The 118,287-nt window shown below is 58.4% G+C and overlaps 1 protein-coding gene across 5 annotated transcripts; it reads left to right on the plus strand.

Moving 5' to 3' along the window:
• The first annotated feature begins 26,739 nt into the window (after positions 1–26,739).
• LINGO3 (leucine rich repeat and Ig domain containing 3) lies at positions 26,740–115,938 on the plus strand. Of its 5 annotated transcripts, none has more exons than XM_075903186.1 (3): positions 26,740–26,948; positions 58,793–58,896; positions 113,141–115,938. In XM_075903186.1, the coding sequence occupies exon 3, from the start codon at positions 113,145–113,147 to the stop codon at positions 114,990–114,992; it is 1,848 nt and encodes a 615-aa protein (XP_075759301.1). In that variant the 5' UTR covers positions 26,740–26,948; positions 58,793–58,896; positions 113,141–113,144; the 3' UTR covers positions 114,993–115,938. The 5 variants fall into 5 exon arrangements, with proteins under 5 accessions (XP_075759301.1, XP_075759302.1, XP_075759305.1 ...); XM_075903187.1 differs by having other exon boundaries at positions 26,920–26,948; positions 58,793–58,900; XM_075903190.1 differs by lacking the exons at positions 26,740–26,948; positions 58,793–58,896 and adding exons at positions 100,801–101,027; positions 112,290–112,380.
• Positions 115,939–118,287: the final 2,349 nt, after the last annotated feature.

Genomic DNA, 118,287 nt, shown 5'->3' on the forward strand with positions numbered 1-118,287 from the left:
GATCTGGGCAGCGCTGGGATGGCTGTGACAGCAGGAAATGGCTTGGCAGGGGTGAGAGCAATAATTGGATGCGAAGCCATTTCCCCTCTAAGTCACCACCCTTGCATCCAGCCAAAGTAAGTAACATGTAAATTGCTGCCAGCTGCTGGGCTGTTCGGAGTGCTTGAGTGAAGGCACCAAAAAGAGAGTAGCCGCCTCTCGAGAAAGGTCTTGGAGTCGGTGTAGACCGTTCTCTGAAAGCCTCGCGGTGCAGCGGCAGTCACACAAGCAAACGGTTAGGAATCAGTAAAATAGGACGGAGACTCTCTTATTGCCATGGGAGCCCTACGTCTTCAATGCTGCATACAGATGTGGTTGTCTCATATCAAAGTTATATTGGCACTGGGGGGGGGGGAGGGCATAGAAAATGCTTAGGGGATTGTTTAGAACAGCTGTCATGAAGAGAGACTTAAAGCCGGGGACTTTTCATCTTAGAAAAGAGGAGATTAAGGGGGCTAGAATAGAGGTCTACAAAATCAGGGCTGGGCTGGAGAAAGTGAATAAGGAAAAGTTATTTACTTGTTCCCATAGCATAAGAATTATTAGGGGGATCTCCAAGTGAAATGAATGGGTAGCAGGTAGGTTAAAAACAAACAAGGACGTCATTCACATAATACAGTTAACGTGTAGAACTCCTTGCTGGAGGATATTGTGAAGTCCGACACTAAAACAGGGTTAAAAAATGAGCTCGATTAGCTCATGGAGGCTGGGCCCATCAATGACTATTAGCGATTGTGGGCAGAGAGGGTGTCCCTGGCCTCTGTCAAAAGCTGGAAATGGCTGACGGGAGGGATCGCTTGATGATTCCCTGCTCTGTTCATTCCCTGTGGGGAATCTGGCGGTGGCCACTTGGCAGACAGGACACGGGGCTGGATGGGCCCTTGGTCTGACCCAGCCGGGTTGTTTTTAGTTGCATCACATACAGACCCTGGACACGGACTGGAGCAACTGGTCCCTTCCGCCGCTTGCAGTGCGGCAACATTTCTATTTTTAGCCCGTGAGCCTACTCAGGCCTGCCTGGGTGAGTGTCCTGAGCTGGAAGCTCCAGCATCCACAGACGCTAAGTCAAGGACCCCTGTTACTGTGCTCACACACGTCCTGGAGAGCGGGGGGAGGGCAGGCAGCACGGTGCAGTGCCAGGGCCCTGCGGGAGCAGACAGTCTGGCTACGTCTAGACTGGCATGACTTTCCACAAATACTTTTAACGGAAAAGTTTCCCGTTAAAAGCATTTGCGGAAAAGAGCGTCTAGATTGGCACGGACGCTTTTCCGCAAAAGCGCTTTTTGCGGAAAAGCGTCCGTGTCAATCTAGATGCGGTTTTGCGCAAAAAAGCCCCGATCGCCATTTTCGTGACTCAAAACAAATCTGAGCTGTTTACACTGGCCCTTTTGTGCAAAAGGACGTTTGCCCGAATGGGAGCAGCATAGCGTTTCCGCAAGAAGCACGGATTTCTTACATGAGATGCTCAATGTTCTTGCGGAAATTCAAGAGGCCAGTGCAGCTGCTTTTGCGGAAAAACGTGCCAGTCTAGACACAGCCTCTGTGTTCAACTCTGCCTCGGGGTGTCAGCTTGGGCCAGTCACTTGTCCTTTCTGGGCCTGTTTCCCACCTTCCTTGATACCCCCTCGAGGAGGCGCGGGGGAGAAGCTGTCTCAGGGGGTACGCTCCACGGGGAGGTGTCCATCCCGGCATGCTCTGAGGTACCCCTGCGCGCTGACCCAGCCTGCGTGCTAACAGCAGAGCCAAGCCGCGGCCGAGAGAGCGGCGGGTGAGGCCAGCTGCCCCGGGTTCGTGCCTCGGTCTCTGGCACCGGGGTAGTCGGATCTGCTCCCCCCTCCCGGCTGCGGGCCATGCTCTAGTTTTGGAGCACTGGTTTGCTCACAGGTGTGCTGGGATGTGCCTCTTCTCCCGCGGTGTGGACACCTTGTGCAAGCTGAGGGAGCAAGAGGGTGGTTCAGGCTCATTGGTCTTTCCTCTCTCCTGGCCCTGGCCTGTACTAGGGGTTGTTTGGCAATAAAACCCTAGGGTTGCCAGGTGTCCGGTATTGAACCAGGCAGTTCGGTGTTTTCACCTCCTGTCCGCTAAAAAAAAAATTCAGAAAATACCAGACACCTAAAATGTCGGGTACGTTCTGATTTTTTCCCGGCCAGGAGGTGAAAATCCCAGGCTGTCTGGCTCAATACGGAGATAGCCTGGCAACCCTCGTGCTTCCCGGGTTCCAGAAGGGAGCTGTCCGGCCTGGCGCAGGGAGGCAAGATGGCGGGTGGCCGCCGGCAGCCTATTAGGGCATCACGCAGTTTTTAAAGGGACCACGCTGGGTTTTGCTTTTTGGGGGAGTTTTTTGCTTAACAATTCTCGGGATCCTTTTTTTTTGGGGGGGGGGGTTGGTATTTTTTCTGAAATCATCTGGCACCCTAACAACCCCCCCCCCCCAGTCAAATTAATAAGCAGAGCATCCACACAGTCAAGCCAGTTATTTCAAAATAACAGGCCGCTTATTTTGAAACCTGGACTCCCGCTTTCCTGGAGGAATAAGGCTCACTTCAAAATAGCTGTTTCGAAACAGCCGTCATGTGGACGCTCCGGTGCCGCTATTCCAGAATGACTGCTCAGAGTCATTCCAACTAACGACTCCCCAGAGCTTCCTAGCGCTCGAAGTAGCTCACCCATGTTAACGGAGCCGCCCCGGTCTAATTTCAAGGCTTCCCCGCAGTGTGGACATGCTAGTTCGATTTTGTTATTTCGGGAGTGATTAAATAGCTTCCTAGCGCAGACGTGCCCCTGCTCTCTCCAACGGGGAGCAGGTCTGGGGCACTGACCTGGCAGCCCTGTGTCTCATACTGGCTTCTCCTCAGCTTCCAGCCACTCGCTTTGACTGGATTTTAGCGCCGGGGGGGGCAGCGAAAGGCTGTGTAGCCCAGGGCCAGTCCCCCGCGCAGCCCATCCCTCTCTCCCCACAGTCGTCCGGCTGCTGGGCACGCGCCACGTGGAGCCCCTCACGCGACGCGGCTGCCAGCGGGCTCTGCCAAAGCGGGAGGCAGCCGCCCGTTGCTGCCTGCAGAGCTGGGACTGAGCCGCCCTCCCTGTGCAGCGAGCCGTGGGTGTCACGGAGAGGTCAGAGGAGAAGGCCCAGACATCACGGCTCATCCCTCATCGGCTGGTTGCGGTGGCTGAACAACTCGGCAGCAGCCCCGCTCGCTCTCTGGGACCTCGGCAGAGGGAGCGACGGCCCATGGGCCGGGACGACACGTAACATTCAGGCCCTACAGCGCCCCTGAGCTAGGCCGGCTGACCCCTGTGCAGACGCAGGGCGGTGGCTGGCTGGGGCAGCCCCTTGCTCTGGGAGGTGATGTTCCTACGGCTCTGGAAAGCCCCTTCCATTCCTGCAGGCTGAGTCGATGCTGCGGGGTTATGTCTGCACAGCTGTGGCACCCTCCCCCATAATGTAGGCATGGCCTTACCGCCCCCGCCCTCACCGCGATGCATTATGGGAGCACCTCACAAGTTTTCATGACTCTTTCCCGGGTGTAGCAGGGCAGTGCTGTTAGCCTCAGGGTATGGCTGGGGACTGGAGCTCCAAGGCTAAGTGACTTGCCCAGGGTCACACAGGGAATCGGTGGCAGCCCAGGGACTTGAACCTGACTCTCCCCAAACTGTTTCCTTGAAGCAAGTGGTCTAGTCAAGCAGGCGTCTCAGAGGCTCTGCAGGTGGAGGAAACGGGCCCAAGCTGGTCTTTTGGTGCCTTATTTGTAACCGGCCTCGGTAAGGGGCAGTTGGCCAGGCCTTAGTGCTGGAGTGCAGGATGCAGCGAGCTCGGTGGAGCCATGCGAACCCAGCAGTGAGCCCCGGTCAGGTCGGGCTGGGGCGGGCGCACAAGCTTGGGGCCTAGGGGGGGCTGTAGATGCTTCCCTGCACCTCTCACAGCTCCCGGCAAGAGTTGCTCCACATGGAAGCAGGGCCCCTGGCATGCACCGACGGGAAGAGACGGTGCCGGTGGCTGCGACGACGAGCCCCGGAACCAAAGCGAATCACCTTTGCAGCTGCAGCTACATGGGGGCCTGGTTCTTACAGTATCCCCCCGCTTGGACACACATCACCCGGCGAGTGCACGAACACGGCACACACACTGTGGGGCCACTCATTCTCTGATCCCCTGCCCGCCCCCCCACACACACACACAGCTGCAGAGCCTCGTGGGCGGGCGGGGAGGGGGGCAGACCAAAGGCTGTGTGGCTTCGCTGTCCTGCTGGAAGCCAGCAGGGGGCAGCGTTCCCGCAGGAATGGCCCATGGGCTGCTGGCTGCAGACCAGCTCTGAGAGCCAGGCTTGGGGCGGGAGGGGGGGGTGCGTGCCATGGCTCATGCAGAGCAGAAGGGGCAACGCCCTGGTGTTCCTCCCTCCATGTCCCTCCAGGCTGGCGCGCTCCCCCCTCCCCGGCCTGACTGCTCTAGGACGCGTTCTACCCACCCCTCAGAACAGCTGAGTCACTTCTGTGCGGCTCAGCACGTGTTCCTGGATCGGCCCCCCTCCATGGGGATTTTATTCACCTCGTTACGTTGCACATGAGTTCTACTCTCCTGCAGTAACCCCGTATGCGTGCCTCAGTTTCCCTGGGCACCACACCTCTACCTCCATGGTGATGGGAATTTCCAGGGTGACTTCCACAGAGGGGGGTTACCCCAGCTGCCCGTGAGCAGTGGCTGATGCCCCATAACCGGAGCTGGGGAGAGGGTTGCAACCGGGTGACACCTTTTGCCCGGGAAGCAGGACAAAGGCCAGAGGCGGAGCCTGGCTGGGGGGCCGGGACCAGGCTGCTGGGAGTGGGGCAGTCTGGGCTGGCTTGGGGTGCAGGAAAAGCCAGACCCCAGCTCCCCCCCACCCCCTTGACCTGGGTTGTACTGGCTGTGTCTGGTTCCTGTGCGGACAAGTCTGTTCTAGGCTGTGTCCCTGTCGACTAATAAACCTTCTGTTCTCCTGCTGCCTGACAGTCACGTCTGGCTGCGGATGGGGGGAGGGAGGTGCAAGGCCTGGGGACTCCCCGCCCCTTGGCAACACCCCGGCCTGAACCTTTGCCCCCAGAGCCTCAAACCCCAGCGGTATCAGAGCAGCCATTTCCCTGTCCCTTGGGGGCTGATACCTGAGCCCTCCCCAGCCCCCCAAAAAGCTCTGCTCACCGGGTTTGCAATCCGGGCTCCTGGAACCTCATGGTATTGGAGGGGACACAACAGCCGACAGCACCAGGGGGTCGGGAACCGCCTCTGTCCAAACCAGATGGGCGCCCGCAGGCTCAGACTCAGGCCAGATGGGCGCCTCTGTTCCGAGAGCCACGGCCCCACAGCCAGCCCACCTCTGCTTTGGGATGGGGGGACAGACAGAGACCACTGCTATGGGCTGCTCCGAGGGCAGGCAGGGGCTCCGCTCCCCCTGCCTGGCCCGCTTGTGGAGTGGTGGAGAGGGGAGGGTGGTCAGTCCTGGGCCGTTCGTCTGAGCAGCGGGGACGCGCAGCCCCTCCCCCGGTAGCCTGGGGGGGGAACGAGATGGGGGACACGTTGTCTTGTGGGATATTTCCCCCCCAGGCTGCTGGGAGGGGGCCGTGCTATCATGGGCAGACAGACCCACCAATGGCTCCTCATTAGTGCCGTGGAGAGGGACCTAAATGGGAAATAAATAGCTTAATTGAGGCAAAAATGATAGCAATTAGCGTCAGCAAATCCAATTAAGAGCTGCTGGCGGGTTACCTTGGGCCTGTCATTGGGAGCAAATTGGCAAAGCGTGGCCCCCTGGCTCACGTCCTAGAAACAGAGGGAAATGGGGCCGTGGGACATGGCCAAGGGCCCCTCCCCCCTTCGTTAACTGCCCCAGCCCCCTGGGGGCAGGACGCTGCTGTCTCCACAGCCCGGCTCCGGAGCCAAACTAGGGCAGCAGCGCTCTGCGGGGAGGCGCGTCGCTGGCAACCGGGCGCCCGTCAACGAGGGGGGATTATGTGTCCCAAGGAGCAGCAAGTTCCCAGAGAAACCCAGTCACCATGGACCCTGGCCATACGGGGCCCTCCAGCGCCTCCCAGCAACGGGCCCCAGGACCCGCTAGGCCCCAGCACGGCCCGCGTGTGCTTTTCCCAGGACACAAGGGCACTGGGCATTTAGGCGCCCAGCCTGCACTGCTCCCCCCGCCCTCCTTGAGGAGCTGGCCAAAAAGCTCCATCGCCTCCAAGCCTGGATTCTCCTGAGCGCCGGCTCCCCCTCCCCAGCCTGCAGGCCACTTTCAGGCTGCTCCGTGTGCTCCACCGGGCCGTGGAAGGCCCCTGCGGCTTGGGCCCCTCCTAATCACGGCACGCTCTGGGAGCTCCAGGTTGGGGCCATGTCACAACCCTTCAGGTCACAGCTCCCTGGGCTTCAGGGTCTGGGGACCTCTTGGGCCGGGCCGGCGCACCCCTGGTTGGGAGCCGTAGCTCTGGTGCAGGCGCTTAGCTACTGCCACAGAGCTGGTCTCGCTGCCACCGAGATCGGTGGCCACTCTCCCGTCGACTTCCGTGGGGGCGGAGCCAGGCTGGTGGACCGCGAGCAGGATGCCCCGACGGAGCGATCGGAGCCCTGGGCTCTGCACAGAGGCCTGGCCAAAGCACAGCACCTTCCACCCCGGCCAGGCTGCGCCGCTGACTCCGCTAAGCCCCCTGGGCAAAGGATCCTGAGAGGGTCCCAAAGAATCCACGTGGCACCGGATCTGTGTCCGGCGGGAGGCACAACAGCTGACAGGACTGGAAACAACCCAGGCTCAGTGGTGGTGTCGAGAGATGGAGCCGACCTCGATGGAGAGCAGCTGGCATCTTCCTCCCCCAGCCCGCAAGGAAATATCTGCGCCTGCTGCACCAGCGTCGGCCCAGCACCCTTCCCAGGAGGCGGACGCTGCCTGCGTCTCCTGCCCCCCAGAACAGTTGTTCCGGATGGAAGAAAAGACCCTTCGCCAGGCCCGTGAAGCCGCCGCCTGGGATCCCAAATGTAAGTGAGGGAATGATCCCGCTATTGTGGGGAACTTTCCTGGCTTCTATACCACCCCGGTGAAATGAACCAGCGAAAGGATCTGAGTCCCCGCTCCCACTTCCTTTACCCCACGGCTCCCTGATCCTGAGGGCTCCCCCTCCACTCTCCTGAGTAGCAGAGCCCTTGAAACCCCAACAAGGCTGGGCCCAGGTTTCCTGGGGCTTAATCCCTGACCTTGTAGTCACTAGGGGCAGGAGTTAGGGTGTCCCCACTCCGAGGTGCTCTCTTTACACTGCAGGCCTTCTTGGCCCAGTGATCACTTCATAAGGTTCAAAGCAAATACAATTTATTAAACATCAACTGATTAAAGAGGAAAGAATAAGAAACAATGAGAATGGTTAAATGAGAACACACAGCCCTGCTCTGTAGCACAGGGACATCAACACAGCAGTCTGCAGGGTGTAAGGACAGTCCACAGTCTCTTCCTTAGAGGCCCTGGATGTGCTGCAGGGGGGCTACAGGCTGGACACGCTAGCTCTGGTAGTGACCACACAGTCTCAAGCTCGAAGTGGCCAGACCCCTCTCCCAGTCCAGAGCCTTTCCCCACACTTTGCTGGTCCCAGGTGCTCACCACACCCAGCTGCAGGCTGTGCTGCTTGGCCAGTTCCAGCTCCTTGTGTTGCTTCTCTGTTCCTTTTGGCTCTCTGAGCACTGCCAGTCTGCTGCTCGACACAGGGTCTGCACTCCTTGAGCTGTGTATGCCTGGCTCTGCTGCTGCAAAAACTGACCCTCAGCACAGCTTGCACTCCTCTTAGCAGTCTCTCAGCTCTCTGTTCCTTTTGCAGGACCTCTTCTGCACACAGCTTGCACTGCTCGGGCTGGCTGTGTCTGGTTCTGTCGCTGCAGGACTTCTTCACAGAGCTTGCACTACTCTTTCCTGCACTGCACTACTCAGCCCTGCACTGCATTGTGTCCCCTGTGCCACTGCACCCGTACAGCCCTGCACTGCATTGTGTCCCCTGTGCCACTGCACCCGTACAGCCCTGCACTGCATTGTGTCCCCTGTGCCACTGCACCCGTACAGCCCTGCACTGCATTGTGTCCCCTGTGCCACTGCACCCGTACAGCCCTGCACTGCATTGTGTCCTCTGTTTGCTCAGAGAGAGCCAGAACAATCCCCGCTTACAAACTGTCAGTCAGGCTGAGCTGGAGTGTTGGCTGCTTTCCATTGTCTCTGGGGTCTGTCAGTCTCATGAACCCTTCCCCTTCTGAAGCTGGGAGCTGGCAAACCAAAAAACTCCCACAGAGTTTTAGTGAGGGGTAACAGTCCCCTTACACAAATGCTCTTTCGGTCCCCAGGGCCCTGACTCAGGCCCTGCATTCGGTTCTGTCCCTGCGCTGGCTGAGCTGCATGCAGCCCGTGGGCGGACGGGCCTGGCTTTCCGGGGCTGCCTCCTCTAGGGCTTTCAGGCCTTCCGTAGGGCAAGAAAACACGGGTCCTTCTGCCTGCTGCCATGCTGGACTCGGCCTGGAGATGCCCCCAGAGTCCTGGTCTCCAGGCCGGTTGCATCTTCTCCTCAGACCCAACGCCGACTTTGCCGGGTGCCAGAGAAGCGTGAGCGGCCCCTTCCTGTGGCGCGGCGGCTCGTCCCCGAGCTGCCCGCGCCACCCAGCCCTGCGGAAAGCTGCCAGGCTCTCCCAGCTCTGGGAAGCGCACCGGGCGCTCAATCCAGACAGCCCTGCTCCCCTTGCCAGCGTTGGAGTCCATCCCACGCCAGTCGCGAGCCGGTGGGAACCAGGCAGTCTCCCGGCGTTTCCCACAATGCCCTGCAACCACGAGGGGGATCCTCCGCGCCGGAGCGCTCCCTCTGGCATAATCGTATTGGAAAGACGGGACGCACGGGGGCTTTTCATCGCAGATCCCATCGCGGGGAGTTAATGGCGGCAGCGACGGGACGGATCGGCCTTACGCCCCGCGTTGAGTAAAGCTGAAGGAGTTCTGGGGAGAACAATGTGCAAAGGCTCCCTGCTCGGCTTGCTTTAGCGACCGCCGCACGCCAGGAACGCCGGCCTGCTCCCGCCGCTTGTCAGCAAAGGAGAGAGCTGGCCTGGGCTTAGCTCCTTCCACCTCCCACCGGGCAGCCGGCCCTGCAGGAAACTGGCCCAAGGACAATAGCCACGGGGCTTGGGAGCCAGAGGGGCAGGACGGCCGGAGAACCAGGGCCGGGACAGGACAGATCTCCTCTAGGCTGGTGGGACAGGCTGTCGGGGCTGGCAGCACCTAAACGTGTCTTAGCCGGGTTGATTTGCTCCCCAAGGCTCCTGGGATTCGGGTGAGCTCCCGAGACCTGGGCGGCCCAGCCGTCCACAGCCCCGCTCCCCAGAATCCGGCGTGGTGCCTCCAAGACACCGTCCCCTCTGACCCCAGAGCGCTGCCGGGGGGTTCCTTCCGGGCGCTGAACTCGGGCTGGCATCCGTCACCCCCACAACCCCGATGTCCTGGCCACCTCCCCTGCACGGTCAGCGGAGCCGGTCCTCACACTCCCTGCGCCCCGGGGCTGGGTTTGGCCCATTTTCGCCTGCCCGACCCCTGCCTTGGTTGTATCTCCACCGTCGCTCTCCTCCGCGGATTTGCTGGCGCATCCCTCCTCCCCCGTAATGTTTGCTGCTAGGCCTCTCTGCACCAGTTTCTGAGCCCCGGGGGAGCGTTCGCCTCCTTTGCCTCCCCGGAGCAGGCGTCAGCCCCCGGTACCCACGAAGGACTCGGCCATCCCCAGCTAACCTACTTAGGAGACGCTAGCAGACGACGGTTCAGGGAACTGCACAAAAGTCGACCCCAGGTTCCATGTGCCTGGCGCGCTAATTCTCTCTCCCCCACGGAGGCCGGCTCAGCGGGGCAAGCGGGGCGGCTGGCACCTGGCATCGGCCGTGCACAGCCATCCCTGCACTGCCTGCCAGGCGCACGGGACCAGACACGGGGAGACTGAAGAGCTGGCGGGGGGCGGGGGCGGGAGCTGGCGCTGGAGCCGCGGGGGAGAGAGGACGAGCGCTGAGGGGGAGGCTTTGATTGCAGCAGGGGAGGCTGCTCCCCTGGGCTTGCGGCTTTCACTGACCCAGTTTCCATGGTGCCCTGAAGCACCCGAGAGCGGAGGGGAGCGAGGTGCACACGAGGCTGGGCCCCGCCACGCACACGGGGACGGAGTGAAGCTGCCAGTGGAGCATTGCTGGGAGTGAGTCTGAACCCCACAGGCCCTGACCCAAACTCTGCCCCCCGAACAACACTGGGGAGCCCATGCAGCCATGCCTCGCGCTGGACCCCCTGCAACTGCAACCGTGCACTCGCAGCCAGGCATTGTCATGTGCACCCTGTGCCACTGCACCCATACAGCCCTGCACTGCATTGTGTCCCCTGTGCCACTGCACCCGTACAACCCTGCACTGCATTGTGTCCCCTGTGCCACTGCACCCGTACAGCCCTGCACTGCATTGTGTCCCCTGTGCCACTGCACCCGTACAACCCTGCACTGCATTGTGTCCCCTGTGCCACTGCACCCATACAGCCCTGCACTGCATTGTGTCCCCTGTGCCACTGCACCCGTACAGCCCTGCACTGCATTGTGTCCCCTGTGCCACTGCACCCGTACAACCCTGCACTGCATTGTGTCCCCTGTGCCACTGCACCCATACAGCCCTGCACTGCATTGTGTCCCCTGTGCCACTGCACCCGTACAACCCTGCACTGCATTGTGTCCCCTGTGCCACTGCACCTGTACAGCCCTGCACTGCATTGTGTCCCCTGTGCCACTGCACCCATACAGCCCTGCACTGCATTGTGTCCCCTGTGCCACTGCACCCGTATAACCCTGCACTGCATTGTGTCCCCTGTGCCACTGCACCTGTACAACCCTGCACTGCATTGTGCCCCCTGTGCCACTGCACCCAAATAACCCAGCACTGCATTGTGTCCCCCCTGTGCCACTGCACCCGTACAACCCTGCACTGCATGGTGTCCCCTGTGCCACTGCACCTGTACAACCCTGCACTGCATTGTGTCCCCTGTGCCACTGCACCTGTACAACCCTGCACTGCATTGTGTCCCCTGTGCCACTGCACCTGTACAGCCCTGCACTGCATTGTGTCCCCTGTGCCACTGCACCCTTGTACGCCCTGGGCCACTGCACCTATTGGACTCTGCACTGCATTGTGCGCCCTGGACCTCTGCGCCCATCCTTCCGAGTGCTGTACCCAGATCCCCCCTGCCACCCACGTGGGTGCTTTCTGCCCCCAGCAGCACAGAGCCGGGACAGGGGCACAGGCTCCCTCGGGCCCCACGCACAGCAGGCTGAGGCCGAGCAGAGCGCGAGGGAGCTCGGGGCTGGGCGAAGAGGGGCCGTGTGTCAGGCTGGAGGGACACCAGTGGATCCCGTGGGGGGAGCCCCGGACGGCCGCGCAGAGGGTGCTGCGCGTGGGGATCGAGGTGCCTTTGCGCCGCAGGGAGCGGCTAGAACCGTGCCAGCCGCGCGGAGCCTGGCGCCTGGCCAGCATTATTAGGCTCTCGCTGTTACAGGCAACAAACCCGCCCACGCCGTGGAATTAAACAACAGTGTTTGGAAACAAAGCCTGTCCCTGGCACAGTAATCCGGCTACAGCAACGACTCACGCCCCCACACACCCCCGGGCATCCTCCTCCACCCCCCCAGCCAGCAGCCCCCCCGCCCATGCAGGCATGCACCCCCCGCAGCTCCGCATTCCCCCCAATGGCCACATGCACCCGCACACGCCTCCCTCTGCACCCGCCCATCAACTCCCACCGAGGCAGCCTGATGCCCCCCAAAGGGCCCCCTCCCCCCCGGCCACCCCCGCTGGGAGCCCCACACTTCTGCGATGTGGAGCCATGTCAGTCCCATCCTCTCCCTCTCCGCCGGGGAGCTGGCCCCTCCCTGCAGGCCCTGAGAGAGCCGGGAGCTCAGGGCTGGCCCCCTTCGGGGCTAGGCCCCGGCAGCCCCCTAGCGCTCCGGGCTCCGGAGGAATGGCTGCCCTGGCCGGCACCTGCGCCCGTCCCAGGCCCGAGACCTGCGCCCTGCTCAGGATGCTGTGGGGGGGCGAGATTCTCTGCTTCCCGGCTCTGTCTCCTGTCTGCTCAGTTCACTCAGTTCCCTCCCCTCCCCGACCCTTCTCCCCTGGCCCCCCGTCCCCAGCCCCTCCCCAACTCTTCTCTGCCTCTCTCCTGCTCTTCAAACCCCTCCTGCCCCCAGCCCCTCCTCTTCGCCGCCCCCCCCCCCGTCTCCGGCTCACCTGCCAGCCCCTCTCTGCCCCCCAGCCCCTCCTCTTCCCCGCTCCCCCCCCATCTCCGGCTCACATTGCCAGCCCCTCTCTGCCCCCCAGCCCCTCCTCTTCCCCGCTCCCCCCCCATCTCCGGCTCACATTGCCAGCCCCTCTCTGCCCCCCAGTTCCTCCTCTTCCCCGCTCCCCCCCCCATCTCCGGCTCACATTGCCAGCCCCTCTCTGCCCCCCAGTTCCTCCTCTTCCCCGCTCCCCCCCCCATCTCCGGCTCACATTGCCAGCCCCTCTCTGCCCCCCAGTTCCTCCTCTTCCCCGCTCCCCCCCCCATCTCCGGCTCACATTGCCAGCCCCTCTCTGCCCCCCAGCTCCTCCTCTTCCCCGCTCCCCCCCATCTCCGGCTCACATTGCCAGCCCCTCTCTGCCCCCCAGTTCCTCCTCTTCCCCGCTCCCCCCCCGTCTCCGGCTCACATTGCCAGCCCCTCTCTGCCCCCCAGTTCCTCCTCTTCCCCGCTCCCCCCCCCGTCTCCGGCTCACATTGCCAGCCCCTCTCTGCCCCCCAGTTCCTCCTCTTCCCCGCTCCCCCCCCGTCTCCGGCTCACATTGCCAGCCCCTCTCTGTCCCCCAGTTCCTCCTCTTCCCCGCTCCCCCCCCCATCTCCGGCTCACATTGCCAGCCCCTCTCTGCCCCCCAGCCCCTCCTCTTCCCTGCTCCCCCCCCATCTCCAGCTCACATTGCCAGCCCCTCTCTGCCCCCCAGTTCCTCCTCTTCCCCGCTCCCCCCCCCCCGTCTCCGGCTCACATTGCCAGCCCCTCTCTGTCCCCCAGTTCCTCCTCTTCCCCGCTCCCCTCCCATCTCCGGCTCACATTGCCAGCCCCTCTCTGCCCCCCAGTTCCTCCTCTTCCCCGCTCCTCCCCCCATCTCCGGCTCACATTGCCAGCCCCTCTCTGCCCCCCAGTTCCTCCTCTTCCCCGCTCCCCCCCCCCATCTCCGGCTCACATTGCCAGCCCCTCTCTGCCCCCCAGTTCCTCCTCTTCCCTGCTCCCCCCCCATCTCCGGCTCACATTGCCAGCCCCTCTCTGCCCCCCAGTTCCTCCTCTTCCCCGCTCCCCCCCCCATCTCCGGCTCACATTGCCAGCCCCTCTCTGCCCCCCAGTTCCTCCTCTTCCCCGCTCCCCCCCCATCTCCGGCTCACATTGCCAGCCCCTCTCTGCCCCCAGCCCCTCCTCTTCCCCACTCCCCTCCGTCACTTGCTTCCCCTGCCGGCCCCTCTGCAGTGCTGGGGTCTGCACGAGCTCCCCATCTGCAGGGAACTGCCCCCCCCCCCCCCCCCCCAGGCAGGGCAGCTCATTTTCCCACAATGGACTTGGAGACGGGGGGCAGATTGCACCTGCAGCCAAGGGCCCCGCCGGAGGGACACGGAGGAAGTCGCTGTGGGGGCAGGGCTGATGCAGGCGACGGATGCGGGCGAACGTGCGTCCTTAGCAAACCTGCCACGCCCTGTCCTCTGCCATTGGGGAGGCCAGGCTTGTGCACGGCTGGCGGGCCTGGGAGCGGGTGGCCCTTCGAACGCTGGCTCAGCGGCCTGCAGGGAATCTTAGAGAACCCTAGAGCCCCCGGGCGGGCGGGGACCCCGGGAGGCACCGAGTGCAGCCCCCCGCCCCAGCCAGGACCAGTCCAGCTCAATCAGCCCGGCCAGGGCTGTGTCCAGCCGGGACTTAGACACCTCTAGGGATGGAGATTCCCCCTCCCCCAGGGCACCCAGCCCAGCGCTTCCCACCCGCCTGGGGAAATCGTTTGCCCTAAGGTCCCACCTAGCCCGCGGGAAGCCGACCCGGTCGGGCAGGGTGAGGGTCAGTCTCTGAAAGGCCACGTGAAAACCCAGGGGACCGCTCTCGCCATACCTGGGCAAGGTGGGAGGGGGCACGGCTCTTCACTCCTGTAAGGGGCGGGGCCTCAGGGGGAAGGGGCGGGGCCGAGGCAGCCAGCAGGCCCCTCCCAGAACCTGGCCTGCTCCGCAGAGCGCACAGCCCGGCGCTCCGGCAGCAATTTAAAGGGTCCAGGACTTTGGCCATCGCAGTAGCAGCAGCAGTGGCCAGGAGCCCCGGGGCCCTTTGAGTCACTGAGCCCCAGGGCAACTGCCCCCCCACATCCCCATTGACGGGCCTGGTGACTGGACCAGACAATTGGGCATCAGTTTGGCTGGGCTCCGTTTCTAACTAGCTAAGCGTGTGCAGTTGGGTTGGTCACGGGCCTGCTCTGTGCCTCAGTTTCCCCATGTGTAAAATGGGTCTAATGATTCTGAGCGTCTCTGGCTGAACTGTGCTTTGTCTCTCGCTGTGTCGTTACTCGTCCCATGGTGTGGTGGGACGCAGCAGGATGCTTTCGAGCCAAGGCTGCTCACGAGAGACTCGGAGCCAACCAAATGTCATCACTAAAGAGCCGAGACCCACGCTCTGGAAAGGGCCTGGCGAGTCTGAAGGGCTTGTTTTGGAGTGAGCAACTTGCACTGAATAAAGGGCCCGATTTCCAGCAAGTGCTGGCCACCGGCCCGCGGGAAATCAAGCTCCTTTAAGACGTTTCAGTCTGCCCCGTCCCCCCCCCCAAACATTTGCTGCTTTTGAAGGCGCAAGCTCCCCGTCCCATGGCCAACTTCTAGTCTAGATAAATGCTGCCTGCTCATCGGGGTGAGGTTACACTTTACTTCCAGTCCTCCGTGTGGCTGGGGGCTGTCAGACAGCTACTGCATTCCACCCCAGAGGCAGCCGCATTTCAGCCTAATGTCCGTCCGGGGAAAGCACTTTGGGATCCTTTGAGAACACTGGTGCTGCCTGTGACGGGGTTTCTGCCCCACACTGGCCCTTGAAGGGTAAAAACCCAGCCCTGGGAGAGGGCTGAGAGCATGGAGCCAGCAGCTGAGGTGGATACAGCCGGTTAGGGCCCAGCTGGGGCTGTACAAATAAGGGTTCTTGGAGGGGTAGAGACAGACACTCTTGCTGGGGGTTGGGGGGACCTGACTGTTAGGGAAGCTGGAGGCATCCTGAGACAGAGCAGGGCTGGGGAATGGCAGGCAGGTCGGGGGGCTCAGGCCTGCACTCGCTCCCAGGCTGCAGGGCCTGAGGGGAGCGGGGCTGCAGGGGAGCAGCTATGTCAGGCTGCAGTTTGCCCTGAGGCCGGGGCTAGCTGAGGACTGGCCGTGAGTCACTGAGGCAAGGTGGGTGCAGGGGGCTGTAGGAGGAAAGGGCATCGTGGGCAGGCAGGGGTGCTCTGGGGCTGAAGAGCTAATTCCCAGAGTGACCAGCAGGAGGCGCCGTGGGGTGGGCGCTCACCCTGTGACACCACCCGCACGCGGGCCGCACGTCTCCTGCCAAAGCCGCAAGGGGAGAGCTTTCCCGGCGCCTGCCCGCCCCGTGTCCCGGCGCCACGTGCTCTCGCTGGCCGGAGCCACTATGCAGCAGCTGGCTCTATGTCTGGAACAGCGACCTCCGAGCCCTTTGCACCCGGGACCGGCTCCCGGGGCCCTGAATGACTCCCTGGCAGCCGGTGTGTTTGACCGACTTCGCCTCCCTGTGCTCGGGGAGCATCTGCCAGCGGCCTGCACGTCCCTCCCGCGGTGAGGAGGCAGATTTATGTGCAAGCGTCTCATGGGAGACTCTGGATTTATCCCAAATCAGCCGTCGAGCTGGGACCAGCGGCTGCCACGTGGCATGTGCCGTGGTGGAGCCCAAGCAACAGGTGCTTGGTCAGGTGACTATTCCCCGCCATTGCACCGCAGGATTCGCCCAGCTCTGGGGTGGAGCCCATCTCTGGCTCGGTGTGTGTAGCTTGCCCACTTGGCCTGTAAACCCTGGGGGACAGGGAACCTGCCTTACTATGTTTGTGGACCCCCCCGTGAGGTAGGAGAGAGTCAGTCACCCCCTTGTGAAGGGGGGAAACTGAGGCAGCTTTGCTCAGGTTCACTCTGGCAATCAGTGGAACAGAAGGAAAGTGAGCTAGGGTCTCTCAAGCTCCTCCCGTAATGACCAGCCCAGGGGTCTGAGGCTCCTGACCTGCGGGCCATCCCCAGCTGGAGCGATTGCGCAACCCGGCCTAGATGGACCAGACGGGCTTTGTTGATTAGTGGTCCCCAAAGCCCCGCCCCTTCCCACCATCGCTCCGCCCTCTCCTCCCATGGCACCCCGTCCCCACGGATGTAGCTTTGGGGATCACCGGGCGGGCCGGGTGGGAGGCGATGGCAGCGGTCACACACCCCTTCCCCTACGCTCCCCACAGCAGCAGGAGCCACGGGGAACACGAGGGGCACGACCATGGGGGGAGAGGGTGGGGTGATGGTGGGAAGGGGCGGGGCTTGGGGCCTGTGATGGACAGATCTCTCCCCTGCCCTCAACCCTCCCGGAGTCCCAGGCTGGGCTGCGCAATCGCTCCAGCTGGCGGGGCCTGCGGGCCAGGAGTCAGCGGCCCCGGTACTAGACCATCCGTCTTCGCTGAACTTTCCAGACCCTGACTCGTGTGCCCTGTTGAATGACTGACACACACACACACGCACACCCAGCACGACACACACACGCACACGCACACACCCAGCACGACACACACACACACGCACACCCAGCACAACACACACACACGCACACGCACACACCCAGCACGACACACACACACACGCACACCCAGCACAACACACACACGCATGCATGCACACACCCAGCACCACGCACACGCACACACGCACACCCAGCACCACACACACGCACACCCAGCACCACACACACACACACACACACGCACACCCAGCACCACACACACACACGCACACCCAACACCACACACACGCGCGCACACACACACACACGCACGCACACACCCAGCACCACACACACACACATGCACACCCAACACCACACACACACACACGCACACCCAGCACCACACACACACACGCACACCCAACACCACACACACGCACGCACACACCCAGCACCACACACACACACATGCACACCCAACACCACACACACACACACACGCACGCACGCACACACCCAGCACCACACACACACACGCACACCCAACACCACACGCACGCACACACACGCACGCACGCACACACCCAGCACCACACACACGCACACGCACACCCAACACCACACACACGCACACACACACCCAGCACAACACACACATACACGCACACGCACACGCACATACCCAACACCACACACACGCACGCACACACCCAGCACCACACACACACACACGCACACCCAACACCACACACACGCACATACCCAGCACAACACACACGCACACGCACATACCCAGCACCACACACACACACAAACACACACACACACACACACCCCCGCCCGCTCTTGTTCCTGCAGCGCATTGCGACCGGCCCTGGGTCGGCGCTGCGCCAGAGCTTGTATTTCAAGCTGAAAGGCTCTTGGTTCCGTGTGGAAAAGAGCGCGCAGAACCACGTCAGGGCACCGCTGGCTTCTCCGAGGCTTTTTCTTTCCCCCCCAGCCTTGCTGGTGGAGGCCAGCGGCTTTGTGGGTGAAACAAAGGGGCTGAAATCCGAGCCGCCGGCTCAGCCGATGGCCAAGGTGGGAGAACAGCAGGTGAGCTGAGCAAACACGCACAGCTAATTGGCGGGGGCCCGGATCTCCTTTCAGCCCCGCCAGGCGGACGGCACCTGGGACCAGCCTGCGTGTGGGGAGTGTTGGTTTCCCATCACTCCTTTGCCCTCCCGCCTCTGGCGTGGCTCCCATTTGCCACTGGAGAGTCAACGCCACCAACACAAAGTTGGCCTAGGACGGTCAGTGGCCCCCTCAGCTCTGATCTAGCAGAAACGAGCCCAGGCAGAGAGGGAACCCGCCCCCTCCACGGGCCTGTGGTCCTTCTCGCTAGCTCTTCCGTTACCCCCCTCAGGAGAGCTCAGTCACCACCGTCCTGACTATGATGCAGTGAAGTCGGTTTATTCCATCTTAAACAACGAGGAGTCCTGGGGCACCTTCTCGACTAACAGATTTATTGGAGCATAAGCTTGCGTGGGCGCAGACCCACTTCGTCAGACGCATTATTCCCCTCTTGTGTGTTTTCCTGAGGCCCCACAGGGTTAGTTTCCATGGAGAGGTGGTAGATGGAGGCAGCGACCGTCCCAAGCACAGTGAGCCCTATTGGGTTGCAACACGCCATGACACGCCACCAGGGCGCCTCCTGCTGGACGCGCGGGGAAGTAGCTCAGCCCAGGAGCGCCCCCTTCTGGCTGACGTGATGTGTGTTTTTACCTGTTTGTTCTCTACCTTACACAACGAATGGTTCTGGGGCACCTTAGAAACTAACAAAAACATGTCGATGGTGTTGAGCTTTCATGGGCACAACCCACTTCAGATGAATGGAGCAAGGGGTCCAGAGGTACAAATAAATAGCAGAGAGAGGGGGAGAAGCGGGGGAACCTTGTCAATTCAAGTGTCCCTGATAAATGAGGCTAATTGAGTGGGCTGAAAGTGCCCGGTGCTTTGGTTTTGGTGTCATTTGGGTGCTGCTATAATGGCCCATGCAAGAAAAGTCTTTGTTCAATCCCTGGCTACACGTGTCGTGTGCATATGAAGGCCAGTGGGTTGCTGAAATGGCTTGGTAAGAGGATAGTCACTCGAGATCCGTTAGCGAGCACCTGGGCAAGTTACAATGTTCCCTGACAGCTTTCTGCGTGTCACCGCTTCGAATATCTGATCTGTGCCTGTGACGGCGCGTTGGGGGTCCCCCGTCTCCTGCACCCCGAAATGGCACAAACAGACTCCACCAGCCAGTGGAATTGAGGGTGGTTTATTGCTCCTCCAGGATACAACATAGCAGAGATGTAATCTGGTTACAGGAACTGGGGCTAAGAGGCCTCAGTGCCCCCCTTGAGATAGGGGAGTCCCAGCCCCCCTCCCCAGCTCCTTCTCCCCTGCTTTCCAGACAGGAACTAACCAACTCTCTTCCAGCCCTGCCCCCCAGCCAGGGCAGCATTCCACCTTCCTTTGTTCCTCTCCATGGGGGGTGTCTGGTTCAACAAGTTTGGCACTACCTTTGCATAGTGAGGTTTTCCCTGCTGGGTCTTGCTCCAGACAGCAGGGGTCACCACAGCCCAGCAAGTACCCCCAGTACGTCACAGTGCCCACTTATCCTTGGCGCAGAGACTGCCCGGTTTGGCCAGAGGGGCCTCGCTGGCACAGATCATATTGGTGGATGTGCAGTTGTATGAACCCCTGGGCTACGTCTACTGGCATGATTTTCCGCAAATGCTTTTAACGGAAACGTGTTTCCGTTAAAAGCATTTGCGGAAAAGAGCGTCTAGATTGGCATGGTCGCTTTTCCGCAAAAGCATTTTTTGAGGAAAAGTTCCATGGCCAATCTAGATGCGCTTTTGTGCAAAAAAGCCCCGATCGCCATTTTAGCCATCGTGGCTTTTTTGCGCAAAACCGTCCTGTGCTGTAGACAGTGTAGACACTGGCCCTCTTGCGCAAATGATTAGCGCAAAAGGACTTTTGCCCGAACAGGAGCAGCATAGCGTTTCCACAAGAACACCGATGATCTTACATGAGATCGTCAGTGTTCTTGCGGAAATTCAAGCGGCCAGTGTATTCAGCTGGCAAGTTTTTCCTCAAAAGCAGCTGATTTTGCTGAAAAACTGGCCAGTCTAGACACAGCCCTGATATGGTGGCTTCTGGGGTAGGTCCTGTGATGGTGTCGCTGGTGTAGAGGTGTGCCGGAGTTGGCACCGGGGTTGGTTGCAGGGGGGTTCCTGGGTGAGTCTGAGGGGTGCTGTTGGTTGCTGGGAAGAATTTTGTTTCCAGTTAGGGGGCTGTGTGTGGGCGAGGCCTGGCCTGTCTCCCAAGGCTGATGGAGGGATGGTTTTCCCGGACAGGCTGTAGATGGTCGCTGATGCGCTGGAGGGTTTGAGCTGGGGGCTGTAGCTGATGGCCAGTGCGGGTCTGTTACTTTCCTTGTTGGGCCTGTCTTGAAGTTAACGATCTACAACCAATCCTGTTCTCCACCGTGTAGCAGGACCCGTGTCCCCCTCTGACCTCCAAGCCCTGCCCTGCTGCAGTACCCACACTCCAGGGTCCTCCTGCTACGCCCACCTTGCCTCAGTGACCCTCCTGCCAGTTATCCTCTAGCCCCGGCCTCGGGGCAAACTGCATCTGACCTGGCTGCTCTGCATTGACAAGGGGGTGGGGACTGGCTGCCTCCCCGCAGCCCTGGTACCCTCAGGCCCTGCAGCCTGGGAGGCTGGGCCAGGTCAGAGCTCCCCAGCTCTGCTTGCCTTTCCCCAGCCCTGCTCTGTCTAAGAAGCCTCCAGCTTCCCCGGCAGCCCCATTCCTCCTGCTCTGCAGCTGGAGCAAGAGTGTCTGTTCTCCCCTCCAGGAGCCCTTATTTATATAGCCCTCGGGGAGCCCCATAGCTGTAGGCCCCATTCGGCCCTCTCCCCAGGCTCAGTTAACCCTTGCTAGGCCAGTGCGGGGCAGACACCCCGTCACATAGCAAGATGGGAAAAATCGCTTTGTCCTGGGCTGACATGCGGCTGTGTCTGGGGCGGAGCACAGCACCCCTTCAACAGCAGCACTGCACACTCGCTCAGAGCGCGCCCGGCTGAAAGCCCAGGGAGCTGAGGCAGGCAGCTGGCATGACCTGAGCTGCAGTGGCATCAGGACTCTAGGGCTGCCCCCGGATCTGCTCGCCCGCAATCCAGAGTTTGGGGTGAGGTCTGAGCTGCCTCTCCCGGGTACTTCCCGGCCCCGTTTGACAGAGGGAGCTCTGAGGGCTGCAGGGCAGGCGGGGGGCTGAGTGCACGTCTCAGAACGACTGGACGAGGGCGCCGACCACTCGACCGTCCTGCCTCCCTACGGCAGCCCGGCACTGGAGGTTAGTGCTGACTTGGGGGAAGGATGATCCTTGTTGCAGGGCCGGAAACAGAAAGGGGCTTTCTGGGGCGCAGCCCAGGACCCCAGGGGAGGGGGTGGAGATGGGCTGCCACCACTAAGCCCTGGTGCCACGTACCGGGCTGGTTCTGTCTGGCGGGGGGTGGGGGGGTTCTGCTCACGCTGTTCCTCCGCCTACCCCCCAGAAGCTGGGTTGCCATATTGAGCACCCCTCCCCGTTGGAAAGCTCTGTCCCGGTACCGCCCTCGCCTGCAGACTCCGCCTCCTCAGCTCTCATTGGCTGCAATCCCCAGCCAATGGAAGCTGCGGGGGCAGTGACTGCAGATAAGTGCAGGCCATGTGGGACCGCCTGTTCCCCCTTCCCCAAACAGGAGCTGCCCCTGGCAAGTGCCCTGCTCCCAAATTCCTGCCCCTCCTGCACCCTAACCCCTCCCACACTCCAAATCCCTTGACCTCAGCCTGGAGTCCCCTGCAGCCCGAAATCCTCAGTCCCACCCCAGAGCCTTCAGCCCCTCCTGCACCGCATCCACCTCCTGCCTCCACCCGCAGCCCCCTCCTGCACTCGGATCCCCTAATTTTTGGCCTCATCCCAGAGCCTGGGGACCTTGCACAATCTAGTAGCCCCGGGCCCCCACAAGAGTTAATCCGGCCCTGGGTGTAGGGGCTTTCTCAGAAGGTCACTAGCGCTCTGGGCTTGCTGTGCGTCTTTCCCTAAAACACACCAAACAGGCCCCAGGTTTCAGATGTTCCGTGATTGCTTGGGGGAGCAATTGGTTTTCTTCATTGCAGGGTTTATTACTTACGCCCAGCAGGTGGGTAAATTCCATCTCCTTCAGAGATACAGGCACTTGGCCAGCGAACTTGGATTGAATTACTCATTGTTTTAATGAAAAGCAAATGGGGCTGTTGACGCGCTGTAGAGCAGCCAGAGAGACGGAGCTTTACAGGCAAGCAAAAGGATGACCGCTCTGCCCCACCCCAACTACAGTCCCACCCCAAAGTACAGCCTGCCCCGGGGTGGGGGACGGGGCAGAGAAGTGAGGGGAGGCAGGCGGGAAGAGGGAGAAGATACAGCCGCAGCATCGCTGTTTCTGCAGGGAGCAGGTCGTGCACGTACATTTATTGTGTTAATCGCCTCTGAGAACAGCTCCGGCTCTCGCGCTGAGGCACTGCTTGTCCAGATTCTCAAAGCTCTTCGTCCCACGGTGTTAGCACCATTTTGCAGGGGCCCCATGGGAGACCCAGGGAGGGGAAAGTTTGGCCCCAGGATTCCCTGGGGACGTGGTCAAGGTCAAAAACGATTCGCTCAAGGCCCTGGAGGAGCAGCACAATGAACCTGGACCCGTGTCACCCGAATTCTTCCACGTTGACTTGAGTCCAGGGTGGTCGGGGTGGGCTCCCCGGGCGAAGTGCGTGAACGAGGCGCGTGGGGGAGGAAGCAAAAAGGAGCCTTCAGTCCTGGGAGGGAGGGCAAGACCACACCAGCGCCCTCCACAGAATCAGCAACCTTGCCCTGAAATGTCACTGGTAGGTTCTATGTGGCAGTCAGGTCTAGTGGTTGGAGGCAGCACCGCCCGCAGCTCAGAGCCGGAGCCAAAATCCAGCCATCAGAGCCAAGGCGCAGAGCTGGAACCGAGCAAAGGAGCAGAAGGAATCACTCCTCCTCCAGGCCTTGTCCCCAGTCGGGCCGAAAGCAGCCTGGGATCCGGTCCTGTCCGTGCGGGGGAAGCTACGGCAGCAGCATCTTGCCTGCTGTCCCAGGCAGCACGTTTCTCCCGGCCCAGCATGGGGCCGGCTGGGGGGTTTACGGACTCAGCTGAGTTTGGACCCGGCGTCCATCGAGCGAGCAGGCCGGAGTGCGCAGTCGGAGCACCGCCTGCAGGCCTCTCTGCCGCTCCCAGAGCTTGGGGCTGGGCCTCCACCGATACGTTTTAACTTCATAAGGGACGGGGCGAGAACAGAGGTGCCGGGGCTCAGCCCGGGCCCAGGCGAAGCAACAGCAGTGCCGCTCCGAACCTGATTCCCCGCAAGGATGCTAGGCAGGCCACAGACTAGCTGCCACGTGTGGTAGCCCCACAAGGCCAGCAGGGGGCACTGTACTCTTCCTGCCAATCCTTAGCCAGGCAGGACGGGGAGGCTATTATGGGGTGTATCAGAGCCAGATGGGGTGGGGGGGCTGTAGGAGGAGCGGAGAGCAGAGGGCCACTGGCTGGGAAGCCCCAGGCATGGGCCACGTGGCTTGTGAGGCGTTGGGAATCTCCAGCGCGTGGGCTTGGCTGGTGGCGCGTGTGGCTGGCAGCAGGGGCTGGGGAGAACTGAACCGCCGGCGGTGAATGCTAAGAGCAGAGGGGGACCAGCCCAGCTTGTGCTCCCCCATTCCAGGGCTGGTCAGGGCCGGACTAACAGCCGCTAGCACTTAGAGAGCCCGAGCCAGCCGCCCCCACACGCAGGAGGTTCGGAGGCAGGAGGTTTTCCAAGCCAGCGCACTTGGGCGGGGGAGCCAGTCTTTATTTGCCTCCTGGTTGCTGAGCCTGTGGGGCAGCTCCGTCACGTCTCGGTGACCGCAGGGGCTGGGGGTATACAAGGCCCTCCCACGTTGCCCGTGTGGCCCCGCCCACACTCTGTCCCCCAGCCCCGCCCCCTTCCGCGTTTCTCCCCCAACGCTAAGGAGGCTGGGCCCATGCACCCCCCGTGCTCCAGCCGGGGCTGCTGGCTGCCTGCCTTCCTCGTTCTCTCGGGCTGGGGCCATGCACGCCGGGGGGACCTGGGGAGCAGGGGCAGGAGGTGGGGCTGGGCTTACCTCCCCCAGCCCTCAGTTTACCGGTTGCCCGTGGCTGGAAGGAAGCTCTTCTGTATTTGTGACAGTTGAGAATCTCCCCAAATCAGCGGGGCCTTAGGAAGCCCCTGGCGGGTGTGAGCGCTGGCAGTGCTGCTGGGGGGGGGGCAGCCAAGAGCGCCCCTCAAACGTACCCGGCTGCAGCGCTTCCACCCCACGCAGCCGGCCACACGCCCACCCCCCTGCTTCCCCCTCCGGCCACGCGTCACGCTCACACCCGGGGGACTTGTTTCTGGAGCTTTCATGCCCCCCGCGGAGGAGGCGGCCCCAGGGATGGCCAGTGAGGAGGCGCACGAAGGAGTCGCCTCTTCCGTGGTGGATTTCCTTTCATGGCAGCTGAGCTGCGCTCCTTTGAATTCTGATCGCTCGCCGGCTGGGCCATGAATATGCAACAGCCGGCTGGATGTTCCTGGGCCAGACTGACGTGCCAGGCTGCTCCTGGGCACTGAAATGCCCCTTCGTTGATGCGGGAGAGATTCTTGCTCCCCCTTCCAACCGCTCTTTGATTTTCTTTCTGGGAACTGGGGGTGCCTGGCTGATCACCCTGCCCTGAGGCAGGCAGGTCCTAGGGCAGCTCCCCACGCGCACAGCTCTGCCCGTGTGCTGCCACCGACGGACTCCTCCGCAGACGGAGCTGCCTGGTGCGGCTCTTTCTGTGGGTGCAACGTCCTGGAGGCTCCTGCCTGGCCCCAGCCTGTTTTGGTGAGAGGAGCAGAGAGACGGGCTTGGCCCCTCTTAGCTTCCACCTTCCAGGGCCGACTTATCCATTAGGCACAGTAGGCACAGTGCCAGGGGCCCACAAAAATGTTTTAATTTCTTTTAAAATCAGAAGGAAAAAAATGAACTTTTAGAGTCAAAGAAAATGTTTTAATTTTTTTCTCACATCATAAAAAAATGAAACTTCTAGGGCCCACGAAAATCAACCTGTGGAACTCCTTGCCAGAGGATGTTGTGAAGGCCAGGAACAGGGTTCCAAAAAGAGCTAGAGCAATTTCTGGGGGAAAGGTCCATCAGTGGCTGTTGGCCAGGCTGGGCAGGGACGCTGGAGCTGGGGATGAGCGACATGGGGAGAGAGAAGTGCCTAAGAAGGCTATCCCCCAAACTCAGCACTCCAGCTCCTTTGCAAAGGGCGGCCAGGGGAGAGGCAGACAACAGGGAAATGCTAAGCCCAGCCCCTTTCTCAGGGCTCCATACCTACATCCAGGTGACAGGACTATGTAGCACTTTAAAGACTACCAAGATGGTTTATTAGGTGATGAGCTTTCGTGGGCCAGACCCACTTCCTCAAATTTCATGGGTCTGGCCCACGAAAGCTCATCACCTAATAAACCATCTTGTTAGTCTTTAAAGTGCTGCATCGTCCTGTCCTTTGTTTCAGCTACTCCAGACTAACTCAGCTGCGTCTACATCCAGGCGACATCGTGTCACTGGCGTTTAGCAGCCCCCAGACAGGACTGCACCACTTGGAATCAGAGGGGGGCCCAATCCTGTCGGCCGGGAGCGGGAGTGGCCGCCTAACTCTTCTCTTTAATCTCCGGAACCTGGCATGGAGTGACGGGCATTGACACCGCTGTCCGTGGGAGCCGGCGGGGTTGGGGGTGGCGCTGCCCAGGGCAGATGCGTATTAAGTGGGGCTGCAGCAGGAGGAGGGTGGAATCCTCGAACTGGAAGGGACCTTGAGAAGCATCAAGTCCAGCCCCCTGCCTGCACAGCAGGGCCCAAGCACCTCCAGAGCTTCAAAAAACAATAGTCAGAGAAAAAAAGACCAAACCAAAGCCGGGTCGTGGCACGCCTGCCAGCTGTTCGCGGAACGTCGTGTACGAAACACGGATCTAGACCGTCCCTGGCAGGCGTGTGTCCAACCGGCTCTTCAATATCTCCAGGGCGGAGATTCCACAATCCCCCCAAGCAATTTATTCCAGAGTTTTATCACCCTGCCAGGCGGGAAGTTTTTCCCAATGTCCAACCTAAACCTCCCTTGCTGCAGTTCAAGCCCATTGCTGCTTGTCCTGTCCTGAGAGATGAAGGAGAATAAATTTTCTTTTTCTCCCTCTGCCTTGTGACACCCTTTTAGTTAGTTGAACACGCTGTCCCGTCCCCTCTGTCTTCTCCTTTCCAAATGAAACAAGCCCAATTCCTTCAGCCTTGCCTCATAGCTCAGGTTTTCTAGACGCTTTTGCGTTGCCCTTCTCTGGACCTTCTCCAACTTCCCCGCCTCTTTCCCGACATGTGGGGCCCAGAACTGGACCCCAGACTCCGGTGAGGTCTGAGCAGTGCAGAGGGGAGCGGGGGAATGACTTCCCGTGGCTTGCTCCCCACATGGCTGTAAACGCAGCCCACAGCAGCGGTGGTTCTGCCACTGACCCACCATGTAACCTTGGGCAACTCCCTTAAACTCTGCAGCGTGCCGCTGTCATGTACGCCGATGCAGGGGTTTCAAGGGGCCCGGAGACCCCTGCGCAGGCCGGGCCGAGCGATGCGAACAGCCCCGGTAACGACGCCCGTGGGGGGAAGGTTTCGTGGGCACAAGCCCCGCGCGTCGCACCAGGTTGCTGTTGGCCGGGGCGGGTCCCCTGTTGCTGGGAGTCCCGGCGCTGTCCCCGGGGTCTCAGACCAGGCGATTTTACACCCCGCCCCTCCACCATCCGCAGCCTCCCCTGGGGCCCGGGCGGGGGCTCTGACGAGGCGCCCGGGCCCCTCCTGGCGAGTCCGGGCTGGCAGCGCCGGGCAGGGCCAGCCCAGCGAGCAGCCGCGAGCAGGCGGCCGGGGCTGCAGCCGCTCTGCGCTCCCAGGCCCCGGCGCTGGCGTGGCCCATGCGGCGCCGGGCTGCGGGGATCCGGGAGCCGCTGTCCCCGGCGAGCAGGATGGGCAGCCCGGGCGAGCCGCCGCGGTGAGTGCGGGTCCCTGGGCAGGGCCGCAGCTGGGGGGCGCATGGGTCCGGGCGGGGGCGCAGGGTCCCTGGGCGGGGGCGCAGCTGGGGGGCGCATGGGTCCGGGCGGGGGCGCAGGGTCCCTGGGCGGGGGCGCAGCTGGGGGGCGCACGGGTCCGGGCGGGGGCGCAGGGTTCCAGGCGGGGGCGCAGCTGGGGAGCGCAGGGATCCGGGCGGGGGCGCAGCTGGGGGGCGCACGGGTCCGGGCGGGGGCGCAGGGTTCCGGGCGGGGGCGCAGCTGGGGGGCGCACGGGTCCGGGCGGGGGCGCAGCTGGGGGCGCACGGGTCCGGGCGGGGGGCTCGCGGGGCGGGCGCGCTGCGGGGGACGCGGGGTTCTCCTCGAGCCTGGCAGCGTCAGGGAGAGGCGCCCCCAGGTGCCCCGTGCTGCAGGGCCGGGCTGTGGGGACCTGGGGTTAAAACAGCTGGGCTGTCCCTGGCCGTGGGGTGAGAGCCGGGAGCAGCCTGTGGCCGGGGGCTGTGGGGTGGCTGGGTCCCTCCCCCCCTCACTATCCCCCTTTCCTTTCTCCTTCCCTGCTTCCTCCCCCTCCTCACCTGGCTCCTGCAGGATGCAAATCGTCCCCAGCGCTGGGCAGGGGCTGCCTCCCACTCCCCTAAAACTCAAGGGGGCTGCAGTCAGCAACAAGCCTCCCTCTCTGCCCTTCGTGGGATGCCCCCCAGGGACCCCGCTTGGCATCCAGGCCCCCCACTTCTGAGCAGGGGTTGGGCTGCCTCAGAGCATCACATGAGCCCCTGCGATCCCGGACGGAGCTGGGCACCCGCCAGTCTGAAAGCTGCACCCGGCAGCTCTGCCTGGCCCCTTCCTGAGCAGCCCCCTGCGTGCCCGGCTTAGGGGGCAGCCCCGTGTCGGGGGGTGGGGGGGCGCCACGGCTAGGAAGAAGACGGGGCGTCGGAGGAGGCGCAGCATTAACCCAGTCTGGGATTGCCCGGGCGCCCGAAAGCTGGGCCACTGCCCCGCTGAACCTCCCCTCCCGCTCCTGTGTGCTGTGTGGGACAGGACTGTGCTCTGCAGTGAGTTCCCCAGGGCTGGGCCAGGCTAGGTTGTCTGGAGAGCTGCGCTCCCATGGGAAGGCTCCGGGGACCTGATGGGGCCTCTGACCTGGCCAGAGAGCCTCACCCAGAAACGTCTGCATCCAGCCAGAACGTCTCTTGAGCTGTAGCTTTTTTCCCTAAAGACACCCAGGGTAGCTTCAAAGGTTCCCAGTGATGGAGACTCCGCCGAGGCCCTGCCGGAGTTGTGGCAGCAGTTCACTCCCTCCCGCTGCTAACAAAATGTGACCTCCGTTGCTCTAGACACTAGAGTCATCGCCCAGCTATTGGTTCTCGTTGTGCCTTTTCCTGCTAGAGGAAAGAGCTGTCTGCTTCCAGAAACCTCTGCCCCGGGCGAGTAGACTCATAGAATCACAGAACACTAGAACTGGACGAGTAAACTCCAGTAAACGCTCCAGTAAATTGCATAGACGGACCCGCCGAGACCTTTCACTAGAAGGCTGGTTTCCAGCCTTGAATCCTTCTTGTGTCTCTTTTTTTCTGAGCCCTTTCCAATCCCCCCCTCCCCTCCGGCCTGTAGTCTCCTCTCCCTTCCGCCTCCTTTTCCTTAAAAAATGCTTCCGCTCCGAGATCCTGGGTTTGGTCCCAAAGCAAAGGGAGTGGGATTAGGAGAGGCTGTGAGAAGCAGAGTCTAAAGAGGGTGGAAAATGCAATACGGAGCAAGAGACATTGAACAAAAGGGAGGGGACCGAGTGGGTAAGTGCCTGGAGACGATCGGGTGCCGCAATTCCGTCACATATGCCTCAGCCATCCTCCTTGGCTAGTGAACCTGAGACCTGCCGCATCCACCAGCCACACCCTTGTGCTAACTAAGTAGCTCCATTGCTTTGACCTCACTGGCTGCTCAAATTGATGGAGTCCACCACTAGAGGGAGACATGGCCACACGTACGAAACCCGTTGGGGCCAACCCAGTTCCTGTGCTCTCTGGTTCTCGCAGGGGGCTGGCAGATGTATTGTCTGATTTGGGGGAGTTTTGGGTGCTCAGAGTCTCGCCTGGGCGGGCCTTTGTTTGGTTTTGGTTTTAGTCATACATGGACTCTCTTGCCCGGGAGTGGGGAGCGGTGGGGTAAAAGTTTGGTAAAGTCCCCTGAGGTCTGTGAACCCAGAAAGCAGCGTGAAAGGTTGTGAACCTGCCGGCTCTGGGAGGCGCCCGTCCTGAGCCCTGCAGGCCCAAAGAAAGTTTGAAACAGCGTCTGCCCTCCTGCTGCAGAAAGATGTGCCCAGGGACACTGGGGGGAGGGAGGGGGCAGAAAGGGCCGGATGTTTGAGAGGCCCCGTGGCTGGCAGCAGGTGTCCACTCTCATCTGGACCTCCCGCGGGGAAGAGAAGTCAGGAACTGAATGGCTCTTTCCTGGGGGGGCTGGGGGAGTGGGGCCGACTCCAAGAAACACCCCCCCACACACACACACACCTTCCTTCAGGCCTGGCGGAGTCCCACAGTCACTCGTGCTGGCGGTGGGGAAAGGGAACCAAACGTCACGTGGCTTGTGCGTCCGTGGTCGTTCTCGGGGGTGGAGGAGAGGAAGCGTTGGGCTAAAGAGAAAGTGCCGGAAGATTTCTCCTGGTGGGATTACGGGGGACCCCTTCCTCATGCGGAGCAGGGCTCCTCTGCCTTGGTGAGCGTGGTCGCGGGGTCCCAGAGGGGATCTCCGGGGAGAGGCCCGGCGAGGAAGGCTTGCTGGAAGCCTTAGGAAAGCAGGACCGAGTGGCGGTGGGAGGGAGGTGCGAATAGATGCCCAAGATTCGCATTCCCCAGCCCCTGGCGCCCGAGTGGCAGGGCGTGGCCGTGGTCTCCCTGCAATTGTGTCAGTGGCGCGGTGACTCTCCACAAGTGGGAGAGGAGGATGGTCTTGTGGTTCAGGCACTGGCCAGGGCCCTGAGTCCGTGGCAGGCTCCCCATGTGACCTGGAACATGTCGTGAATCCCCATTTCCCCCAGCTCCAGCTCTGGCTTAGTCTCGCCTTGTGACCAATGGCGTTGGGCCCAAGCTTTGGCTCTTCCACTTCTCAGCCAACTGCCCGGAGCAGCGTCCTGATGCTGCCTCTTGTCCTGGCCTCTCCAGTGCATTTCAGGGATGCCCACACCCTATCTGTCCCCTCTTCCTTGAGGGGGAAACCCCCCGTTCAACTGCCCTCCCCCCAAGACCAGAGCACCACGAGGCCAGAGCTCAGATGGGAGCATGTCCAAGCTGCCTGGAGGGTCCTGAACACGCCGGCGGCTTGGACATGCTCCCATCTGAGCTCTGGCCTTGTGGCGCTCTGGTTGATAGTCGCCTGGAATACTGCATGTGGTTTTGGTCACAGCAGAAATTGAAATGTCCCACAGCCCCGGTGTTCACTAGGACTTTATTTCGAAATTACCCCTTAGGTCAAATTTATAAGCGGAGCGTCCCTACTGCCAGGCCTGTAATTTCGAAATGATGAGCCGCTTCCTTCGAAATCTGCCCTCCTGCTTTCCGCAGGGCGTAACGCTAATCCTGCAATTAGCATTGCCAGATTGTTTCAACAGAAATACCGGGCACACTTGCCATGACATCACAATCGACATCCCATCTTAGTTAGAACACACCCGACAGTTCTGTTGCCTCAATGTGTTTCCCGAACAGAAAGCTCAAATCCTGGACTGTCCCATTCAAAACCGGACACCTGGCGACCCTATCTGAAATTGTTATTGTGAAACAGCGGGAGTGTGGCCGCTCCAGTGCCGCTATTTAGAAATAGCTCCTCCCCAGAGTCAGTCGAACTAATTACTCCCCATGCATGCTGGGGCTCGAAGTGGAGGTAGCACGTCCACATTCACAGATCCTGCCTTGGTCTCATTTTGAGGCTTCCTTGTAGTGGGGACACGCTAGTTCCATATTCTTAAATTGGGAGTTATCAAGTCGAATTTAGTAATTTCGAAATAGTTTCCTAGTGTAGACATGGCAGGGAGGGCAACAACAGTAGAAGCCATGAGGGGAGGGGGAAGGAGAGTCTCTGCATTAAAATTTTCATTACGTTTAGCCCTTGATGTCTCAAAACAACATGCACATACAAACTGAGGGTATGTCTACACTTGCATCCTATTTCGGAATAGGGCTGCAAATGTAGCCATTCGGAATTGCAAATCAAGCCCGGGATTTAAATATCCCCGCTTGACTTGCATCTTCCCAGCCGGGCTCCATTTTTTAAATTTACAAGCCCGGAATAACTGCCCGTGTCTACACACGGCAGTGAAACAGGCGTTCGAAATAAAGCCATAGTTAAACCTCATTGCAGGAGGAATGCCTGTTTCACTGCCGCATGTAGACGTGGGCAGTTATTCCAGGCTTGTAAATTTAAATAAATAAATAAATGGCACCCGGCTGGGAAGATGCAAATCAAGCGGGGATATTTAAATCCCGGGCTTGATTTGCAATTCCAAATGCCCCCATTTGCAGCCCTATTCCGAAATAGGCTGCAAGTGTAGACATACCCTCAAGCTAATTTGGCGAGGGGAGGAGTGAGAGCACACCTAGGTGAATGGTACAGAGAAGGCTTAATAGAACTTCTGTTTATCCTTTATCCAGAAGGGGACACGCTATTAAATGAAATGGGAGCAATTTTTAAATGGATTCTCTTTTTGCAATGTATAATTGACATGTGGAACTTACTGCTGTAGGATATTGGTAGGCAAATGGTGGAATGAGATTCAGAAAAGGACTAAACGTTGAATGTGTATGAATGGGATGTTGAGCTGGTCAGCATATTTTCAGTGAATAGCAGATTTGCTAAAAATGTATTTTTCAGGGTACTGAAACAGCTCATGAAGTCAGGTCAAAGTCACTGAATATTTTCAGCCAAGCTTTCTTTTAAAAAGTCAAGAGAGTTCATTTTGAAATGGCACATCCCAGCTTTTCCTTTGGAAAGGATGTTTTGTTTCAAAATGTAGCAAGTTTGTTAAGAGTGAAAAAACACCCCAAAACAATCCCCAGAGAGTGACTGTTAAAAGCCAGCAGCCTTAATCTTTCGGGGCATAAACCGACATCAGACTCCTGCAGCGTGTCCGACAGTCTTGCGAAATGAAGTGCATTGCGGGTAGATCTGAGCAGCCTGAGCGCTGGAAAAGTCTGAATCCACTGCACAGCTTTGTTGCCAATATGAGAGTTTTAACACACTCCTGGGTGATTTGGAATTCGGCCTCACCAGATCCTGGCTGCTGGACAGGCCGGCCCATCAATCAAGTCCAGTTTGGGAATTCCCTTGCGACTGAATCAACGGAGCTATTTCTGGTCCTCCGTAGCCTGATTCCAGTTGGGAGAAACCAGCAGCAGAGGAGAATAGCCTCTCGGTTCAGGAAAATCCCACTTCCTATGATTGTCTCAGTTCAGAAAAGAGAAAGGGAGTTGAATGATGCCAGACAGACAAGCCCCAGACTGAATCTTTTCTCTCATGAGACGTGAGCTCAACTTTACCGCTGAAGTGTGTCCGCGTTCATCTGACAAAGCGGGTCGCTGCCCACGAAAGCTTATGCTCCAATAAATCTGTTAGTCTATCAGGTGCCACAGGACTCCTCGTTGTTCCTGCATGAAACAAAAGCCGCGGTGATTGATTATTTGAACTGTGGGGGTGCCGAGCGGCTGCCTCTCCAATGTGCTAGGTGCTGCACAGACATAAAGAGATGGTTTGAAGTATTATTGTATGTCCCACAGTAGCTTGGCATTTTAGAGTTAAAAGAACGTCAGCGTCAGTGCGATAGGAAAGTGCGTCTGATGACTTTGTGTACGTACGCGAACGAGTTAATTGCATCCAAGAAATGGGAACTGTGTCCTTCGATCCGATTCTAAAAGGATAATTAAAAACCCGATGGGAAGCTGCCGGTGTGACAGCCTGATGATTGATTTTGCTTTCATTTAATTTAATTTATTTATTCATAGACATTTCTGTGGTGCTCATTAAGACCTGAGGAGGGAAACTGCCTCTTGCCACTGGAAAGGAGATGGCACAGAGAGATGAATTTTAAACTCAAGCTGAAACGCCAAGTCAAAGATTGACTCTGGGGTGGTAATATTGTAGAACACAGTGTGTTCATGTGTTGCTCGCCACAAGTTGAATTTCTCTGGCTGGGCCACATTCGTGGCCCGGCAGGATTTTAGTGAGCCGGATGTCCACTTATCATGGGTGTGGCCAAGTTTCCTGTGGTGCTGGGCCAGGCTCCTGCCTGGCCTAGTGGATAGGGCTCCTTCCTGGGGAGGACAAAGTCATGGGTTTGAGTCCCAGGGAAGCTCTGGTTGGGCAGAGTTGGTTACAGCCCCTAGGCCTGGCCTTCCATGTTCTGCACTGTCATTTACCATTAAATGTCTCCTAAGAGAGCAGCAGAGTCAGTGATGCTGCCAGACAATGTTGACTTGACTTCCTGTGGTTTGGTGAGTTTTATGGTTGGGCAGTTAGGTCCTGAGGATGCCAGACTAGAGTGTTATTATAGAATCCTAGCACACTAGAACGGGAAGGGACATCGAGAGGTCCTCGAGTCCAGTCCCCTGCCCTCGCGGCAGGACCCAGCAGTGAAGTTCCCAAACTTTTTGGCATCACGCCCCCTTTTTGATTTTTGAGAAACCCTCACACCCCTGTCCCCAATAGCAGCAAAACTTGTTGAGAAAAAAAAAGGAACTTAACCGAGGCCGAAAAACAAAAATGTCAGCAAAACTTGGGGTGGGGGGGATTGACAGGTGGGGGCTGGATCGCCTCGCGCCCCCCTTGGAATGTCTTCACGCCCCCCCTGGGGGCACACCCCCCAGTTTGGGAACCCATGGTCTGTCCAACCCGCTCTTCAATATCTCCAGAGATGGAGATGCCACAACCTCCCTTGGCAATTTAGTCCAGTGTTTCATCACCCTGACAGGTAGGAAGTTTTTCTTAATGTCCAACCTAAACCTCCCTTGCTGCAGTTTAAGCCCCTTGCTTCCTGTCCTGACCTCTGAGGGCCAGGAGAGCGATTTTCCCCCTCCTCCCTGTGACACCCTTTTAGATACTTGAAAACCGCTCTCATGTCCCCTCTCAGTCTTCTCTTTTCCAAACTAAACAAGCCCAGTTCTTTCAGCCTTCCCTCCTAGCTCATGTTCTCCAGAACTTTCATCATTCTTGTCGCTCTTCTCTGGACCTTCTCCAGTTTCTCCACATCTTTTCTGAAATGTGGTGCCCAGAACAGGACACAAGACTCCAACTGAGGCCTGATCAGCGCAGAGCAGAGCGGGAGAATGACTTCTCCTGTCTTGCTCACAACACTCCTGTTAACACTCTTATTGCAGACCCTGAGCTATTTAACGTCTGTCTTAAGGCCCCAGAAGATTGCAGGGGAACCGCCGGAGTCTTTTAAAAACAAGAAAGTTAAACTCCAGCCATCGTGGTTGTTTGGCAGCTGTGACGTGAGAGCCCCCCGCAGGCTCGAAAACCAAACGACAAATGAAAAGGGCCCCACGTTTCTTCCTTCTTTTAAAAAAAGTCAAGATTTTAAGCTACTGCCGAGATTTGGGGGGATGAGTCATGGGTTGGGTGCTTGGCATTGCAGAAATGAGTCCACTGAGTTCAGGGAGCCAAAGTTCTTCTCCCGTTCACGCTGGTGCGACTCAGCCGGCGTTGGTTCGGCCTCGGCACTCAGACAGGAATGTGCCGTGGGTTGGCAGGTCTTAGGTCTTGGGCACATTCCCTCTGCTCTCGTCGGCAGGGCCCAGCGTCCCTCGGGAGGTTCTTGGGACCTAGTTACAGCAGGTCTCTCTTTCCCTATCCCGGAGTCTGATCGGCAGGCTGGGTCACGGGTCCCCTTGGGGCTGATCATACCACTGAGCCCACCTGCCTGCCCTCCAGGGCGCCCCACCACCCTGCCCTGCTGGGCCAGAAGTTCTGGTCTGCCGCAGCCAAGACACCGAGTTGGGGTAACAGCCCCAAGCAGAACAACGGTGAGAACCCCCCGGCCTCTGGGGGGCTCCGACTTGCCAGCCCCCAGGAGCACAAGCCCAATGGGGACGAGAACCCCAGATAAATGCATCGTACTCGATATAGAACCCTAAAATCCTAGAACGGGAAGGGACCTCGCGAGGTCATTGAGTCCAGTCCCCTGCCCTCGCGGCAGGACCCAGCACCGTCTAGACCAGTGTTTCTCAACCCGTGGTCCGAGTACCCTTCGGGGTACTCGAGGGAATTCTGCGGGGTCCGTCAACACAACTGAAATTTGGAGAAAACTGAATTTTTGTTTTAAGTTTCACAGCCCTTTATTATTTTGGTACTTGTTACACCCAAAAATGTCATCGCCTGCCCAGCTATAATTCAATTGTTTAAACAAATGTGCTGCAATGGTAGAAAAAAATATTGTGTCTGAAAACTGGAGGTACTGGAGGTACTTATAATGCTTTTTTAAAGGGGAACTTTATTTTAAAAGATTGAGAAACACTGGTTTAGACCATCCCTGACAGGTGTCTGTCCAACCTGCTCTTAAATATCTCCAGAGATGGAGATTCTGCAACCTCCCCAGGCAACTTATTCCAGTGTTTAACCATCCTAATGTCCAACCTAACCCTCCCTTGCTGCAGTATAAAAGTTGTATACACAGTAGGGATGTGAGAGTTGAACCGATAAGCTGATGCTCTCCCGGAGATGGTTTCATTGCAGCTGTGAAGCCTCCTGACTATTCAAGAAAGGGACCATGGAGACATCATGTGGTTCGTTCAGAACGTCTGCTCGGTGGCGGCAGCAGTGAGAACGCGAGGAATGGTTAGGAAAGGGCTGAAGAATAGGACAGAAAATACCTGGTGTAAACCCGTGGGGCGGTCTCGCCGTCCCAAAAACGCAATATTGGAATTGGAAACGGCACAGAGAAGGGCAGCAGAAATGTCGGGCTCTGCCATGGCTTCTGTATGAGGCGAGATTAACGAGACTGGGACTGAGAAGGGACAGTTTGGGGGGGATATGACGGGGGTCTGGAAAATCCTGACTGGCGTGGTGAAGGCGAATAAGGAAATGTTGTTTCCTCCTTCACGTAACACAAGCACCGGGAGGCACCCAATTATATTAAGAGGCAGCATGCTTAAAACGAATATCAGGAAGTCTTTCTTCACACAACGCTGAGTCAACCTGTGGAACTCCTTGCTGGGGGATGTCATGAAGGTGGAAAACATAACTGGGTTAAAAAACAGGAGGCTAGGTCCATCTTAGTGGCTATTAGGTAAGATTCTCAAGGACTCAACCCCATGCTCTGGGTACCCCTATATCTCTGCCTGCCAGAAGCTGGGCATTTGATAACTGCCCTGTTCTGTTCGTTCCCTCTGGGGCACCTGGCATTGGCCACTGTCAGGACTCAGGATGCTGGGCTGGTTGCACTGTAGGTCTGGCGCAGCCTGGCCCTTCTCATGGGAAGCTTATGGAACAGGCATTTTCAAAATGTGCTTGGAAGGGTCTGACTTTATTAGCACTGTTGCTATTGCTGTCAGGCCCTCTACCCATCCCTGCTGCGACCCCTCCGGGCAGCGCGACAGGCCCGAATGGAACGTGTCATTGGGGAGCCGAGTGCATAGAAGGACAAGGGCCTCTGGCAGGATTTGCGCTCGATGTTTAAAGGTCTGAAATCGACCCTATTGGAATGAATGCAGCTCTGTGCATCTGGTTTTCATTGACCCGCGAATCACTCCTGCTCCGTCAGCATGACCCAGCTGGCTCTCTGAGCCTCGGAGTGGGGTGCTCAGACCCTCGTCTGTTTTGGGGAGGGGGATTGGGGAGGGGTTTTTTTTGGCTTGAGTGCAGGAGATCTCCGGGCGAAGGGAACGGTCTGGAAGATGGTGCCGGGGAGATCTGTACTGCCACGGACGTCCAAGCGCTTCAGGTTTCCACATCGTGCCCACCCCACTGTTGTAACTAGTGGCGATTTGAGTTGTCTAGAAGGTGTCTTTCTCCCCACTGCCCTTCCCAGCATGCGGCGTTGATTGCAGGGTGTCTGCGGCGTAGCCTTTGGACGGAGTTCACTCGGGGTCACCCGAGACCCAGCCTTGGTCCTGTCGCTATGCAAATTCTGTCTCCTAAACTTTGCGCGAAGTTGATGGTGTTGTTCTACTGGACTGTACAGGGGTGAGGAGCTTTTCGGGGGGCCGGGGGCCACTGACTCTCAGAAAAATCAGTCGGGGGCCGCACACAAGTGAGAAGCAAAACAAAACCAAACAAAACCCTCACTGACGTGGCCCCTGGCCGAGAAGGAGAAAGACAGCTGTGGGGCCAGATCCGGGCAAGTCGGGGGCTGCATCCGGCCCCTGGGCCTTAGGTTCCCCACTCCTGCAGTACAGCTTCCCATGGTAGCTGGGCAGAATTTTCTATAAGATCTGCTGTCAGCCTGTCATCTGAATCTCTGTACAGCGCTAGCATGGCCCAGAGGAGCATTGTGGGCCACTCAGGGAAGTCTTTGGTGCCATTCCCAACTCCGCCACTGATCCACTGTGTGACCTTGGCCAAGTCATGTCCCTTACGTGCCTCAGTTTCTCCGTCTGTACAATGGATATAATAGTTCTTGCTCTGTAGTGTCTACATGTTCTTTCCTGCTGGCTAGCCACTCTCATTGCCTTTTTATTCTTCTCCACTCACTGCTCTTGTACCAACCAGTCCCTTGATTAATCACTGATGCTAATTTTTTAATAGAGAGATAATAGTTCTCTACCGGGCTGTGAGCCTTAATGAACGAATGTTTGTTAAGCACGTTGAGATGCTTGTATGAAAAGAGCAATTGAAGTGCGACATAATTAATGACAGTCTTGTGCAAAGGCATTGCGCGGTGGAGAAAGGGTTGTAGAGCAAGTTGCAGGAGGGGCAGTAAAATAAAGAGGCGAGGGGGAGAGACGGTTATAACTGAGATTTGAAAAAAGAGGAGGAAAAGCAATAAACCAAGGGGAGACCTTGGAAAGAGATAGTCCAGGCTCTGGCTGGCTGGGTGAGGAGCAGTGATTGGACTTCTGGGTAGGGATGTTAAATTTCGATGAATCAACTAATCGAATAGTTGAAGGAATTTCTATCGACTACTCAATTAGGGTGCTCGCTATCCCGCTGTGCCTCTCCCTTTGAAATGTACAAGAGCTACCCACAGCTCTTCTACCTGGCAAAGAGAGGCACAGAAGGCCTCTGCCTCCCCCGCCCTCCACAGAGACGGTGCTGGGGGGAACAAGCTTCTAAGCCGGCTACCCCTCAGCACCGTCTCCTGCTTCCCCCTTTGCTGCTTCTCTCTGATAGAGGCAGCCGGGGGGTGGGGAGGGGACTAGTCGTTACTCGACGAGCCGATAAGCAGTATTTGCTTCTCAGGTAGACGACTAGTCACTTACATCCCTGCTCCTGAGCCTTCTCGGCTGGGTTTCAAGGGAGGCTCTTTTTAAGGGCTCCGTACGGTTTATTTGAGAGCCCAAGGAAATGCGTCTGCGCGGATTGGCTCCCGTCTCCCAGGATTGCAGCTGCGCCCAGCACACAGGCGGGCCGGCGGCAGCACGTTAGGCGTAAGCGAAGCGGGGTGGCTGGGCGAGCCCCGTGCGTGAGGACGGAGACCGCTGGTCTGCACGCGGCTGTGTGACACGCGGCGGCAGAGACCTGGCCCTGCTGTCCGCGAAGGCCACATCCACAGGAGGAAGCTGTTTCGAAATAATTAAATCGAGTTAATAATGCCCAAAATAACAAAATCGAACGCATGTGTCCACACCACGGGGATGCATCCCTCCACTCAGAGCGGTGGTCACCAGCCCGTAGATCAGGTCACTGGTAGATCTTGGAGCCTCTGACGGGTGAGCCGACTGGTTTGGCCAGGAAGCTCTCAAGGGCCGACACTTCAGCTGCTCCTTGCCCCGCTGCTGTGCATCTCCTGCCCTTTGCCCTGCACCTGCCCCCTCAGGAGCCTCCTGCTTTCTGGGCAGGGCAGGGGAGGGTGGGGAGAGGAGCTCATGTCAGGGTGCCCCCTCTCCCAGCCTGTATCCCATCTCCACAGAGCAGAGAGGGGACGTGACGGGACTTGGGAGGGAGTTGGCTGGCTGCTTTTGGGAGCGGTGCAGGGCCAGGGCAGGCGTGAGCACCACCCCCAGGTGCCACCCAAGGTAAGCAGGGCCCAGCTGGAGCCTGCATCCCAAAACCCTAGCCCAGCCATGAACCCCTCCTGCACCCCAAGCCCTGCCCTTGCCCCGAGCACCCCTGCATCCAAACACCCTCCCAGAGCCTGCCCCTAGAACTCCCTCTGCCACCCCAACTGCCTGCCCCAAGCTCAGCTCAGAGCCCCTCTCCCGCTCCAGATCCCTTCATCCAAGACCAGAGCCTGCCCCCAACCCTCGGCCCCAACCTGGTGAAAGGGAGGCAGGATGGGGGAAGGGAGGACGGGGTGGGCAGGGGCCTCAGAGAAGGGGCGTAAGGAGGCCCAGCAAGGGTGTTTGGGTGTGCGGGGGATCTTGGATCACAAAGTGATCGGTGCATAAAGAGGTTGGAGACCCTGACTCAGAGCCCCACAAGCACCAGGGAGGAGCGACTTGGAATGTTTCCAGACAGTAGCAGTGGGACGGGAGGCAGGTTTCTTATTTTGTAAACGCCTCGAGCTCCATGGGAAGTAAGAGCTGGGTTCCCACAGAACTTCGGTCTCCCACCGAGCTGCCAAGCCCGGAGGAGAAAGGGCCGTGTCAGAGAAGCCAGCCCCTCCCCTCGCGTGCTTTGCTGAGCACTGTCTGTCCAGCACCAGGCACGGACGTACCGACACCGAGGAGACTGGAGTCTAAGTACAGGGCAGATTTCTCCATTCAATCACCCATCTGCCACCAACATTCCCCCCCCCCCCCCCCCCATGTCTCTAGGCACAGGAGTTAGACTAAAACCAAAACCCTACCCGTATGCGTGTATCTGTGTAGTATTGCCAAGGGTGTGATTTTCCCCAGGGAAATCAACATCTTCTCACCTGGGTCGGTGAGACCATCCAGGGTGGACACGGCGGGGACCCTTGGTCCCTACAAAGCCCGTCTGGCCCCCGGCCTGTCTTCAGATGGAGGAAATACAATTCCGACTCTTCCAGTGCCACTTGTGCCTCAGTGTCCCGAAACCCGTTGCACGGCACCTAGCACAGCAGCAAGGCCCCTCTGCAAAGGGAACTGCATTCCTCCTCCTCCCCAGGACTCGCCGGACGCTAGGGGGCTCAGGGCCGCTGGGCCAGCAACAGCCCAGCCCGGGGCTGCAGGGAGATCTCAAGCCAAGGCCTTCCCCTTGTGGTCATTAATGATCACAGGGTAACGATTCCAGCTTGGATCATGAGGCAAAGCTTCGTTGCTCTGGGTGCAGCAAGCATGCTGGGTAAAGTAGAGAGACAGAGACAGAGACAGACAGACAGTGTCTGTGTCTGTGTCCAGGTGAATGGAAATAGTACCCTAAATGCTGCTGCAACTTGTCTATAAGGTCGCCAGGTATCTGCTTTTGAACCGGACAGTCCAGAATTTGAGCTTTCTGTTCGGGAAACAAACTGAGAAAATAGAACTGTCAAGTGTGTTGTAACTAAGAGTACGTCTAGACTACAGGGTTTTGTCGACGGAAGTTTTGTCGACAGATACTGTCGACAAAACTTCTGTCGACATAGAGGGTACGTCTAGACTACATGCCTCCGTCGACGGAGGCATGTAGATTAGCCAGATCGGCAGAGGGAAATGAAGCTGCGATTAAAATAATCGCGGCTTCATTTAAATTTAAATGGCTGCCCCGCTCTGCCGATCAGCTGTTTGTCGGCAGATCGGGGCAGTCTGGACGCGACGCGCCGACAAAGAAGCCTTTCTTGATCGGCACAGGTAAACCTGGTTTCACGAGGCATACCTGTGCCGATCAAGAAAGGCTTCTTTGTCGGCGCGTCGCGTCCAGACTGCCCCGATCTGCCGACAAACAGCTGATCAGCAGAGTGGGGCAGCCATTTAAATTTAAATGAAGCCGCGATTATTTTAATCGCAGCTTCATTTCCCTCTGCCGATCTGGCTAATCTACATGCCTCCGTCGACGGAGGCATGTAGTCTAGACACACCCAGAATGTCTAGACACATTCAGTTCTGTCAACAAAGCAAGCTGCTTTGTCGACAAAACCCTGTAGTCTAGACACAACCCTACAGGCAATAACACCTTCTGTCGACAGAACTCTGTCGACAGAAGGTGTTATGCCTCGTAAAATGAGGTTTACCAGCGTCGACAAAACTGCTGAGTTCTGACGACGTTATGTCAACAGAACTCAGCGGTAGTGTAGACGCAGGTATAGTTTTGTCGACAAAACTCAGTAGTCTAGACACACCCTAAGATGGGATGTCGATTGTGATGTCATGGCAAGTGTGTCCGGTATTTTTGTTGAAACCATCTGGAAACCCTACATGTCTGCTGTCGTTTTAAACGTCCTTTACTGCTTTTCCCGTCAGATTTCTACAAACATGGTTGTGGCAAAATTGCCATTTTCGGGTACAGATCCATCCTCCTTCAAAAAATCAGCCCAGCATTTGAAATTACACTAAATTGCGGTTCTCCGTGGTATTCCTCGGCACCCCTTCTCCTGTGCAGACAAAAGCATGGAAATAAAAAGGCAGAAAAGATCGAGACCTCTGCCCACTTGGGTACAGAACCGGGAACTGCAGAAGTTGAAATACTCCATCCCGCCAGGATGGGCGGGGTTATACATGTGAGAGCTGGTTGGAGCATTCAGTGCCGTCATTAACACCGCTGGTCGATCCTTTCCCTTTTGTATTTGTGATCATTAGCGTCGGGTTCTTCCTAGATTTCGTCTCCTCTTTAAAGAGGGAGTGGGTGTCTTCAGCCAGCATATGAGCCTTGCGGGGTTCGGTCTCTGCTCTTCCATACGATTCGCTGGCATGTCCTCCAGCGGCTGCCAGCCGACTCTGCAGAGTGCCAAGCATGAAAAATTCAAGAGGAGGGAGCTCTGAGGAATCCGCCAAGATGAGTGAAAAAGCCGCCTGGGTGACAGCAGCCAGAGAGCCGAATCAAAGGAGAGCGCTAATGAAAGTCTGCGTTCCGTGCCAGCCCACGGCTCTTTGCTTTTCCCTTTGGCCCACTTGAACGTAAAAGCCGCCGCCAATTTGCCACCAAGTTCAGAGGCGGCAGGCAATTTCCGACCCGCCTCCACGCGGTGCTCTGAGAAGTGTCAGTCTTGTTCCGCGCTCCCGGCTGGCCTTCACCGGAGTGCTGTCACCGAAAAGCGGCGTGCCGCCGGGGTGGAATGTGTTGTGTCATGGAGCTGGTGGGTTGCAGCGCAATGAATCCGTTAAATGTCAGTTTTGCAATGCGGGTCTGTCATGGATTTTTTAATAGGCCCCTGTTCTGTATGTATTTTGCTTGAGACATTTGTGCTATTATTAATTATTAATAATAAGTATTATTTATTAAAAATGCGTTGCTTTGGGCAAGCTTTCATTCTAGAGGGGGATAAGAACGTAAGAACTGGGTCAGACCAAAGGTCCATCTAGCCCAGTGTCCTGTCTGCCCACAGTGGCCAATGCCAGAGGGAGGGATCACAACAGGTAATTCTCACATGATCCCTCCCCTGTCACCCACCTCCAGACAAACAGAGGCCAGGGACACCATTCCTACCCATTCTGGCTAATAGCCATAGCTGGACTGAACCTCCATGAATCTATCTAGCTTTTTTTTGAACTCTGTTAAAGTTCTAGCCTTCACCGCATCCTCTGGCAAGGAGTTCCACAGGTTGACTGTGCACTGAGTGAAGAAAAACTTCCTTTTGTTTGTTTTAAACCTGCTGCCTATTTCATTTGGTGACCCCTTGTTCTTATATTGTGGGACTATGTAAATAACTTTTCCTTATTCACTTTTTCCAAACCAGTCATGATTTTATAGACCTCTATCGTATTCCCCCCTTAGTCTCCTCTTTTCTAAGCTGAAAAGTCCAAGTCTTTTTAATCTCTCTTCATATGGGACCCGTTCCAAACACCTCAGCATTTTTGTTTCCCTTTTCTGAACTTTTTCCAATGCCAATACATCTTTTTTGAGAGGAAGCGACCACATCCATACGCAGTATTCAAGATGTGGGCGCACCATGGTTTTATGTAGAGGCAATAAGATATTTTCTGTCCTATTCTTTATCCCTTTTTTAATGACTCCTAACGTTCTATTTGCTTTTCTCACTGCCAGTGCGCACTGAGATGGATAGAAAGGGTGTCTAGTGAAAATAATTAGAATGAAGGGTGAAGCCAAATATTACATTGAGGTCCCAGGAAAAAGTGGTTTTGTCCTAGGAATGCAATCTCCCATGTGAATCTCCCATGTACAATCTCCCAGCTTTCTTCCTGAAGGCTGTTAAACCGCTCTTGACACTGTGATGCCCACGTACCCAGCCAGTGCGTCCTGGCCACCAAAACGCAGCCACGTCTCAGCTGAAATGCCACAGCTGTTTAACCGCTACTAACATTCCACCCCCCCTCCCCCCCCATTCGTATGAGGACGGGAGTGAGGGGAAAGTGCCCAGTTTGCTGCATTTCTCACTCTGGCTGGGGAGTGCAGGGGACAGATGAACCTGGATCTGCCCCCCTACCCCAGTGAGCCTACTGGAGCTACAGCAGCCATGGAGAGGCACCTCTCATCTGGCCCCAAGCTGCTGCAGTGAGACAGGGGCTGGGGTTGTCTCTCCCCAGTGAGCCTGGGCACTGACCCCTCCTCCCCAGCCCCGCCCCAGAGCAACAAGTTATGGTGGGGGAGGTCTAGGTTGGACTGCGCATCACTGGGGCTGTCGAGGGCGTCAGAGAGGCACTCAAATAGTCCCCAGGGCAAAGAGAGTGTCCTGGAAGTAGGGCAGCCAATGGAAAGTGCTTTGCTTCCACACATGCACTGGGGCCCCAAGGTCCATGTCTCATGCTGGCTGCTCTGGTTCTGCCTCTAAATAAGAGATTTTCCAGTTTGCTGGCTGCGCTGAAGAAGCGTTTATTGTTAGTTCCGTCGTATTTGCAACATTTGCAGCCACAGCTCAGGGAGGGCTGAAACGGTTTGTTTCAAAACACAGGGGCTACGTCTAGACTGGCATGATTTTCCGCAAATGCTTTTAACGGAAAAGTTTTTCCGTTAAAAGCATTTGCGGAAAAGAGCGTCTAGATTAGCACAGACGCTTTTGCACAAAAGCACTTTGTGTGGGAAAGCGTCCGTGCCAATCTAGACGCGGTTTTGCGCAAGAAAGCCCCGATCGCCATTTTCGCCATCGGGGCTTTTTTGCGCAAAACTGTTTTCAGCTGTCTACACTGGCCCTCTTGTGCAAAAGCATTTCCGGAAAATGGCTTTTGCTCGAATGGGAGCAGCATAGTATTTCCGCAAGAACACTGACAATCTTACATGAGATCGTCAGTGTTCTTGCGGAAATTCAAGCGGCCAGTGTAGACAGCTGGCAAGTTTTTCCGCAAAAGCATCTGCTTTTGCAGAAAAACTTGCCAGTCTAGACACAGCCCCTAGGGTGTAGATTTTTTTTTTCCTGCTTTGTTTTTCCTGGGTGGAGGAGATGGGGAGCGGTCTCACCCCACCGCTCTGCCAACGTAATGATGCTTTTGTTTCCGGACGTTGGCGGGGGGCGGTGGCTAAGAGGGCCGTCTGCGACAGGCCCCTTCGGTACTCCCAAGGGCTAGCCCTGGCCCAGAAGAGGAATCTCTTGTGTCGTAAATCCATCTCTTGTGCTAAAGCTGCGCGTGCCCAGGGGTTTGTCTGTTGCCCCACTTGCTCTGCGCCTCCGGTGTTGCTGAGGGGAGGGCAACAGCAGGAAACCCTACACGCCGTCAGGGAGAGACAGGTGTGTAAATCCCCACAGGACGGTCGCTGATGCCCCCTCTAGGGAACGCAGATCCGTCCTTCCCGGGCTGTCGCTGCGGCCAGGGGCGCTGGGTACAAAAGCTACGAAGCAGGAGGCGGGGGTGAAGCCGGACATGCTGGCAAACGTTAACCCGGGCAATGACCACGTCGTTCACCAGTCGGCCCGTAGGCTCCTCGAAGCATCTCCCCTTTGCCGTGGGCACCAGCCGATGTGTTCTTCCTGGCGGGTTGCTGTGCTGCAGGGGCGTAGGGCGGAGCCAGGGGCCACCACTTAGCATCCAGGCCCTGGCTCCACTCCGGCCCCTGAGCTTTCCCTGCCCCCTTCTGCCTGCCCACCCACCCAGCGCTCCTGCCGGGGCTTGCCCCCTCTCACCCTGCTCCCCAGCTGGAGCTCCAGGTGGAGCAGGGGAAGCTCTTGCCCCCTGTCCCCGCTCCTGGGATTCACGCCCAGGGCCCGGTATCCACCCCCGACCCCACAAGGCCGGCTGGAGGGGGTGGGAGGAGGCAGCCTGATCCCTCCTGCAGTACCAGCTCCTGGATCAGACGTCTAGTGAGGCTGAGAAGGTGTGTCCATGGCAACGGACCCGTCTCAGCCGGTGGCATGGGTCTCCGTGGCCCAGGCTAGACGAGGACGGCCCCTCCGAGAGGCCTGTTATACAGGGGCACAAACAAGTTCCTCGTCCGGTTGCCAGCCTCTGACGCTACCTAGATACCCCGACCCGCTACCTTGCACCTGGTGATTCGATCAAACCTCTCTTGTGCGTCATGCTGTCAATTTGGACCTGCCCTGAGCCGAGGTCGGCCTGTGCCTGCTATCTAAGAGGGGGCCAGGGGTGGTACCAAGATGTCTCTGAACGAGGTGTTTTGTTACCAGCCCCCTGCAGTGTGTTTGTGGCCCGGCCCAGGCGTGTTTCTGTCGTACCCAGGGCCGACCTGAGCCAATTTGGGGCCCTGGGCTGTGGGCGGGTGGTGCCACCCCGGGCGCATGGCGCATGTGCGCGCCCGCCCTCAGGGCACATGGGCCTGCCCCCCCCCAAGCGTGCAGGCTTGCCCCCGGGGCGCATGGGAGGGCGCACGGCGCGTGTGCGGCCCGGCCACTGCCACTGGCACGCAGCCCAGGGCCGCACCTGGCAGTGCAGAGCTCTGTGGCCGCGGGGGGAAGGACACTGCGGGGGTTAACGCGACCCCCGCCCCGGGCGACCACTGCAGCCCCCGGGAGCCGAGCGCGCGGCGCCTGATGGCAGCTATAAAGGGCGCCGTGTGCCCCTTACAGCTGCCATCAGGTGCCCCCCATCGGTTGGCGCCCCGGGCAGCTGCCCATCTCGCCCCCCCCTTAGTCCGGCCCTGGTCGTACCAGCCCTGTTCTCGCAGGGCTGCCCCTGGCTCTCAGCCTCACTCGGCTTTATACGATGTCTTGACCATTGTGACCCAGGCCAGGGGTGCGTGGGCTTCTGTTACTCCAGCCACCTTTACAGTGGCCGGCTGGGAAAACGGCTTTGTATCGTTGTTTGAATGGGCGTGTGTGTACCCTGCCCTCTGCTGGCTGGACTCAGCACTGCTCGGCTGCAGCCTGGCGGCAAGGAAGGCTCTCCTTCGGCTAGAAGGCAAAGGCTTGTGCTTTGGGACAATGAGTTTGTGTGTTCTGTTCCCGCTGTCTCCAAGCAGCCATCGTGAGCTTCATCAGGACGCCCTGAGGTTGGCTGGGGCTTTGCTACCTTATTATTTTCAGCCTACGGATTAAACGCTGCGTCTGAGCAAAGCAAAATCTACTTGGCAGGACACAAAATGGCCAGGCAGACGAAGAAGCAAATTCACAGACTAAAATAATTTAGCGGGGCGATTAATAGGCTGCAAACTGCCAGGCCTAATAATCATCCCCACTGGAAACCTATAATTAGAACGCACGCCGATGTAAAACAGAGCCCCGGGGCCGCCCAGCTGAACTGTAACACAAACTGAATTGGAGGAAAGGGATCCTGCAGCCAGATGCCGAGTAAACCCAAGCCCTTGATTCAAATAAGATCTGAATTGCTTCAGCGCAGCGTACGATGAAGAACGGGAGGTCACGGCCCGCGGTGTCAGACGAGGACAAGGCCTTTGCTGGGCTCCAGGTCAGCAATCACACCGAGACTGAGCAGAGAAATGAAACTTGGTGTCTCCTTATTGTCCACATCAGGGGACAGCGCGGAGGAAAATCCCACGTGTGTTATGGGACCCGGCTTCCATTCCAAATGCTACCCAAGCGCGTTCCCACTACGGAAACTGAGCAGTCACCTCAGGGTGAGAGAGCCAGGCTGTGGCCTCCGTGTTTAACTCGTAATGAAAGAGGAGCCGGGCACAAGAACGGCCATGCAGGCTCAGACCAAAGGTCCATCTAGCAGACTTTTTACATTCGCGACGGATGCGGCCAAGCCCAGAGATGTTGGGGCGTTGAACCACCAAGCCTGGAGGTGCACGGGGCCCGAGTGCATCGCGACACCACCTAGTGAAAAATTCTCAAAGTAGACAGGCCGGGTGACACCATCACAGGCCTGAACCACATCAGCCCACTCCGTCGGGGGGCGCGGCCACTAACGGGAGGCAGCCACCAGGTGCCAGAAATGCCCCTCTGCCATGGGCATTGGCCAAACCAGACAAACAGTGCACCAAAGGACAAACAGACACAAATCAGACATCAGGAAAGATAACACACATAAACCGGTAGGGGAACATTTTAACCTGCCTGGACATTCAGTGATGGATTTGAAAGTAGCCATCTTTCTACAGAGGAATTTCAAACCTGATTCCAAAGAGAGACAGCTGAACTGGAATTCACTTGCAAATTCAACACTATCAACTTAGGATCGAACAAAGATCTCAACTGGTTAACGCAGTACAAAAGCAAATTCCCCTCTCTGGATATTCACATCTCTACAACCGATGTTGTGAATGAGCTACCTCACCCTGACTTGGTTAGCTTCATTGACACAAGCAACCTCTTCCTTATCTACACCCCAGCTTCTGTAACTTCCACTCCAGTTCATCTGATGAAGTGGGCTTTGCCCATGAAAGCTTATGCCCTTATAAATCTGTTTGGGTATGTCTACACTACCACCCTAGTTTGAACTAGGGTGGTAATGTAGTCAACCGGAGTTGCAAATGAAGCCCAGGATTTGAATTTCCCGTGCTTCATTTGCATCTTGCCGGGCGCCGCCATTTTTAAATGTCCGCTAGTTCGGACTCCATGCCGCGCGGCTATACGCGGCACGAACTAGGTAGCTCGGACTAGGCTTCCTATTCCGAATTACCGTTACTCCTCGTTTCGAGGAGTTGTTTTTATAAAATTAGGAGTTGAATTTTTGTGGAGTTCTTGGAGCTTGGGTTTTGTGTGGATCCTGATGCTATTTAATACACTTTCTCTAACAAAAACCAAGTGCTAACCTTCCTGCAGGAAGAGGTTAGCATGGCGGAGGTAACCGTGTCTTATTTCTGTTCGGTGCTTTTAGATTTCCCAGGGTGTGTCATGTCATGTTCACTAGTGATAAGGCTGGTACACAGCAGAGACCAACAGCTATGCCCCCTCGCTGTCCGTGGGAAATACCTTCCCCTGCATACAGCTCATTTATGATGGGCTGGTGACTGATGCTGCAGTTTTGAGTCCAGAGACTTGAGTTCTGTTCCTAGCTCTGCCTGCGACTTTCCATGTGACCATGGGGAAGGCTAAGTCTGTGCCTCGATTTCCCTCTCTGTGAAATGGGAAGTCATGGTACTTGCCCGTCTCTGTAAAGTGATGTGAGAAGAAAATCCCCATTATAAATGCTAAATATTCGTATGCTTCTCCACCTCTCGGAGGCCACAGGGGCAATGTGTCAGATGACTAAGGCAGCAGATTTCTCTAGTCCATACATCTGACAAAGTGGACTCCAACCCACAAAAGATAATGCCCAGATAAATCTGCTAGCTTTTAAGATGTCACGGGACGACTCGTTGTTTCTGCTGAAACAGACTAACCCGGGTAACCCTCTGAATCTAGTCCTCGTGTTTCCATACCACTTGGGCCACCTTTTCATACTGAAATTAAACTAGGGGGCAGTGTCTAGACTGGCCAGTTTTTCCAGAAAATCACTGCTTTTCCGGAAAATCTTGCCAGCTGTCTACACTGGCCGCTTGAATTTCCGCAAAAGCACTGACTTCCTACTGTCTGAAATCAGTGCTTCTTGCGGAAATACTATTCTGCTCCCGTTCGGGCAAAAGTCCCGTTTGCACAAAGCTTTTGCACAAAAGGGCCAGTGTTGACAGCTCAGATTTGTTTTCCACAAAAAAGCCCCGATCGCGAAAATGGCGATTGGGGCTTTTTTGCGGAAAAGCGCGTCTAGATTGGCCATGGACGCTTTTCCGCAAAAAGTGCTTTTGCGGAAAAGCGTCTGTGCCAATCTAGACGCTCTTTTCCGAAAATGCTTTTAACGGAAAACTTTTCTGTTAAAAGCATTTCCGGAAAATCATGCCAGTCTAGACGTAGCCGGGATGTAAATACCCATTTGAAACATCACAATACCAGCACCCAGTGTTCATCTAGAACAGGGGTGGGGAACAGCCCCCCAGCCACCCACCCACAGGGCTGGAGCACACAAAATCTACTAGCCTGGGCCCCCCTACGCTCTGGTGTGTGAGGGGAATGTGGGGAGCATTTTTCTCCTTCTCAGTCAGGGGCTTCTCACTTTGCTTCTCACTCGTGTGCAGCCCCCGACTGTTTTTCTGTGGGTCAGCCGCCCCCGACCCACAAAAGCTCCCTGCCCCGCTCCAGAACGTTCCATCTTCAGAAGGTCTAATGGGCGTTACGCTGACCCTGCGGCGTCAGGGAAGAACAACGACTTTCTGAAGTAAAATTCTGAGGCGCTGAAGGGGAACGTGCGCGTCCCGGCCGAGTCCAGCACTAACAGCAACTCGGCTGTAACGTCCCGATTACACCACAGAACTGGTTCTGGCTCCCCACTGGGCCTCAACCGCTGGGCTCAGACCCGCAGGTCGCCGCCAAGTGACCGAGGAGGCCCAACTTACACCCTGTGCTGCGAGGCTGCCCTTCAGCGGCCCCTCGAGGGTTTTGGCCGCCCTCGGCGCGTGCGTCCGAGTGAGGACTGTCTCTGCTCGGTGGAGAGGCGGGAGGAGGCTGTGGATTGGGTTGCTCCTTAGCGTCTGAGCCCCTTTGGCCAAAGGGGGAGGATCAAGGACGTGTTCTCCGGCGTGTCGGGCAGATGGTCACGGCGGGTATGTCTGCACTGCCCTTGACGCTCGCGGTGCAGCAGGTCTGGTGATGCAGGCTCATGGGGCTGGGGGCTGCAAAGCTGCTGTCTTGACCTTTGGGCTGCAGGGTCCCGGAGCTTGGGCTGGATTCGGAGCCTGAGCGTCCACACGGCAGTTTTCCTGCCGCTGTCCCACGCCCAAGCCAGCTGGCACAGGGCAGCCCTGGGTGTCCAGCGTGGCCGCGGCCTGGCTCTCCAGTTACACACAGACAGAGCCACTTTGTTCTCTGTCCAGTTCTCACCTCAAGTTCATTGGCTTCTCCCTCCCTCCCGCTCACCGTCTGACCTTGGGGCGTGGCTGCAGGACAGATCTCCTGGTGGGAGACCCAGGGTACCTCTGTGGGGCTCCATCTCATTTTCCCACCATCCAGCCTCTCGGCGTCTGCAGTTCCGGCTCTTGCAGGCACTCGGGAGTGGAAAGGACCCGCGGCAGGGTTGCATTGCGGGGAATGTCCTTCAGGCCTGGGATACTCCTCTCCAGGGCACAGCTGGGGGAGACGAGTGAGCCCGGGCGATGTCCTCAGGCAGGTCTCCCTGGCTTCTCTGTCGGAGCCCTGCCGATGGAACCGGTCCAGGCTGACACGGTGATGCTCCACCAAGCCATCTGCTTCTGGATGCCTGATGCCTCCCGGGGGTGCCTTGGCCAATGACCTTGCAGCGTAGAATAGCAGCAGGTAAGAGCCTGGTAGGAGAGGCCACCACACCCCACCACTGGGGAGGGAGAGAGGCCGAGGCATTAGCCAGCTGACGGGTACGTGACATGACTCACTTTACAGCCTTTTTTTCCCTTCTTCCCCGAGCAAGAATATTAACAAACTGTAGCAAACCAGAAAAAAAATAATTCTGCCTTCATTAATCCTCCTCCTCATGCACACAGCTGACATCCCAGCTGCAGCCTTTGCTCCTGGCGAGGCGCGGTGCTCTGGGGTTTAGACCTTGCGCGCTCGGCAAGCTCTCGTGTTAATCAGAGAAGATCATTTGCGGGGCGCATGTTATGCTAGGCAGGGAATCGTATCGCTGCTAGGAAAAAAACAAATGCCTCTCCCCCCTTCCCCTGCCCCGAGGGGATCCGAGCTCATGGACGGAGCTAGATCTGTGCTAAGAGCGTTTCTCCGCCAGTCCCTTAATTACTGTATCTGCCCCCAGACTGGGGGGGTTGGCACCTGGCGGGTGGTGGATCTGCCGGGAGAGTTGGCCGTGGCTGGCTCCCTGAGAAATGGCTGAAACGTGGCCGTTTCGGGCAGGTGTCCCACTTGAAAGATGGTATGGGTAAACTCTGCCAGCGGGTGGGACCGAGAATCTTCCACCAGCCGCGAGGTGGGTGGCTCCGCTCTCCTTCAGCAGTTCTGGAGCGCCTTGATCCTGATCTTGGTCTGAAGGCACCGGGGCCTGCGTCGGAGGGCATGCGTCTCCTAGCTGGAGGGCCATGGGTGGTTTCTGTTTCTTGTCTGGAGGAGCATCCGCAACGTGGTTTCCCCAGAATCATGCTGCCGGGTGGCATCCAGCCTTCGGGTGGCCTGACCTGACCGAGCAAGGCTTCTTCAGGGCGGGACTTCGCTGCAGCGATTGCAGAGAAGTGAGGCCCATGTAAGATTCTAGGAAACCCTTGTGCTGCATCTGACCTGTCTGCTGCCAGCGACGCGCCGTCCTTCAACGGACAACCACGATGGTCCCTGGGGGGGAGGAACATTGTGGCGCTGCTGTGTTCGTGGTGGTGGCCGGCCAGGGCGTATGTCTCATGGCTCAACTGATCTTCTGCTCCTAGCCCCATGGGTGAAGGTTCAACAGAGGATGCCAAAAGTCACCTGCTGCATCAGATTTAAGCCTTAAAGGCGGGAGGGAGGGTTGATACAACCTTGCTCTGGTCTCCTTCTCGGAGGATGTTCCACACCCCCTCTGCTCTGTCACGGACGTCAGACTTGCTGCCACGGTCATCTTTGGCTCAGGCCTTTGAGCCTTCTTCTAGCTCCTCCTCTCCTGCCTCGTGGCCTCTCTGTCCTCGCTCAGACGCCCCTCATCTGTGTTTCTCACCATGCCCGCAAGAGTGAGGGGTTAGTTTTGTGGAATCACATAGCTCCCCTTGGATTTCCCATCTTCCCTCGGGGCTGCTCTCTTAGCTTTGGGGGTGGAGACGGCCTCTTTGGCTCCTCCAGCGCTGGGGGCAGGGGTGTCACGTAACCGACGGTAAATGGACATGGCAGGCAGCTACATTTTTCTTGCTACTTCTGTGGACTTATCTCCGGTCCTGTTGTGCAGAAATGTCCCATGGTCGCCAAAGTGTTGCCACATCTGATATCATCTGTAGAAAACACCCGTTACAAATGAACAGCCGGTAACGGGTCCCCCTTTGTGCAGGGGCAAAACTTACCTGTTCCTACAAAGGTCCTTCAGAAGCCAGACCAAGTCAGTAATTACTGCACATGAGTCTTGTTTCACAAGGATCTGACTTACCACTATATCTGACTAGCAGACTTACCCGTCTTGCCCGGGTCCTTTGGGGAAGGGGGCTGGCGGTGGGGGGGAAGGTTCAGCGCTCAGAGCAAGGCATTGGGAATGGGGGGGAGTGCAGGAGGCTGGGAGTGGGGGCGTGCATGAGTGAGGGTTGTGGGTGAAAAGGGGCACTCGGGCAGGAGGACCCATCCAGCATGGGCCTTATTTCACCCTCTTAGCACCCCCAGCTACCTGGGGCCTTTTCTCCCCCACCCCCATCCCATTTCTGGTGCTGCAGCCAAGGGCCGGTGTGGGGGAAGGATTTGGAGCAGGGGGGCTATTTAAAGGTGTGTTGGTGGGCCACTCCCTTGGGGGTGCGGCTGCCCCTAGTGGTCCCTCGGTAGGACGGCTCTCCCCTGCGCTCGCTGCCCCTAGTGGCCACTCTCATATCGTGTCTCTCTGAACAGCAGCCCCTCCCTTAGCATGTCATGGAAAACAGTCCCTTTCCTGGGGCTTCCGGTTGCCCTGGCACAACCAACCCCTGACCTTGCTTTAAGTGAGAAGAGGAAGCTGTCTACCAAATTTGGTGGCCCTAGGAGGAAGCGTTCTTGGACAAACGGACTCCCAGACAGACACAAGAGATGCCCTCTAAGGCTACATCTAGACTGCAAGCCTCTTTCGAAAAAGAGCATCTAGACAACAACCAGTACTTTCAAAAAAGCAAGCCGTTTTTTCGAGAGAGAGCACCCAGGCAGCCTGGATTCTCTCTTTCGAAAAAGCACAGTTTGCATTATATAGCGCCTTTTTTTGAAAGAGAGCTTTCGAAAAAAGGCATTATTCCTCGTAAAATGAGGTTTACTGTGGTCGAAAAAACTTCCACATTCTTTTGATTTACTGTCGACAGAACGCGGCGGCAGCCTAGATGCAGGTAAAGATTTTCCACTTTTTTCGAAAAGTCCCTGTAGTCTAGACACACCCTAATATATACATCGACAGCGTACTGGCTAGGGCATGTATGCAACATTGCCCTCTTCTGGAGGCCACCAGTACAGCTGAACTGTGGGTCAAAGGCCCTATGCTGCTGCCCTCTCACAATTTTTCCTCTGACTCAAGCAATAGACTCGGCTGTAATAATAGGCACTCCTCTTCCCCGTGGCTGCTGTAAAGCCACCAGGCACTCCCCTGTGCTGTACAGCAAGAACCCTGAAATTCCAAGGCAGGCAGTGAATTTGATGCAATATAGTTTAGCTGCAAAGCTGTCACTTTACCATCCTTGTTGTGACTGCGGCACTTAAAGCAACTCCCCCTCCCCTTGGCCTGCTAAACGCTCCGAATTCAGAGATGGAAAGAAGTAGGCAGGCCCCTCAACTCCCTTGTATTCAAACAATCGTGTGATTGGTGGGTTTTGGGGAGAGGGTTATTGGCGATGCTTTTTACCATCTGGCTTCTGAATTCTTAGGGCAAATGTGCCTCCTATTTTCAAGATTTTTCTTCGCAGCCACGAGATTAGAAAATTGGGTTTAAATGTAAGCTGAGATTCAAACGCAATCACAGGACTCCGAGAGCTGAGACTTTAATGAAAACACCAAATAATACTAGTCTTGGGGTGAGGCTGGCAAGGTTCAGCTTCCCTTGTTTCTTCCACTTCATCCCCAATCCAGGGATTCTTTGAGCTCCGGCCCAGCCTCCTTTTAAAATCCCAGACAATCGAGGAGTGTCCTCTAGCAAAAGCCCCCACCACTTCCTGAAGGAGAGTCATTCCAGAGGGCTGAAGGCTTCATATGTGAAACCACAGACGACTCTTTCAATCCATGCATCCAAGTGCTTATGGGTCCCATTTCAAAGGCAGCTGAAATTATAATCGCTTTCCAGACAACCAACTTAGTCAACTTGAAGATGAAGGTTGCTAGGAGACATGAGTTACCAAAAATACCTACCAAGAACATCACAGTTGAGCCCCTAATCATTCAAATATATGGAAATGATCCCTCAAAGTAATGGATGGGGAGAATCTAATGCACTTCAATTCAGATGTTTTGTGAAAAGTGTAATTGTGGTGTTATTCTATTGCTGCGTGTTCGACTCCCTGCAGAACAGTCTGAAGGTAGAGTTGCTGCCCCAGAGAACTTGTAATCGAGGTGGAAAATCTACAGATTCAGGAAGAGGGGAGTGAGCAGTGGGAATTTGCTATGGGTTTTATTCAGATTTGTTTTTGAGGGGAGAAGGGTAAAATATACAGGTGTTTAGTTTGCTAATCTTGCATGTTAACATTTACATTAGACATTTCCAAAACAGCCTTAACTCTGACCCAAGCGATCAAAAAACTGTGCTTTTCCTTTCCAGCTTTACTTACTTTTTTAGGCTGTAAAGACTCCAAGCACTCTGAGCAAATACAACACTGACATTCGTGACTATAACTGCTGTGCCTAAAATTCCTAAACAGTAGGCTGTGAGGTGTATCCCACAGACACGTTCCGATCAAATATACACCTCAATTATCCCATTATTTAGACAATGCGGAAGCCACGCTGTGTGGTATCTATCAATGGTATGTAACTGAAACGTGTAGTCTCACACCTATGCTGTAAAATGTATCATTCTTCCAACTGCAAACTATTTTTTATTTATACATTTTCCTTTAAAAAGTTCTATCGCTTAGTATCATATCATAGTTATTAGACAAATCCTCTGTTGTATCAGACACAAATAGAACAGTAAGGCAACAGAGTCCAAGTTACGGTTGGCCGGGGAATATCTAATGGCCCATATTTCTAGAGCTGTTTTTTTAGGACAACGTATGAAATTTAAGACACCAAGGGATTTTGGTACTGGGGTCCTTTTTGAATCACTGTAACCAATAATCCCCACACGTGTTAACGTCGGGGCGTCTTTTAACACTTACATTTGTGGTTTGTATTTTTAACGTCACTTGACATGGGGCATTTGAGGGGAACAAAGATTTTTTGTCTGAGAATTTCCGTGGGTTTCTGAAATAATCCTGCTTTGTGCATGGGTGGCAATTCTCACCTTCACCTGGAGTCTGGCTAAGCCTCCAGATCCCTGCCTCAGCACAAGCAGGATGGAGAAAGGCCCTTGGTGGGGCTCCAAAGCAGCATTTGGGGGGGGTCCCAGTTCAGCAGCCCACTTTAAACGAGTGCTTAACTTTCACCCGTCCCGTTTCACCCGTCCCGTTGGCTCCGGCAGAGAGAACTGCAGCGGAGAAATGGATCCGGACTTAAAGTCGAGGGCGAGGTGATGGCAGCGAGCCAGTGCCCATGGGTGTGGTGGAGAGCACGGCTGTGCACGGTCGGTCGGCGGGTTTATACGGCTCCCATCGCCGCAGAGCAGAACGCTTCCGCTGAGGCCGCTCGCGAGTCCCTGGTGTCAGAGCTTGGACAGGGATTGCCGATGGCGATGCTTTGTACAGCACCGAGCACGTTGGCGCTTAACGAGTACTGACCATTAACTCCCTTTCTGCAGCTCTCGGAGAAGAACAGGGGTGGGAGCCGGGGGGGGAGCCGAAACACTGCAGCTCCCGTCCTTTTGACAAACCAAAAAAATTGATTTTTTTCCCTCCTCTTGCCTCCCTGCCTCCCCTCCCCTGCTGTTCTCCTCCCCTCTCCCCGGTCACCAGAGGCTGCGGTGGTACAAACGCTAGCCAATGGGAAACCGGGGCACGGGCCACCCCAGGCTGCGTTGGGAAGCGCAGCCCACAGCGGGGAGAAGGCAGAAGTCACGAGTCGGGGAGTACAATGCAGCCTGCCGCAGCGCTGATTACGGGGTGGGGATGGCTTGCCACCTCCGGCTCATTGTTCCAGGAGAAAGCGGTTGAGTGAGACGTGAGAGACAGTTCTCAGGTGGGCTGCGGAGCCGTGCGGGGGGAGCAGGCTGCGTTAGACTTCCCGGGGCTGACGGAGGGATCCGATTGCCTGGCAGGTCTCCCCAGCGACGCAGGAACCTCAGATCACTGCACAAGTCAGGGCTCGTTATTCTGATCAAACGGACCGGATCTTGCAGCCGGCGTGATGGGCAGCGATGGTGCCCCAAGCCGCTCTGGGAATGGGCGACGGTTCTGTTCACTCCTTCTGGGCACTGGCCACTGTGAGCAGACAGGACACGGGGCTGGAGGGGGCTTTGGTCTGACCCAGCCTGGCCATTCTGATGTTCCACTGCCGTTAGCCTCTTCAGAACTGGCACAGTGACCCTGCGAGGACCTTCCCAGCTCTGCAAAGGGCGGGTCAGGAGCACGAGAGGGCAACCCAGTGGATCTTGGGGCTGGTACGAGCCCTCCTTGCAGAGTTTGGGAGTGGGGACTGACTGGACCTCAGAACCAGGGGTGTCCAAGCAGACTCCAGTGGCTACTGCTGTAGTGAACAAGCCCCGTTATTCTGAAAACATAGCCCATTTTGTGAGCCAACTAGCCACGCTCAACCAGCCCAATAGCCACTGTGGCTAGTGGCTAGCGTGGCGGACACCACGGGCCTAAAAGGAAAGTGAAAAAAACCCAAAGTTACCGCCAGTGTGACCCGTCAGTGTCCTCAGGCTGAGCCAGGCCTCCCGTCTGGCACCTTCCCCAGCCGCAAGTTCACTTGTAGACAAAGGCAACATGCAGCCGGCTACAGAGCGTATCTTCCAATGCCAGTGTCAGCTTCTCTCGCGCTCAGCTCTGAATCCCGGGGGCGGCTCGGTCTGCGGAAGAAGAGACTCGGGCTGATCCAGTTGCTGCTGGGGCATCAGCTGTCCTGGGTTCTCAGCCCCACAGGAGACCTCGGGAACCCCTTTGTACATTTCCGTCTCTGGATGCTCCTCCGGGCACCTGCTGCCGATCTGAGTGGGGGGGTCGGTGGGAGGGCTGTGTGACTTCCAGGCGCTCTCTTGCACTCACAGTCTGAGGAACACGGCTGGGCGGAAGCTCAGAGCGCTGGAGAGATGCAGCCTGTGCCGGGCCCTGGGTTCGGGGCTATCTCTAATACGGCCAAAGAAGGGAGGCATTGCAATAAGACCCTTTTTAGGCCCAGCTGAGTCTGGGGTGAATCCCGGGACTGGACGGAGAGGCGAGGAACGCCGCACCCGCGTTTTGCCTGCATGCTGCATGAAGAGGCTTCTTAGCCAGCAGCCTGGGAGGCAGCATGAGCTGAGATGGGAGCCAGGCCCATATTGCAGGCCCTGCGGACGCCGGCTGGATCAGACCCTGGCTGGAAGTTGCAGAAAACGGGCTTCAGGAAATGGGGGGGTTGATGGGGTGGGAAGGGCTTGCCCCTCCGAGTCTGGGCTGAGCGGGCCTGGTGCTGGGTAGCAGAGCTTGGGGCATGGACCAGGGGACCATCGGTGCCGGGCTGGGGGGGGCGGTGCCAGGCTCGGACTGCGAGGGCTGATATTCGAAAGTTTAACAGATGGAGGGGGAGGGGAGCTCTGAACCGCTCCTCTCCTGGGGGCCGTTCAGGCCGGCCTGGCTGGAAAGCAGAGCCTCCTTCGGCTGCAATAGAGAACGTGAGGTCCTGGCTGGGGGGGCTCCAGCCCCAGGACTCAGGCAAAACCCCATGTGGGCAAGTGCATCCTGCTCTCCCATGGCCTCAGTGGACGCGCCTCGTCCCTTCCCATCCTTAATTCCCAGGCGGTGTCGCTGCGTACGGCTGAGTCACGCCACCCTGTGGCAGTGCAGGGGGGAATTACCTTGCTGCTGCCGCACGCAGTGACCCTGGTGCCTCATGATAATCCTGGAATCCGAAAACACTAGGGCGGGCAGAGACCTCGGGAGTCACCAAGTCCAGCCCCTGCCCAAGGCAGGACCAGCCCAACTCAATCAGCCCCGCCAGGGCTGTGTCAAGCTGGGACTTAGACACCGGATGGAGATTCCCCTCCACCCCCCGGGAACCCAGCCCAGTGCTCCATCACCCTCCTAGGGAAAGAGTTTTTCCTAATATCCAACCTAGACCTAGTGGGAGCAATGCAACTGGAGCCCACTGCTCCTCGTTCTGCCATCTGCCCCCACTGAAACCAGCCTCTCTCCAGCCTCTTTGGAACCCCCCTTCAGGGAGCTGCAGGCTGCTCTCAAATCCCCCCTCCCTCTTCTCTTCTGCAGACTGAACAGACCCAAATCCCTCAGCCTCTCCGCGTAGGCTCCAGCCCCGTCAGCATTTTGGTTGCCCCCTGCCGGACCCTGGTCTGTTCAGAACCACATTTGGAGGTTGTTGTCGCACATGGATTTTTTATTATTAGTTTTTGTCTCTTGCTTTCTCCAGAGACTCGCCAGCCTGCTGCGCAGAACCATCGTCCATGTAAAACTTCTCAGCCCCACATGCACCCCCGGCCCCAGATGTTGGTACGGACGCGGAGCTGCAGAACAGTGAGTGAGTGGCCGGTTCACCAGACCTCTGGGCTGCGTGTCGTTGACACTCGGCGCGATGGGAGCGAGGTGACCTTGGTTCTCCTCGGGAGCTTGTTGGATTGCGGACATGTGACATTCCCGTATCTCCTAGGCTGCTTGTCGATTGCAAAGCGGTGGAGTCAGGGAGTTGGTTGAATGGAGCCTGGCTTGGCCTGTGGCTGGCAGAGGTCGATGCGGAGGGTTTGATCTCTAGCTGACAAGAATTGGTTCTTGCCACTGGCTCCTTCTAGGACCTCAGACAAGTCCATTCAACTCCACGACTCAGTTTACTGCTGACTCGCCTATTGCTGCGTCTGGGGCTGGCGGCCGGCGTGGCAGCGGCTGGATTATACTTCTTAGTATTTAAAAGTTTTAAAGCGGAATAGGCCTGAGTTGCCCCGAAGGCATTTCAGGGGCATCCCATGGTTGCTCGGGCCCAGCCCGGCTGTGTGCATGCAGAGTCTGTCTGGAAGGAACAGAGGACTTCTCAAACCAGTGGTTTGTTTAAATCTAGTGTCCTGCCTCTTGCAGTGGCTAATGCTTCGAAGCGACCCACGAGGCCCCTAGCAAACTGCGCAAGGCTGCACGAGGAGGGAAAATTCCTTCCTGACCCTGCAGCCCTGAAGCTTGAGGGCTGATCCTAGCAGGGCAATAATGTCACACACAAAAGTCACCCGTCCTGTGGGGATGCAGCCCCTGCGTTGGGCTCTCTGGGCACTGCGTGCCACAGCCCGTCTGTGCTCTGTGGGAGAAACGTTCCCTTCCGCGTGTTCTACGCTCACAGCCCTGCATTGCACGGGGTCAGACTCTTGCTGCACCCTCACACTGTGGAGCGGCGTTAAAGGCAGGGGCTGATTATTTCCTGTGTGCGGGAGATTTGGATGGACTGAAACCATCATTGCATGTCAAGCAACGCCCGGTTGATGAGTCCAGAGCCCTTCCTGAGCCTGCCCCTCTGCCCTGCCATGCAAGAGACGAGAATTTCAGCCCCAATCCAGGGATTCTTTGAGCTCCGGCCCAGCCTCCTTTTAAAATCCCAGATAATCGGGGAGTGTCCTCTAGCAAAAGCCCCCACCACTTCCCGGAGGAGAGTCATTCCAGAGGGCTGAAGGATTGTTTCAGCCAGGTGGGTCCCAATGCACGTTGCTGCCTGATTGGGCCCAGTCTTCTGGAATGGCTTTACCTGCTGGTGAAAGGCAGCCCCCGCGGGGGCAAAACTCAGCTGCCACAGGAGGCAGGAGGCTGAGAATAATGCCCTTGCCAGCAGGGGCTTAGGGAGCATGGTGTAGTCTTCAAAATGAAATGTTACTGTCACTGGGTGACTGGCCCCTTTAAGGGAGGGAGTGGGGCGGGGCCAATGCACCTGTGACTGACAACCTGCTGCCCAATTGGGCTTAAGGGAAGGCACCTGGGCCTTATAAAGGTGGACCTGGCAGCAGAGGCTCTGGCAGAGCTACAGGAGGTGGGGGGGAGGGTTTGGGTGCAGGAGTCAGCGGGCTCAGGGGCTTTCTGAAGGGCAGAACGGGAAGGCAGAAGAGGACTGGATGTGTCGGAAGATACCCACGCGGGGGTCGGATTTTTGGGTTGCAGGGATGTAATTAGGAAAGCCTGAGGATTTTCTGGGGAACCGTCTCCTTTATTAAACCAGCACTGGGCAGGGATGGAACTGGCCATAAGAAAGACTGTGAAGGTTGAGAAAAGGGGAAACCGAGGCAGGGGGCCTGTAATGGGGAACTGTTGAAAAGGAGGCTGCAGCTCTGACTGTATTGGTGCTAAATGCACAGGTCTGGTGCCTGTCTAGCCACAGACCCTGCTGCAGGAGGTGCAGTGCAACCCAAGCTCCCCCCGCCACACACCGCACGAACTGGCCTCTGCCCTCCCCCGGAGCACTGCCTCTAGGAATCATGCACCTGGTAAATACAAGAATCTGGACAGAATCCTGACTTAGTCCCGGGTGCCAGCGACTGAGCTCTGGGTTTCCGTCTCTATTACACGCAGTGACCTTTTCACAAGGTTGTAATCTGTGGTAGTAGCTAAATGTGTTTTCCTAGGGGAGCGTCTTCTGCAGCCAGAGATTCAGAGGCAGGGAGCATCTCTCTGGGAGGAAAGCAGATCGGTTACCATCCCCAGCCGGTTCTGCAGGGCCGCCAGCCCCAAGAGCCCAGACTTGCATTCGTCAGGCCCCCAAAATCGTGAGGTGGAGGTGAAAACTCCTGGGTTTTTCTTCAAGATGGGCCCGTCCGGGTTCTGAGCTTTTAGACGCTCACGTTTCTAAGCTTTTCTCTGCCATCCTGGGATATAATATAATATAATATTTAACATTCCTGTGGTGGGAAGAACACCTCAGCAGTCCAGCACTCTGCCATTTAATTTCAAAAAGGGGAATTACACAAAAATGAGGAGGTTAGTTAAACAGAAATTAAAAGGCGCAGTGACTAGAGCCAAATCCCTGCAAGCTGCATGGAAACTTTTTAAAGACACCATAATAGAGGCCCAACTTAAATGTATACCCCAAATTAAAAAACATAGTAAGAGACCTAAAAAAGAGTCACCGTGGCTTACCCACCATGTAAAAGAAGCAGTGAGGGACAAAAAGGTATCTTTTAAGAAGTGGAAGTCCAATCCTAGTGAGATAAATAGAAAGGAACATAAACACTGTCAAATCAAGTGTAAAAATGTAATAAGAAAAGCAAAAAAAGAAAACTTCCACACAGTGTGCAGCGGCGGTCAAAAAGGCAAATACGATGCTAGGAATTATTAAGAAAGGGATAGAAAATAAGACACGGAATATCTTACTGCCTTTGTATAAGAACCTGAGAACAGCTGTACTGGGTCAGACCAAAGGTCCATCTAGCCCTGGAGCCTGTCTGCCAACAGTGGCCAACACCAGGTGCCCCAGAGAGGGTGGACCGAAGACAATGATCAAGGGATTTGTCTCCTGCCATCCCTCTCCAGCCTCTGACAAACAGAGGACAGGGACACCATTTTATCCCCTGGCTAATAGCCTTTTATGGACCTAACCTCCATGAAATTATCTAGTTTCTCTTTAAACTCTATTATAGTCCTAGCCTTCACAGCCTCCTCTGGCAAGGAGTTCCACAGGTTGACTACACGCTGTGTGAAGAAGAACTTTCTTTTATTAGTTTTAAACCTGCTCCCCATTAATTTCATTTGGTGTCCTGTAGTTCTTCTATTTAGGGAACTAATAAATAACTTTTCTTTATCGGCCCTCTCCACACCACTCATGATTTTATAGACCTCTAGCGTATCCCCCCTCAGTCTCCTCTTTTCTAAACTGAAAAGTCCCAGTCGCTTTAACCTCTCCTCTTATGGGACCCGTTCCATTTTAGTTGCCCTTTTCTGAACCCTTTCCAAGGTGGGAAAAATACCCGATCATGCACCATCCGGTCGGGAGAGCCAGCAGCTCTGCAGCGTGCAGACGGCCAGGTCCTCAGCTGTGCTGGGCAGCGAGCGCGGAATCCCAGCACGGCTGAGGTCCGTGGGCGTTCTGCTGCTGGATTCTGTGGGCTCAGGATGTTGCCTGGGCCGTGCTAGGGGCCGCGGGAAACCAAAGCCAGTGCTTCACATTGGGAGGATCCTTCCCGTAAATGTAGAGCCGTGGCCGGGCAAAGTCACCCTCCCAAAGGAGAGGGGCGAGGCCGGCGCTTTGCAAACTGTTTGTTTTAGGACCCCGTTGAAGAACAGTGTTGATGCCGCAGCCTGACATGATGTGACGGGAGTGTGGGCTGCGGGGTGGGGCTGAGGAGGGAGATTTGGGCTGGAGGAGGGGGCTCCAACTTTGGGAAGGGTGTGGGGGGGGCGCTTACCTCGAATGGCTCCAGGGCAGCGATGCCCCAGGGGGGCTAAGGCAGCTTCCTGCCTCTCCTGGCCCCGCGGACCAGGCTGCCCCCAGAAGCAGCCAGCAGCAGGTTCCCAGCCAGTGGGAGTGCGGGGCTAGTGTTCGGGGCGGGGGCTGTGCACGGAGCCCTGTGCGCTCTCCATCCCCCCCACCTATGAGCTGGCTCTGCAGCAGTCACTTCTGGGGCGCAGCGCAGTCTGAGGTACAAGACGGGGGGAGCTGCCTTAGCGCCCCCACTGCTCACCTGATCCCCCTGCAGCCACGAGTCCCAGCGCCCGGCACTCCCGGCCCAGTGCTGGGGTGCAGCCCGTCGGGTGAAACCCCCTGGGCCAGAGCACAGCAGAACCAGCGTGAGGAAGGCTCTTAGTCTGCGCCCGTGGCGTTCTGTACCACTTGGTGGCATTCTTACGTCCCGACAAGAGCCATCGCCGGGCCGGGATCACGTTTTGTGGGTGACCCTCTCCTCCCCGCCTCAGAGGAACACACTTTCCTTCCAGGGAATCTCGCCTCACCCAGGTGTTTATGGGGGGGGGGGGGCGGGGGTGAAACCTGGGGCGTTCCTGAGACACAGAGCTCAGTTTTCTGTCCCATCCCGTCTGTTCTCGGTGCAGGCAGAGATGTAAGAGGGAGCAAAACCGGCCTGGCTCCTCCTCTGGCATCTGACCACCTGGAATGGTCCGGGAATCTGTCCCCTTCCTCTTGTCTTCGTCAGCTGGAACCGCCCTCACAAGCTGCTGTTCCCTCAGAGTCTGGCCGGAGTACAGAGCACTCGGGTCCTTCCCTTCTCTCCCCTCGCAGGACCCCTCCTGAAGTGGTGACATAGAACAGCCCCCGCCATGGTAGGAGCAGCTCCGGCCAGGCTGAAATGCCCCCCGTCCGTGGCAGGCTCCTCCGGGCCAGAGCAGCCCTCTGCCTGTGGTGCCCTCTTACTTAGTTAATCGGTCACATCCCTGCTCCCTGGACTTCGGAAGAGTCTTGAAACTGCAAGAGTCATGGGGAACGGGGCTGAGTTACCAAAATAACTTGCTGCCGCGGCAGCTTTTCATGTGTCAGAAGCAATTCCTGTGAGCAGGCTGCGGGTTTGCTTAGGGGCCTTCTCCCCCACCCAACGTGAGAGCACATTTATACACCGTCAGCTGGAATCGCCTCTCTCCGTGTGTCAGTCGCTGGTGAAATCCGCCGTGCCTGGAATCCGGCCATGCCTGGGCTAGCGGGGCAGGCACGTAGCCCGTGTTACAGGCCGGTGTGCTAGCAAGCGCGGCACTAGGGTTCCCAGCATGCCGGCGGGGCGCTGAGGCGAGATTTGTGATGGAGAATTCTGGGCACAAAGGGAGGGTTAATCAGCGACGTCCTTGTGAGGTAGAAACCCCCCACCAGGGCAGCTCGGCCGAGCTGCGACTTTTTGAGCTGGAATGGCTGCCTGAGTGCGAGCTGAGGTAATTGTTGGGGGCGAGAGCGCTCGGCATAAAGACGGGCCAGGCTGCGCTCCGAGCAGCCCTCCCTGCTAGCAGTGGGATGGGACGGCCTGGCAGGCGTCTGGGGGGAAACGTTTCATAACCCCAGCAAATAACCCCAGCCAGGGTTTTGCCAGGCTGGGCCTAAAAAACCCCTGAGGACAGAGTCTCCACACCGGCTTGTGCTCATCCCGGGCTGCTTGAGGCCGGGGAAGAGAAGGGATTTGTCTCACTCCAACACTCAGTGTGCGCCGCCTGGGGTGGGAAATGGAGTTGGTTAGTCGTGGACGTAGGGCCCTAGGCCACTGCAGCCACGGCGGCTGCATTTCCTCACACAGCTCTGCGGGTCAGCCGCTGCTGCCGCACCCACTCCTGCAGCGCCGGGCTCTGGTATTAAGCCACGGGGCGATGTGTGGGTGTGTGTCTGTCTGTGTGTGCGCATGTGCGTATCTGTGCGTGAGCGTCTGTGTGTGCGGGTCTGGGGGGGGGTGTCTGTGCATAAGAAATGTTTGTCTAGCGCAGGAGGGTTTTATCTTAAGCCAGTGTGTGTCCGTGTGTGTGTGTGTCTGTGTGTGTCTGTGTGTCTGCAGTAAGAAATCCCCCCCAGGACTAAAATGCATCAAAGTTCCCTGACTTGCCGCCTCATTTAGAGCCCTCCAGTCAGCTCTCCCCAGCAGTTCACAGCCAGGCCGCTGCTGCTTTGTTCCTGTCTTTATGCAAATATATGCACATGTTTCGTGCATTGCTTTTGTGGCTGTGGATGTTGGCAGATCTGCTGTACACAAAGGCGAGGGAAACGGCACTTCGGTTCCTTCATGCTTATCAGCCTCCCGCAGCTCGGCTGTTGTGACCGTTCGTGAAATTCGTTGGCGTGCGGCGTGTCAGGAGCGTTGCTATGAGCCGCCTGGGGTGGGGGGAGAAAGCTCATGAAAGAAATGTTCAGGACACGGGGTGGGGGCTAGGGCTACAAAGATGCTAAGCTCTTTGTGTCAGGAGTACGGATGTAAAGGACTAGTCGACTAGTTCCCCCCCCTCACTTGCTGCCTCAGTCAGATAGAGGCAGCAAGGCGGGGAGAAGAGGGGGGACTTAAAAGGGGCAGCGCCGCACGGAGCCCGGGCTCAGCTGCTCTGTGCAGCGCTGCCGCTTTGAATGCCGCAGGGAGCCCAGGATCAGCTCGTCAGAGGGCCGAGTCCCAAGGAGGAGGCGGTGGTTCCGGGAGGGAGAGAGGGCTGCAGACCGGAGAGGGAGATGCCGGGACGGGGCGGAGCACCTGGGAGGTGCTGTCCTGTAGTGAGGGGCGCACCCCATCTCAAAGGGTCACGCTGAAGGAAGGAAAGGATAGACGGCATGTTAGCAAAATCTTCCACCTCCAAACACTGTCCGTCCCAGAGACTCCTGCACCCCCGGAGTGGCACAAACAGACTCCGCCAGCCAGCAGAACAGAGGGAGTTTATTGCTTCTCCAAGGATGCAGCCCAGCACAGATGTCATCTGGTTACAGGCCAGGCCTAGGATGCCTCAGCCCCCCTTGAGATGGGGGAGACTGGGCCCCTAATTCCCAGCCCCTTGCTTAGGCTGCTTCCTCCATGATACCAGACAGAAACTAAAAAACTCTCTTGCAGCCCTGCCCCCCAGCCAGGTGCTGGTCTCCGCCCCCCTCCCTTTGTCTCCCTCCCTGGGAGGCTGAGCCGGGGTGTCTGGGTTAATCCACATTTGGGAGAGTCAGTGAGAATCTCCCATCCCAGCGCAGGGGGACCCTGGGTCACAGAGCAGGCAGCTCCCCCCCCCACCACCACTACGCCACACCACCTTGTTGGGGCCCTTGCTGGGGTAATATATTAGAACAGGTCCAGGAGGGCCCAAGCCAGAACTGGCAGGGAGCTAGCCTGGGTGACCCGCTACAGTAGTTGAAGCAAAATGCAGGACAATGTAGCACTACATTGTCCTGCATTTTGCTTCAACTACCCCAGACTAACACGGCTACATTTCTATCACCGCTACAGTAGGACTCTCCCCGCCCCCCACAACATCTGGGATTCTGTCTCTGTGGCTGAAGGGTCTAATATTCCTCTGAGGGCGTCAGCCTTAGCAGCGGGGTCCCTCCCTAGTGCAGCAAGAGACGGTCAGCGCACATGGCAGGCACTCACAGGAGCTGGCCGGCCATAGATGTGCAGACCTGGTCAGTTACGCCACAGGTTTATCCACATTAATTAGTGTCGTTGTAGCACCGAGGATCCCAGGTTTGAGCCGGGACTGCGCTAGGCGCTGTACAGACACCGAGCAGAGCTAGTCCCGGCCCCCGAGAGCTGCTGGGAAAATGGGCCCCGGCTAAGACGCCTCCCCCGCCAGCTGTCGCTGATTCTTCTTCTCTCTGCCTCTGCCCTGGCTTTTCCCTTCAGCATCCCACCTGCTCAAGCCCATTCCGATTTTACAAGCAGATGTGGGCAGGGCCCTTCTTATTCATTCTCAGAATATGCCTCTGCCTAGGGCACCTGAAAATCCGGGGCACCTCTGGGTCATAATGTCCAGCCACCTGCCTCTTCCAGTCTGTGGTCTTGCTTCCTCCGGAGAGGAGCTGGTGAATTTACGAGTGAAAAGCCTGCCAGAGCCATCAGCAGCCACTGACCCTGTGAATGAGCCGTTGAAGTGGTCACAAAGCCGTGTCATAGCAAGAACTGCCAACCCCTGGTCCCCTCGGTCAGTTTCTGAATTTCCTGTTAGTCGGCAGGACCCGAGTTTAAAATGTGCTTGACAATATTTCATTCGTGTGTGGCTGAAGATTTGCAAATCACAGCTCTGAACTATCGTCCCCCCCCCCCCCACTCCCACCCCCAGCTGCCACTGGGCACAGTTTACTAGTCCTGCACGGGGCTCCATAAATCCCAAGCACGGCCCTGGACGTGGGGTCTGAAGATGAAACGACTGAGATGCGCAGAGAGAGGCAGAAACAGCAGAATTGTTTTCCAGCCAGAGACTCTGATGGGATTAGGAATAATTCTCCATACGATTTGGGGGCGGGTCCACCTCCCAGGCTCCCTTCATCTCCTCCTGTGGGATTATCCCCACGCTTGGATGTCTAAGTGCCCAATAAGTGTAGTCTTGTCAGAGTGTAGCACACAAGGAAATCTCTGGCCTTCTTTGACCTTCTCTGGTTCCCCTCTCTCTGTCTCCGCTCTGATTTAATCTCTTCTCCGGCTCAGCAGTGTGGAGGACAGTGTCTCTGCAGCCCTGACCAGGCTGGGAAGTATGCAGCCCTGACTCAGTGCTCTGCCGGCTGCACAGCGAGGGGAGGGAGCCGCCTTGGAGCCAGAGAAGAGGACTCCGATTGCCCTCATTTGCCTACCTAGCTGGAACTAACGAGCTAGTGTAGACATACCCTAAGAGGGGTTCTGCGCCGGAGCTGGAGGGGTAACTTACTCGCGCACGCTCTGATACAGCTGGGCATGAAAAATAACCCTGTAACCGCAGGGTCCTGCATGGCAGAGGAGCTGAGCGCCCATGCACAAGCCCCTCTGCGACCCTTTCTTGGGGCAGGTAGGCCCTCCTGCGTCTCAGTCAGAGCTGGGAATGACACCTGCCAGCCCTGGGGAGACGCTGCAGTCGAGGTGTGCTTGCAGCATGGTGTAGACGTGCCCTAGGCTGGCTTTGCTCTAGCTTGTGCTAGAGCACAAGCCTGCAGCCCTCCGCCTACTTCCCCCGCCCCTCCGGGCACACTGTGGACAGGGATTCCCTGGACACTCAGAGTACCCCTGTCCGCGGGGGGCCCCACGGAGCTGGAGCAGCCCCCTCCGCAAGCTGCCCCAGCCCTTACCAGTTAACCTTTCCCATCCCTAGTGCACACCAGGTGCCATAGCAGCGTGGCCATCTTGGGAGCTGATGTACTGTGCAGTCACTTGCCGGCGTAGACTTGGCCTCAGCCTGAAAGAAGCCCAGTCTGTGTGCAGGCAGTCGATTTCCCCAGCCCGTCACACCGCCATCGACTGAGACACGGCTGAGAAGCGTGGGCTTAGAGCACGTTGCAAGCCCCGCTCGGGGACTGCGGGGGTGAGCCCCCTGCAGCTCAGTCCTTTGGCGCAGAGGTAGAGGCTTGTGCAGTGAGCATGGGAGGGCCGGGGGAGGCCCCAGAATTTCCACAGGGCTTCACTTATGTTGCTCTAGCACACGGAGGGCGCCTGGGGGTGGGAGGCTGAGGGCTGGGGCAGTCCTGGGGCGGGGGTGGGAGGGCGGTGCATGCCCCAAGCCAGCCAATTTCACCTGCCCAGTGATCCTGTCTCTTTTCTGTGAGGTTTTATGGGCAGCAATCCCATTCCAGGCACGTCCCACTGTCCTGCTACAACCAACCCCTGACCTTGCTTTATATAAGAACAGAAGAACGGCCAGACTGGGTCCGTCCAGCCCAGTATCCTGTCTGCCCACAGTGGCCTAGTGTCCCAGAGGGAGTGAACTGAACAGGTAATGATCAAGCGATCTCTCTCCTGCCATCCATCTCCACCCTGACAAACAGAGGCTGGGGACACCATTCCTTACCCATCCTGGCTAATAGCCATCGATGGACTTAACCTCCATGAATGTATCTAGTTCTCTTTTAAACCCTGTTATAGTCCTAGCCTTCACAACCTCCTGAGGCAAGGAGTTCCACAGATTGTTATGATGAGAGGACGCTGCCTACCGAACAGGGCTGGCCCACAACATTTTGGCACCTGAGGTGGGGGGGCTCAAATCACGCCCCCATATGCACATATGCACCAGCAGCAGACACAATTTTCTACACTCTGGGTTTTAGTGGTGCCCCCGCCCCCATGGTCTGGCACCTGAGGCAGCCGCCTCAGTTCGCCTCACGGTAAGGCCGGCCCTGCTACCGAATTTGGTGTCCTAGCTCTTACCCTTTAGGAGTTCTTGAACCGACAGACAGACAGTCTCACACACAGACAGACGAACTATCTCAAATGTGTAGCAGATTGTTGGTTAGGCCTTGGCTGTCGTAGGAAAAAAGATTTGTTCTTCTCTCGCACTAGCGAACGCACAGTAACCAGCGTGGGGAGAAGTCCTGGTGAAGACAAGGCCGTTTGTAGCTTTCCCCTGAGTTAGCAGATCGCAGTAAGCGTGTGAGAGGCGCTTCGAGTTCACTTCCGCCTGCTAATACGCCTCAAAACTGCCACCTGTCCAGTCCTCACTGGGCATTAACCTGGGGCACACCCCTGGCAGCTGGGCACCAGACTGACGCTAACTCTCTCACGTGGGTGAAAGCATCCGCCAGCCACGGTAGAATCGGCCTCCTGTGGGCCAAGGCCGATGAAAACAAGCTGCCGTGCACTATGGTGGCGTCCATGGCAGGCACGAGCAGCCAGCCTGCCTCCTTGTGGGACTGCGTGAAGTGATTTGAGCGGGAGCCCTTTTGAAGTCAAGCCTCCCAGATCTCTTGGCTGCCATGCAAGAAAAAACCGCAGGGTCCAGTGAGGGCGAACCAGCCTTTCTCCCCCACCCTGCACACTCCCTTTCCCCGGTGAGACGCCTCCCAGCTCTGCTCCCCTCAGCGGCTCCCGAGTTGGAGCCTGCCGCATGCCGGCCTTTGCGGCTCACAGGCTCCCTTCTTGCAGCAGCCTATTTGTAATGCCTCTTGCTTTTCCAGCGGCTGCATTCCTAATGAAAACGCTGCACTAGTGAGCCAGGGGCCTGGCTGATTTCCTGCCCTGCCTGAGCCGAGGAAAGATAAAGCCTGGCTAATCATGATGGCTTCATTTCAGGTGACAGCTCGCATGCTTCAATCCCCAGAGTGACAGGGGCTGCCTGACTGGCCATGCACCCAGCTGCAGTGCTGCGCAGGGCCTCTTGAACCAGGAGCTAATTAGCCAGCGTCCCACATACGCCTGATTCCGGGCTGCCCGCTGAACCTTAGAATTCACTTACAGCTCAGGGCCAAGCAGCGTTTCAGACAGTCCGGGGGCCACTTCGTAGATTAGGGCTGGATGGGTTCCCTCGGGAGGGGGGGAATCTCCATCCCTAGAGGGTTTTGAGTGCCGGCTTGATCAAGCCCTGGCCGGGATGATGGAGTTGGGGTTGGTCCTGCTTCGGGCAGGGGGCTGGACTCGATGCCTCCTGGGGTCTCTGCCCACCCGGGGATTCTAGGATTCTGTTGCTTTGCACGGAGAGGCTGTCGCCACGGGCTGCTCAGATATCCCCGTCCATCTGGGGCTGGGCACACGCGTGTCTCTAATTCCATGGCCGCTCTCTGCACTGCCCTCCCTGCCTTTGCTAATCCCATTCACTTTCCAGAAACTGGCTCGCTCTGCTGGCCTGGAATTCATTCACGTTTCCTGCTAACAGCGCCGTGTGATAAAGCCTCCTGGCAGAACAGCTGTTCCACCCCAGCTGGCCCCTGCGCATGGGGATTCTCCATCCGCCTCTTAAACCCACCAGTAACACCCCCTCCAGCTGCCTGAAATCCCTCGGAGCTGGTCAAGAGACCATGGAGTCTCTCCGGCCAGCCAGAACGCTGGGCCTGTGGATTCGACCAGCTGGCCACCTTGCTAGTGGCACAGAGACTAGGGAAAGGGCAAGAGGGCTGGGGGGGGGGGGCGGCGTGGGAATAAAGAGGGTTGTAACTGAATGGAGGTGACTTTGGGAAGCGGCGAGAGAAACAACTGGAGCCGGAGAGAATTCGCGCCACATTGTTAACCAAAGGGGCAGAGACCAGGTCCTGTGCCTCTCCCTGGCTGCCCGCCCGGTGGTGAATGGAAGGGGGATAGCTTGCAGGAACGGGGCTTCAAGCTGCTCCAGATCTGATGGGCTCTGCCCCTCACAAACTAGCTCCGAGTTTAGTCAGCGTCAGTGTCGAATCGAGAGCCCGAGCCAAGCACCCCTAAGCCGTGTGGAAGGTCCGAGCCGACACTGACCCGCCTTTCGTTAATGGGCCAAACCTCACACTTGGCTCTGAATGGGGTTGGAAATTCTGACCCTGGCTCAAGAGTAACCCCAGCGGGGCCTAGTGTGGGGGGGAAGGGGGCAATGCCATGCCAGACGCGGGGGGGCGGCGTCTGGTTCACAGGGTGCCGCTGCCAGGAACAGCCAGGTTCCTAACACCCACTGAAGCCCCAAACAGCAGTGAAGAGCTAGGCCAGGCTGCCCTTGGAATTGAGAAACAACCTGCTGGTTCAGCACCCCCTCCCTGTCTTAGGGGGTCTGTTCCCACCCAGCGTAGGTAGGTGTAACCAAGTAGACCTGAATTTGGAACCTCTGGAGCTTAGTGCAGGCGCCTCTACGACAGCTTGAGCTATGAAGCCAGCTGGCTGTCAGCTTAGGCTGTAGAGCTCCCTTGTTCTTAGCTCTCACTGTAAGTGGGCTAAGTGCCGCTCCATGGGACGGTGAACGCCACTAGGGCTACGTCTACACTGCAGGCTTTTCCGTTAAAAGTATTTCCGGAAAAGTGAGTCTAGATTGGCAGGATGCTTTTCCGGAAAAGCACTTTTTCCGGAAAAGCGTCCGTGGCCAATCTAGACGCGCTTTTCCGCAAAAAAGCCCCGATCGTCATTTTCGCGATCGGGGCTTTTTTGCGGAAAACACTACTGTGCCGTCTACACTGGCCCTTTTCCGGAACAGTTTTCCGGAAAAAGACTTTTGCCCGAACGGGAGCAGCATAGTTTTTCCGGAAAAGCACTGATGATTTGACATTAGATCGTCAGTGCTTTTCCGGAAATTCAAGCAGCCAGTGTAGACAGCTGGCAAGTTTTTCCGGAAAAGCGGCTGATTTTCCGGAATAACTTGCCAGTGTAGACTCAGCCTGCAAGTTTTACAAAGTCTGCAGTGTAGATGTAGCCTACGTGTGTGGGTTACACAGGCATTTCTTTTTTCCCTCTTCCGTTAATTTGCAGAGGCAGGAGATCACCCTGAAGTCTGTTGTCTCTTCCCGCCCTCTTACTAGAGAGTTCCAGGTTTTTCAGCGTCCCTCTTGCTGCAGGGGGAGGTTACTGGCATAGCCAGATGAGAAAAGTTCTACCCCTCTCAGCCACCCATACAGTCACCAACCATCTGCTTCCCAAGGCAGTTGTCTGACCAGTCCATATTGAAGAGCGAGTCCTGCAGTCTAGGTCTGGGCAGGTCTTAGGTGACCACCCTCTTCCAGGGAATCATACAAACATCAGGCTGGAAGGGACCGTGAGGGCCAAGTAAATCTGGACCATCCTGGACATGGGTTTGTCCGACCTCTTCTTTAAAGCCTCCATCGACAGGGATTCCAATAGCACCCTGGGAAGCCTGTTCCAGAGCTTAACTACCAGTGAGCTAGAAAGCTCTTGCTCCTATCTGTCCTAAAGCTCCCTTGCTGCACGCTGAGTCCGTTCCTTCTTCTCCTACCCTCAGTGGATGTGGAGACCCGTGGAGGTTCTCTAGAGCAGCCCTTCACACATCGGAAAGGTGCCCTGCACCGATAAATATAGCACCTTTCGGCAGAGGGTCTCAAAGCCCCTTTCCAAGTATGTCATTATCTGCCATGTAGAGGTGGGGAAGCTGAGACACAGAGGGACAAAGGACAATCCATGATCCCCCTCCAAGCATCTGGCAGAGTCAGGAACAGAACCCAGGGATTTAACCCACCGGCTCTAATCATTGGACCATGCTGCCTCTCCAGGACAGCGGAGGCCGTTGCTACCACACCAATGTCCCCGGAGATCTGGCCAAGGCCTTGTGAGAACTGTTTGCATCCCTGGTGTCTCAGTAAAGGCACAGAGGGAAGGAGTTACAATATTTCTAAACAGTTCCCCTTTGTTTGTGGATTGGACGCATTTTCCACTCAGCACTCAGCCAGCTGAGGCACAAGCGACGTGTCTTTGTCGTTACTCAAGGTGACAGGACCTAGTCCGTATCTTGGCCCTCGTAGGACTCTCTCTAGCGTGGTGTCCATCTGGCGTGAGGCAGGAAGCCCCAGGATTAGACCTTTTGGATGGCTGGTTGCTCCTAGGATTGCTCTGTGGAAGGGTAGGCATTCGGAGTGGGATTCACCCAGGGTACGTCTGCACTGCAACACTATTTCAAAATAACTAGCGCTATTCTGAACGAACGTATTCCGTGTCTTCGCAGCAGGCAGTTATTTTGAAATAGTGTCAAAATACTGTCCAGTTGGAGGACTTCTTACTCCGACTCCTGCAACCCTCGTTGTGTGAGGAATGGGGGAAGTCGGGGGAAGAGCGCTCTAGTTTGAAATAAGTGCGATGGGGACGCTCCCAATTTCGAAATAAGATACACAATGGACGGAACTCCGTTTGCGTAGCTTATTTCGAGTGAAGCCCTGCAGTGTAGACGCGCCCAAAGACAGGTGCCCCATGGGAGTTAGGCACCTGAATCCAACCACGGGGCTGTCAGTGGTGGAGCTGAGGGAGTGGGTGGCGACTGGAGCACTCAGATTCTGGGTCAACGCGCTCCCATGCAGGCCACGTGCAGGCCGGGCAAAGAGCCACGTCAGCCAAGAGCTTTTCGGCAACACTAGTGGGGATGGGGGGTGACCGGTCTTAGCGGATTGCAGTCATCCCCAGGGCCCTCAGAGGGGAACAGCGTCCATTTGCAAAAGGGGCCAAACATTCCCCTCCTGGGGCCCGGGACAGGCCCTTGTCCCACCTCCAGCTAGGAAAGGCAGCGGGAGAGTTGGCAGGTTCAGCCGCACCGCAGGCACACTGGCTGGTTGCTAGGCAACCTGCGTGGCCGTGGCACCTGCGCTAGGCCTCTGCTGCCACCATCATGTAATTTCCTTCCCTCCTGCGAGCAAACAGGGCCGTGACTCGGAAGGCAGCAGCGACTCCCACGTGCCCAATGGGCGCGGGGCTCTGCACAGGGATGAGCGGGCAGCTTCGGGATGCACCTTGTGTCCCCTCATGCACGCTGACCGCCCTGGTCCTCAGATCACGGCCTTGCGTGCATCCGACTCCTGCCCCGCTCCCGGGACGCTCTGGGGTAACAGCAGTGGCAGCTCCCCGGGTAAAATGATGGGGTCGCAGGGAGCTGTTTCCACTCAAGAGGCAGATCTTGGAGTCGTTGTGGGTAGTTCTCTGAAAACACCCGCTCCATGAGCAGCAGCCGGCAGAAAAGCAAACCGAACGTTAGGAATCGTTTAAAAATGGATAGAGAATAAGACGGAAAATCTCTTATTGCCTCTCTGTAAGTCCGTGGTACGCCCATATCTTGAATACCGTGTACAGATGTGGTTGCCTCATCTCTAAAAAGGGATCCTGGCAATTGAGAGAGTTCAGAAAAGGGCAACAAAAATGATGAGGGGTTTGGAACAGGCCCCATATGAAAAGAGATTAATAAGACTGGGACTTTTCAGCTTGGAAAAGAGACAACTAAGGGGGGGTGTGATAGAGGTCTATAAAATCATGACTGGTGTGGAAAAAGTGAATAAGGGAAACTTATTTACTTGTTCCCATAACACAAGAACTAGGGGTCACCAAATGAAATTAGTAGTTAGCAGTCTTAAAACAAAAGGAAGTATTTCTTCATGCAGCGCACAGTCAATCTGTGGAACTCCTTGCCAGAGGATGTTGTGAAGACCAAGACTTTGACAGGGTTCAAAAAAGAGCTAGATAGATTCATGGAGGTTAGGTCCATCAATGGATATTAGACTGAATGGGCAGGGAGGGCATCCCTAACCTCTGTTGGTCAGAAGCTGAGAATGGGCAACAGGAGAGGGATCACAAGATGATTCCGGGTTCTGTTCCCTCCCTCTGGGGCACCTGGCATTGACTGCTGTCAGGCACGGAGGGTATGTCTACACTACAGCACTAATTCGAACTAACTTAGCTAATTCGAATTAGTGCATCTAGACCTAAAAACTAGTTCGAATTAGCGTTTTGCTAATTCGAACTAGCATGTCCACACTGAGTGGACCCTGAACCGAGGTTAAGGCTGGCCGGAAGCAGTACCGGCAGGGCATCAGATTAGGACTTAGAGCATGGAGCTGCTGCCTCAGGCTAGCCGAGGGCTGGGCTTAAAGGGACCCGACCCCCACCCCGGACAGACAGTTCTCAGGGGTTCCCTGCTCACTTGTCTAACTCGATGAGGGACAGCAAAGCAGTCCTGGCTTAGAGTGCCCTGAGTGCCCGCACTCGGCACATCACAGCACTCGGCCATCAGCCTGGTGGCACTTGCCGCAGGCTGCCATCCAGGGAGGGGGGTCAATCAAGGAGCTGCAGGAGAGCTTCCACCCCGAGGAGCCCGCAGAGCCAGCCCAGTCCTCCCCATCGGGGACTCGTACCCCATTCCTCCCTCACCTCCTTCCACTTACCCCTCCCTAGTCCCCCTTCCTGATGTACAAAATAAAGGACACGTGTGTTCAAAAATAGAAACTCTCTTTATTTAACAAAACTGGGGGGGGGGGTAAAACTGTGGGGAGACGGGGGAAAGAAGGCGGGAAAGGGCAGGAGAGAGTGTGGGAGAGGGGAGGGGGAAAACTGGGAGGAGGGAGCTGGAAGGGGGAAGCAAGGGAAAGGAGGGGGAGGGGAAACTCAGGGATTGGGGTGGGGGTCTCGCCGGGCCAACTGCCTCCGAGCACGGTGAGGGAGGGGGCCTCGGCGTCCCTGGGGGGATGGGGTGGAGGGTGCGGAGGTTGAGGTGGGGGGTATGGACATTGAGGAAGAGGGTGTGGGGGTTGAGGAGGAAGAGGTGGGAGGGGGGGCAGGAGTGGGAGGAGGGACAGTAGTTGGGGGGGCAGCAGGCGCAGGACCAGCACGGGGCACCATGCTCTGCAGCAGGGCCTGCAGGTTTGAGTTCAGCCCTCAGACCTCAGCCAGCTGCTCCCGGCGGAGCTGCAGGTCTCCCGCATCCAGGCCTCCACTGTGCGGTGCAGGGCGCGCAAGGACCCCAGGTGCTGGTCCCAGTACTCCTGCTCCATGATGGTGGTCCGGAGCAGGCCGCGGGTGCGGGAGTATGTCCCGGGCGGGGTGGTGCGCCCGGCACGAGCAGCTGGTGCAACTGTAGAGAAAGAAGAGAAGTGGTCAGTTCTCCCTGGGGACGCAGCGGATGAAGCCCAGCCCCCTCCCGCCCCCCAACGACATGAGGGCGACCATGCCCTGCACCGTCAGAGCCGCTGTGCTTGTACAGAGGCCATGGTCAGGATGTCTGGCTCTCCCCGGGACAGGGAGCTGCCCTAAGACCGCACCCATGTCCCTGTGCCATGTATAGTGTGGCCGGGGCGGCGTGGGGGGGGGGATGTCCCCTGCCTCTGTGTAGAGGGGACATGTGAAGGGAAAGCATCCTGCTGGGTCCCACCCCGGGGTCGGGAGCATGTCAGGTCTCTTCACACACGCATGTGCCTATTGGGCCATGGCCCCTGGATGTCACGCAGCTGGAGCCACCTGCCCAAGGATGGCATGGCACGTGCTCGCACGTGCACAGGTGTCTGCGTGATCCGTGGAAGGCATGGCCCACGCGTGGTCTCTGGTCTCCCCCCCCCCCTGCCTTCCTCCCCCCCCGAACTACTTAATTTGAACTACTTACCTGGTACGGTCTCCCTGGACGACCCTGCTGGAACAGCTGGCGGTGGCCCCTCCGGTGCGCCCGGGTCAGGGCCCTCCGGTCCCGGCTCGCTGTCCTCCGGGCTGGCATGGACCGTCCCACCCCCCAAGAGTCGGTCGAGGGCGGGGAAGTAGGGGCAGGTGGCAGCCCCTGCTGCGGAGCCACCCCTGGTGGCCCTGGCGTACGCCTGACGCAGCTGCTTAACTTTCAGGCACACCTGCTCCTGGGAGCGCCTGTGTCCCTTTCGGGCCATGGCGGCTGCTATGCGGCCGTAGACAGCCGCGTTCCTCCACCTAGTGCGGAGATTATGGAGGTTGGGGGCCTGCCCCCAAACCTCAATGAGGTCCATGACCTCCGCACTAGACCAGGAGGGCGCGTGCCGTCTACGGCCCCTGGATGGCTCCTGGGTGCTGGGGGACTGGGCAGGGGACGGCTCGCTGGCACTGGCTCCCTGGCTCATGGTGGGGCCACTGGGTCGGGGCAGAGACCGCTGGCAGGGCTGGCTGTGTCAAGTGCCGTCTGGCCAGAGTCTACCCCTTTAAGGGCCCGGGGCTGGGGGAGAGGAGAGGAGTTTTCCTGGTTGTGCCCAGAGTGGCCACCAGGGAAAGCTGGGGAGGGCTAGCCTCCCACTAGTTCAAATTAAGTGGCTACACAGCCCTTAATTCGAACTAGTTAATTCGAACTAGGCGTTAGTCATCGTAGAATGAGGTTTACCTAGTTCGAATTAAGCGCTCCGCTAGTTCGAATTAAGTTCGAACTAGCGGATCGCTAGTGTAGCGCCTATCAAAGTTAATTCGAACTAACGGCTGTTAGTTCGAATTAACTTTGTAGTGTAGACATACCCTGAGTGTGTCGTAGGGTTGCCAGGTGCCCGGCACTTTCACCTCCCGGCCGGGGAAAAAAATCAGAAAATACCAGACATCTTAGGTGTCCGGTATTTTCTGATTTTTTTTACCGGACAGGAGGCAAAAATACTGGACACCTGGCAACCCTATCGGATATCCCGCTATCAGTCTATCTTAGGGCTAGATACTGATACCCATCCCCCTCCTGGCTGAGAGCCTTCCATGTAACAGCGATAGCCATGTTCTGCGGGGGCTTCGTCGAGGGGCTTTGCTCCCTTTACAAGGTGAAAACTGCGGCCCTCAGCGGTTTCTTCTTCGTGGTTAGCTGGTTCTTCCATTTGTTTGTTCAGGGTTTCGTTGTTTACTGGGGGGCAGGGAGACGTTGGCCGCAGACGGGTGTGCGTGTTGAGAGGCTCGCTCTTGCTGTGGCGGACCCGAGGGGAATATACTTCGTGCCGTTTGTCATTTGTTACTCGAGTGAATGAACGAAGGAACAAATCCCTTCACTAGTGCTGCAAGGGGAGCTCTCTGACACAGACAAGGGGAAGGGAAAGGAGGGCCGAGGAGCACGACAAAGGAAACGTGAGTCATGTTGACTTAGTGGTAATTTTAAATCGAGACTAAAGGCTCGTTGATGGGGCAGTCACAGGGTGCTACTGCAGCTTGTGTCTGGCCTGCTCTGTGGCTGAGGCCCAGCTGACCTTGGGCTTCTGTTCTTATACTTTTGGCCCCGCCTTCCTACTTCCTGTGGGTGGTGCTGAGTGACTGGCCCCGCCCACTAAGGGATCCTACGGAGTCCCTCCCCTTCTGGGTCCGGGAGGCAAAGCTGCCTCACTACAGGGGGATATAGGTTGGAGATTAGGACAAACTATGTGCCTAGGAGGGTGGGGAAGCACCGGGATGGGATCCCTCGGGACGGGGGGAATCTCCATCCCTAGAGGGTTTTGAGTGCTGGCTTGACAGAGCCCTGGCTGGGCTGACTGAGTTGGGTTGGTCCTGCTTTGGGCGGGGGCTGGACTCTGGGCCTCCTGAGGTCTCTGCCAGCCCTAAGATTCTGTGATATAGGAGGAGGGAGAAAAATTGTTCTCATTAGCCTCTGAGGACAGGACAAGAAGCAAGGGGCTTAAACCGCAGCAAGGGAGCGTTAGGTTGGACATTAGGAAAAACTTCCCGCCTGTCAGGCTGGTTAAACACTGGAATAAATTGCCCAGGGAGGTTGTGGAATCTCCATCCCTGGAAATATTTAAGAGCAGGTTAGATAGACATGTATCAGGGATGGTCCAGACAGTGCTGGGTCCTGCCATGAGGGCAGGGGACTGGACTTGCTGACCTCTCGAGGGACCTCCAGTGCTTGTGTGCTAGGATTCTATGTTTTGAAAGCCATCAAGATGCCCGTGTTGTGCTGTTGTGTGTCTGGAATATTATCCCATGTTCGCAGGCGGGCGTGCGTGTCCCAGCCTGGGTGAAGGCTGACTGACTCCCTCCCTGACTCCAGTCATAAAACGTGCAGGGACATCCTGGAGAGTGCCACAATGCCTTCCGATCTGGGCTGTGCGTGGTGCCGGAGGAGCTCTGCTACCAAGAGGACTCAGCGCCCCCCTAGGGTTGCCAGATGGTTTCAGAAAAAATACTGGAAAAAAAAACCACGTGGTGGCCAGGAAAAAGTTGGTGGAGCAAAAAAAAAAAAAGGACCCCAAGAATTGTTAAGCAAAAAAAAAAAAAACCAACCAAACAAACAAAAAAACCAGCAGTGGCCCCTTTAAAAACCGCGTGTGAGGCTTTTGGGCCCTAACAGGCTGCTGCCATCTTGCCTCCCTGCACCGGGCAGGACAGCTCCCCTGTGAAACCCGGTAAGCTCTAAGGTTGCCAGGCTGCCTCTGTATTGAGCCGGACAGCCTGAGATTTTCGCCTCCTGGCCGGGAAAAAATCAGAACGTACTGGACATTTTAGGTGTCCGGTATTTTCTGAATTTTTTTTACGGGACAGGAGGCGAAAATACCGGACCGTCCGGTTCAATACCGGACACCTGGCCACCCTACGTCCTCCGGCTGAGTGCTCGTCTCGCCTTCCGGAGCACTTTGGAGTTCCCGAGTGCCTCCGGAAGGGCCGAGGAGGCCGTGGGGAGCCCAGCTCCATGGCAGACCCTCTGTGGCATTTGGAAGCACAGCCACTAATTCCTCCCTGGTTCTGGACACGCCACAGGCCGCTGTTAGGGGCCCTGCCTGATGCTTTTATAGGGGCCGTACTGGGGTGGAATCGTCCCTCCCGACTGCTAAAGCAAAGTCAATCAGACGCCCCCCCTTTTCCCTCAGGGGCGCGTAGCCCCAGGGCTTAGGAAACGCACAGAGCCCAAAAATAAATAGAAACTTCGCTCCAAATGGAAGACTGAGAACAGCACTGTTGCCCTCGCCCAGAGCCTCCCTCGGCGTAGCCCCTGAACATCTCGTGTGATGTGCCCCAACGCTACCCGGATTCTGGAGAGCGGCCCTGTGAAATTCCAGGCTGATTGGGCGAGGCTCAAATTTGGCCTGTCCTGTGGGAAATTAGCTTCCGACTGAACTATATAGGGACCATGTGACTCTCTAGCCTCCTTTCCGTGCAGCTGACGAGTTTCGAATTGGGGGAGGAGGCAGGGATGTATTGGGATGAGGCAGACAGTTTAAGAACTTGGCCCCAAGTGGGACTGTGAACCAGGTGGGAGTAGAACCGCTGGAGAACAGGGCCTCTCCTGCACAGCCCAGCAGCAAGGGCAAAGGCCCAGGTGACCTGCGGTTAGAGTGTGCAGATCTAAGGAGGCGAGGTGATATTCACACGCCCAATTGTGCCTGGACTCATTTGTTAAACACCACAGATGGAAATGGAAAGCCGGAGGCCTCTGCTCGTCTCTTGCCTGGGAGAAAGTGGGGGGTTATTCTGGGGCGCAGGAGGCAAGGAATCCCAACAGAGAGAGAGCTGCAAGGCAGGCCTATGTGACTATCGGTGCGTGCATGCAACAGACGCACACGGTCGTGGGTGCTGCTCCTTGTTAGAGGGACAGCCCAGCAGCAGTTCTGTGGCTAGTGAACCATGTGGAAGACCCAGATACAGTTTCCAGCTCCGTAGGCAGCTGCCTGGAAGAACAGCAAGCAAGAAGCCTGATCCTTAAGAATTTTAAAAAACCCCGTTGGCCCTAAAAAGCCGTGTTCTCCGCCCGGCGTATGTGCACCCCTGGGAGTCCACAGCGGTCTCCTGGGGGACCCAGCAATTCATAAGTAGTTGCCTAGTGTTACAACAGGCTACAGAAAAAGCACTAGCCAAGTCCGCACCAACGAGTCATTGTCCTGCGCTTGGCGCCAGACACGGCGATGGAAGCACAGTGTTCACTGCTGCTTGGTTTCGTTCCTGGCCTCAGCGGGGCGGTGTGGGGGAGGCCACAGGGAGGGGTTCCCGTGCCGCTGGCTGTCTCTGAAGCGGTACAGTGGGAGTCCATAAGGCTAAGGCGGTTCTGGGGGGTAGGGAGGGGTGTGGTGATGGGTTTAATTACATAATTGTCCGTCCATTGTTCTTCTCTCCGACCTCTTTAAATCTCGGAGCCCTCTGCTACGTACCAAGACAGGCAGCTATTTTGTGTTCTGGCGGGCTGGCATAGAGGAGACACGTGCCCTGTGCCCTCCCAGGGATACCTTATTTTTGTTCTTTCTTGCTTTCTTCTGTCAGTAGACAGATGCGGTGGCTTGGCAGAGGTTCTGCTTTCAGTAGATAACAGGATAGTCACAAGGTTCACTTTGGCTGTCTGTGGTGGGTAGATCGTGCGACCCCCACTTTACAGATGGGGAAACTGAGGAAGAGGAAAGGGAAAGCGGCTCACCCACGTCCACTCTGTGGGTCAGCGCCAGAGCCGGAGTGGATCACTGAAGTCAGATTCTCAGTCATGGGCTGTAGCTACAGGAGCCGCCTTCCTTTGCCCCCCCCCCCATAACACCTCCTTCCTGGGGGTCCACCTTGTCTTAACAGCAGCTTGATCATCTTGTGAGCCCTCCCAGGGTGCCAGACCACGGCCTCTGGTGCACCAGGCGATGGACCGGCACTGAGAGCCAGCAAGGCAGACGGGCACAGGCTGGTACGGTGACATGGGACATCCTCGTGCCCAAGTGCCGGAGCCGCGCAGAGCTCTCCCTCCTCCTCCTCCCGCCCGGCTCCTCCTGGCCACGGGCAGCCGCGGGAGAGGGACAGCCCGTTTAGCAGCTGTTATGCTGCTGCGCTTCTGCTCGGCTGCTTCCCAAGTGGCAGCCAAATGACTCGCTTTGCAGCCCGACCAGCGAGCACTGGATGACGCGCGGCGCCACTGGGCTAATTGCAACCCCACTCGGCTGCTCCAGTCTCACAGGCCGCGGTGGCTCTGTCGGCCTCGGACACGCCCCTCCTGCTCCACTGCAGGGAAACCCACCCCGGCTACTGCCCAGGGGGGTTGGCTAGGAAAGGGGCTGCAGACCCTTCTCAAAGCCGACTCCTGGGGGCTTCTCACGGGATGAAGGAGAGCTGGGCTGAGAATGTAGTGAGACTGGAGGCTAAGAGAACGGGACGCCAGTGGCGTGGGTGGCTGTTGCCCGGCATGCTGCTTGTTCACTTCCGCACACACGGATTGAATCTGAGCCTATGCTGGTCTGGTTGCGTCTTTCCCCTCACTTATCACGGGTGCGTGTGACCACACAAGACATCTGGGAATGGAGAATCGGACCTGGGGTCTCCTAGATTCTCTTCCCCGCCTCGGGAGGGAGACTGTGTGATGTTCGTGCTCCTGAGTTCTGTTCCTAGCTCTGCCACCGACTCACTGCACAGCCTTAGCCAAGTCACTCGAGCTTGCTCTGCTTCTGGTGCCCTGTTTGTACAAAGGTTTCCATGCTTTTGAACTAGATGTCAAGGCTGTTGGGAGGTTTCATTAAATAATCATTTGTAAAGTGCTGCTTGGCGGCAGTGAAGGGGTGAATCGGTTCGTGGCCTTTCACTGCTACCAAAGAAGACAAGCTTGTGTTCAGCAAGGAGCTTAATAAAGAAAGGGGCTTCCCCAGTGAGAGGTCACTGATTGCTGTGTAAGCCCTGGCTCCTTTGTGTGCACGTCCTCACACTACAGAGACGCTGGACTCAAAATGCTCTAGAAGAACAAAGTGTTATGAAGAGGGTTGGAGGCACACTCCTTGCCTCCATGAAACCCTGTAGCCATGAGTTCCACAGGTTAATCCTGTATTGTATATGAAAAAGTCTTATCAGTTTTAAATATGTTGCCCTTATTGAGTATCCTTTGTTTTTGTGTTATAGAATCATAGACTATTAGGGCTGGAAGGGATCTCAAAAGGTCATTGAGTCCTGTCCCCTGCCCTCACGGCCGGACTAAGCACCATCTAGAAAGATCATTCCTGACAGGTGTCTGTCTAACCTTTTCTTAAATATCTCCAATGATGGAGCTTCCACAACCTCCCTAAGCAATTTATTCAAGTGTTTAAGCACCCTGACAGTTAGGAAGTTTTTCCTAATGTCCAGTCTAAACCTCCCTTGCTGCAATTTAAGCCCATTGCTACTTCTCCTATCAGAGGTTAAGGAAAACAGTTTTTCTCCCTCCTCCTTGTAAACACCCCATTAGGTCCTTGAAAGCTGTTATCATGAAAGCTGGTAGGGGTAAGCAGAAATAGCAGTGCCTGATTTACCTTGCATATACCGTTAAGGATGTCAGAAATAAGGATGTCCTTTACATTAAGGATGCCCATTAAGGCCACGTGACTTGAGGACATGTCAGTTAAGGTTGCCAGTTAAGGTTTCATGCTTGAGTGGATTAGCCATGCAGAACTGGCTTTATGAATTTAGCAATAGCGAAAGGCTTCTCTAGCACTTTAAAAGCTGGGGGCTGTGACGTAGTGGGGGGGGGGGCTGTCTGCTCTGTGACCGGGGTCCCCCTGCTCTGTGATGGGAGATTCTCACTGACTCTCCCAAATGTGGATTGACCCAGACACCCGGCTCAGCCTCCCAGGGAGGGAGACAAAGGGAGGAAGGCGGAGACCAGCACCTGGCTGGGGGGCAGGGCTGGAAGAGAGTTTTAGTCTCTGTCTGGTATCATGGAGGAGGCAGCCTAAGCAAGGGGCTGGGATTTAGGGGCCCAGTCTCCCCCATCTCAAGGGGAGCCGAGACATCCTAGGCCTGCCCTGGAACCAGATGACATCTGTGCTGTATCCTAGAGAAGCAATAAACTCCCTCTGTTCTACTGGCTGGTGGAGCCTGTTCGGGCCATTACAGGGGTGCAGGAGGCGGGGGAACCCCTACACGCCGCCACAGGGGCATCTTGAAAATAATTGAACAGCCTCTTGTTCTTATGAAAAGGAGGGAATTAAAAGCCAAAAAAATGGTGTTAAATTCTCTCAAAGTTAAAACAAAAGACAGGACGATGCAGCACTTTAAAGACTAACAAGATGGTTTATTAGGTGAGGAGCTTTCGTGGGCCAGACCCACTTCCTCAGATCAAATAGTGGAAGAAAATAGTCACAGCCATGTAAGTTAGAGTCTCTTCTGCAGCATTAGCGCCGTCCTGTCGCATGTTCTATGTAAAATAACAAACTAACACCCGCGGCGATACCGTAAGGAATGTAGTTAGTGAGGAAAAGGAGGAAAGGGAGAAAGATATTCTGAGGGGCAGCTTTTCACAACACCTCAACCCCCAGTGAGGCTTTTAATGAAGTGGCCGGATTGAATTCCCTTCACTCATGTACCCAATGGGCATGAGTCTTTGAAAATCCAGCCTGAAACATCCAGGAAGCTAGCGCTGTGCTAGAAACCTTATGCCGGGGAGTTTCCTGGCTTGATGCCTCATCCTTTAGCACTCCCGGAATGTGAGTTTAAAAATAAATTAAATGCACCAAAAAAAAAGTAGGGCTTCAAGTAGGTTCTTAATTAGCATCTATCTCCAGAGACCATGCAGTTATGGGCAAGGCCATAATATCACCATAATGAGCTAATAATTAACCTGCCCTGCGCTTCTCCTCTCAGATCTGCACGTGCCTGATCTGAAATTCATGCCACATGCCTAGGCGCGGGGTGCGGGGCCTGGGCTCTGCAGGGGAGATCCATCCGCGTTGCTGCTTCTAGACGTCCCTGTCTGGAGCTGCACACTGAGCTGAGAGGAGAAGCCGCTGGCAGTGAAATCCCCTCCATAAAAGGGTTTCAAGGAGAGTTTGGTTGTGGGGATTCATCGCCCAGCCGCGCAGAGGCGCCAGGCTCGCAAGAGACCGCAGGGCCTACTGGTGGGGCACAACTTGGAGGTCAGCGTGTTCGGTTTGCAGTCATGCTGTGACTGCGTGTGGAAGAGATCAGACCTGGAAATATATGAGCAGCCCAACGCCCCTCCATTCCCCCACCAGTAAATCATGGAGACAAGAGGGGGATTGACCCTTCAGTACCTGTCTCGCCCTGAAGGGGGCACCGGAGTGGCTCTTGCATCCCTCCATGCTCTAATCCTCAGTGCAAGGAAGTGCCCCCATGCTGCCCCTATGGGGCATTACCGGGGCCTGGCACATGCCCCCGGCAGGCAGAGCCCCACTCCATCCCAGCCGTCGTAGATGTGCAGTGCCCCTTCCATCCCAGTGCTTCACCTTGTGTCTCTCATCTGCAGGCGTCAGCGTGCTTCTAAAAGGGGGCCAAGTACCATTGTGCCCATTGTACAGATGGGGACTAACAAGGCCGAGCGTGGTCTGTCCAGGGTCACATAAGACGGGCAGAACTGGGACTGGATTCCCGGTGAATCGTCTCCCAGCTCTGTGCCGTGGCCCCAGCCGAGGGGAGCTCCTAGTGGCTGTCTAACAGTGCTGAGCCGCACTAGCCGTTGGGTCAGGGCCTGGGGTCCGTTTCTCCTCCAGCAAACCGCGAGAGGAGCTGCTGTGCCCTTTGCTCTGTTATCCGGGGCGTAACGATGGACCAGGTGTTGTGCGCCCCTGGAGCCCTTGCTCCGAGCCTGTCATCTAACCAGGTACAATAATCTGGGCCCATTTGCTGCTTTGCCTCGAGGCTCATCTGGTCCCAGCGGTAACCAAAGCTGGGGTCCGGTTACCAAGCTCTCGACCATTACGCACGCAGCAGAGAAACCCGCAGCGAGGGCAGCGTGGGGGCGGGGGGCCGTGGCTCTGCCCCTTGAGACAATGAAACGGCAAATGACTCTGCGGGCAGGCGCTGACGCGCCCCACCCGAGAAAGAGGTGCCGTGCCCCATTTACCTGCTGCTCCCCCTGAAACGGGGCTCTCGTCTGTCTCAGGGCCGTGTGGCGCAGGAGGGACTGCTGGGAAACCAGGGGATTTCCCCAGCCACCGCGCGGACGCGGGATTGGGAGATGGGATGTTAAATATCGGCTCATTGAATAGTCGAGTAACCTCGTGAATTCTTAGCGGTTAATCGACTGTTCTGTAACCCCGGGGGCGGGGCCGGCAGCCAGTGCGCTCCAGCCCCACTCCCGAGGAGCCCCCTGCTACCCCACACTGCATCAGAGGCAGCAGCACGGGGTGCCAGGTGAGAGCAGGGCCGCAAGGGGAGCTAGTTCAAAAGCGGCTTCCCTTGCAGACTGGCTGCCTGTCGCCCTGCACTGATAGAGGCAGCCGTGTGGGGTAGCCACAGCCCCCGTCGGGGGGGGGGAGGTTGAGCTCCTGGACCTGGCGCTGCCTGCCCGGCTGGCTGCTTACACACTTTCAATGCAGAACTGCAGCAGAGGCAGGTCCCGGACCCTGGGACTGACCTGGGCTGCTGGCCAGCCTGCTAAAAATGTCACTGGCGGGGGGCGGGGGGCGGGTGGCGGGGGGGGCGGGGGAATGCGTCGTCTGTGGCATTCACTGATACGCTCTTGTCAGTGCATCGATGCCACGGTTACACCCCTGCCGGGGGTCGTCATGGGCACCGTGTGCATGGCTCCAGATCGGCTCCGCACACCTGTGTGCAATCGGGACGGGGTCTCGGAGTGCAGCCGTGTGCTGGCGTTGTGCGTGCCCCCGGGAGGCGCGTTTCCGGGTGTGCGTGTGCATATCGCCATGGCTTTGCAAAGCAGGGACACCCGCTTCCATCACCCCTCCCACCTCGCTTCCTTTGGGCAGGGCCCTGAGGGGGAAAGTCCAGACTCTTTTCGGAAGCAGCAGCAGCCCCAGCGGTTTCCATTCTTGCCACGGCCCCGCTGCCCCGCTGCAAGCAAATAGACCCACGGGCAGGCACCCAGCTCGTCTGGCCAGCAAGGCCCTGAGTCACTGCCGGGCTCAGCCGCCAGCGACCCCCGGCTCTGCACAAGCGCCTGCCCGGAAACATGGCACCACAGCTCCGTGGTAGCCGGCACAAACAGAAAACCAACAGTTGTTGCCTTAATAGCGCTGCTGCCACAACTCAGGGCATGAGCTTTGGGCAGCTCTTAATGTCAGTCTGTCCATCCATCTCCATCCGTGCCGTCTGTCCATCCGTCCCTATTCTCGCCATCTGTCCTTCCATCCCCATACACATCTGTCCATCCATCTCCATCCGCACCATCTGTCCATCCGTCCCTATTCTCTCCATCTGTCCTTCCATCCCCATACACATCTGTCCATCTGTCTCCATCCTCACCGTCTGTCCATCCGTCCCTATTCTCTCCATCTGTCCTTCCATCCCCATACACATCTGTCCATCTGTCTCCATCCTCACCGTCTGTCCATCCGTCCCTATTCTCTCCATCTGTCCTTCCATCCCCATACACATCTGTCCATCTGTCTCCATCCGCGCCGTCTGTCCATCCGTCCCCATTCTCTCCATCTGTCCTTCCATCCCCATACACATCTGTCCATCTGTCTCCATCCTCACCGTCTGTCCATCCGTCCCCATTCTCACCATCTGTCCTTCCATCTCCATAGACATCTGTCCATCCATCTCCATCCGTGCCGTCTGTCCATCCGTCCCCATTCTCACCATCTGTCCTTCCATCCCCATACACATCTGTCCATCTGTCTCCATCCTCACCGTCTGTCCATCCGTCCCCATTCTCACCATCTGTCCTTCCATCTCCATACACATCTGTCCATCCATCTCCATCCGTGCCGTCTGTCCATCCGTCCCTATTCTCTCCATCTGTCCTTCCATCTCCATACACATCTGTCCATCCATCTCCATCTACGCCATCTGTCCATCCGTCCCTATTCTCTCCATCTGTCCTTCCATCTCCATACACATCTGTCCATCCATCTCCATCCGTGCCGTCTGTCCATCCGTCCCTATTCTCTCCATCTGTCCTTCCATCTCCATACACATCTGTCCATCCATCTCCATCTACGCCATCTGTCCATCCGTCCCCATTCTCACCATCTGTCCTTCCATCCCCATACACATCTGTCCATCTGTCTCCATCCTCACCGTCTGTCCATCCGTCCCCATTCTCACCATCTGTCCTTCCATCTCCATCCGTGCCATCTGTCCATCCGTCCCTATTCTCTCCATCTGTCCTTCCATCTCCATAGACATCTATCCATCCATCTCCATCCGCACCGTCTGTCCATCCGTCCCTATTCTCTCCATCTGTCCTTCCATCTCCATACACATCTGTCCATCCATCTCCATCCGCGCCGTCTGTCCATCCGTCCCTATTCTCTCCATCTGTCCTTCCATCTACATCCGTGCTGTCTGTCCATCTGTCCACATTCTCGTCATCTGTCCTTCCATCTCCATACACATCTCTCCATCTGTCTCCATCCGCACCATCTGTTCATCCGTCCCTATTCTCTCCATCTGTCCTTCCATCTCCATAGACATCTGTCCATCCATTTCCATCCGTGCCGTCTGTCCATCCGTCCCCATTCTCGCCATCTGTCCTTCCATCTCCATAGACATCTGTCCATCCATCTCCATCCGCGCCGTCTGTCCATCCGTCCCTATTCTCTCCATCTGTCCTTCCATCCCCATACACATCTGTCCATCTGTCTCCATCAGCACCGTCTGTCCATCCGTCCCTATTCTCTCCATCTGTCCTTCCATCTCCATAGACATCTGTCCATCCATCTCCATCCGTGCCGTCTGTCCATCCGTCCCCATTCTCGCCATCTGTCCTTCCATCTCCATACACATCTGTCCATCTGTCTCCATCCGCACCGTCTGTCCATCCGTCCCTATTCTCTCCATCTGTCCTTCCATCTCCATAGACATCTCTCCATCCATTTCCATCCATGCCGTCTGTCCATCCGTCCCCATTCTCGCCATCTGTCCTTCCATCTCCATAGACATCTGTCCATCCATCTCCATCCGCACCATCTGTCCATCCGTCCCTATTCTCTCCATCTGTCCTTCCATCTCCATACACATCTGTCCATCCATCTCCATCCGTGCCATCTGTCCATCCGTCCCTATTCTCTCCATCTGTCCTTCCATCTCCATACACATCTGTCCATCCGTCTCCATCTGCACCATCTGTCCATCCGTCCCCATTCTCTCCATCTGTCCTTCCATCTCCATACACATCTGTCCATCCGTCTCCATCTGCACCGTCTGTCCATCCGTCCCCATTCTCTCCATCTGTCCGTCCATCTCCATACACATCTGTCCATCTGTCTCCGTCCTCACTGTCTGTCCTTCCGTCCCCATTCTCGCCATCTGTCCTTCCGTCTCCATACACATCTGTCCATCCGTCTCCGTCCTCACCGTCTGTCCATCTGTCCCCATTCTCTCCATCTGTCCTTCCATCTCCATACACATCTGTCCATCCGTCTCCGTCCTCACCGTCTGTCCATCCGTCCCTATTCTCGCCATCTGTCCTTCCATCTCCATACACATCTGTCCATCCGTCTCCGTCCGCGCCGTCTGTCCATCCGTCCCCATTCTCTCCATCTGTCCTTCCATCTCCATTGACATCTGTCCATCCATCTCCATTCTCGCCATCTGTCCATCCGTCTCCATCCGTGCCGTCTGTCCATCTGTCCCCATTCTTGCCATCTGTCCTTCCATCTCCATACACATCTGTCCATCCGTCTCCATCTGCACCATCTGTCCATCCATCCCCATTCTCGCCATCTGTCCTTCCATCTCCATACACATCTGTCCATCCGTCTCCGTCCGCACTGTCTGTCCATCCATCCAACCTAAAAAATTACCCTTTCCGACTCCGTCCGCCTGCCTGCCCCGAAGCCCTTCACCCTGGCAGCCCGGCAAAGAGAAGCTGCTTCACTCCGGACCCATATCTGCCTCCCTTGGTCACCAGTGCTCTGCCTGTTCCCTCCCCAGACCTCGCTCCGGGCTCCCGGCCCACGATTCTGGGCTAGAACTGGGAGCAGGGTTTCTAGGGAACTGCAAAGTGGGAAGGGAGCAAAGCAGTGTTGGGCGCAGGGGCAAGTTACGTTCCGAGCACAGCACCTCCTGCTGGCTGCTCTGAAACTCCAGGAAACAGCCGGTCCACGGTGCCCCTGCCATCAGGGGTCCCTCCTAGCCAGGCACGGAGAAGGAGACTCAGCCGGATGCCCCGCGTGGCTGTCAGTCTCTCCCCCGCAGGCTGTGGGGGGTGAACACACATAGTCGGGTCTTTCGCAGTTCAGTTCATCCCACGGGAACTGTGACCAAACTGAGATACATGAAGTGTCGCTAGAAGCTAATCCCCTGCAGCTCCCTCAGTGCTCAGACCAAAGGCTTTATTGTGGGAGAATCAGCTGGCTGCTCTAATGGGATCAGGCCTAGAAATCCTCCACCGAGATTGTGTTTGGCACAAAGCTGCGGCGTCGCTCCCACCTTCAAGGCATTTCCTTTCTCATCCCGGCAAAGCAGGAGACAGCCGTGCCATGGGGCTGCCAGCCTGAGACACAGGGCAGGAGTCACGGGGTGCCTGCCCCAGGAGGTGCCTGAATGCAGGGGATCATCGGGGTGGGCATCACGTGGGGACAGTGAGAAAGCTGCGGGTTCAAATCCGGCACCGGCAGCATGGTCCAGTGGTTAGGCGTGAGAAGAGAGAGTTGCTGCCTGGCCATCAGGGAAGCGGCTTTATCTGTCGGTGCCTCGGTTTCCCTGTTATAAAATGCAGCTACCTCTGGGGAAACATGGGAAGGAAGAAGAGCAGGGTGAAGGATCATTCTCCATCGGGTCACTGCCGTTCTGGCTTGCAGATGAGGTGGCATCCCAGTTAGAGCCACTGTCCTGAGCGGAGCTGGCAAATCAGCGTTCCCGCTCCTGCCTTCAGGAGCCTGGGGGGAGGGCCAGCCCCAGCCCTTTGAAGTCAGGCAAAGGGGCTATAGAGTGGTGTGCTGGCCGGCACCCCCTCTCTGGCCAGGGACGTGTCAATTCCAGCTCCCGCGGCCGGCCCCACGCCAGCGCCATCAGCTGCGCTCTGGCAGGATCCCGGCTGGCCCGAGTGTATCGCCAGCTCCACCTGCAGGCCGGCGGGGTGGCGTGTGGCGGCCTGGGAGCCCCGCAGTGGCGAGGCTGCTGTGCACGTGGCTCTAGAAGAGGCCGGATCTCTCCCACTTTGCTGGTGCCTGCAATCTGCGCCTGGCCCGCTGGAGAGCGTTCGGCACCGCGTGGTGCTGTGGGCCGGCGGAGTCCTTCCGCGGTGTGCCAGGAGCCCGGGGAACGGCTCGCTGGCAGGGCCGGTAATGCTGGCACCGTGGCCTGGCTCCCTGCTCCCACGGACGGAGCCAGCTGCAGCCCTTGGTTTCAGGCACCTGCTGCCCAGCCGTGTGCTCTGGCCGCCGGCGCCCCACGGCAGAGGCGCCAGTGCAGCTCCAGTAGGGCTCAGCGGACCTGGGGGTCCCAAGCAAAGGCAGCGGCTGGAAACGCGCGAGTCCCCCCCGTCACTCGTGGCCAGTTTGTCAAACAAGCCCCTTGACGGCGGGAGCTGCTGGGGGCTGCCTGAGTTTGAAAATCGTTGGGATTGATGTATCCGTCCCCGTACGGCCCCTCTCCCTTCCTAGCTGTCCGTCCCCATACACCCCCCCTGCCTATCCCCACCCCCGCTGCCTATCCCCACCCCCGCTGCCTATCTATCCATCTCCGTACACCCCCCCGCCTATCCCCACCCCTGCTGCCTATCCCCACCCCCCCACCTATCTATCCATCCCCGTACACCCCCTCTACCTATCTATCTATCCATCTCCGTACACCCCCTCTATCTATCTATCCCCATATACCCCCTCTATCTATCTGTGTATCCCCGTACACTCCCTCTATCTATATACCCCGCCATGCACACCCCTCTCTCTCTCTCTCTCTCTCTCTCTCTCTCTCTATCTATCTGTGTATCTATCTATCTATCCCCATACACCTCCTCTATCTATCTATACCCGTACACTCCCTCTATCTATATATCCCCCCACACACCCCATCTATCTATCTATCTATCCCCACCCCACCCCATCTATTTATCCCCGTACATGCCCGCATCTATATATCCCCACCCCCACCCCCTCTCTCTCTCAATCTGTCTATCCCTGTACACCTCTATCTATCTATCTATCTGTCTGCCTGCCCGTCTGTCCCCAGACTCCTGCATCTCTTCTACTGTTCTGACCACATAACGTCTGACCCTGTTCCCTGCCCCCTGCCCCTCTTGCAGCCCTGAGTGGTGCCTCTCCCTGGGACATGTCATGGCCGTGGCAGTGGCAGGCCGCAGCAGCAGCGGGTGTGACCCGTTGCTGGGGGTGAGGGCAGGGCTGGGGTGTTGGGCTGAGTCTGCTGGGGGCAGTGGCTGGGAACAGGCAGCCGGCGGCTCGCGGCTCTGTGCCTTTGGGCAGCCTCAGGCGGCCCCTACAGTCAGTGGCTCAGGGAGCAGCACCCACGCGGCTGCAAAGACGCGCCCTGCTCTGGGGGAGTCGCTGTGGAACTGGGAGGAGGGGCGGGGGGCAGGGATTAGGCCTGGCCGCCCCTCCACCATTTCCAGATCCATTGGGGGGGAAATGTGAGGACTTGAGGCCCAAGTATGGACCCTCCGTTCCATCAGAGAGGGTGACGACTTCCTCGGTAGAAGGCGGCGTTTGATCCTGCAGGCACAGCAGGGTGAAGAGCCAGCCAGAGCAGTTCAGGACAAGGAAGAGAACTGTCAGCAAGTGACCTCTAGAAGGAGAAGGCCAACTCGGGTCTCCCCCATTCCCGTAGAGGCGAATAACCGCTAGCAGGCTCTCTCCACAGGCACTGCGGTGGAGAATACCGGCAGGGACCTCTCAGGGAAGAAATCTGAAGGGAACACCATCTACCGGAAGGCATGGCATGCGCAGTCCTAGGGATGCGGGTTCCACGACCACCCCCCCAAAAGAAGAAGACGGGTGGTGGTGGTCGGGGACTCCCTCCTAAGAGGGACTGAGCCATCCCTCTGCCGTCCAGACCTGCAGTCTCGAGAAGTGTGCTGCTTCCCGGGAGCTCCCATTCAGGATGTGACTGAGAGCCTTCCCAAAGGGTATGTCTACACTACAGCGCTATTTTGAATTAACTTAATTTGAAAGAGTTAATTCGAATTAAGCTAATTCGAAATAACGCATCTATACACAAGCAATATTTTGAAATAGCACGTCCACACTGAGTGGATCCTGAACCGAAGTTAAGGCAAGCCGGAACCAGTGCCGGCAGGGCATCAGGTTAGGACTTAGTGTGTGGGGCTGCTGCCTGAGGCTAACTGAGCTCCGTGCTTAAAGGGACCCTACCCCCACCCCGGACAGACAGTTCTTAGGGTTCCCTACTTGCTTGTCTACCTTGATGAGGGACAGCAAATCAGTCCTGTCTTGGAGTGCCCTGAGTGCCCGCACTCGGGACACCACAGCACTCGGCCCCATGGAGCCAGAGCTGCCCCTGGGCACGCCGGTGCGTCTCGTGGGGTCATTGCTATCAGCCCAGCTGCACTTGCTGCAGGCTGCCATCCGGGGGTCCATCGGGGGGCTGTCAGGATCCAGGAGGCCCTGTGGGAGAGCGTCCACCCCGAGGCGCCCTCAGAGCCACCCCAGTCCTCCCCACCGGGGGCTCGTGCGCCATTCTTCCCTCACGTCCTTCTACTTACCCCTCCCTAGCCCCCCTTCCTGATGTCAAATAAAAGACACGTATGTTCAAAAATAGAAACTGGGTTTATTGAACAAAACTGGGGAGGGGATGAACCTCTGGGGAGACTGGGAAAAGGAGGTGGGAGAGGGGAAGAGAGAGGGTGGGAGAGGGGAGGGGGAAACCTGGGAGGAGGGAGCTGGAAGGGGGAAGCAAGGGAAGAAGGGGGAGGGGAAGCTCAGGGCTCAGGGTTGGGGGTCTCACCAGACCAACTTGACTTTCATGCAGACCTGCTCCTGGGTTCGCATGTGGCCTTTGGTGGCCAGTCTGGCAGCTATCCTGCCATAGACGGCCACATTCCTCCGTCTAGTGCGGAGATCATGGACATGCCACTTTCTCCGGCCCTTGTCAGGCTCCTGGGAGCTGGCAGACTGCTCCTGGGGAGCGGTGGAGGGCTGGCTGCCAGTGGCTTGCTGGCTCATGTTTTGGGGCCACTGGGTTAGGGGCCCTGGTAGCCACTGATGGCTCTGGGCTGGCGGGCTTGGAGCTGGCACAGGCACTGTGGCCAGGGTCTACCCCTTTAATGGCTCCGGGGCTGGGGGAAAGGAGAGTAAGTTTTCCTGGTTGTGCCCAGAGTGGCCACCAGGGCTCCCTGGGAAGGGCCGGAGGCCCCCTATTTCGAATTAAGTGTCTACATAGCACTTCATTCGAAATAGCTATTTTGAATTTGACGTTACTCCTCGTAGAATGAGGTTTCCCAAATTCGAAATAAGGGCTCCACTATTTCGAATTTATTTCGAAATAGCGGTTTGCCTGTGTAGACGCTATTAAAGTTAATTTGAAATAACTGCTGTTATTTAGAATTAACTTTGTAGTGTAGACATACCCAAAGTGATCAACCCTTTAGATCGCTGCTCCTTCCTGCTTCTCCATGTAGGAACTAACGATACGGCCAAGAATGACCTTGAACAGGTCAGAGCAGATTATGTAGTGCTGGGAAGACGGATCAAGGAATTTGAAGCACAAGTGGTTTTCTCGTCCATCCTTCCGGTTGAAGGAAAACGTCCGGGTAGGGATCATCGAATCGAGGAAGTAAATGTGTGGTTGCACAGGTGGTGTTGGAGAGAGGGCTTTGGTTTCTTCGACCATGGGACTCTGTTCCGGGCACAAGGATTGCTAGGAAGAGATGGGATCCACGTAACCAAGGGTATGTCTACACTACCCCCCTAGTTCGAACTGGGGGGGGTAATGCAGTCATACGGAGTTGCAAATGAAGCCCGGGATTTGAATTTCCCGGGCTTCATTTGCATGAAGCCAGCCGGCGCCATTTTTAAATGCCGGCTAGTTCGGACTGCGTGCCGCGCGGCTACACGCGGCACGAACTAGCTAGTTCGGATTAGGCTTCCTATCTGAACTAGCTGTACGCCTCATATGACTACATTACCCCCCCCCCAGTTCGAACTAGGGGGGTAGTGTAGACATACCCCAAGAGAGGAAAGAGCATCTTTGCGGGCAGGCTTGCAAACCTAGTGAGGAAGCTTTAAACTAGGTTCATTGGGGGACCTGAGGTAAATGAGGAAGCCGGACACTGGGAAGAATCTCAAGGAGGAACGAGCACGAAGGAGGACCCCTTATTCGGATGGAGAAGGGGGTGATCAACTGGTTATCTCGGGTGTTTGTACACAAATGCGAGAAGCCTGGGAAACAAACAGGAAGAATTAGAAGCCCTGGCCCAGTCGAAGAACTATGATTTGATTGGAATAACGGAGACTTGGTGGGGTGACTCGCATGACTGGAGCGCTGGCATGGAAGGGTATAGACTGTTCAGGAAGAACAGGCGGGGGAGAAAAGGAGGACGAGATGTATTGTATGTAAGGGAGCAGTATGATTGCTCAGAGCTCCAGTATTTAGAGGGAGAAAAGCCTGTTGAGTTATGTGCAGAGGTGGAAGCAACAGGGGTGATGTTGTGGTTGGTGTCTGCTATAGACCGGATCAGGTGGATGAGGTAAACGAGGCTTTCTTTGGACAACTGAGAAAAGCTTCCAGATCGCAGGCCTTGGTTCTCGTGGGCAACTTTAATCCCCCCGACATCTGCTGGGAGACCAATACAGCAGCACACAGACAATCCAGGACGTTTTTGGAGAATGTTGGGGAGAACTTCTTGGTACAGGTGCTGAAGGAACCGACCAGGGGCAGCTTGACCTGCTGCTCACAAACAGGGAGGAACTAGTAGGGGAAGTGGAGGTGGGTGACAGCCTGGGAAGCAGTGATCATGAGATGGTCCATTTCAGGGTCCTGACCTAGGGAAGAAAGGAGAGTAGCAAAATACACACCCTGGACTTCAAGAAAAGCCGACTTCGACTCCCTCAGGGTATGTCTACACGACCACCCTAGTTCAAAGTAGGGTGGTTAATGTAGGCAACCGGAGTTGCAAATGAAGCCCGGGATTTGAATTTCCCGGGCTTCATTTGCATATTGCCGGGCGCCGCCATTTTTAAATGTCCGCTAGTGCGGACTCCCTGCCGCGCGGCTACACGCGGCACCAACTAGGTAGTTCGAATTAAAGCTAATTCAAAATACCGTTACTCCTCTTTGCAGAGCAGCCCTCACCTCCAGAGCAGCCCCCACCAGCCCCCTGCCCCTTCCTGCTTCCAAAGGGGGCAGGGCTGTGCAGCTCGTCTCAGGGCCCCAGGCGCTGGCTGGGGAGGTGAACTGGGCAGCACAGCCATTCAGCCATGGCCCCAGATCTGTGATGCCCTCGGGGCCAAATTTCAGGGGGAGGGGCAGGGTGGTTTTGAGGCCAGGGCTTGGGTTTGCGGGGGTGGGGCTGGGGGGGGGCGTTCGTGGGGTGGCCGGCTGTCTGGTTCTGAACGGGACAGTCCAGCATTGGAGCTTTCTGTCCGGGAAACACATGGAGACACTAGAACTGTGGGGCTGTTCTAGATCAGCTGGGGTGTCGATTGTGATGTCGTGTCAAGTGTGTCTGGGATTTTTGTTGAAACCCTCTGGCAGAACCATCTGCGTTCGGAGGGTGCTAGTGAGGGGGGTGGGGAGTGCTAGTGAGGGGGGGAGGCTGCATTTGGGGTGCAGGGGGCATGCGGGGAAAGGGCTCGGCTCGGCCGCCCGCAGTCCAGGGCCAGTCTACCGCTGGGGTGGTAGAGAACAGCGATGCCCCCCCAGCTGAAGAAGCAGAAAGTGCCTCCCCTCTGGGTCTCCCTCCCACGCGGAGCCTTTGCTAATCCCCCCCAGCTCCACTTTTCCCCCTCTGGGCTGGCGCTGTCATCTGGTGGGGGGAGCGGCGGCGGCGGCGTGGTATTAGCTGGGACAAAGTAGGGCAGCGCGGCAGGCAGGAGGGACCCGCATCCCTCGTGCTGAGCAGCGGGGGGGCGGCTGCCTTCCTGCCGGGGGGGCTCAGGGAACTGGGAAGAGGAGCCGGGGGGGCAGGCCCTAGGCGGGGGCAGGCTGCCGCTGGGTTGTGTGTAACAGGCCCCCCCGGGTGGCATGGGCAGGGCAGCCCTGGCGCTGCGGGGCCGGAGGAGGGAGCGCGGTGCCTGTGGCGGGCGCTGGGCGAGCTGCCGGGACCGGTCTGCTGGGGACGGGCAGTTTCACTCCGTCTTGTTCCTCACGCCGGCTGGGACTGGCCCTGACTCGCCAGCCCCCTGGCACTAGAGCTGGGGGGTTCTGAAGTGGGGGGGGCTGCACCCAAAGGCCTGTGCCCTTCTGGGGGGCTGGCTCCTGCCTCTGCACTGGGACAGGGCGTGCGGGGCCGTGGGGCGGCACAGCGGAGCACTGGCTGCCAGGGGCCCTGTGTGGGCCAAGGCCTGGCATGCGCGTACCGTTTGGGGGCGGCGTTGCCCCTGTCCGGGTTTGCCCAGGATCCCCCCCCCCCCCCCGGCCCAGGAGATCTGCCAGGATACTCGGGCCGTGCTGCCAGCTGGCCCGTTTCAGGGGGGCTGGCTCAGCCCTGGGGGCCGGGGTTTGTCCGTGGGAGCTCAGCGCGGTGCGAGGGATGGCGGCTCCCACCCCAGCCCATCCGTAGCTGAGGCCTTTTGCCCCCCCCAGAACTGCCCTAAGTTGAGACCCTGCTTCAGTGCCCCCTGGGGGCTGTGCACGGGAGCAGAACAGCCAGGATGCCGGGCTACCGCTGCCTTGCACCCTCCTTTCTCTGTCCCACCTACCCACCCATGTCCCTTCCAGAGCACCCTGCACCCAGGGCTTCCTCAGAGCCGGCCCTCACGCCGAGGGCAGTGTTCCCTGGAAGCTGAGCACTTGGGCGGCCACCCAAGGGAGAGGCAGGTGCTGCCCAGCTGATTAGCAGAGCGCCCACACCCGACTGATGTGGTTTTACTGGTGGTGCACATCCACATAGGCCTTGGTGTACGGAACAAAATTTATTCTGCACGGGGATGAAAATATTCGAGGGGACCTTGGCAGAAGGGCCCCAGCACTGTGGAGGTTCCCCAGAGGACCATTATCCATGCCCAGCAGAAGCCCCTATGTACCAGCCTTGTTGGCCACGGCACCCTCTGTTCAGGGCAGTCACTGTCGCCCTTGGGTGCTTGGCAGAGCCTCGTTGCTGATATGGCACCCGCCAGGGTCCTGAGGGGAGCCGCTCAGGTCAGCACCAAACTGGTTTTTCAGCAACAAACGCCACTTGGTCAAACCAGGAAGGGGCCCTTGGGCCCAGGGCACAGTGGCTGGTCCCGTCCGGACAGACTTTTCTGAGTAGCCTGATTGGTGGTGAAGCAGGCCTGGGCCCTGGGCCACCAAAGAGCCAGGCCCTGCCCCGGGAACTGTCAGCCGCGGGAAGTGCCCGCCGGCTTCCCATCCCCAACCGCTGGGCTGCTGGCTGGCTCACGCTCTGCAGAGCCCCAAGCCCCTGGAAGGGTCTCGGGCTTTGTCCTGCGGCACCAGGGGAACATTTCTGAAACGTCAGAAAAAATCAGGCTGGGAAGAAGAGTGCTTCCCCCGCCCCTTTGCTGAGCAGCCTGGGGGCAGAGGGGGGTTCGGCATGGCCCCCTGCCTGGCCGAGGACCCTGCCTCGCCGTAGAGGTGGGGCTGAAACCAAGCCCCGGCCTGAACCGTGAGAAAACTGGCGCCCGATCCCAGCGTCGCTGCTGGAGCGCAGCCCTACGGGCGGTCGGGGTGCGTCCTGCGCGCTTCACCCCATCTGCCCCTCCCCAGCCGCCTGCCAGAAGAAATCAGAAGAGGGGACGTGGGGAGGAGGGAGCAGGGACGCGCTGGGAGTGGAATTTCCGGCTATTTTTGGTTTTTAATTAAGGGAGCTGCATTCCCCGCTAATAGGGACTTTGAGCCAGGCTGGCTCCCGGCCCTGGTCAGCCCCTTGGTAACATGAGCTGTGGAATGTTCCATCCTCAACAGAGGAAAACGGCGGCGTGACACTTTCCCTTCTGGGTCAGCCTGGATGGGCCGTGAGGGGTTATTTTAGGGCCCGCATGTGTCAACGACTTGCTAAGGCGTTTCCACCCCGTCTCGTTCCATGCAAGGCGGAATCCAGCCCATCGCTGGAATACCATGGCTGGCGCCTGATGTGGGATGGGTGGGGGGGTCTCAGATGGTGGGAGGTGGCCCGTGGCAGGTATTTGACAGGGCTCTGCCACGCTGCCCGTGCCCTGCCGCCAAAGTGGCCTGTGGCAGAGGTTCGACAGGGCTCTGCCACGCTGCCCGTGTCCTGCCGCCAAAGTGGCCTGTGGCAGACGTTCGACAGGGCTCAGCCACGCTGCCCGTGTCCTGCCACCAAAGTGGCCTGTGGCAGACGTTCGACAGGGCTCTGCCACGCTGCCCGTGTCCTGCCGCCAAAGTGGCCTGTGGCAGACGTTCGACAGGGCTCAGCCACGCTGCCCGTGTCCTGCTGCCAATGTGGCCTGTGGCAGACGTTCGATAGGGCTCTGCCACGCTGCCCGTGTCCTGCCGCCAATGTGGCCTGTGGCAGACGTTCGACAGGGCTCTGCCACGCTGCCCGTGTCCTGCTGCCAATGTGGCCTGTGGCAGACGTTCGACAGGGCTCAGCCATGCTGCCCGTGTCCTGCCGCCAAAGTGGCCCGTGGCAGACGTTCGACAGGGCTCTGCCACGCTGCCCGTGTCCTGCCGCCAATGTGGCCTGTGGCAGACGTTCGACAGGGCTCTGCCACGCTGCCCGTGTCCTGCCGCCAATGTGGCCTGTGGCAGACGTTCAACAGGGCTCTGCCACGCTGCCCGTTTCCTGCCGCCAAAGTGGCCCGTGGCAGACGTTCGACAGGGCTCTGCCACGCTGCCCGTTTCCTGCCGCCAAAGTGGCCTGTGGCAGACGTTCGACAGGGCTCTGCCACGCTGCCCGTTTCCTGCCGCCAATGTGGCCCATGGCAGACGTTCGATAGGGCTCTGCCACGCTGCCCGTTTCCTGCCGCCAAAGTGGCCCGTGGCAGACGTTCGACAGGGCTCTGCCATGCTGCCTGTTTCCTGCCGCCAATGTGGCCTGTGGCAGACGTTCGATAGGGCTCTGCCACGCTGCCCGTTTCCTGCCGCCAATGTGGCCCATGGCAGACGTTCAACAGGGCTCAGCCACGCTGCCCGTTTCCTGCCGCCAATGTGGCCTGTGGCAGACGTTCGATAGGGCTCTGCCACGCTGCCCGTGTCCTGCCGCCAATGTGGCCCATGGCAGACGTTCGACAGGGCTCAGCCACGCTGCCCGTTTCCTGCCGCCAATGTGGCCCGTGGCAGACGTTCGACAGGGCTCAGCCACGCTGCCCGTGTCCTGCCGCCAATGTGGCCTGTGGCAGGCGTCCAATGGGTAGGGAAGGGCACTACCCCGCTGGCGTTGTCCAGGGCCACTTAGGGGCAGGCAGTAGGTTCCCGAGCTGGGGATCGGGCAGGCGACTGGAGCCACATTTACTGCATCGCTGTCCGGGGCCATCCGCTGTCCCCGGGCTCCTCCCGGGAGCTGTTTGGGGCAGGCCAGTCGCTGGGCTCTGGGCCCCTCGCACATGGCGCCCGCCCTAGTGTGACCAGCGTGTAACGGCGCCGCTCTGGGGCCGCGAGAGGCGCCCGCTTGGTCCCCGGCCCCCGCGCCCAGCTCCCTGCCGGCCCCGCGCCCAGCCCCCTCACACCCCATCTCCTAGGGACGCCGTCCCGGGAAGTCCCCATGGAGACACTGAGCCTGTCCAGGAACGCGCTGGCCGGCCAGCCTGGTGATTTCACAGCCCCCTGGCAGCCGGGCACGGCTGTCACACGCACCCCCCCCCCCGCGTGCACGCGCACACAGCCCGGAACGGAGCCATCTGGGGCACAGACGCGCGGGGTTCCGAGGGCGCTTTCTCCTCCCTTCATTCCCCTGCGAAGCGGGCTCCAGAGCTTCCTTAAATCCCGCCCGCTCAGCAGCGTTTTCCGAGGCGGCGGTGGCTGGGGGGGAGCGCCGGGCTGAGAACAAAGCAGCCGCAGCGTCGCCGGCCGGAGCCGTTCGTGAGCGGGGGCTGCGGCTCAGACATGGACGGGGCGAGGGCTGAGGTGAGGGGTGCAGAGATGGGGGGCTGGGCATGTCGGGGTCCGCGGGGGGGGGGTGCAGAGTGGGCTCAGGCTTGTGCGTGCGTGTGAACACCCGTGCGGGGGGGGGGGGGGTACTTTAGATGAGTTTCTGGAAAGGGAGGCGTGCGTGTGAACACACACATGTAAGTGAGCACGTGTGTGCACGTGCGTGTGAGCCCGTGCACGGTGGCGGGTGGGAGGATGGCGGGAATGGCCGGCAGGTGGGATCCCGGCTACGCGGCCCACCCTGCCTGCGGGCTGGGTTGAACTCCCCTCCCCTCCCCTCCCCCGGTGCATGCTCGGGAGAGCGGCTGGGGGGGGCGGGGGGGGCTCCCGGGCAGCCACCAGCTCCCGGAGGGGACAGGAAATCCTGTTGCTTGCAAATTCAGCCAAGGTGAGTGAGCTCAATGGCAGCGGCTCTCAGCCCAGCCCCCGGGGAGCCGAGGGCAGGTTTCCGGGGGCCCTCCAGGCAGCGCCGGCATCAGCTTGGGGCCCGGAGTCCTGCCACCAGCGCCTGAGCAACTTAGCTGGGGGCGGGGGGGGGGGGGGCTTTTATCTGCAGAGCCCGCTGCTGTGGCTCAGGTGAGCCGCGGCGCTCGTATGGGGGGGGGCTCAGAACAAAACGGTTGAGCCCTGGCTCTCTGGGCTAGCTACAAACAGAGGCAGGCCCGGGGGGGGGAGGCGGCAGCGGACCGGTCTGCGCTGCACGCCCGGCAGGGTGGGGAGGGGGGGTTCCGTCTGCACTAGCTGGCGAGTCGGGGGTCGGGACCGCGGCAAGCCGGCGCACGAGCCTGCTGCAGGGCCGACGCACCCACAGAGAGATGGAGGCGCCCGGGGGGGCTGCTCAGCAGGACACGAACCCGCGGAGTCTAGGTCTGAAATTCCCACCAGTCCCAAGGGTCCAGGCTCGGAGCGAGCGCATCAGCATCCCGGCCATCGCTTTGCGGCCGGTTCCTGGCCCCTTCGGGCTGCTCTCCGCTAAACAGGGCAACAGGAGGCAGCTAATCTCCACCCAGTTGTGTCAGCGCCTACCCCACCGCCTTCCTCCCGCCCACGTATGCGCCCCACTGCGCCCCCATAACAGCTCCACCTCCAGGAGAGGGGTGAGACGCCTGCCGGTGCAAGTCTGCGTAGGCACAGCTGTTGGCTCTCTTGTCAATTTCAGGCCGGAGCCCTGCATCAGGGGCTGGTGTCCTGCTGGAGCCCTGAAATTGACAAGGCTGCTGAGTTCCTGGGGCCGAGCAGCAGGAGCAGCGGACCTGTGGGGCAGGGAGGTGCCAGTGGAGAGACCAGGCTCTCTGCTCCTCATGCGGCCCTTCTTGGGTCAGTGAGGACACCCCTTGTGTGGTGTCGGGGCTGCTGGAAGGTGCGAGCTGGACAGCCCTCGAGGCGCCTGCAAAGAGAGGCAGCATCCCCCGGGCCTTGGGCTCATGGCTCAGCCAGCCCCGGGTCTCTCTGCTGAGTGTAATAAACCAGCGCTACAATAAACCCAATCGATGCTGGCAGGTTTCACCTTACAGCTATATGGCCGCTGGCGTGAGAGCCAGGAACCTCATCAAACCAAAGGAGCCGCATAGGAAGAGCTGGTGGTTAGAGATTTTGTTTTTAATTGCGAAAAATGAAAAGGGTTCTGCGGTGGCTTCCCTTCTGCAGGATGCAAAAGCACAGGCGTGTTTTTCATGGCAAGTTTTAATCATAGAGGTCAGAACTGTTATTAAAAAACAGCTGTTGACATTTCTTGTTTACCAAAAACATGAGCAGGAGTTGGCAAGTGAAAAATCTCAATCACTCTTTCATCAACGGTTCTTATCAGAGAGTCAATAACAATGCTGATAGAATAGTCATGGGGGGGAAACAAATTGAGAGCGGCAGGTTGATGAGACATTTTATTTTAGTGAAAAAAGCCATTTTTTTTCACTGACAAAAACCCCTCACTTTTTAAAAATGTCAACTCTAATTACATGGGTTTGGTGCCCATTTTTTATTACTGCCCCAGAGGGGATAGGAACAAGAGACACTGCATTTCACATCACCATTCAGAGCCAACCGGTGCATTCTCACCAGTTCATTGCTGCCATGAGCAGGAGAGCTTCTGCAGAGACTAAACACTGCCTTGAACTGGTTAGTGTTTATATGCTCTGCTGCCCCTTATGGGATGGAACCAGGAAGTCACAGCTGTGTGTCATGAGCCCTCTAGTGCTTACAGAAATTCTCAGGTGGGTCAAGTGGCAGAAGCCGGCGCTTGTGGAGCAGAAGAATCTGGAATTCTATCCCTGCCGTAACCATAAATGCACAGCGACGTCCTAGGTGCCCAGGGAATTGTTAAAAAATCTGTGGAGCTGCAGCAGACAGATCTGGTGTGGAGAGACCCGGGTGATACGGCAGAGGAGCGTAGATAAATATTGTAGATGGATGGCTGATAAAGGCAGAGATGCTGTTGGCTGATGGAGCTGAGCCATGCGGAGGAAGGGAGGCGGTAGTGAAGCAGCCGGGAGAGGGAAGGCTGTGGGGGAGACTGAGGCTGGGAGCCAAGGTGGCAGATCCGGAGGCCCCTTTGACTGACTCGCCTTCCCTGGCTCCTGTGTGTAATTAACCGAGGCCTCTCTCCACAGCGCAGCTGGGCTGCTGCGGGAGCCAGCACAGGCTGGGAGCAGGAGGCTGCCAGGGCACCGAGTCAGTAATCTGCATGGGACGCTGAACAGCCAAGGGCAGCTCTGGGCGGGGGCCCCCAGGGAGAGAGCGTCGCCCAGCAGGAGCCCACAGGTCAGGGCCCAGCCCCCGAGCGGTAAATCTGCAGCCAGGCAGCCGCCCGGCTTTCCTCTGGGCTGCACCCACGGGAGCTCAGCCTGCCCCGGCGCAGAGGGGTTACCGGGCAGAGCCTCCTGCTGCAGAAACGCGGGGCTCGAGCTGACGGTGTCTGGTGAGGAGACGGACACACAGGGAGCCGTTCTCGTCCCTTCCAGCAGAGGGCAGTGGCCACACTCAGCCCAGCAGCATTGGACCCATTTTACACACAGATCAAATGAGGCCCAGAGAGGGGACTGGATGCTGCCCCAGCCAGTGACCTAGGGCTCGACCGCAGGAAAGCAGCTTCCCAGAGTCCTGCTGCCGCCCCGAGACCCATTCCCGGCTGAACCCGAGGGCCCTGGCAGAGAGCTTCTGTACTGAGCCATTTGACGCTGCTTAGTCTTAAGCGCTCTAAGCCTCCCCGCCCTCTGGGTTGGGCATCAAGGAAACAGAAAACTTGGGGGCGTTTGAAAAGCCCCTTTTGACAGCTGCAGAAGTTGGGGTGTCCAGCCCGTCTTGCCAGGAAGAGGCTGGTCCCAGACTCCCCTCCCGCCATGGAGTCAGGGAAGTGTGGCTCAGATTCTGACCTCGGTGCTCGGTCTCTCCGGGGAGGGCAGGGGACGGGGCACCAGCAGGACTGGCAGAGCAGAGTCTGTGCCACGTTACCGCCGTCGGTGCCTTTTCTCCACTACACCCCGATGCGCGACCACTGTCCTCAGTTACCTCCTGCAGGAACGCCCCTCCCAGCCCCGCTCGGGGAACGGCCGGGCCCTGGACCTGGGCTGTGTCCGCAGGCCCCGTCAGCGTCTCCACAGGGTAACGAGACGGGACAGGTGTCTGCCATTTTCCATCCTTGTTAACGTCTCCAACAGGTCAGTGAATCCGAGGCCTTGGGTGGCATTTTCGGCTCCTGTTACCGTCTCCGTGTGCTTACCCCGACTGATTTGCTCCGCTGCCATTTTCTCTTCCGGTTAAAATCCTCGTCCCAATGCAGAGGACGGGGGGGCAGTGGGGAAGTTGGGGGGCACAGCCGGGGGGCGTGAGAAGGGAAAGGCAGGCACAGAAGGGGCGGGAAAAAAACAAATCCCTGGAAGACGCAGGCCTGGGATGGAGCCAGGGGGAGGGGGTTAGGGGAGGGCAGCTGTAGCCCCACGCCACGCCTGTGGGCCCTGTTCCGGCACAGGAGAGAGAGCACCCCATGCTGCGTCACCAGCACCCAGCAGTGCAGAGGACGGAGAACCCGCTCCCCGACGTGGGTGCATGGCCCCTGCCCACCTGCACGCACGGCCCTGCGTGAACCGGCCCTGCCACTCCCTGGGTAGCAACAGGCCCTTCAGCCCGTCGGAGATGGTGACGGACGCTGCTAGCTCCGCCAAGGCCCTGAGACTGGAGACAAATAGTGGGTGGGGCCATTGGTGGCTCCGCCCACCCTTTGTTCCCCAGCACAGGGTCCTGTTGGACCCGTGGCTGGGCCCTGGGGCAAGCAAACTGTCTGCCCTGGGCTGTGAGCGGGGGGGGGGGGGGGGGAACCTGCAATGTGTGTAAGGGCCATGGCTGGCAACAGACTTTGCCGGCCTCTGGGCAATGTGGGGAGGGCTTGGAAGGGGCGGGGCCTCAGGAGGTAGGAGGAGCTAGAGCAGCCAGCCCTCAGCGCCACCTGGACCGCGCCGCACCTCCCCAGCCAGCCCTCAGCAGCGCCCCGAATTCACCACGTGGAGCCCCAGGCTCACTGGGCCCCAGGGCAACTGCCCCATTGCGCCCCGACCGGCAGCCCTGGCAAAGGTTCTAGTCGCCCCGTGCTCTGACTCTCCCCACAGGGGGGACCGGGCGGCCGCGGAGCTGAAATCATACGGCGAGGCAGGGAGGAACGTCCCCGCGGGGCCAATCCTTCACAGCCAACAGCCCTCCAGGCCCTCAGCCTCCCACGCTTCCTCCCAGAGCCTCCTGCTCACCGGCGGCTCCAGGCCTGGCTCCGGGCCCGGGGGACGTTCCACGAGCTGCTGCGGAAGCCCTGCTCGGTATCACTTCCCCGAAGGGCCGGGGCTCTCGCATGGCGGAGTCCCTGGCGGCAGCCAAACTTTCCCATCCCTGGAAAGTTTCCTGGCCTGAACCAGCAGAAAAAGTCCAACTCCAGACAAGCCGGGCACAGGGAGAAGGAGTCCGTTACGGCCAGTCCGAGGGCTTTGCTTGGAGTCCAACAGGCTCAGACCTCGGTGGGCTGAATGGACGGAGATTTCAACGCGTAAAAGGCTTGGACTGGAAAATCCTGCGGCTTTTTGTGCTGAAAATGTCAAAAGGGCCCCTCCTCCCCTGCCGCTATTTTTCCCCTCAAAAACATTTCAAGCCAGGAGATCCCTCGAAACCTCCTTTAGGAAAGGGCCATCAACCCCCCCAGCCCCACCCCCACCATGTTATACAGACCTGGCCACCCTCCCCCATCCCCCCACGCTTGGGGCAGGCAGCTCCAGGGAGTTCAAGCAATGGACCTCACCTCTCTCCAGGAACAAAAAACAGGACAATGTAGCACTTTAAAGACTAACAAGATGGTTTATTAGGTGATGAGCTTTCGTGGGCCAGACCCACTTCCTCAGTGGGACGCACAATGGAAGAAAATTGTCACAACCATATATGCCAAAGGATACAATTAAAAAAATGAACACATATGAAAAGGACAAATCACATTTCAGAACAGAAGGGGAATGGTGGGGGTTAAATGTCTGTGAGCGAATGATATTAGAGGTGATAATTGGGGAAGCGATCTTTGTAATGGGTAAGATACAGGGGCAGCCTTCCTCATGGGAGCCCATGGGGCAGGGCCGAGGCCCTGAGCTGTGCCAAATGTCAGAGGCCCCAGAGCATCACCTGCCAGGGTGTATCACTGCCGGGGTGTATCTCTGCTAGGGTGTATCACTGCCGGGGTGTATCTCTGCTAGGGTGTATCACTGCCAGGGTGTATCACTGCCGGGGTGTATCTCTGCAAGGGTGTATCACTGCCAGGGTGTATCACTGCCGGGGTGTATCTCTGCTAGGGTGTATCACTGCCGGGGTGTATCTCTGCTAGGGTGTATCACTGCCGGGGTGTATCTCTGCTAGGGTGTATCACTGCCAGGGTGTATCTCTGCAAGGGTGTATCACTGCCAGGGTGTATCACTGCCGGGGTGTATCTCTGCTAGGGTGTATCACTGCCGGGGTGTATCTCTGCTAGGGTGTATCACTGCCAGGGTGTATCACCTGCCAGGGTGTATCACCTGCCAGGGTGTATCTCTGCTAGGGTGTATCACCTGCGAGGGTGTATCACTGCCGGGGTGTATCACTGCCGGGGTGCATCTCTGCAAGGGTGTATCACTGCCGGGGTGTATCACCTGCCAGGGTGTATCTCTGCAAGGGTGTATCACTGCCGGGGTGCATCTCTGCAAGGGTGTATCACTGCCGGGGTGTATCACCTGCCAGGGTGTATCTCTGCAAGGGTGTATCACTGCCGGGGTGCATCTCTGCAAGGGTGTATCACTGCCGGGGTGTATCACCTGCCAGGGTGTATCTCTGCAAGGGTGTATCACTGCCGGGGTGTATCTCTGCTAGGGTGTATCACTGCCGGGGTGTATCTCTGCTAGGGTGTATCACTGCCAGGGTGTATCACCTGCCAGGGTGTATCACCTGCCAGGGTGTATCTCTGCTAGGGTGTATCACCTGCGAGGGTGTATCACTGCCGGGGTGTATCACTGCCGGGGTGTATCACCTGCCAGGGTGTATGACTGCCGGGGTGCATCTCTGCAAGGGTGTATCACTGCCGGGGTGTATCACCTGCCAGGGTGTATCTCTGCAAGGGTGTATCACTGCCGGGGTGCATCTCTGCAAGGGTGTATCACTGCCGGGGTGTATCACCTGCCAGGGTGTATCTCTGCAAGGGTGTATCACTGCCGGGATGTATCACTGCCGGGGTGTATCACTGCCAGGGTGTATCTCTGCAAGGGTGTATCTCTGCCTGGGTGTATCACTGCCAGGGTGTATCACTGCAAAGGTGTATCACTGCTAGGGTGTATCACTGCCGGGGTGTATCACTGCCAGGGTGTATCACTGCCAGGGTGTATCTCTGCAAGGGTGTATCTCTGCCTGGGTGTATCACTGCCAGGGTGTATCACTGCCAGGGTGTATCTCTGCAAGGGTGTATCTCTGCCTGGGTGTATCACTGCAAGGGTGTATCACTGCCGGGGTGTATCACTGCATGGGTGTATCACTGCCGGGGTGTATCACTGCAAGGGTGTATCACTGCCGGGGTGTATCACTGCAAGGGTGTATCACTGCCGGTGTGTATCACTGCCGGGGTGTATCACTGCCAGGGTGTAATACTGCCGGGGTGTATCACTGCAAGGGTGTATCACTGCCGGGGTGTATCACTGCAAGGGTGTATCACTGCCGGTGTGTATCACTGCCGGGGTGTATCACTGCCAGGGTGTAATACTGCCGGGGTGTATCTCTGCCGGGGTGTATCACTGCCGGGGTGTATCACTGCAAGGGTGTATCACTGCCGGGGTGTATCACTGCTGGGGTGTATCACTGCCAGGGTGTATCACTGCCGGGGTGTATCACTGCAAGGGTGTATCACTGCCGGGGTGTAACACTGCCGGGGTGTATCACTGCACAGACAGGACAATGCAACGAGAACCGAGCAAGATTCATTTTTGCAACTCGACCCGTTACTAGGCGAGGACGCGACTAACTGGTCGGGGGCGGGGATTGTATTTAAAGCCCTGAGCTGTCGCTTGCTTGGCTTGTGCCTGAGTCCGGCCCTGCCCAGGTGTGCGCCACCCAGACCAGCCCCCTTCCTTCGGCCTCCCTCACTCCCAGCAGCCTCCCCCTCTGATCCCAGGGCCATGCACTGATACGGCTTAAGGGAAACCAACTTCCTTGTGCAACCGCTGGGGCACGTGAGGGGCTGGTCCGGGCCCAGACTAGAGGAACCCACACGCCTCTGAGTCCCCCCGCCATCGCCCAGTGTGGGTGCTGATCTCGCCCAGCAAGCCCTGGCCTCAGAGAAGTGCAGGACAGGAAGCGACCGCACGGAGTCAGCAGGGCCGAGCGGTATCTAGCCCAGCCCTGGGAGGTGCGCGGCTCACGTGCTCCAGTGACGGCGATCGTCCTTCTTGTCCTTCACTCTGCCCGCCGCAGACAGCCTGAGGACAGGCAGGGTTCTTCGAATGTGTCAGGCTGAACAGGGGGGTCTCTGCCCACAGGGGCTTAGCTCGCCCATCCCCACGTCCCCGGGCGACAGGTGTGCGCTCACACACGCGTGCGCACGCAAGTACATGTGCACCGGTAGGTGAGCACGTTTGCACCCGGGCCGGGACGCACACATGCCCAGGCGTGCAGACACACTAGCCACGAGCATGTGGGCAGGCAGCAGCCGTCGCTGGCTCACGGGCCAGCGAGTCGTGTCCCTGGGAGGTGCCCGGCTCAGACCCCGTTCCCGCTGTGGGTGTGGGCTGCCGGCCCCAGGGCCCCCACGCCTTCCTGCCAGCGGGTGACAGCTGCATGGATAACACAGACTCCAGGGGCTTTCCATTTCCTTGTGTAACCCAGCCCCCACCCCATGGCGGCGCGGGAAGGCCAGCCAGGCCCGCACCCCATTGCCCTCTCACAGCCCTGGGGCGCTCCCGCGGGCGCCTGCGCCTCACGCCAGCCCTGGGCGCCTGCTCCCTCCCGAGGCCCCTCCGCTGCCAAGCGCTAATTGCTGACGCCACAGCTGGCGGAGCAGGCAGCTTTCCAGCGGGCACGCAGCCGAGCGCCCGTTCTCCCCCGCCTGGACTCTCCTGCTCCTGGGGGAGGCAACACGGTTTTACCCACAAAGCTTCTTATAAAGCAGAGGTGGCTGGACGGGGTTTCTCCCGAAATGCAGCGAGAGTCCCCTGCCTTCCAAACAGCGCCTCAGTGCCAGGGAAGGGCAGCGCCCCGCTCATCTTTTCCATCCATGTGCGGAATAAAATGTTACGTGCACTCAGGCATGTTAAATGTGCACCACAAGCCTCTGCTCATCCACCGGGCAGCATTGGACTCTCACCCGGCTTCCAGGGAACCCCGGGGGCAGGGTGTCGGATCGACAGCCGGGGAGAAGCAGGGTCTCTGTGGATCAGCACCACCGGGATGGGGTGCTTCCCGCCAAGCCCAGAACACCCAATTCTAGTGGGGAAGAGCCGGCCCTCCCCCCGCCCCCCGAGCCCATGCTTGCCTCGAGCTCTCTGCTGGTCTGGCACCAGGGGCTGTGGCGGTGAGACGGGGGAGCCTCGTCAAAGCGCAGGGCTCAGCTCGTTCGCTACCGTGGCCTCCGCAGCCCCGGGGGTCACTGGACCGAGGGCCCTAAAGCCCAGGTGGCTCTGGGCCGCGGGGCAGACATTGACACGTAGCGGAGAGCGCAAAGCGACAGGGGGGGCTGGGCTGGACAAGTCCCATTGGCCTAGACCCCCAGGCACTGGGGGAGGGGCCGTGGGGCTCGTGCTGAGTCGCTCGGGGGGCGCGGAGGGTTTCTGCACCTCCCAGGATCAGCGACACGGAGCTGGGCTTTTCTGGAGCCCGAGGGGGGCAATTCTGGGATTTAGGCCCCTCGAGGGTCCGTTCAGGGCCTCAGGCGCGGTGGGTGCAACACGGGCTCGAGGTGCATCGCTGCGGCGTTAGGTGCCTAAGTCCCTTGGGAATGTGGGGCCTAAGTCCCTGTTGCCAAAGGGGCTCCTCACTGTGACACGGCGCCCGCCAGGGGCTGGCCCGTGACGCTGCCCCTCCCCCCAGGGACATAGCGGAGCGTGTTGCACCGATCGCAGCGGGCGGGTGGGGGTCTGCCCAGCTGTGGGGCTGCCCCTTCACTCGCGGGGCTGCGGCAGGGATGCCCCACCGAGGCGGGTGTGCACCCTGGGCACAGAGCTTCATCCGTATCTTTCGCACAGGCCTCGATCCGCAGCCCCTGCCCAGACGCAGGCCGGGGCCGGGCCCAGGGCCGCTGACCCACAGACAGAGCAGTCGGGCCGCACACACGAGACGTAAAAAACCAAAAACCCCGAGGCGGCCCCGACCGAGATGGAGAAAGACCCTCCCCTCGTTCCCCTCGCACACACCCGGCATGGGAGACTGGGGGGGGGGCGGAGCACCCGCGTGGGCTCCCCGATGCACCTCCACGTGAGTGCACGGAAAAGAATTCGTTCCGCGCAGGGTGGCAGCAATGAGAGGAGCCCTGGGCGTGATGCTAGAACGGGGTGGGCGATAACGTTTGTTGAGGGGGGGCTCTCCAAGATGTTGGTAAGGGGTCAAGGGCCAGACTTCTCTATGGAGGGGCTGTGGGTCTGGGAGGGAGGTCGGGTGCAGAAGGGATGTGATCTGGGGCAGGGGATTGGGGTGCAGGGTCCAGGAGGGGGTCTGGGTGCAGGAGAGGATTCTGGCCTGGGGGAGGGGCTTTGGGGGGGGCAGGGTCCGAGAGGGAGTTGTTACCAGGCTGGGTTTGTGCATAGGCTCTGGGTGGTGCCCTGGGGCAGGGAGTTGGGGGTAGGGGGTGGGTGCCAGTTGCAGGCTTTGGCCAGGAGGCTCCCTGCCAGCCACAGCCCCAGGCCGCTCCAAGCATCTGGCTGTTGCATGTGCCTCTCTGCACCCTGTGTGTGTGGGGGGGGGGGAAATTCATGTGCTGCCGCACCCCCAGCACGGTCAGCGCAGCTCCCATTGGCTGGTTTCCCATTTCCAGCCAATGGGAGCTGCAGTGACTGTGCCCGGGGGTGGCAAAGTCTCCCGCCCCCAGGCGTGCGGCACCGAGAGGCACATGGAGCAGCCAGCTGCTTTGAGTGGTCTGGGCTGCTGCAGGGAGGGAGCCAGCCTGGGGGTCCCGGCAGGGCAGGCCGAGGGCTCGAATCTGGCCCCCGGCTGGATCTGGCCTGGGCCTGGCCTAGTGGGCAGACGGCTGAGCGAGTCTCCCTTGGCCACAGAGGAAGAGGAAGAGGATGGGTTGTGGGCCCTGGGCCAGAGCAAGTGGCGGGTCCCATCCCATCCTGCCTGACGGCAGCCCCCCCGCAGACTCCCCCCTCCTGCTGCAAAATGGAGTCAGGCCTGGGGCTCCGGTTTTTCCAACCTCCCCCCATTGGCCGGGGCACTGGCCCAGGGGCTAATCCGCCACAGCGGATCCATGGGCGAGTCTGCCAGCTCTCTGCACTCGCTTCCTGGGCTGTGAAATGGGGCAAAGGCAAATTCGAGGCTGTGTAGCGTTGTGAGGCTGGCAGAGGGAAGCTGGTGGAGACAGGCAAAGGGTTGATTGCCGTGGCCGGGAGAGAGGCCGGGAGAGAGGCCGGGAGGGCGTAGGGGAGCACAGCAAAAAATTAAGTTGACAGAAAAATTCGAATCCCTCCCAAACGAGGCCAGCGTTTCATCCGCCGGAGGAGGCTAAGGCCTGTGCATAGAGCTCAGCGGCCGGTATTAATCTATAATCTACAGAGACAGCATTGTCCAATCTGCAGCCTTCCTAAGCCAAGCTCTGACAAGGACACCTCTGATCCGCACCGTGCCACGGACTGGAAGAGCCCCCGTACGTGTCTTGCGAGATGTCTATTTCCCGAGGAGGGGGGGAGCACTGGGATGGGCTCCCTGGGTGGGGGAAGGGGGGAATCTCCATCCCTAGGGGCTTTAAATCCCGGCTTGACACAGCCCTGGCTGGGATGACTGAGTTGGGGTTGGCCCTGCCTCGGTGCCTCCGGAGATCTCTGACCTGACCCGTGACCCTGACGTACGCCCTGGGCAGAGGCGCCGACCATGTGGGTGCCCCAAACAGTGAGTGGTCAGCGCCCTCCAGCTGCCTGCCGATGGGCGATTAGGCAGGAGACAGGAAGAGGCGGAGTAGGGGCAGGGCTCAATCCAGGGAGAGAGCAGACCAGGGCGAGGGCGGAGCATGCTCAGAGGAGGGGGCGGGGCCAGGGTGGCCCGCCCACCGGAAAAGAAGGGGGTCAGCGCCTGTGACCCCGGAGTCAGAGCTCCCCAAGGTCTGCACTAAGAAGGAATGCAGACCGGGTGGGGACAGGTGGCCCTGAGTTCTAATTCTGGGTGACCTTTTGCAAAATCATGGCCCGGCCTCATGCCTCAGTTTCCCCCTCTTCAAAACAGTTCTGAGATTTCACGGGGGGGGGGTAGGGCTGTGAAGTAGGGTTATTTTCCCGCCCAGCCTCTTGGTAGTGTGAGGGGAGCGTGAGATGTGCTGGGGCAGCGTGCGCAGGGTCAGTCGGCTGAGCCGGGCGCTTGGCGGGACCCCTTGGGCGCGTGCGAGTAACAGGCTGCTTCTGTCTCTCTTCCAGGCGCATGGGAGAAGGGTGGTGCGGCCGTAGGACCATGCGCGACACGATGACATGGTGGCTCCCGGTGCTGGCCCTCCACTGGATTCTTCTGAGCGCCGCCCGGGTGGCGGCCTGCCCGGCCCGCTGCGAGTGCGCCCCTCAGCTCAAGTCCGTGGTGTGTCACCGCAAGCGCCTCGCCTCCATTCCCGAGGGAATCCCCACGGAGACCAAGCTCCTGGAGCTCAGCAAGAACCGGATCCGCTGCCTCAACCCGGGGGACCTGTCCCCTTTCCCGCTGCTGGAGGAACTGGATCTGAGCGAGAACATCATCACCAGCGTGGAGCCGGGCGCCTTCAGCAACCTCTTCCACCTGCAGATCTTGCGGCTCCGAGGCAACCAGCTCCGGCTCATCCCTCCGGGCGTCTTCACCAAGCTGAGCAACCTCACCCTCCTGGACATCAGCGAGAACAAACTCGTCATCCTGCTGGACTACATGTTCCAGGACCTGCGCAACCTGAAGACCCTGGAGGTGGGGGACAACGACTTGGTCTTCATCTCCCAAAGGGCCTTCTCCGGCCTCCTCGGCCTCGAGCTGCTGGCCATAGAGAAATGCAACCTGACGGCCATCTCGGCCGAGTCGCTCTCCTACCTCCACAACCTGGAGGCCCTGCGGCTCCGACACCTCAGCATCTCGGCGGTGGAAGATCAGAACTTCAAGAGACTCTCCAGCCTCCTGCGGCTCGAGATCGACAACTGGCCGCTGCTGGAGGACATCTCGCCCACCGGCTTCCAGGGCCTGAACCTCACGTCGCTCTCCATCACCTACACCAACATCACGGCCGTGCCCGCGGCCGCCTTGAGGAGCCTGGTGTACCTCATGTACCTGAACCTCTCCTACAACCCCATTAGCTCTGTGCCCAGGGGCTCCTTCAAGGACCTCATCCGGCTGCGAGAGCTCCACATGGTGGGCGCCCTCTTGGCCTCCGTGGAGCCTCAAGCGTTCGTGGGCTTGAGGCAAATCCGCCTCCTCAACCTCTCCAACAATTTCCTCTCCACCCTGGAGGAGAGCACCTTCCACTCGGTCAACACGCTGGAGACGCTGCGCGTGGACCGGAACCCGCTGGCCTGCGACTGCCGCCTCCTCTGGATCCTCCAGCGCCGCAAGACGCTCAACTTCGATGGGCAGCAGCCCATGTGCTCCTCGCCCGCCGAGATCCAGGGCGACGCCCTGCGGGACTTCCCCGACTCCGTCCTCTTCGAGTACTTCACCTGCCAAAAGCCCCAAATCAGGGACCGCAAGCTGCAGCACGTCACGGCCCGCGAGGGGCAGGCCGTCTCCTTCCTGTGCCGCGCGGACGGAGAGCCCGTCCCCACCATCGTCTGGGTCTCCCCTCAGCACCGGATGATCACCTCCAAGAGCGCCGGGCGAGCCACCGTCCTGCCCGGGGGCACGCTAGAAATCCGCTTCGCCCAGGTCCAAGACAGCGGCACCTACATCTGCATCGCCAGCAACGCCGGAGGAAACGACACCTACTTTGCCACCCTGACGGTCCAGGGGCACCCCGCGGACGGCTCCCGCTATGCAAACCGGACCTCGTACCTGGGCGAGTTCAACGACACCTTCCCCAACAACACGCAGGTCTTCTTAAAGTTCACGCTGGACCTCAAGACCATCCTGGTCTCCACGGCCATGGGCTGCATCACCTTCCTGGGGGTCGTGCTCTTCTGCTTCCTGCTCCTCTTCGTGTGGAGCCGGGGGCGGGGACAGCACAAAAACAACTTCACCGTGGAATACTCCTTCCGCAAAGTGGACGGCCCCGCCACCGCCGCCGGGCAGGGCAGCGCCCGCAAGTTCAACATGAAGATGATCTGAGCGTCGCCCGGGAGGCGGGGGCTGGCCGGTCTGCTGCCTGGCTCCGTACGGGGCCCTCCCGGGGCAGGGCACGGGGCTGGCAGCCTCCTCGCTTTGCTCTTTGCCTCCGTGGGCGGCGTCGCTCCGCGAGGATGAGGCGGTGAAACTCGCGGAGGGCCCTGCCCGGGGCCGCCAGGGCTTGGTGGCGCCAGGGAGGAGCGGATGGTTCTCTTCCCCGGCCTGCCCGGGGAGCGGCCCCAGGTGCTTCCAGTGGCTTAGTCGGTTTCTGAGCACACCCCACCTCCTGCGAGCGCCCCACGCCCGGCCCTGGGGGCGGAGAGGCCTGGTGGGGCAGGGCCTCGCAAGGGAGCTAACCGTCCTTTGTACCCACTATGCATTTCTCAGCGCGAGCAAACCGCGGGGGCCGGAGAGCCCGCCCCTCTTCCACGGGACCCCCGGCTGCCTGCTCCTCCTTGTTCCTTTCTTGGGGCTTTTTAAGGAGTTTCCAACAGAAGTGAAGTCTTCCCGTGCGACGCAGGGCTCCGGCCCCCGTGGCCTGGCAGGTGCTGCGGCCGGGCGAACGCAGGGCTGGGGCGCCGCCGGGGACGGGTCCCTTCGAACACGCAGCGGAGGGGCAGCCTCTGAAGATGGCAGAGCCCCCGCCCGGGGCGTGAGCCTCTGCACAAGCAATAATAACCCAGCCGGACAGGCCCCCGGACGCCGGGCTCTGTGCCGGAGGTAGTGCCGCCCCGTGGCACCAAAGCGCACCCCGCCCCCGCTCTGCCCCCTCCCCGCCTCTTCCCGCCCCGCTCTGCCCCCTCCCCGCCTCTTCCCGCCCCGCTCTGCCCCCTCCCTGCCCCGCTGTGCCCCCTCCCTGCCCTGCTCTGCCCCCTCCCTGCCCTGCTCTGCCCCCTCCCCGCCTCTTCCCACCCCGCTCTGCCCCCTCCCTGCCCCGCTGTGCCCCCTCCCCGCCTCTTCCCACCCCGCTCTGCCCCCTCCCCGCCCCTCCTCACCCCCACTCCTCCAAGCTCCCTTCCCCAAGCCGGCGGGCTGGGGCTGGGCTTTCCGCTCCCCGCCATCGCCAGTGCGTGCCGGCCCCCAGCCCATCCCCAAGGCCGCTGCAGTGTCCCCCTGAAGTGCTGGACCCCCCAAAGCGAGAGCCCAGGACAGTTGCCCCGACCCATCCTCTGGCCACAGGACCCAGCGACCCGCAGCCCAGGCACGTCCCGCGGCCGCCGGCTCTGCCCCTCCCCCTTCTGGGACGGGGCGTTGGCGGGCGAGGCAGGAGCCCGGGGCTGCACCGTGCGGGACTCGGTCACCTCGGCCGCCGCTTCTCCGCGGGCAGAGGCTGCTCCACAGGGCAAGATATAGGCCTGAGGCTCCGCCCCACTCCACCCGAGGCTCCGCCCCACTCCACCCGAGGCTCCGCCCCACTCCACCCCCCCCTCCGAGGCCCTGCCCCCACTCCACCTCTTCCCCAAGGCCCTGCCCTCACCCCCCCTTTTTCCACCCCCTCTCTGTAGGCCCCCCTCACCCTGTCTCTTCCTGCCCCCTGCTCCACCCCCTCCCCCAAGGCCCCGCCTGCCACCCTCCACACACCCCCCGTCCAATGTCTGAGACTGGAGGCACTGAGCACCCCCTGCTTGTTTCTATGGGTCAGCCCCGAAGCGGGCTCCTCTGGGGGAGAAGTCAGGCAGAATCCCCCTTTCCAGTCTCGCAGCGGGGAGGGATGAGAACCCGCCGTGGCCCCCCGGTGGGAATGGAAGGGCCATGCCCCGATGGGGGGGGGGGGGTGAAGAGGGGGGTTGTGTCCGGCCAGCTGTCCGCCCCCCCCCCGGGTGTGTCTCCGGGCACGGTGGCGGCGTGTGCAGATGAGGCGTGTGCGTGGGCTCGCCCGCATGGGCAGCCGGGCTGGTGGAGGGAGCCCCGATGTAGAGACAGCCCCTCGCGCACAGAGACCTGCCCCTGGGAATGAGCCAGCCCCCGGCACAGCGCCGGAGCCCTGCACAGGAGGGGTCAGCCCGGCCCCCCCGTTCCTTCGGCTGGCGAGGCCTTTGGGAAGAGCAGCCCAGACGTGCCCGCCGGCCGTGGCGAGGTTGGGAAATGAACCGTTGGTTACCCGAGCGCCTAGGAAAGGCAGGCGCGACCCCAGCGCCGGCGGGCCGAGTTGTTAAGCCCAGCGAAGGCCACGGGGGCTCCGGCCTCCTCGATTAACCCGCCCGCCCGCTGCCACCCAGGGAGCCGAGGGCGGGCCCACGTGCCCCGCCGTGCCCAGACGAGGCTCGGCAGGCCCCCCCCGCGAGATGCTTGTGCCGCAGCCTTTCCAGCTCGCCAGGGCAGCCGCGGCGGGGGGGCGCCGCCGTGACACCACCCGTCGTGCCAGGCAACACGCGTCCATCTGGCGGGGGATTTTTCTTTCTTTTAAAGGATCCCAGTGGGGGGGGCAGGAGGCAAGTGGGTGGCTGTGAGCCAGATGTGGGGGCTGCCCCAGATGGGTGGGTGTTGAACAGCGGCCCATCGACAGCCCCCAGGCACGGCGGCGGAGAGGCGGGACAGTCCCACCCTGCCCCTCTGAAGGCCATGTTCAGCGGGTTCTCATTCCTTTACCGTGCCGCCAGCTCTTCCAGCCCATTTGGCTGGGAATGGAAAGGCCTTTGGGAGGGAGTGTGGTCTAGTGGTTAGAACAGGGTTGGCCTCCTACCGCTGCTGTCTGACCCCGCGACAGGCTATTTCCCCTGCCCGTGCCGCATTTTACTTGTATGTAATAATTCCACCTCATTCATGCTAAATGGGCTCCCTGGGAGCGAAGGTCCTTCGGAGAACCCCTGCCGGGCTGCGGGGCGAGCCTTCATTTGTGCGTTCCTGTTTGCAAAGCGCTTTGTGCTCCATGGAGGGAAGGCCCAAGATGAAGGCGTTCTAATGTAACATGCCCATTAGTTAGTGCTTGCATGCACAGCACTGTCCTCTGCTGGAGAGAATCAGAACTGCTCTACTGCGTGTCATAAGCCCCATACTGCTGGAGAGTTGCATTTAGCTGGAGTGGCAGGGAGTTTTGCAGCAGACGCAGTGTGTTCTAGCGCCACTGCTGTCTTAAGCAGAGCTGCACAAATCCTGGATTTCTTATTGTTCAACTAACAATTCAGAATAACGGCGAGGGGGGGTTGATTTCACATCAAACTAAAAGCAATTTTAAAAAAATACCAAAACGAAAAGTCAGCACATTGGTTTGGGGCATAGCAAAGCCTTTCACTTGGACTGTGAAAGGTTTGGGGTGGTTGGTTTTTTTTAAAAAAAGTTTTCTTTGTAATAAATGCTA

The sequence above is a fragment of the Pelodiscus sinensis genome, chromosome 19 (genome assembly GCF_049634645.1).
Source record: "Pelodiscus sinensis isolate JC-2024 chromosome 19, ASM4963464v1, whole genome shotgun sequence".
Classification (NCBI taxonomy): Eukaryota; Metazoa; Chordata; order Testudines; family Trionychidae; genus Pelodiscus; species Pelodiscus sinensis.

Bases quoted from the DNA above. Each gene is read 5' to 3' on its own strand.
- LINGO3 (XM_075903186.1), top strand. From the start codon at position 113,145: ATGGGAGAAGGGTGGTGCGGCCGTAGGACCATGCGCGACACGATGACA.